At 60.6% G+C, this 107,856-nt stretch overlaps 1 pseudogene; it reads left to right on the forward strand.

Annotated features, from left to right (window-relative positions):
• The first annotated feature begins 10,393 nt into the window (after positions 1 to 10,393).
• Positions 10,394 to 103,668, forward strand: LOC123386956 (annotated as a pseudogene).
• The last annotated feature ends 4,188 nt before the right edge of the window (positions 103,669 to 107,856 follow it).

The following is a 107,856-nucleotide window of genomic DNA, read 5'->3' on the forward strand; positions in this document are numbered from 1 at the left end:
TGGATGGAACAAGCTGCAGAGACCCAGACTCCACGGTCTCTGAGACCCGTGTGACGTGGCCCCCTCTGGCCTTGCGCCTCCGCCCTGCCCGAGGGTGGGGTTTCCCTCTGCTGGAGAACAGCTGTTCTGACCGAGGGAGCCCATCTGGCCAGCAGGACAGTGGCGGACCGGACTGGGGGTGCTCTGCGCATCGTCTTCTCTGGCTGTTGGCTTTCCCTGCGGCAGGAGAGGACTGTCCCCCGCGAGGCTGATTGGCCGCCCACTTCTTCTCCAGTTGGAATGGTATGGGTCAGAGGCCCTGCGGGCCCTTGGGTCCTGGTGAAAACCCACCAGGAGGGTCGGGGGAGAGAGTCCCTCTTCCCACGGGCTCCGGGGGGCTCTGACAAAGTGGCGTCCCGAGCCGCGGACCTGAGGGCCTCCAGAGTGAGGCAGCCAAACGCGCCCCCCTCTGGGGGCGGCTCAGTCCGTGAAGCATCCGACTCTTGATCTTCGGGCTCCGGTTTATGGTCTCAGGGGTTGTGAGTTTGAAACCCCCACATTGGGACTCCACATGGGCATGGAGCCTGTTTAAAAAAAATAAAAAAAAAAAAAAAAAAGGATGGGGCAGCCAAGGTCGGGGGGGGAGGAGGGGGTGGGATGGCTAACAGGCGGAGCGCGACAATGGATTGTCGGGAGGGAACGAGGGGCAGCGAGGCAGGGGCAGAGGGCCTGGGGATGGAGGGCCTAGGACAGCCTTGGGGGCCTGCTCGGCTCTCAGCACTTTGCAGGTGAGGGTCTGATGTGCATCCTAGATAGCAATGGTGGGGTCCCGTCAGCAACTCTGGGTTAGGCTGGGAGGAGCAGACGCCATGGGCAGGGGGCACGGCTTGGGGCACCCGAACGGTTCATTCCTGGAGCCTGCAGCCAAGCGCGAGTGAGGGAGGCTGGGCGTTCAGCACCGTGATGAAAGACACCCAAAAACTGTCTATTTCTGACCTGGGGCCACCCCAGCGATGCTGGGGGCGTGGGGCGCTGGCTATTAAAGGACGGGGCTGTCTTGTTCCTCCTTCCCTCTGGCCATTTTCCAGGTAAGTCTATCCCCTAAGCTCCCAGTCTGCAGGCGTCTCCTGGAGACTTCTGTCCCGACATGGGCAGGCGGAGCATGGTGCCCAGTGTGCCCGCGAACCAAAGAGACACACAGCGGCCTTCTGTGGGCCCCGGATGCAGACGGTCTAGGGGAAAGCTCTGCACCCCCAACCCCACCCCCCACGGGGGACTCATTGGCACTGGGGAGGCCTTTGTCCTTGGGGTGGTCTCTCTCCTCACAGCCTGGGCCAGAGATGGCATCCCCCTGGTCCAGGGCCCCCTCAGCCCGAGCCTTGTCATCTCGGCGAGTGAACTCATGCTGGGGGTGGGGGGCCCGAGCGCCAGGCGGGCTGTGGTAATAGCCAAAACCATGACGTCCCCGTCCCCTGAGGTCACTTCACACGAGGGACAAATGGTTCATTGAGGGTTGGTTTGGCTGCATGCTGGCCCCGGGCAGCCCTGGTCGTGGGGACATGTCATTACCCGGGAAAGCAGAGTGCTGGCTCACGGGGAGGGGGCCTGGCCAGCCTCCCTCCAGCGCAGAGCATCTGTTCCCAAGGCTCTGGGCCCAGACCCAGAGGCTGCATCTCAGGTAGAGTGAGGCAACGTGGGTGCCCTCCCCAGGGGCCACGCCGGGCTGAGGGATGCACCCGGCGGTAAACAGCCATCTTCTCGGTGCAATGGCGGGCAGGGACGGGCAGAAGAATCCAGGCCACAGGGAGCCCCCCCCGCCCCCCTCTGCATTTTGGCTACTGATGTCAGGCCCTTTGTCCCCAGATGTCGTGCTCACGAGGTCTCTGGAGTGAGAATGACCGGCTCCTGTCTTCTTTCTTCCCCATCGTTCCCGGAGGTGTGGGGCAGGCGAGGCACGGCCCAAGTTGCTCAGTAGAAATGAGGATGAGGGCCAAGTGGGGGAGGAGAGGGGCTGGGGACCTGCCTGCACTCAGGACTGTCCCCCACATATGGGTGGCTTCCCGCTGAGCCCTTAGAGGCCTGGCCCAAACAGAGGCCGAGGCACCCAGCCTCCCCCCCCCCCCACCCTGAGCCTGGGTTTGAACCCTGAGCAGAGTTCCGTAGCACCCGCGATCCTGGGGTTGCCGGATGAGAAGGGGCACGGAGCCCAGGTGTGCCTAGACACTTGCTCCTCCCCTGGCTCCCGTTTCTAGGGCCTGTCTCCGGCTCTGGAGCACCCCCCTACCCCGCCCGGCCTTACAGACTAGCTTCTGGGGACATTTCCCCACAGAGGCCGTTGATGGGGAAACCAGTTCTCCTCCAGGCCCCAGAGCTTTCCCGTGTGTTGTAAGCTTCGGTAGTCAGGTTTCTGCCGTGCTAGGGACGCCTGGGAGCTGATGTATCCCTGGGGGCCCCTCCTCCAAAGCTTCCCTGGGGGGTCTGTGGCGCAGCCCCTTCCTCAAAATGGAGGGGGCACATGCCCGAGTTCCAGGCTGCTGTAAAAGGCTGTTGGGAATCCCTACTTCGGCATCTTCTTTCCGCTCTTCTGAGGGTTTTTGCTTGCTGTTTCTACTTTTAAATTTTTTTTTAAGATTTTTATTAAGATTTTATTTATTTGACAGGAGATAGACACAGTGAGAGAGGGAACACACAAACAGGGCGAGTGGGGGGAGAGGGAGAAGCAGGCTCCCCGATGAGAAAGGAGCCTGATGCGGGGCGGGCTCGATCCCAGGACCCTGGGGATCATGACCTGAGCAGACGACAGACACTTAACCGACAGAGTCACCCCGGCGCCCCTCACTTTCTATTGATTGAAAAGAGTAAAGTTTGATAACCTTCTTCCATGGGCAAAAGCTATAGTCTCTTCCTCCCCCTGCCCTCTTTCTACCTCTGTCTCTACCATTCTCTCTCTTTTAAACAGCCCAAACTAGGGGGCCTGGGTGGCTCAGGTGGTTAAGCGACTGCATTTCAGGTCATGATCTCAGAATCCTGGGGGCTGAGTCCCAGACTGGGCTCTCTGCTCACTCTGACCCGCTACCCAGTCCTCTCTCGCTCATTCTCTCTCTCTCTCTCTCTCTCAAATAAATAAAATCTTAAAAAATAAAAACAGGGGTGCCTGGGTGGCTCAGTGGGTTAAAGCCTCTGCCTTCAGCTCAGGTCATGATCTCAGGGTCCTGGGATCAAGCCCCGCATCGGGCTCTCTGCTCAGCACGGAGCCCGCTTCCTCCTCTCTCTCTGCCTGCCTCTCTGCCTACTTGTGATCTCTCTCTGTCAAGTAAATAAATAAAATCTTAAAAAAACAAAAACAAAAACAGCCCAAACTGAACAAAGACAGAGTAAGCAACATTGAAAGACACTGAGCTCCCCGTCACCAGAGGTGTTCAAGGGTAAGGCGAAAGGGCATGTAGGGGGCAGGCATTGAAGGGAGATCCCAGCAAGGGCTGTATGTGCCCCCGTAAGCCCTGAAGACTCTTGTGAGAGGGTGCGGGGTGGGGTTTCCCCCTTTCCTGCCCCCCCACTGAGGCTGCCGCCAGAGCCTCCATGGCTCTTCCTCCCACCTGCTCACTGGCTGTCTCCTGGGGGGGGGCGGGGCCAGGAGCACTGTTCGGGCACATGTCCCGAGTCCAAAGGGGCAGGCGGACGGGCAGCTCCCTGGGGCCAACGTCACCTCGGTTTACTGCGGCGACTTTAAAAAATAAGTTCGGCCACAGAGGGCCTGTTGGCCTTTCTTCTCCGCTCGGATCCCGCCTCAGATGCTGCTGTTCTTGCTGACGTGGAGCTGGGGGAAGGCTGGTGACTCAGCTCTTGTCCCCACGCTGCGGCGGTGTGAGCCGCTGCCAGCTCCTGAGCCCTTGGAGCCCAGGGTGCCTGCTCTGGAAAGGCAGCGAGGAGGGCAGGACACCGAGGGGACAGCCTGTCCTCTCGGGTATGTGGCCCAGCCAGGTGTCCTGGCAGCCACGGGGTAAGGCCCAGCCACTGGCTGCTTCAAGGCTGGGTGGATACCAGGCCGGCCCCTCCTTCCTGCCCCCTGCATGACTCTGGACGGGATGCAGTGTGGCCCTGGCCCCCCTCTGTACCTCTGGCCTCAGCTCGCTGCCAGCGGGCTGGGCACTCCAGACCCTTCCGAAGCCTTGTTCTGGGGGCTGGAGTAGGAGCAGACTCAGCAGGAATGGACTGCGGGAAGAGGGCACGAGTCAGGGATACGGCGTGAGCCCCCGCTCTCCTCCTCCCCCTTTCCAGCTGCGGGACCCCAAGCCAGAACCCCTGAAATCACCTTGGGGGGTTACAACTTCCAAGCAGTTTTCTGTCCCCGCCCCCCACCCCAGCCCCATCCCCAGGTTCACAGCCGCTGCCCCCACCTTGCAAGGTGGTCCCAGTGGCTTTCATGTCCCTGCAGGAAAGTTTACAACTGAAACAGAAAATGGGAGGCCAGGCAGGGCTGCCAGCCCCCTGGGAGCCGGCTGTGGCCATGGGAGTGGCGAGCTGCTGGGGTCCCGAGCATCTGTCCCTGGGGCTGGATGGCTTGGGCGGGTCACGGGCCGGAGGCCGGCAGCCAGGCAGCAGGGAGCAGGAGCTTGCGCGGGTCCTGCTGGCCAGCAGCTTCCTTCTGTGACCCGAAAGCATGAATTTAGAGGAGTAATACTTTGTTTAAAAAGCTCCCTGCCTCTGAGATAAGGCCAGGGCTGCTGTGGTCAGAGTTTGCTGTAAATTTTCTGAACAAAGCAGGCTGGGTGATGGCTGGGGAGTCTGGGGAACAGATTAATCATGTGGCTAAGAAAACGGCATTCCCCTTTGAAGTGAAACCTTATGGTTGCATTTAAGCAGCCGGGCAGATGGAGGAAGGGTGTTCTCTGTGGCATGCGGGCTCGTGAAATGTCAGCTGTACCCACAGACGGGCTTCACGGGAAGCTTCACACCCCGGCAGCTCGAGAGAAGACCGGTGGTGGTCGGACCCTGATGGCGTCCCAGGGCCGTGGGAAGGGAGAGGGGTTCCCGGTTGCCTTGGTTGGGGTGCGGAGGGCACCCTGATTGTCGTCCCAAATGCTGGGGCTGCCTGGTGGCTGGCGGGCATTCGGGGAGTCTGCACGCATCCTGAATGCGCCCCGTGCCCCTGTGAGCTGATCCTCTGTCAGGAGTCCCCGTGACCCGGCCGTCCTCTGAAGGAAAACTGAGCTGTCATTCCCCAGGGATTTGACAGGTTCTTGAGGAGTCCTCTGCGCGCCGGGAGGCGAGGAAGCAACTGTCTCAGGTCTCCTGGGAGACCCTGGGATGGTCGCACTGGTATTTAAGATGGAAACGACAGACAGGAAGCCAGCCGGGGGGCACCTTAGGGACGCTGCCCAGGCAGTGGGAGCCGCAGAGGAAAAGGTCCTGAGGCAGAGGACGGTGTGTGAAGGAGCGGGCCGTGAGCAGACCAGGTGGAGATGGACGCGGGGCGCGTGGGACCTTGGCAGCCAAGGGAAGGCGTCTGCAAGTTGATTCTGAGCAGGATCGAGGGCACGGGAGGTGACATAATGTGATCTTGAAGAGGTCACTGAGATCCGGATGGAGGGGGGCCAGCGTGGAAGCAAGCTCCGGCTGGGGAGGCTGTGCCGGCCCACCAGCGGGAGAGGGGGGCTGGGAGCGGCAGCCCGTTGTGTCAGTTCCGGGGTACCCTGTGAGCCGGCTGTTAAACACAGCCGTCGTGAGAAATGTAATCACGTAGCATACGAACACGTAATTCATATTTTGGGGAATGTATATACAATAAAAAAGTAAGTTATATGTAAATTATTGCTTAAAATTAAGTGCTGTGGAATTACCGTACAGTCCAGCAGTTGGGGTTCCGGGTGGGTAGATGCGCGCGAGGGCGGGGGCGCAGGCCTCCGAGACCGGCCCACGCCCGGGTTTCCCAGCCGCTTATTCCCCACAGCCAAAAAGTGGGGGAAGCAACCCAAGTGTCCATCGACGGCTGGATGGGTACACAAAATGTGCAGTGGGCCTACGGCAGAACATCAGCCTTAAAAAGGAAGGAAATCCTGACACACTTGGCCACACGGACGAACCTTGAGGACCGTGAGCTCGGTGAGCTAAGCCCGACCCAGAAGGATAAACACTATGATCTCACTCGTGTGAGGTTCCCTCGAGCTGCAGAGTTCACAGAGACACAAAGTAGAGGGGAGACTGCGGGGGGCTGGGGGGGCACACGGGGAGACAGGGGTGGGTGGAAAGAAGTGTCAGTCAGGGGGGACAGCCACAGTCGGGAATGGCCGGGATTGATGTGTTCAGTGCATGTCGCTGTGGGCCGAGGTCCGGTTTGAGTGCTACGCCTCATGTTCTGTGTGCATTTTGGCATCACCCTATTAGAAACAAATCATGTTAGATGAGAAACAAAAATCACATTATAATAAAACTAAGTTATCTGCTCCATTTATATAAATTCCTTTAGACATTAGGCAGCATGCACCCCTGGAGGGTGTTGGACCCGGGGTGGGGGCACTTGAGGTCAGAAGCAGCCGGACCCACAGATTTCCACTTTGGAGATGGAAAGTCACTGATGGCCTGACCGTGGGGTGAGGAGTGAGGGGACCCAAGGCTGATGCCTAGGCCCTTGGACTGAGCCGTTAGGTTGATGGAGGGACTGTTTACAAAGGTGGCGGACAGAGGGAGCTTGGGGGCTGTGGAGGGTCGGGGCAGCCGACGGATCCAAGGCTCTGGAGCTCATGGAGGCTCTACTGTGCGCCATGCGTGGGTTTGGGCTGAGGCCATGGGCGCCTGTCCTGGTCTTTGAGGGAAACAGATGGTCCACTTAACAGGGTGTCCTGTCCAAAGGCTCAGAGCAGCCGGGCAAAGAGCCACTGTCCTCCCCTTGCTCTCCTGTCCCCGCATGGAGTCACGGGGTCATGGATGCAGGGGTTGAGCCAAACGGCTGTTTCCGCCCATCCACTTCCTAACTCCCTCTTTCCCAAGGCTCATCCCACCGGGGCCTGACCCATGGGGTTTTCTCTCCAGGCCTGGTCTTGCCCATTTCCAGAAAAGTCTAAAACTGGACTTCATATTAGACCTTTCTTATCTACCCCTGGCCCGTCAAGGATTATTAAAACTTGCTGCTGCTGTTGGGATGTCCCCAGCCCCACAATCCCCTCAGGATGACCACCTGCACAACAGCGTTCCTCATCTACAGCGGGTTTGGGGCTTCACACAGCAGAAATGTCTTCTCTCGTGGTTCTAGAGGCTACACCCTGAAATCAAGGTGTCAGCAGGGCCGCACTCCCTCTGAAGCCTCGAGGGAAGAATCCTTCCTCACCTCTTCCAGCCTCTGGGGTCCCAAGTGTCCCCAGCTTTGTGACCACACCCTCCCCAATCTCTGCCCCCAACTTCACATGGCTGCTCTGCATCTCCTCCTTTTGACCTCTTACAGGGACACTTGTCCTTGGATTTAGGGGCCGTCCTAATCCAGGGTGTGATCTTCTCTGCAGGGTGATCACATCTGCAGAGATCCTCATACCGAATCGGGTCCCATTCTGAAGTTCGTGAGGATGTGTGTGTGTTTTTGAAGCACCCACCGCAGTTCTCCTGGGGGAATCTGGGAGGTGGGTGTCCCCTCCGGTGTCCCCTCTAATCACTCTTTCCCCTTGGGCCAGGCTTATAGTCTTGCCTTCTCCGTGGCCATCACAGAATGCGGACGCCTTATTCTGTTTTTCTGGCCAAATTTAAGCTCCCTTTCCTCTCTCTGCTATGGCTCCCTTGATCTGCCCAGCACCCCAGCCCAGCCTGCCCTCCGCCTCCCCACCCTTTGCCCTGACTGTTCTGCCCTGAGAAGGGGGCTGGGAACCCCTCACCTCCCCATAAGCCTACTTTGCAGACTGGACGGAGCCATCGGAGGTGATGGAAGGTCGGGCTGAGACAGAACTGGGTGCAGGATTTCTGCGGGGAAAGTGAAGGCCGGAGCACGGCCAGATTGTTTTCGGGTTTGGAGAAGGTGATTATTATGTGAAGGGTGGTGCTCAGCTGTTGCCATCGCCTCTGAAGACAGACAAAAAGGAGGAAATAAATGATGTACAATTAGAGCAGTTGGTTAGATACAAGGGTGAACTTCCTGGCTGGGAGTGTGGCCAAGTGCTGGGTATGGTTTCCCGAGGGAGCTTGGGGACCGCTCCTTACCTGGAGGTGTCAAGGCCCAGGGGCAGCGGTGGCCCGTGGTGGTTAAGCCGAAGGCAGGGGTGTGGACCGGATGGGCACTTTCTGGCCGTGGAAGTTGGCTCCCTCCTGCCCATTGTCCTTTGGGTTCCCACAGGGGAGCAGCCTTTGGCGAGGAGGCGTGCACCAGGGCTGGGCTCCCCGAGGAGATAAGCACACATCTGTTCAGCTCTAAGAAGGGGACACGAAGAATGCATAGAAGCTGACTCTATGCTAATCTGGGGGAGCTCCAGGCCAGCTCTTTGGAAACAATCGCATGGGTGTGTCTGCACTCCCCAGGGGCTTTGTATAAGCACACGGGAGAATTATGCCATGGACCAGCACCTTCCCAGGGGCCTGTGTAGTTAGGCCTCTTTGCAGGGGCAGTGGACCACCCAGCTGCCCAGTACTGGGGCGGAAACAGGTGGCCCAGAGAGCTTGGCTGTTCAGCAGGCCCGGTGCTGGCTTTGCAGCAGGATGTGCCGGGGCCGCTGGAAAGGCTGTTGGGGGTGCCCGCGATGGCAGCGCTGACTCCCTGGCTGAAACCCGGGCTCCAGGCAGAGGAGGTGTGTGTGCGCATCCGAAGTGTCTGTGGTTTTGCAGTTCCATGTCCACAAACTCACTTAGTTGAAAATAGTTCAAAATATCCAAAGCATGAGGGAGGGAGTGACCACTTTTTTTTTTTTTTTTAAAGAAAGTACTCGGTTTCAGCTGCTGATAAAGCCACCCCAACCCTGTGTTCTCAGAAGAGATGGGGAGGGACTGGGATGTCAGTCAGGCCTCTGCATCCCCTGCCCTTTCGGGATCTTTCCAGACTAGGGGTGTGGAGGCTGAGAGGGGAGTGGCAGTCATCAACCTGAGACCCAGGACAGCCCTCCAGCTCCTGCCAGCCTCACCAGGAGGGTCTAGTCCCTGCCGGGGACTCTCACTGGGCTTGAGGGCCTGATTTGGGGCAGATGTTCTGGGTCTAAGGTAATGAGCGGGACAGCGGGCCAGAGCAGACAGCCTAACTGACGAGCCCCGGAAGGGACAGGAAGGCCCCTCCGCTGTGGGGGCCAGCCCTGGAGAGCCCTTCCTGGGGGCTCGGCGTCCTTTTGCTTCGACGGTTCCAAACCCAGCCTGGAGGGACCTGCCTGCCTCCCTTGTAGATGACAGAATTTAATCAGTGTTTGCCAACCCATGGGCACCTGTAGAAACGGCTGTCTTGGAGGGCAAGACCAGGCCCGAGGTACAGGGGAGACGGCAAGCCCCCCTTCTCCCCATTCCGAACTCCTTCCTTCAAACATCGCCGCCTTACAGGGGGAAAGGCCGAGGTTGACGCCCGCTGCCACCAAGCAGCCCCCCCCCACCTTATTGTGGAAGCTGCGGGTGGCACATTCCGCTGGCTGTTCGGGTAGGGGTGCTCCTTCCTTGCTCCTTGCTGGCACTTTTTCTGTCACCTGGCTCAGAGGGTGCAGCAAGGGACCCCGGGGGTATACGGGTGTGGGTGGGGGGAGTCGCTGGAGGGCCCCCCCCCCCGCCCCCGGGCCATGTGACTCCGGCGCTCGCCCCCTCGCTCCGCGGCTCCCGGCCCACAGGCGGGGGTCCCGCGGCCCGCCAGCTCGGGCGCTTAACCCTTGCAGGCGCTGAGCGCGCGCAGGCGGCGGCGGCGGCGGCGGTGAACTTTGTTTGGCTGCGTAAATAAAACCTCCCGCTGGAGGAACCCTGCGCCCCAGGGAAGGGGAGGAATCTCTCCCCCCCACATTCGGCGCCGCCCCCGCGCCGCCGCCCGGCCCCCACATCCCGCCCACATCTGGCCGCGGCGGGGCGTCCGGGGGGGAGGGCCGAGCCGCGTCGGGTCGCCGTCCCCCGGCGCGGGCCAGGCGGGGAGGAGCGGGGCGCCGGGTCGGGCGCCCAGGACTCGGCCTGTCCCCGCGGAGGCGGCGGCGGCGGCGGCGGCGGCGCGGGCCCCAGCACCCGCCCCCCCACCCCACCCCCAGGCCCGGGCCTTGACGGGCGGGCGGAGCAGCCAGTGCGAGCCGGGGAGGCCGGGCCGGGTGCGGGAACCTGATCCGCTCGGGCGGCGGGGGCGGGGCGGGGCGGGGGCGCGGGGGAGCCGAGGCCCGGCGCCCGCCCGCCTCCCCCATTCATTCAGCGGAGCCCGGGGGCCGAGGGGCTCGGCGGCCAGCTCTGCTCGGCGGGAGCGCGGGCGCAGGGCCCCGGGCCGCCGGGGCGCTCCTCCTCGCCGCCGCCCTCCGCGCGCCGCGCCGCCCCGCCCGCCCAGCCACCATGTCCGACCCCGCGGTCAACGCGCAGCTGGACGGGATCATCTCGGACTTCGAAGGTGGGTGCCGGGCGCGCCGCGGGCGCGAGGAGGGGCGGGCGGGACCCCCCGAAGGGGCGCCCTCCCGCCCGCGCGCCCCTTGTCCCGCGCCGCCTACGTGGAGGACCCGGTTCGGGGGCCCGCGCGCCTCGGCGGCTCCCGCGCTGCCTCCCGGCTTCCTTCCTTTTATTGTATTTGCCGAACGGCGACAGCCCCCTCGAGGGCTCGCGGGGCGCCCGCGGAGGTACTGGCCGGGGCTCGCTGCTCTCTCGGGGCCGTCGCTCGTTCCCCTCCCTGCGGCGCTGCCCGTCGGCCCTCGGGCCCCCGCGGCCCTGCGGCGGGGCGGGGAGCGGGTCACCCGCCTCTGCGTCCTGCCGGGAGAGCGCGGCCGCCCTCCCCCACACCCGTTTCGGGGCCGGACCGAGCCGAATCCTCGCCGGGGAGGCCGCTGAGCGGACACGGCTCGGGGGCCGGTGGGGTCTAGAGGGGGGCGCCCCTTTGGCCCCCCAGTCCAAGCCCGGGGACACCCCCTTCCGTCTCCCGGAGTCGGCGGCGCGGGGGAGGAGGGGCCTGCGTGCGGGTGGGGGAGCGCGTTTGGGTCCCCTCCCCCCTTCGGGGTTTTACGGAGTGTGCCGGGACTTGGGGGGCTCTTCCCTCCGAGTGCGCCGGGCTCCCCAGCCCCTGTGTGTGCGTGTGTGTGCGTGTGTGTGCGCGCGCCTTCGTGCGCCCTCGCGGCGGCCCGTGGCTTTTGGTCCTGGGCGTCCTGGGGAGTAAATAAAGCGGGTCGGGAGGGAAGCGCACACAATAGTACGCTGCGCTTCTGGGCCCGGAATTCTGAGGGGCGGGCCTGCCTCTGCTGGGACCTGGGAGCCCCCGCCCCTGCAGGGGGCTCCCAGGCAGCCTTGGGCCGAGCCGTCTGGTGGGCCTGGCCTTGGGGCTGCTAGGCTGGAAGAAGTTTTAGGTGTCCAGGTGCCAGGCCGAGCCAGGAGGTCCTCTAACACCCCCACGCCCCCACCCCCGTCCCCACACACAGGATGTGTGTGTCCCTGAGCTCTGAGGCACACATGGTCTGCTGGGGGTCGGCAGCATCTCTGGGGCCTTCTGGGGACCAGAGTCTGGCTGGATCCCAAGCAGAGCCGGGGCAGCCGTGATTCTGGGCTGGGCATAGGCTGGCCCAGGCAGGGGTGAAGAAGAGACGAGAGTGTTTGGGGTCTAGTGCGCCGGCACACCCAGGCAGGGGACGGGCCTGCGGTCGCCTGGCTTGCTGGCGGCTGCACTTCTGTGATTGTGACCCTGAGCGCCAAACAAGGGAGGCTGTGGTCTGCAGGACTGTGACGGCTTCTGCTCTGCTCTTGGGACCTTTTGGGTAACGTGCTTCTGCTGGAGTGTCCCTGCGTCTCCTTCGTTGTGTTTTTCGCCTTCTGCGGGCCCCGTGTGGGCTCTCTTTTGAGACTCCCACAGTTGCTCTCGGGGCCTCTCCTCTCCAAAGTGTCCCAGTGCGAAAACCCGCGGGGCTGGAGGCGACTGCCCTCTCCAGGTCGCGCGCTGTGTGTCACACCCTCCCTCCCTGGGGCCCGTGCCAGCAAGCTTGGCCTGCAGTCCCTGGCCCGGAAGCGTCCCTGCGGAAGCCGGGGTTGGGAGGTGGGAAGAACAGGATTCCGGGGTAGCCCTGAGGCAGGAGGGGGAGTGGAGATTTGGGGATGGCGTGGTCCTGTAGCCGGCCCTGTTCGCACCTCTGCTTCCAGGTCCCCGTGTGTAACTCCATCCTGACCCCAGCGGGCCCCCATCTGGAGATGCTGGCCGCCTCCACCCGCTCTCCCAGGCGGCTTCTTGACCCTCTCATTTGGTCTGAGACAATGGCCGCATTGAGACCAGCTTGGGCGACAGTGGGCAGCCTTGTGACTCCAGGGGGAGATTTTTCTCACTCTTTGGGACCCTCTAGTTCCCTGTGGTCGCCAGTCGCTCTGTTGTGTGCTCTGACAAGCTGAAAGGGTCCTGAAGGGCAACAGGTCGGGGGGTTCGAGCCCCCCCCAGGCTTTTGGCTGGAAGGGTGTGTAAGGGCCCTGCTCATCCAGCTCAGGGACCGGAAGGGCCTCCCTGACGTGCCCCAGGAGCTCGGGGTGGAGTTGGGTATTGGGTGTGGGGTGCTGGGCCTGGATTGTTCAGAGGTGGGGAAGGGGCCGTCCGCAAGGGAGGACAGGGCGTGACCCAAAGCTGCGGTGACAGATACAGTGTGGCAGGGGCCCAGGCAGAGAAAGGTCACCATGGAGGAGGCAGAACTTAGGAAAGTCGGAATCAATTGCAGGAGGGAGGGGGAAGCACGCAGGTCCCGCGCAGCAGGCAGAAGCGGGGGAGGCCGGAATGAGCTGGTCCACGGGAGAATGGGGGCACAGGGAGACGCGGGGCCAGTTGGAGCGGAGCAGAGGACCAGGCCAGGCGCGCCTGCCCGGGTTTGGGACTCTGCTGGGGCGGCAGCCGGAGTGTCGAGAGCAGAGTTGGAGGAGCTCTGGTCTGGGTCCGTGGGGGTTTCTCCAGGTTTCTGAAAGGTAGGACGAAAAAAAAGGGTTAGGAAGGAGCCGGCCAGCCTCACAGCTGCTGCTGTACCCCCAGAGTCCTGGGGGCCTGGTGACGTGGTGTACTCACTGTTGTGGAACAGAAGAAGCCCCCCCCCCACCCCCGGGCCACCACCAAAGCCCGGCAGGTTCCCAGCCACAGCGTTGTTGGGGGCGGTTTGCAGTGCTCGCAGAGTGGAACCCTGCAGGGGCCCAGAGGGCCCTCCCTGGGGGTCTTGGGAGGTTTGGAGCAAATGGGAGTATCCAGGTCAGGGTGGCATGCCCTGCGGGGCAGAGGGGAAGGCACCTGGGGTGGGGTGCAGGGTGGGTGTCCCAGCCGGAGCTGCGCGGCCCTGCAGGGCCGACAGGAAGCTGCCCCAGGTGGATGTGTGTGTGGGTGTGTGGATGGATCTACCAATGCCCCACTCCTGGGCACATCTGTCCCCTGCCTTGGGGGGCGCTGTTCTTGTTTTGGCTCTGTCCCATCGTCGGGGAGGCATGGGGGTCTGTCAGGTTCACATCTCCCACCAGGCATTGAGAGGGTGGCAGTGGTCTTGATGGGCCTGAACGTCCCACACTGGCCTTGGCCTTCCCTTGAAGGATGACCTTGGGGCTCTGTGGCGAATCCTTGTGTAGGGGAGAGAAGAGAGTTTTGTATTTTTGCTCATTTGAATTTTTTAGAGTTTTGATTCCCCCCCCCCATACCCCCTGGGAAGATGGGCCTGGGACAGATGACTCCTTCCCTGATCCCACCCCTGGTCGGTGCAGGCATGGAGCCGTTGGACGGCGTGTTCTTGGGTAAGAGCAGGCCAGATCTGTTATCGCAAAGGCTATTACAAGTCTGGTCTTTGTGTAACAAAGCCCTTCCAAGTGCCAGCTGCGGGCCTGCCTTCCTCGGCGCTGTTTGCTGGAACCCTGTTTGCCTGCGGTGTGAAAGAATCCTGAAAGTCCTTGATGTGTGTGGGAACGCCGTCTGGCCCAGAACCTCGGCACTCCCGGTCCCACACCTGAGCTCTGTTGCATACAGGTGTTGCCTGTTCTTCCAGACCCTCTGCTGTCTGTTTGGAGGACCCTTCTAGAGGGGTCCTGGAGGCTCTGCGCCCCAGAGAGCAGGCTGGTGGGCCTGGGGTCGGGGGCAGGGAGCGGGGTCTCCTGGGGGCAGGGATGGGGCCACACAGACAAGCCCACTCATCTGGGAGCCCAGACACCTCTGGGACGGGCGCTCCCTCGCCTGCTAGATGCAGGGGCCCCCGTTTCCTCCCAGAAGGACAAGGCCTGTTGCTTGGTGATGGTACAGACTTGTCCCTAATTAATGCCAGTGGGCCTCTCGAGTGATGCCTCCTGCTTTTCAGCCACACGCAGAGCCCCGGGAGTACTTCCTCCCTGTTGGTGGCACCTTGGAGGCAGGAGGGGGAAGCCAGACGGTGGTGAGGTCCCTCGGCCAGACTGGAGGAGCCGGGCCTTGGGGATTCGGCTGATGCCTCTTCCGCAGTGATGACGGGGCAGCTTCCTTAGGATCCAGCTGCCCCCACAGCAGGGGCCCGGTGCTCTGGGTGGCCTGAGCAGGGGACCGAGCACAGCCTGGGCTTCGGTGCAGGTAGGACAGCTGGGGTGCATGCTCGGGGTGGCAGGAGCACCTGTGTCGTGGGATCCTGGGCAGAGTGTCCCACCTGGGCCGGGGAGGTGGGGGCCTGTCTCACGCTGCAGGGTGTCCATCTGGAAGGGCTTCTGGAGGACAGGGATCTCCGGGAGGGTTTGGACCAAGGCAGGTGGGCAGAGCTTGCTTCCAGAGCGGGAGGGCCTTCCAGAAGCTGAGGGCTGGGGCAGCCGAGAGCCCCCTTGGTGCAGGGCTCAGGAGGGTGAGCCCGCTGCCATTGAACACGTGTGTGGCGCACGGGAAGTCTCTGAGCTCGAGCCAGAGTTTGACCCTCTCTGCAAGGATTGTCCTGGGATTTAGGTGGATGTGGCTGGCAGCACCGAGCACAGGGCCTGCTCCTGGGAGGGCGGGTGGGGGGGGTGCTGTTGCCACTCGTGGAGTTGGGGGAGTGTTTGCAAGGGATGGGTGGGCCACGGGCAGACGCGGAGATGTCGGGGTCTGGGGGATGGAAGGTGTTCCAGGGCCACAGGCAAGGCCCTGTGTGTTCACCCTGGGTGAGGCTGACAGTGAGGTTTGTAGCTTCTGCGGAGCTCCCGGGCCCCCTCTGAGGTCAGCAGATGCTCAGGCTGCCGGCCAAGCCAAAAGGACCCCCCAGTCCCCCCAGCCTGGCAGAGTTCTCCCGAGGTGCCACAGACCTGTCCCTGTCACGGCAGAGCTGGGCTCATGAGGGCTGTGGGGCTGCTTCCCTGGAGAGGTCACCCCACCTCCCCTGCCATTCCCCAACCCAGAGCATCAGCGATGTGTGGGGCCACGGGCTGGCGCTGGACGGCCTGACTGAAGTCGGGTGGTGGGCTCAGGCGGCCCACCTCCCTGAAAGGTGAGTGAGGCGGGAGCCTGGGTCAGGGGACGGTGGACACATGGGGCTGCCTCCTGGTCCAGCGGCCCTTTGGCAAGTCCTCCATGTGTGTGGGCTGTGAGCTTAGAGACGAGGGGGCAGCAGGGGCAAGCCAGGTGCCCTGCCTGGGCCCCGGGAGCCTGTGCGCTCTGCCCCCCCTGCCTGCCAAGGGCCCAGGGAAACCTGGGCAGGGGGGTGGGGGCTCTGGAGCTTCCCTGCCTGGAGCTCAGGCTTCCAGCGCCAGTCGTGGGCACAGCCAGCCCGGTGTCTGGCACGTCGGGGGGGGGGGCACTTGCTCAGGCCACACTTCCGGAGGTGGCCATCTTGCCGGTGGGGGCAGTGACAACGGTGGCCCATGTGTGACGCAGAGTGACACCAAGGGCCACATGGATGGCAGATGGTGGGCCTGCCCCACTGGGAGTCAGGGATTTCTCTGCCCCATGCCGGTGGCCTCAGCCTGCCACTTGGTGCTGTGGGCCACAGACGCTGGCCAAGCAGAGCAGGACTCCCTTGTCCTCTCTCTCCTGGAGTGCCTAGAGGTCGTGGGAGGTCCCAGTCAGAGATCTGACCTCCAGGACCCCCTCAGTCCAGTCGGGACCATCACTGGCACCATGCTGGGTTTACCGGCCTGGCAACCCTGTTGTGGGGCCAGTTTGCTGCTCGGAAGAGTCCTTGGGGTGCAGATAGGAGTGTACCCTGGTTTGGCAGCAAGGACCTGGGGACCAGACTCAGGGACCCGTGGTGGCCCCAAAACCCAGGAAGGAGTCCCACCTGCCTGCCTGGCTAGACCAAGGCCTTCGTGCTGGGCTCAGAGAGCCCCCCTTTGCTCACTGTTCTGTGGCCGGAACAGTGGGCTACGTGCTGAGTATCCTCAAAGATGGGGCTGGGGTGTGCAGAATGGGGGGGTGGTGAGGGGCAGGTCCGCGGGGGGCTCCCGTGGGAGATTGCTATTTCAGAGGGTGGAGGCCCCCGGGAGATTTCATTTTTTTTTTTTTTTTATTCATCCCCGAGACTCAGTCAGGAAACGAGCTTTTGTGCTTTCAAAGGCACTGAGGAGGAATGGTCAAACGGTGGCTTTCTTTCCAAAGCCCTCTCTGTTTTTCCCAAATTTGGAGGCTCTCTGAGTTGCTAATGAGACCAAACGGTCCGGAACTCTCTGGAACATGGTCCCAGAAGCCTGAGGATTTGTAATCTCCAGCCAAACAGACCCAGCCACGGGCCCCTAGACACCCCTGGCGCCTGGGGGCAGTTCTGGGCTGGGGCTGTGTCATTCGGTTGGGACAGATCCTGGAGACTCCGGTCAGCCTGGACCAGGAGACGTTCTGGAAGCTCCCAAGCTTGTTGTCATTTTTAAAAGTGCTGCCAGTGCCCAGAAATTCAGGCGGAGGGACGAGAGGACGGCTCTGATGTCTGATGTCTGTGGAGTGCCCACGCCCAGCCCAGGGCTCTCTCAGGAACCAGGGCTGGCGAGCCTGGCAGGAGGCTCTAGCCTACTTCTTTTCTTGCTTGCCTTTGGTGTTTTTCCTTGTCTTCGTCTCTTTCCCATGTTCCTGAGTTTTTAATAGCCCTTCCCTGGAGGGTGAGCCTCTACGGACTCTGGCCCTCTCCCTCCCCTGGGCCAAGTTGCAAAATCCAGAAAACCCAGGGCGCTGGCCTTAATGCATAAACGTGTGCTCCCCACCCATGGCTTAGAGCTTCCTGTGCCCTGGCCCGAAGGTGGGGAGCCTTTGCCTTCAAACACTTGGAACAGCCTCCTGGGAAAGCCAGGGGAAATGGGGAAGGGGAAGCAGAGCGGCGACCTCACCCCCACCTCCTGGCCTTTCCACTCCTCCTTTGGTCTCCAAGGGCCCATCTGGCTGGCTGGGGTTTAATGATTGTTCCCTGGGTACAAATGGGGGGGGAGCATGGGGTGGTGGGGGTTTGCAGCCTGGGGCTTATTTGGATTAAGGGGGGGTTCCTTCCCCTCTGGGCCCCACTTCCTCAGTTTTCCAAGGAGGGGCTGGAACACAGAGCTCTTTTTGCAGGCCTTGTCAGGTCTTTTTTGATGATTGTGTATCTGGTCTCCTAGCCAAGGCCACAGCCTTCCCTGGCCCTTCGAGGAGCGTGGGCTCCCTTTGCTGATAGGGCTTTAGGCTGTTTCCCTGGGGCAGGGTCTGGGGGTCCTGGCACCTCCCCATGGGAGGCTACAGCTGAGGATCCCCTGGAATTGAGGAAGGGAGCCACCTGGGCCACAGACCCGCCCCCTCTCTGCCCGTGGGAGGTTAGGCAACAGACAGCATCATTCTTTTTGGTGGGAAGAGAGAGATGTCTCCAGTATGGGCCACCTGGCCGTCTGCCCCCTCCCAGGCCGTCTCCCCTCCCCCAGACACTGACCTGGAGATGTTTGTTGCTCTGACCGTTGGTGGGCAGCAACCTGGTGGATTTCTATACTGTCCCAGGCAGGGTCTCATTCTGGGTCTGGGTTGGCTCCCTCCCTCCGTGCAGGCAGTTGGTTCTGAGCCGGGATATTTGGGCCTCCTTTCCATGTGGGTGGGCAGTTTCCCTGTGAGTGGTAGGCTGGGCCCCTGCCCCATGTCCCCTGGAGACCGAGATTATCTACAGTAAAAGCATACAAGTTTTCTTGGCTCCTAGCCAGGCATGGAGGGGTGGTCTTCTCTGCTGTCCCCTGCCTCCTGTCCCCAATAAAAAGTCAGGGGAAGGCACGCTCTGGGAAGGGGCTGGGTTTTGGCTTTTCCTTCAGCTTGAGAAGTGCTGGGGTGGGTGGCGGGGCGGGGGGTAGGATCTATGGGGTGGGAGAAGCCGTTGGCTCATTCCTTTGATTCAACAGCTGTCTGCGGGCGCCCTTTTTGTTCTAGGTTCTGGGGGTCCAGGCGTGAGCCCAAGAGAGGGGTAGGTTCAGGAAGGCTTCCTGGAGGAAGGAGGATGTCACCAGAGTCCCGGGTGGGAGGTCACCAGGTAGGGTCTCCAGGCACAGGGCGCTGGGCCGGCTTCTCTTGTGATTCTCCCAGCTCATAGTTTGGGGGATCCTGTGGTGCCCACACCTGGCAGAGGTGCTGGCATGGGACGGGGGTGCCCTCGGGGCCGTGCTCACAAGGAGGACCCGGGCTCCGTCTTTGCTCCTGGTCAGGAGGCTGGGTGAGCCACGAGGGACGTGGGTGGTGAGGGATCCCGCTGGGGAGCAGCGAGGGTAGGCTGAGTCGTTCGCCTCACAGGGGCGCAGGCTGGGTGGCGAGCTTTGTCGGAGTCCTGCTCCACAAACCCTCAGGGAGGCCTGCTTGGCTTTTCTGCGAAGCTGCGAGAGAAAGCCTTGGCAGGGCTGGGGCCCCTCGGGAGCGAGATGGGGGAAGGCCGTCATTCGTTCGCGTCTTCGGAGGAGGGAGGTGGAGTCGCGTCCTCTCCCTCCTGGGTGGCTGTCCCCACCACAGCCCCTGGCCCTGGGGGACACGGAGTCTCGGGGCAGCCGGGGGACGGGGACCCTGGTGAGGGAGGAAGTCCTCCCCTGCCCTGCACTCAGATATGTACCTCTCTCTCCTAATACTTAGGTGATGAAGCCAGGCTCCGGCAAACAGCTGTCCCAGAGCCGGCTGTCGGGCTCCCTCTGTCCCTCCTTCCCGCCCTGCCGCATTCTTTGTTTCTGACCCAAGTCCCGGCCCTTCCAGCTGTTCCCCCTTTGCTCACAGGCACTTCCTCTGACCGTGCCCGTTTCTTGTTAGTTTCCATAACCATCTCCTTTATCCAGCGCCTACTACATGCCCGGCACTGGGGGCTGGGCACTTCCTACACTCAGTCTTCCAGGCTTCCCCGAGTCCAGCAAGGTGGACGGGCTGCTGAGGCTCACTCGGGTCACCCCTGGCCCCAGGCCACCCTGGACGGCCGACCCAGGCCCTCCTGACCTGTACCTGCCTCTGCGCCAGCGTTCCCTACTGCTGAGTCCCGTCCTCTGGCCCTCCCTGGCACCACCCTACCCACGGGCTGACCCTGCCAGGCTGTGATGGAAATCCCAGGCCACACATCAGCGGAAGATGGGACAGCTGGGCGTCTAGAGCCGGCAGTCTGGGCTGGGGTGGGGGGCGCCCCTCCTCCAGTCCTGGCCTCGCTGCCCTGCAGCTCTGTGACCGCTTCCTGTGAGATGGGATTCCTAGTGCCCACGTTACAGGGTGAGGGGGAGCTTGGGAGAGGTGGTGAGGGTTTGGGGCTCAGTGCAGTGCCCGTGGGGGGCTGGCAGGCGCTCTCCCCTTGAGGGTGTGGCTCTTGGGATGGGGGCTGGTGGGGTTTGGAGTCAGAGTGGTGGTGGTGGTGTGCCGATTAGCATGCTGGCTGGAGTCTGGCTTCCCTGGCGCCCTGCCTGGATGCTGGGCCAGTTGCTTGCTTCTCCGGGCCTTGGCTGTCCATCATTGGTGAAACTGGGGGGGAATAAAGTTGCTGGGTCTTGGTGTGACCACGAGGATTGAATGGGCCTCAGAGCCGTGCCCGGCCTACAGTAAGCACTCTGCGACATCGGCTGGTAGAAATTCAGAGTGATGGGCCTTTGTGGGTTTGTAGGACGTGCCAGGCAGTGTCCGAGGCCCTGGTGGAGATGGGGACTGTGCTGGTCTGTTTGGGCCTCTGTCGTGAAAGCCCAAGGGTGGGGACTTAAACCGTGCGTCCATCTCTTGCCATTCCGGAGGCTGGGGATCCAGGATCACCATGCTGCCAGGTCCGTGCTCACAGACGGCCGTCTTCCCCGTGTCCTCACCGGGTGGAGGGCTCTCTTACAGGGACACTGATCTGTTCCCCAGGGGTCCGCTCCCACATCCTGAGCACATGCAAAGGCCCCGCGGCCTCATACCATCACACCGGGGTAGCATTCAATGGAGGAATTTGGAAGGGGGCACAGCAAACACCAGCGTGCTTTACTCCTGTCCCCAGGAGGGTGACCGGCTGTGGGGAGGAGTGGGCAGTGGGGCGCCCTGATGGTTGGTTCTTAAGATTTGTGCAGGATTCTCAGCAGGGGGCGGTGGTAGAGAGGAAGCTTGTAAGGTCCCTCCCCTTCCCCTGTGATGCACGCTGGGGCACGAGGCCCACCCAGCCCTCCTGACTCAGAACCTCCAGGAGGCCAGGACTGGCAGTTGACTTCTTAATAAGCTCCAGAAACGATTCTGACCGAGGTCTGCATGGAGAATGATCAGATACCAGGACCTTGCAAGTACAAAAGAATTCAGAGCGTGGTGCTGGAATGAGTAGGGATTTGACCCGTGTGCTGCTCAGAGCGTGCCCCTGCACGAGCCTGCCCACGAGACACACACACACAGATGTGCGCAGCAGGAGGATTGGAAGGACCTTGGCCAAGATATTGACCGTGGTTCTCTGGGTCATGGGTTTATCGATGTTCTTTTCTTCTGTTTCCTTTGTGTCTGGCCAATTTTCGACATTGTCTATGAATTGTTTTTAGGGTCAGGAAAAGAGCGATGGATGTTGTTACCTCTGCAAGTTATTATCAAAAAGAAAAAAATCACTCCATACCGTCTCCCACGGTGGCTCGCAAGATGGGTGCCCACTGGCTTCTTCTCCTGCTCCCGGTTGGGCCGCTGGGTTGAGGGAAGGCCAGCTTCACCGGCATAGCTGCCAGCTGTGGTTTTGGCCCCAGAGGAATGTAGCCACGCCTCAGTCCTCAACCTCAGCCCTGGGGAGGAGGTGGGCTGGCCCTCCCTGTCTGTCCCCGGCCGGGCCCCTCTGGCTCTGCTGATGGTGGAGTTGGCTGGTCGGGTCCGGGAGCAGCAGAGTGGCCGGAGCTGGTGGCCGACTTCAGAATGGTCCTCGGGTCCTCGGGTGCCGGAGCTGGAAGGGACTCTTCAGCCTGCCCTTTTCCAGGTCTGTCACCAGGACACTGAGGCCTCAGGGGTCATCTGTGCAGCCCAGGCCGCCTTCCCAGCCCCGGGTTCAGTGGAACTGCCCCTGCCCTTCCCACACTGAGCTGCTGGTTGACAGTGGAGCTAAAATTCTCTCTTTTGGGCAGTGGCTGTGGTCTGCCAGGGGCTCTGGCACAGGATTTAGAGCTCGCTGTAGGCCACGCTTCTGTTTTCTCCTGCTCCTGCAGGGCCAGAAGCAGAATGGAGGGGTGTCTCTTTATGGGGTGCGGCCCTGGAGGGGGTCATTTCTTGGCCCACTCGCAGCCCAGCAGGCAGGTAGATGTGGGTCACGCACCACCTGCCCCAGAGGCAGCAAAGGGAGGACATCCCGCAGGGTCCCGTGCCAGCTGCCTGGGCATGCTGGGGCCTGCTCTGCCCGGAGCGGGATCTCTCCTGTCTCTTAGGAGCGCACTCAGTATGAATTTGAGGACCTACCCAGTACCCCACAGTGACCACATCTTGAGATTTTTAGTCACATCTGCAAAGACCTTATTTCCAAATCAGGTCCCCCTTCATGGGTCCTGGGGGCTGGGACACAGACGTGCCTTTTGGGGACCCCTCTTCAGCCCACCAGTGACCCATCTGAAGGGCAGCACAGTGGTCTAGGCTTGCTGTGGGATGGGTGGGTGGGGAGCCGGAGATCAGGCCCCAAGGGCCGTCCGTGTCCAGGCATCAGGAGCGTGTGGTGTCCCGTCTGCCATCCTCCCGAACCGCTGCCCATGGCCTGCCTGCTGGACCTGCCCAGGGGTCTCCCCACGTTCTTGATGCATGTGTAGAGTTGACCAGGAGCTTGCCGTCCCTGGTGAGAGCCCAGTGAGGCCCGGAGCAGGAGGGGCCCTGGAGGCTGCCTGACTCAGCACCCCCCACCCCACCCCCCGGTGGAGGTGCTCCTGCTCCCGGGGGCCCCTTCCAGAATCTTCTCAGTGTCCAGCTCTGGTCTCTTCCACGCTGTGGACTCACCTCTTCTTTTCATTTGCTGTGCCCCTCCCCTTCCAGACCCCTCCTGTCCTCGAGGATAGAGACCAAGTCCGCTCCCCGCTCTGTGTGACAGAGCGTGAACCCACAAGCCCGTGTTAGCGCAGGTAGGGCTTTGTGGTGGCTGCGCCCTCCCCCCTCCGCCCCCCGCCATTCCTCCGGAGGCCTGGGGAGCAGCTGGACTCCTGGGTGCCACTCTGACCGGCGCCTGACCCCTGCTCCCTGGGGTCACCGTCCCCTGTAATTAGGCCGCAGCTCCCATTGGCCTGGGCAGCACCCGCTTACCACCCGCCCCGAGGGCTCCATCTGTCCCCCTGGCGTCCCTCAACTGCCTGCGTGATTAATGGAGGGCTCCACCTGGGCTGGGTGGCTCCTGGTAGTGAGCTGGGGTTTTTTCCTTCATTTTCTTTTTTAAAGCACATTTACCATCTCCACCAGTAGTCAGCGAGTTGAGGAAGGGGAGGGGGGTTCCTCCACCCCAGCAGATTGGGAACAGCCAGCTCCCCTGGGTGCCAGGTTGCTGGGCTGAGCGCCGTGAACAGAGGAGTAGCACCCCTAGGCTGCTGGCCCCCCCGCCCTGACCGTCGTCCGGCAGCTCGGCCTCCCCCGTGGAACCCAGATGTCTTCGGTGCGGCGAGGGTCTTGGTCTGCGGCGCGGGTGGCTCACGGGAGAGACGCTCCCAGGGGTACGGCCGGGCCCTGCGGGAGGGCTTGTTTGCAGAGTGATTTTCGTGGACTGTCCTTGCTCTGTGGTCAGGGGCTGCCGGGCCAGCACTGCATCCCAGGTAGCACTTGGGGGCCTCCGTGGGCCTGCGGGTTGGGAGGAAGGTGTGTTTGGAGGAGCGGTGGGCGGTTGGAAGGTGCGGGTAGAAAGGAGGGGGGGGAGGCTGAGTCCGTGGCGGGGACCGTCTTGCGGGGAGAGGGGCCATGCTCTGACCTGGAACCAGCAGCTCGGTCTCTTTTTGGGACAGGACCCCCTGGAGACCCCTGCAGGATGTCTGGGGTGCGTGGGAAGGTTACGGGGCTGAAGGGCTCTGGGCTCTGTGACCTCTGAGGCCCTGGAAGCTGTGGCCCGTGGTTTTCGGGTTTTGAAGTTGGTCTCCTCCCCGGGGCTCCCTCCTGCCCTCCCCGGCTGCCATTTATTTGAGAACCTTTGACCCGAGGAGGCCTGAGAGGTCATGTGTCCGCTCCCCGCCTCCAGGCTGGGCCCCTCCTCCGCCCAGGGAGCTCTGGCGTCCCCTCTCCCCACCCCGGGGCAGGACATTCTTGCCCTATCTCATCTGCTCCGCTGGGTCCCCTGGCTCTGCGCTCCCTGGGTTTGAGAGCAAGGTCTGGTTTGCAGCGCCCGCCGTCTGCAAGAATCGTTTGCGTGTGCACGTGTTCCTGTAACTTTAGTCAAGATAGAAAGGTGGTCCAGCGTCTTAGAGGACTTTTAGACCTGCCTGGAATGCCATTGGTGTCACCGGGCCCAGGGGGACAGGGGGTACTGGCCTAGATGGCAGGAGCGTGCACGGAGAGGCCTTCCTCCGGGAGAAGAGGCCCCATGCCCCTGTGTCATCATTCTGCTCCGTGTAGAGAGATTTCCCGCAGGAGGAGAGTTGCTCCACGGCTGTCCCCGGCTGCCTGCTGGGTCTCCCCGGACTGGACAGCTGTCACCCCAAGGCCCCTGCCTGGTGGAGGAGGGGGTGAAACCAGTCATGAGCCCTCCGAAGGGAGGCCGTCCAGAGAACTTTCTGCCCCAAGGGGCACGGTGTTGGGAGCGAACAGGTGTCCTCTCTGGTGACACTGGGACAGCAGGTGTGAGCTGGGATGTCCTAGGTGGGCGGGATGCATGGGCCCTGGCCCCAGGGGGACGTCAGCGAGGCTCTGAGGCCGGGGAGGGGAGAGCAAGCAGCAGGAGGGGCCCGGGGTGAGCCGCTGGCCTCATACAGGAGGAGGGGCTCCTTCTCCCCAGGCCAGACGATTCCAGGGAACCCGTGTTCCCCTTCTCAGAGCAGGGGAGAAATGGCGGGAGGTGGCTTCAGCATCTGCAGAAGGTGGCCACGGCGGTTGCAAGAGCTCCCCTTCTCTTCCGTGTTCATTTCCTGGGCTGCTGTAACCCTGACTTTTCCTTTTGGCCTGGCTGGCTTCCTGAGGACACACTCCTCTCCCCTTCCCCACGTGCCCCCTTCGCCGTCTCCCCTCCACCAGGTGCCTGGAGGCGGCTCCCGAGACCGGGGTCCAAGTGGGGGTAATCCCAGGTGCCTTCCTGGCAGAGGAGGCCGGGCAGGGCATGGCCTGCAGGGGGCAGCCCCAAGCACATGTTAGGCAGGTGGTTCCCACTGGGGGTGCTGGGGGACCCTGCCACGTGCACCCCAGAGTTGTCCCAAGGGGGACAGCTGGGGTATTTGCCCTCCATTTACTGCCTAAAGGCTGCCGGCCAGGAGAGCGGTGTTAACCCCATCCTGCCTTCTGGGCATGGGCACCAGGAGGCCACCAGGACAGGCCCTCGGGCTGCGGGACATTGGTAAGGGCCCTGCAGCCTTGGCAGCACATGGGGGGACCGCACCCCACGTGCCTGCGTGCACACACACCCACCCACAGTGCACACGTGATCAACAGGGATGGTTAGGTCACAGGCACCATCGCGTCATCCTGTCACAGCCGCAGGAGGACAGCCGAGGAAGCAGAGACTCCGCGATGACGGAGGTCGTGCACTCCCTGTGGGCTCCTTCTCCCCAAGGCCCTGATGTGACAGTCTGCGTGAGCGCTGTCGGTCCCGCACAGTACGGCGACCCGGGCCCTCTGCCCTGCGGCGAGACCCCGTTCTGTCCTTCCCCAAGGCTCCGCTGAAGTTCTTGACCCAGAGCCAGGGGCCTCTGCCAGGGCCCGGCCCCCACAGGAGAACCAGGGCTTCTCGGCTAGCCCTGGGTGTCCTGATGCCGAGCTGTCACCTCCGGGGTGGCGTTTCCCTGTGGCCTTGCCCTACAGGCTCGGGTCAGGGACGAGGGCAGTACTCCCTGCCTGGTTCCCTGGGCCGCGGCCGGGGCTTCTGGGTGGCCACCGGTTCAGGGACAGAACCTGCTCCACCACTACCTTGAAGAGGCTCCCTTGGCCGGGGCGACGGTCCTGGGGCCGGAGCCCAGAACGGGACCCAACGATCCATGGCGTCCCCAGCGCTCTGGCCCCTGGGAGTTGGGTTCGGGTTTGAGGGTTGACCTTGTTCTCTGACATTCCTTGCATAACATTTGTCCCCTCCCCCCCTCCCCCGCTGGATCAGGGCTCCATGATCGCCCCGATGCCCCCTCCCCACACGGGCTGCTCTGTGCACCCGGAAGCGGGAAAGCTTCGCCGCAGCCTGTGGTCGGAAGGGGCCTGCACAATGGCTCCTTGTGTGCCCCGCATTCCTCCTTAAACAGGCCCAGATCCGGGCTGCTCCTGCCTCGACCCCCACGGGCACGGACGCCCGAGCATCTGGAGAGGCGGCCCGGCCTCTGCGCCGGCCGGGCCTGGAGGTGGTTAGTGGGCTGGAGAGGGCTGGGCTTCGGGGCAGGAGGAGTGGGGCTGGGCCGGCGTGTGATGACCCACAGCCTCCCCTGTTCGCAGCAAGGGCTGTTTTTTAAAAACAGTGTTGATGGTCTTACTTCCTGAAAGTGTTAAGCCGCCCACACGTGGGGCAGGCGTGCTGGGAAAAGGCAGGAGGCCTTGTGGAGAAAAGCCCCCACGAGAGCCCCCTCCAGAGCGGGCGTCCTCCGCGAGCGTGCGTGTGCACCACACGTGTGTGTGTGTGCGACGCAGCCTGATCTGGGCACGTGTCTGCTATTTTTACTTGATATTCTCAACATCTCTCATCTGCAAAACCGTGATTTTGATGACTGCGCAGGACTTCGGCATATGGGTTTAGAACATCTACGTAAACCCGGATTGTTTCCAGTGTTTGCTGTTTTTAACGCTGATGCGAACGTCCCCATGTGTAAATCTGCTTCGGATTATTTCTGGGGGGTGAATTCCCAGCAGCAGGCCAAGGTGCACGGACCACCATCTCCAGGCTCCTGGTGCCCATTGGCGGGGGGGCCTTAGGGAGCAGCTGAGGTTTGAGCCTGGCCTTGGGGGGGGGACTTGAATACCGAAGAGGGAGAAAGGGAGCAGTCTTGTTTTGGGAACTGTGTAAGCAGGGGGGCGGGGGCGCCTCCTGCCCCGTGGGGATGGATGGCAGGATCGCTCCCTCCCCGACAATGGGAAGGGGAGAGGGACCTGCCACTGGGGGACGTCACACCTGTCTCCCTTGGAGCTGGTGGAGAGGCTCCCAAGGACGGGGGACTGTATGTGTGTGCCTGGGACCCAGACTGTGTTTTTAGGATTCCAAGGCAGGAAGCTTCAGGGCAGTCTGCTAATTTTTCCCAGCTGGGTGCTGCCTGTGTCAGGACATCCTCCGTGGGGAGGCAGCTTTGTACAGGGCGTCCCTTGGGAAGCCTGCCCTGAAAGATGACCTTGTTCCATCACCAAATTTCCCAGTGTAAATCTGGAGCGGGGTCACTCCCGACGATGGCTCCTACCATCTAGGGTTTGTGTGATTCCAGAAGAGGAAAAGGAGGTGGCTTTTTCTCCTGGGTCCCTGATGGGGGTGGGGGTGGGCTGGGGTGCAGGACGAGGTGGCAGCACCATCGGGAGAGCCCAGAGGTCTCAGCTCTCCAGCGGTCCCTGTGGTCACTTCTTGGGGCAGCCGTAAGAAATTAGCACGGACTATGGGGCTCAAACCATGGAAATTTATTCTCACAGTTTCTCACAGAGAAATTTATTCTCACACCTCCAGTGGGCTTCCCGCGGAGGTCATCCCGTTCTGGGGCAAACCTGGGCAAAGGCCCCCCCCACCTGATTCCTGTTCTCCATCTCGGGCCCCAGAGATTAACCCCAGGGACAACTGGAAATGCCTGTGCTGAGGTGGGGGGAGTGCAGACCCCTCCTCTAGGGAGCTCACAGACATTTGGGGGGGCAGTTTGGACAGTGCTCTCAAGGCGGGGGGTGGACCAGATGTCTTGAGGCCCCAGGGAACCCCAAAGGTCCCGATTCCAGGTGTTCAGCTCTGGACTTCTGTCCAGTTTAAGACACTCTGGCCCGTCCTTTGTCACCTCAGCCACCTTTGGAACGAGCAGTTTGCACCCCGTGGTTCTCTTAGGGGCTAGACCCCCGGGAAGAGCTGTGGCATCTCAGACACACCCCTGCCACCCGGCACGGGACCCCAGTGCCCTTGGCCACGCTCTCTACCGGAGGTCACTCACTGGGGCCCCAGGCCAGTTGCAACCTGGGTGGGATTCCGTTTGACCGCTCTGTGTTTGAAGAGCGTGGTTTTCCTCTGCGCCCGCATACACAGATCGGATGGCCCAGACAGGAAAGCAGATTTCCAGATTCTCCGGCCGAGTCTGAAGCTCTGGCCACGTGGGGCGCGTGGGGAGCCCGGGTCGCCCGGTGGCAGCAGAGCTGAGCGGGAGGCAGATCCCCGGACAGAGCGCTCAGTGATCGGCTAGGTTCCTCGGACCAGTGACATGTCTGTCCCCGCGGGACCTCTGGGATGGCTGAGCTTTGCAACTTGGGATTTTGTGCCCTTTGTGTCCCGAGAAGGAGGTGTGCCCAGGGCGGAGAGCGGTGTGGCTGGGTGCTGCGGTGGGGGAGCACGGCAGCCAGACGCTGGGGACGAGGGCGTCCTTCGCTCTCTCGCTCTATCTGTGCTTATGAGCACGTGCTTCCCAGGCCACCCACCCACTCAGCCACCTGCCCGGCCCTGGTCTCTGGAGGAAACACCGTCCCTGGGAAGAGACAAGACTATGCTGGAAATTGGCGGAGGGAAGACACAGGGTTGGGGGAACGGCGGTGAGAATGGCCCCAGATTGTCGTTGTTGGGACCCAGGCCAGCTGGGGGCCCAGGGAGGAGCTTCGTGGGGTCCCAGGAAATCCGGGCTCAGGGAGCTGTGTTGGCGAGGTGGGGCGAGGGGTAGGAGAGACACTATGGGCTGCCGAGCCTGCTGGGGGCCGGGCCGGGAAGACGCGGGCAAGTGTTCCTGCCACGTGGGCCCTTCCTGCTCTGATCGTGGTAACGGGAGCGACTGGTTCTTGTTGGGAGGGTAGCTCCCAGGACTGTGGGGATGGCTGGTGGCTTCCCAGGCATTGTCCCCTGGCCTTAGAACAGGTCTTGGGCGGAGGTGCGCGGGTGGCCGGGCAGGAGCATGGGGCTGCATAGTGGGAGTCAGATGGCCAGGTTCCCCCCCGGGGGCCGAGGTCTGGCTGGGGCAGGTAGCCGAGTGCGGGATCCGATGCAGCCAGGGGTGAGGACAGAGAGAGTGGGCTGCTGCGGACCATGCCAAGGCTCCGTTACGCCATCTGAAACGGGACAGCCAAGCGGACGGAACCCCGGGCCTCGCAGCTGGACAGACGCGTCTTCTGGCCCCGCTGCTCTATCTCCTTACCTTTTGGCACATTTCCTAAGCATTGGGGCCTCAGTTCCCCCATCTCTACTGGGAGCTAACGGCAGTGTTTATAGCAAAGGGTCGCGGAAGGCATCAATGTACACAGTAAACCCGGTGCCTGTGTTAGGGCTTCCGTGCCGCTGTTGGTGGCGGGTTGCGGTGGTGTCCTTGCCGTCACGATTCTGCAGGTTATGGCTGTGGCTGGTGTGACTGAGGACACCCCCTCCCTGCCCGCACTGCCCTGCCCAGTTGCTGTCTGGTGGTGTCTGTGTTGGGTGGAGGTGAGGACAAGTGAAGGACGACAAGGAAGACATCAAAGCTCCCCTTGAGCCAGAACATCTTTATAGAAAACATGGTTGGCATGTGGACACCGTGGCCGTGGGGGACAGAGAGGCTGGTGTCCTGCAGACTCCAGCCTTCTTGCTCCCTCTCCTCCAGTGGGCGCGATTGCTGGTGCCCGGGTCCCCTAGGACAGTGGGGCTGTTCCCTTTCTTCCCAAGAGGTTGCGGGAGTCTCCCAGGCCCCTTGCCCAGCACCCCTGCCCACTACCTTAGCAGCGTGTTCCCCAACCGCCCGATCCTCACATCCCCCCTCTCTATTTTCCAGCCCTGAAGAGATCTTTTGAGGTCGAGGAGGCCGAGACGCCCAACTCCACTCCGCACCGGAGGGTCCAGACCCCCGTGCTCCGGGCCACTGTGGCCAGCTCCACCCAGAAGTTCCAGGACCTGGGGGTGAAGAACTCCGAGCCCGCAGCCCGCCATGTAGACTCCCTCAGCCAGCGATCCCCCAAGGCTGCCCTGCGGAGGGTCGAGCTCTCAGGGCCTAAGGCCGAGCCCGTGTCCCGGCGCACAGAGATCTCCATCGACATCTCGTCCAAGCAGGTGGAGAGCGCCGGCCGGCGCTGCCGGGCCGTCCCGCTTCGGGCTCAAACGAGCGGAGGCGCTGGGCCACAAGACACCGGAGCCTGCCCCTCGGAGGACGGAGATCACCATAGTCAAGCCCCAGGAGTCAGCCCACAGGAGGATGGAGAGCCCTGCCTCCAAGATCCCCGAGATGCCCACAGCTCCTGCTGTGGATGCGGCCCCCAAGAGGGTCGAGATCCAGGTGCCCAAACCGGCCGAGGGGCCAGCCTCCCCGCTCCCACCCCAGACCCTGGAGAATTCGGAACACGCCTTGGTGTCTCAGCTGCAGAGCCGGCTGGAGCCCAAGCCCCAGCCCCCCGTGGTCGAGGCCCTCCCGAAGAGCCAAGAGGGTGAGTAGCAAAAGCGTGTCCTCTGTGCTCCGGTGCGGGGGGGGGGGAGCTGGCTTCGCCTGGAGTCTGGCTGTGGGGGGAGGGATGGGTAGCAGGTGGTGGAGACAGGATTCCGGGGGGGCCAAGAATACACCAGGGCAGGGGTCCCAAGCCCGACGGGGGCACTGGCGGCCTTTTCCGTGCGTGGGGGTTGGACCAGAATGCGGCAGAAGCTTGGCTTGTGTTGGACTTCAGGCAGAATCTTGGGGGCTCAAGGGGCCCCCTGTACTGGTCAGAATGCACCATGGTGTAGAGCTTCTGCTGGGAGAGTTGCGAATGGCAGGGATCCCAAAGTTTGGGAAATGGGGCAGCGGCAGGCTCTCGTCGGGACATGGGTAGAATGGGTTTGGACCCAAGGATGGGCTCTCACGTGCTGCTGGTTCCCGGGCCACGGGGAGGCAGGCTCCTGCTCAGGAGGGACTGTGGGCTGCCGTGCGTGGCAGGAGGGAGTTCGTTCCCTCCCGAGGTTTTGTCCTGGAGGGTCCTCCTCCAGCTCTTAGGGAGGGAGGGTCGTGACCGGAGGCCTGGGAAACAAGAACGCCTGATCTCTGTGCCCTGATTCTTGGGGCCGCTGGGAAGGGGTCCTTGGGCCAGGGAGCCCCGTGATACTTGCGCGCAGCTCCGCATGGGGTTCTCCTCCAGTGAGGGAGGGAAGCCAGGGGCTTGGGTGCTGCTGTCCTCCAAGGGCCCAAACTTGGAGTTGTGCTTCCGTGGGAAGTTGGAGCTCGCTGGGGCCTGCTTGGGAACATCTGGCCTTGGGACACGGTGTTCTGTGCCCCTCAGCGGTCAGGAACCGGCAGGGCTGCAAACCCTTTCCAAGCACAGGACCCAGTAAACGTCCAGTAAGTATTCTTTGGGTCGGATAAACAGAACATTCTAGGCTTTTGATTATTACTTTTCATTTTGGTAAAATAAACGTAGCGTGAATTGACTACTTGAGAGCTGTCGTGAAGTGAGCGGCTTAGCGGCATCGAGCCCACTCACGCCGTCACACAGCCGACTCTGCCATCTGCCTCCAGAACCTTCCCCAGCTGAAGCTGTTTCCCCAGCAAGCATAACTCCCCGCCCCGCTCCGCCCAGCCCTGGGCACCCCCCCCGCCCGGTCATCTACCTTCCGTCCCCGCAAACCTCCTGGACGTGGGATCCGACCGTGTTCGTCCTTCTGTGTCTGGCCGACTTCGCCGAGCACTGTGTCCTTGCTGGCCATCTGCAGTGTCGCACGTGTTGGCACTTCTGTACTTTCTACGGCTGAGCTACTAGCCCATCGTGTGGGTGGACCCCATCTTGCTGCTGCTCCTCGGCTATTAGGAACGATGCTGTGAACGTGGGTGCATGCTAGCCCGTCTGCATCCTGTTTTTCAGTTTTTTCTTGGTTTTCCTTTGTGAATGCAAGTTTTTTCTCGTGCTCCACGGGCTTAGGGACCGGGATGGCTTTTGGCGTTGGACGGGGCGGCGCATTGGATGGAGGCTCCGCGTGCTCCTCACGCTTTGGTGGGAGCAGCTGGGGATGGGGGGTACGGGCCGAGACTCCGCGTTGCCTGCAGTGCTGGGCCTCAGCCCACTTTCCTGTCTCCCCAGACATGACCCTGCAGAGCCACGCCCCACCCACTCAGATGCTGTGGTGCTGGCATGAAGGCATGTCCAGTGTGTGGGGAGGGGGTCTTCTGTTGACCAGGGCCTTTGCCACCAGGTATGACCCCCTCCTGGGGGGTGAGGTGTTGGTGCCCCCGTCTGTGTCCAGATCTTGATGGTGGCCTATGCTGGATGTGTGAGGAGGCGGTCTGGCTCTGGGAGAGGGGCAGGAGGGGGTCTGCCCAGGGTGGTACTGCCCTGGGTCAGCAGGACAGGCGGGGCACGGCCTCAGAAGTGCAAGAATGTCTTTCTCCAGCACTGATGTGGCTCGGGCCCCACTTGGCCCAGAGACTATGCTGGGAGCCGGGGCTGCTGGGGCTAGCCAGGCTGGCTACCGCCACCAGGAGCCATCAGGGGGGCAGTGGAGGTCTTCCCAGAGCCCAAGCCCTGTGAGCCAGCCTTGGAGAAAGTAGGATTTAACCAGGCCAAGAAGGGGAGCTGAGGCAGCTGTCCCGAGGTGCCCGGGACCCTGGAGCTCAGAGAAACTATAGAGTTTCTCCATGGAAGAATGTTTAACAAACCCAGCGCCAGAGCTCTGCAGTCAGCAGCCCTGGTGCCCCTCCGAAAGCAGCTGGTGGGCCCAGCAGACAGGGCTCCGGGGCTATCCTGCCAAGGAGCACAAGCTTGTGCCGTGACCTGCTGCGTCTCATCGGCTGGGTGGGGAAGGGGCTCTCTAAGACCCGTGCTCACAGGTTGAGAACCTTCAGGCTGGACAGATCTGGTTAGATGGCTGCCGAGGGGCGGGATGCTGGTGGGGCGATGAGGGGGGCGCTGGAGGAAGTGGGGGGCTCAGATGACTCAGTTGGGGGGGATTCTGTTCCCTTCGGGCAGCACTGCGGGTGACTCTGGTCCTTGAGCCCCCGAGTAAGGCGGGGTTAGGCGTCGGGTGAGGAGAAGGAAGCCGTGCCCACTGTGGGCCGGAGGACTTGGCCCTGATGGCCTGGGCCTTGGATGTCCAGTCTTAGAGTCCCGGGCAAGCCCAGTGGTGGGCAGGGCCTCCCCCATGGAGGTGTGGTTCTGGAATCTGTCTCAGCAGCATCCGGGGGCCCCCTGCTCGGAGGCTGCATCTTCTCCCCTGCCCCTGCCCCTCCTCTGGTCACAGCCTGTCTTGTCCATCCAGCCACAGACCCTCAGGTTGTCCTCAGGGACCCTCAGGTTGTTCCTCAGCCTCGCTTTGCATCCGTCTTTCCTGCTCCACTAGCTCTCCCATCCCCTTCCGCCCCCTCACAGATGCGCCCCACCCCGACTGCCCCCCCCCCCCGTGGGCACGCTGTCCCTGGCACCCAAGGCCAGCTGCATCGTAGGGGTAAAGGATCCGGGAGAGGGCAGGAACTCTGTGTCTCCTCTGCCTTCTGGGCTGGTGCAGGACAGGGTCTCGGGGACCGCAGCCGAGTTGCTCCCAGATGGAGCCCCCTACGGCACAGCACTGATGAAATCTGCATCCAAGAGTCTTCCTTTTCCGCTTCTGTGGGGCCCTCCACAGTGGATTCACCCCTGCTCCCTGGGCTCTTCCTGCTCTGGTTTTGTCACAGCCTCCATAGGCCCACTTTTCTCACCTCTGATCTCCTGACCACCCCTGACCCCTGACTTTCTTCCTTTACACCGCACTGCTTTTTGAACTCCTATGCATCCTTCAGAGCCCGGCTCAAATGGCACCTCTTCCCTAAAGCCCTCTTACTAGCCAAAAGTAGCCTCACTTTTTTTGACTCCTGTGTCTTTTTGCCTATGCGTGTATGTGTGCGTGTGCGTGTGTGTGTGCGCATGTATGTTTGTGTGTGTGGTATCTTGTGTTTGGTTTGGAATGTTGATTGTGTTGCAAGAAAAATTTTTCCTATGCTAGATTTCTTTTTCCTTTTTTTCTTTTTATAAATATTTTATTTATTTCGGTGACAGAGAGAGGTGTGTGCTTGCACGAGCTTGTGCAGGGTGAGGGGCAGAGGGAGCTGGATCCCAGGACCCTGGGATCATGACTCCGGCCAAAGGCTGGAGCCTCCCAGTGCCCCTCCTCCGCTAAACTTCTAACGTGAAAATAGTTTCTTAGCAATACCTTTTCTTTCAAATTCAGAAAATCTAGGAGCTAGAATCTACAGTTCACCTATAGCCAGCGATACCCACTCCCAGCATTTGCTCGGTGTTTCTTAGAATTCCCTCCATGCCCCCCACTAGGTTCTGGGATATTTAAAGGTAAAGCTGTTGTTTGCTTTTTTTTCAGGGTTTGTTTGTTTGTTTTGGTTTTGATTCTTTTAAACGGGTTGACTAACCCAGATGTAGGGTTGGAGAGGTGCGATGGCTTTTTGTGGCCCCTGCAGGCAGACACAGGGACCCCAGGATCCCCACGGGACCTTGCAGGGACCAAGCAGATCCTTTCCTGGTCAACCAAGAACCCACAGGTCTGACCTCCATCCTGGCATGTTGGGGTCTGTGTTTCTGAGGCTGCTGACCCCTGACCCCTGACCCTGGCCCCCAACCCTCTTTGTCACCTTTTGGTCGTCCCCGCTTCTCTCAGGCTCTGGTTGAGTACGGCCTTGTCCCCTCGCCCAGGTCCCTGCCTTCCCGCTGCCCCTGCACGGGTGGCTCTGGGTGGGGCTGGGCCCCGGGACCCAGAACCATGTCTGCACGCCGTGAGCTGCTGGCTCTGCTCCCCCTGGGAACCACCCACCTCTGGCTCCGTGGCTGACAACGGCCAAGTTTCCCCCGAGGCTGCCTTATAAGGCGGGCAGAGGCTGCTCAGTCCCTGGGCTGCTGCTTTGCCATCTCGGGATGCTAATTGGGAGCCCTGGGGGAGGCGGGGGCTGCCTGGGCAGGGTGGGGATCCCAGCGCCCTGGACCGGCTCCCGCTGAGTTCTTGCCCCGGTCCTGGTTCCGCCCCACAGGCCTGCTGGTTCTGAGCCATCCCTTCACCTGCCCCCAGCCTCAGTTTCTTGATCTGTCCCACGAGAGCGGTTGGGGCCTCTGTCCTGAGGAGGTGGGGTGGGAACCCTGTCCCCCGGGGCGGCTGGGCGTGGCTGGGGATGGTGGGTGTGAATTGGGGGGAGGCGGACTCGCTAGGTGTCTCAGTAGGGTTTCTCTCTGACTAAGCGTCTAGAAATGGTCTTGGCTGGGGGCGGAACATTGAGGCAGGGGCCGCGGGCTCCCCAAGCTTGTGGCGTTGGGCGCGGTGTCTGCGCACACAGGGGGCACCTGCCTTCCTTCCCGGGAGGACCCGGGTGCCGGGTGCCCCAGGCCTGCATTAGGGGCTGAGGCAGAAGGGAGAAGGTGTCAGCTCTGCGGGGCACATGGAGGGCTGCAAGCACGGGGCTCTTGGGGCCCCCGGCAGGGATGCGGGGATGGAGGGGGCTGGCAGAGGCGGCAGAGAGAGTCAGGTGTGTACTGAGTGTGAAGGGGGAGGGGGGCTGGCCAGTGACATGCGCGGGAATGTGCCAGGCCCCGAGTGGGGAGGCGGGTGAGAGGGTGACCACTGTGCGGTTGGGGAGGAAAGGCCCAGGCTCTGCAAAGCCTCCCGAGACACCCCCCGCCCTGTTTATAGGACACCCCTCTAACTAGGGTCCACGCTGGGCCTGACACTGGGCCATGAACTCCCTGGTGACATTTCCTCCAGCACATGGCATACAGCAGGAGCTTGATAAATGCTGAGGGACTCATTTGTGTGTGATCAAGCAAGCAGAGCAGTGGGGTCGTACCTCACCGAGCCCTGGGCCCTTGGCCGGCAGGATTTCCTCTGTGTGGAGCTAAACGCTTCTTTTCTTTCTTTCTTTCTTTTTTTTTTTTTTTTAAAGCTTTATTTATTTATTTGAGAGAGAGAGAGCACATGCATGTCTGCATGCAGGGGGTGAGGGGGCAGAGGGCGAGGGAGAGGGAGAAGCAGCCTCCCTGCTGAGCAGGGAGCCCGATGTGGGACTCGATCCGAGGACCCCGAGATCAGGACCTGAGCCGAAATCAAGAGTGAGCCTGTTAACTGACGGAGCCGCCCAGCGGTCCCTGAGTGTTTCTCTTCTGGCAGAACAAGGCCACGCCTCCAGCAGGGATGTGCCCCCCGCAGGCGGTCTTACCTGGAAGGATCCCTGTGCTCCGAGCTCCCCCGTTCCTGACTCAGCCCTAGAGAGCGTCCAGGCGCCCCCGTACTTTTCGGGATTGGGTCTCTTCCCCCTTCCTCCAGTAGGAGTGAGCAGCCGGCCCCCCTCCCGGTCTGAGGCGGGACGTCCCCCGCGCACGGGGGTGCAGGAGGCCAGGATCAGGGGTCTGACCTTTGAGGTGAGGCAGAGAAGGGGGGCAGCAAGGACAGAACTTGCCTCTGCTGCCTGGACACAGGCCCCGCCTCCCCGGCCGGCTGTCGGCCCAGCCCAGGCCAGCCCAGCCCAGCCCAGGGGTGAGAAGGACCCGTGCAGGGAATGCAGCGCCAGCAGCTGCGGACCGCCCGAATGCCTTCCAGGAGCTCAGCACAGCTGCGGGGGAGGGCAGGGCAGGGAGGCAGGCGCTGGAGGCGGGTCTCAGCGCTTCTCAGCTTCGGGGACTCTGGTCCTGACCACCCAGCCTGGCCCCAGGACGGAACCCAGGCTCCCGACACATGGCGCTGGGTGAGGCCTCCTGCGGGCTCATTCCGGGACAGCTGCTGGGAGCCCGGGTCTGCACAATGGGGCCGCTGTCTGTGGGATGTGCCCGTGCCAGACAGCCACGCTCCGTGCGGCACGGACAGAGGACACATTCAGTGCTGGAGGAGCACACTCAGACCCCCACCTGGTGCCCGGGAGGGTGGGCAGCCCTGGCCAGACTCTGGGTCCTCATGGTTGGCCTGGAGGATGCCCCTTGGTCCACACTGGTCTGCTGTGGCCCAGCGGGGACCTGTGGGGGCCTGCCCGAGTGCCGTGGCGGGGATGGGAGGTTGCAGGGAAGCAGGCCCGGAGGCTTTCCTCTGGGTTCGATGTGCCTTCCTCTCCCCTGGTCGATTTTCCCCAACCCCGGGGCTTTCTGTGGGCATCACAGGTGCCCCTCCCCTGCAATTCCAGATGTAGCGGGGGAGCAGAGGCCGCTAGTGCCTGGGACTGAGCTTCCAGTTCCCTGAGCGGTGGGACAGGGACAAAAGGGGACGCGCTTTTTTAAAGAGGGGGCACGGAACCCACGCGGCGATCTCCCCTGCGCGTTCCCTCTACTGCCACCTCCCTCGTTTCCAAAGGACGCCCAGGGTTTCCAGCGTGGAAGCATAGAAGGTGAAGAGGCAGGAGTCCTCGGGAGGCCTTGCCCACCTGTGTGTGGGATCGTCCTCAGGCCACCTGGGCTCCTGCCGGCTGCCCCACGCACGTCCGATCACTTCGGCCCCTGTGGCTGGTTTCTCGGTTGTGCACTGGGCAGGTTCCTCCCGCGCAGCCTCTTAGAATGAAAGCGCTGTTGGGTGAAGCCGACCAGCGCGGGCCCCGCCGGGGAGCGCGGTGCCCCTCCCTCCGCAGGCCTGTCCGCTCCGGAGCCCTGGTCAGCTTTTCCACTCTTGCTCCAAAGAGCCGCGCGGCCAGTGTTCAAAGAGAAGAAATAATGATCCCAGGAACTTTGGAAAGGAAGACTGTCTTTCTGGACACCCCCTCCCCCTTCTTCCCCGGGGCAGCCCGTGTTAGCAGCGGGGCGCGTCGTGTGGCCTTCTGGGGTTTGCATGTGGGACTGTCCTTCGGTGCCCCTGGAGAGGAGTCTATGTTAAGTTTCAAGTGAAATCAGACCCTACAATTACTTCTCCATTATCCTGGGGCTGTCTTCGTGCCCAGCGGGTCCCTCTGGTCCTTCTGTCCTGCCCTGCTGGTCACCGGGATATGTGAGGCTTCGATGATCTGCCCCGTGTTCCTCTTCGTGTGCCCGGGACTGCCTGACTTCAGGAGGGGGACGTCTGCACCACGGGGCCAGTGCATTTAAATTGTGTGTGGCGCCACACCAACCTCGGAGTAGTCACACCAGATTTTGGGGCTTGTGCACCGTGGTCCCGGCCCCGGCCAGCTGTCCGACGGGGACTTAATCTCCTCTGTCTTCCTGGGTGGGAAGGGGAGTATCTTCTCCCACGTTTACAGGTCCTGGTTTCTCCCTGAGCGGCTCCTTCCTGCCCTTCTTAGCCCGACTTGGGCTGTTTGTCCTTGTGCTGTTGACTTTTCTTCCAAAGAGTCCCTCGTGCACCTTTGTTTTCTGTCGCTGGTACAAGTGCTTCTTCCCGGTTGTTGACTTTGGATTCTATTTATAGTGTGGACTTCCAAACAGAGGGTTTTAATCCGAAGGCTGTCAAGCGCATTCCTTTTTTTCCCCCTCTGTTGGGATCTGTGCTCTGCTTGGAGGCCTTCTGCGTTCCAGGATTATAGAAAACACGCCTTCCAGGTTTGCTTCTAGCACTTCTCTGGTTTCGTGCTTTACGCACTGCAGTCATTAATCTACTGGAATTTATTGGGGTTTAAACAGCGAGGTGGGGACGTGTGGTTTTGCACAGATACACACACGTGGGCCTGACCCGACATGTGTGGGGTGTGCTTGTGCCTGCTATCTATATATATATATATAGATAGATAGATAGATATATAGATAGATAGATATATAGATAGATAGATAAATAGATATATCTATATAATTTTTTTTAAAGATTTACTTATTTATTTGACAGCGATCACAAGTAGGCAGAGAGTCAGGCAGAGAGAGGGGAGGTGGGGAAAGCAGGCTCTCCCCGGAGCAGGGAGCCCCATGTGGGGCTTGATCCTAAGATTCTGGGAACGTGATCTGAACCCAAGGCAGACGTTTCCCCGACCGAGCCACCCAGGCGCCCTGCGTGCGTGCTATTTTTATCAGTTTTGGTGTCAGCATCCCACTGGCTTCGGAAAAATAATTTGTGTGTCTTTCTTCTCTGTGTCCTGGAACGTTGTAACAGCAGCACAGTGTTCTTCCCGTTACAACTTTTAGAGAATTTCGTAGTGAAACCGTCTGAGCCTGATACTTTCAGAGGGGCCCTCCTCCTTTTTAAAACCTCAACAAGGTTTTTCCAGATCATCCTTTAAGCCACTTAAACCCTCCCCGAGGGTTCGGGGGTGATAGTGTGGGCCGCATCGCTCCGTGCTCCTTGGCTACTGCCCTGGGTCAGGCGCAGAGACGCATGGATATGGCCGCTGGCTGGGGTGCTCCCTCCGACCCGTGAGCAGTGCTGTTTGACGGGTTCTGAGAGTGACCAGTCCAGAGGTCACAGCCCCCCGGGGAGAGAGCTTCCACCACGCCGGCCGAGCCCTCTTGGTGGCTGTGCTGGGGGACCCCGGGCTCGGAGGGGGCAGAGTGGTCCAGGCAGGTGAAGGTGTGTTCCAGGAATCCTGAGTTTGCTGTGGCCCAGTGAGCGCCTTTCACGCTTTGCTGGGCTGCAGCTCCTGGTAAGAAACACATTTTACAGCACACACCGGGGCACAGGATTGTGTAGATCGAGGCATGTGTTTGGGGGAATGGATGGGTGTGTGCGAAACGGCATCTCCCGGAGTGAGCCTTAGCTCTCCGGTGCCTTTCACTTTCCCGGCAGGAGCTTCGCTGATTTCTTTCAAAGCAGGTTATCAAGATCCACGTTACAGACCATGGGGTGCGCTCATCAGAAGGGCTCATGGGAAGGGCACGCCCGCAGACTGGTGCAGGCATGGCTGTGTCCAGTTCTAGACTATTTCCATCACCTCAGACGGAGCCCCGTACCCTTTAGCTGCCGCCCCCCACCCCTGCCACCGTTTCCTCCAGCCCTAAACGGTGCCAGGTCATTCTAGATGTGCCCGTTCAGAACCTTGCTTAGAAATAGGGTCAGGGTCACCTGGGTGGCTCAGCCGGTGAAGCCTCTGACTCCTGATCTCAGCTCAGGGCTTGATCTCGGGGTGGTGGGTTCGAGCCCTTATGAAACGTACTCCTTTAAAACGTGTGTGTATATTCATTTTCATTTGGGGGCTTTTTTGGGATGTCCCTAGGCTTTATTCTCTACTCTGAAATAATCTCAATCTCAGGCTCAAATCCTCCCATCCCCGGGTCACCTGAGCCCCCCGAGTGGGGCTCCCCCCCGCCCCGCTCCTGTGAGAGCACCTGCTGCCCAGGTGTTGAGGTGTTGGCCGTGAAGGTTAAGGAAGATGGTGTGCTGCACCAGCGAGACCACAGGTGCTGGAGCCCCCACGACACCTCGAGGCCGTTTGGCCGGCTTGGTGGGCCAGGCTGAGTTCCTGGAGAGGATGGCTGGATGCCGTGGTGATGGCAGAGCCTGGCCTCCCCTGGAAGTTCTGCTGCAGGTGCAGAGCTTGGGCCTGGGCCGGCCCCTCCTGCTGATGGTGGGGAGGCAGCCACTCCCCCTTCCCTCACTGCCCCAGCAGTCTCCAGATGCTTTGCCAGGAGCAGAGGGACATCTCGAGCTGGCGAAATGGCACATTCGCTTTCCAGGCAGCCCTGGCTCAGCCCGGCTCCACCATCATTTGAGACTCGTGGGCCCTATGTCCCGTGCTGGGTTGCCCTGGGGCCTGTGTGGGCCAAGGCCAGCACCTCCCCCTCCGCCCCCCAACCCCAGACCATGAGGCCGGGCAGCCGCTCCCTGCTTCCCAGGCCTTCCGTCCCTAAAACCCTGCACTCCAGGGTCCAGCCGGGAAGCCTCTGTTCTCAGTCACTGTCACCGACAGTGACACCGCCGACAAAAGAACCACTTTTGTCCATCTGTGGGCACCGGGACTTCAGCCCTTGCCTCCCTTGTGGTCGGGCAGACACAGGAGACCCTGTGGGGCCCCAGAGGGTGTGAGGTCTACACTGGTTTTTCCCTCTGTTCCTCCCCTGAGGTGGGTCTGGCAGAATTTGGGGTGTCAGCTTCCTCTTGTGCATGGCGCTGGGGAGCAGGTTGGGGAGCCTGTTATCATCGGGGAACTGAGCTAGAAGGGAGGCGACACCCACGGGCTCCACTTGTCACTGGTGACCCCAGAGCTATGCCTGAGGCACGGTGTGACTCCTGCCTGGTGGGCAGTGTCTTTGTCTCTGCATGGTCCAGTATCCCAGCCCGAGAGGGAGAAGAGGGCCTCCGTCTTCCTCCACAGGGTGATCCCCCCCAACCCCCGCCTTAATCCGTTGGGCCTCCCTTAGGTCTGTGGCTCCCTGCCTGCCTGCTGACTAATGTCCGCTTGGTGCCTGATAGGAAGGACAGCACGGTGAGGCAGCAGGCCCCCGGCACAGGGGCTCAGGTTACTGAGGGTTGAGGCATCTCCTAAAACAAGGCCCCCAAGCCACTGACCCTCCTCGGCTGCCTGGATTTCAGGCCCTGACACCTGCCCCGGGTGAGTTCAGACTGGGGGCGGAGGGAGGGTCAAGGGGTGGTGGGTTTCTGGGGTGGGGCAGGGCTGGTGGAGGAGGGCGGCTCCTCCCCTGTCCCCGGGGGCAGGAGATAAGCCTCCTAGCTGGGCCCCACCTTCTTCTGTGGCGGGTGCTGGGTGGGGGGTCTTAGCAGTTGGTTAGGCGGGTGCAGGCACTGTGGGGCAGGGGCCCACCTTTGCATCCACACCGTTGCCTGTGGCTTACCAGGGCCGACGCTAGAAGTGGACGTTCCATTTTGGGGAGGCAGCCCAGCTCAGTGAGTGAGAAGCCGAATGCCCTGAGATTTAATTCGGCAGCAAGTCTCCCTCTGCCCAAAGCCTTGCTTATCATGCGTGCCTGTTCTTGGCAGTTCTTAGCACTCTGCTCTCTGTGGGAGGGGAGGGCGCCCAGCCACCTTGGCCTTGGCGGTGCCCCCATGTTAAACAGAAGCCTGGGTTGCATCCCTCACACCAGTGCGGGCAAACCGCTGAGACACTTGGCTCCAGTGATGGAGATTTTGTTCAGACCCTCAGTATCCAGAGGAGTCTTGGGGGGGCGTGCAGTCTGAGCGCTCCTCCTGTCGCACGGTCACCGGCACTGTTCCCGGAGGGTCCTCCCCTTCCCTCTCGCTTCTCTTCCCTCTCCCTCTGGCACATTCCCGCCCCTCCGGCCTCGCTTTTCCTTCCCTCTTCCCTTCCCCCCAGGCACTTTATCTGGCCCAGGCACCTCGCTTTCTGGGTGGGACTGATGGGACTCGGGTGTTGGAAGACTCTCCATCCAGAGTCACTGCAGTTAGAGAAACCTTTATCTCAGCCCGGAGGATTGATAATAACTTCACAATTGCAACTGATGGGACTCGGGTGTTGGAAGACTCTCCATCCAGAGTCACTGCAGTTAGAGAAACCTTTATCTCAGCCCGGAGGATTGATAATAACTTCACAATTGCAACGTGACAAGGCTAGCCTCTGGCCAAGGTTTCTCTAGTTATCCCATTTGCTGGATTAGGAAAGTAAGTCCGGGAGACACCCAGCCTCTGGCCAGAGGCCCGGCAACTGCTCGCAGTCGGATTCGATTCCCAGGAGAGCATCCCAGGAGTGCGTGGGTTCTGAGCTGGCCCGGGAGGCGGGCAGCAGGGGTGGGGGTGGAGCTGCGTGGGGACCCGGGCCAGTGCGTGAAGCCGCGCCCCTGCCCCAAGCTTTGGCTGGGATGCGGAGGAGCCCGGGCTGGCACCCTCCCTCTGCTGCTTTCTTTCGCGAGGCGCCAGGAGATGATGAAAGAAAACCCCGTTTGGAAAGGAGAGACTCTGGTACTCCCCGTCCTCCTCCAGCCCCTTCGCTGCGCTTGGTTTTGAAATAAGATACCGCTTGTCAGGGGCTTGAGTGGGAACAGATTGGAAGCCCCATTCCTCTTCGTTGGATCACAGCTGCGGGGAGCCCCGCGTGGCTGCTCTCCGCGGCTCCAGCCAGCCCCCCTAGCTCGGGGCGGCCGCGCAGCCCCGCCCCCGCCCCGCCCACCCTACATGCAGCCCAGCCCCTCCCGCCCTTGCCCCGCCCCGCCCACCCTACATGCAGCCCAGCCCCTCCCGGCTCTTGCCCCGCCCCACTGCTCGCTTCCGTCTTTCTGCTCTGCCGGGAGGATTGATAATGACTTCACAATTGCAACTAGTGCTGCTGGGAGTGGGGGAGGTTTTGCTGGGCTCAGGTGGGGCTGCGCCTTCTTGGTTGGGGAGAGGCTGAGTTAAAACTGGATGTCACGCTGGCGTCCCTCCTGCCAGCTCTGACCCCAGGCCTTGCAGCAGGTCCCTCCCTGCCCTGCAGGTCCCAGAGCGGGTCGTCTGTCCCAGACACTGATGGCTTCCACAGGCTCGCCTGGGTCACGGATGTACCTGGAGCTTGGGGTACTTCTCCAACCCTCCTGATGGGGCTGAGCAAGGCGCCGACTTGGGCCAGGTCGGAGCTTTCCTGCCCCTCCCCCCAGGGTGAAGGGGAGAGCGGTGGGTCTTCCCCTGGGACTGGCAGCTTCCATGCTTGCTTCAGAGGCCTGCATGCCGGTGTGTGGGTAGCCGGCTCAGGTCTTGGCGGGTGTTACCAGCAACAGCACAGGCCCTGTCCCTGTTCCCTGCACACCGTGGCCCAGGCCATCGGGATTGTTAGTGAGTCAGGTGGGGAAGCCGGCAGAAACGCAGATCTGCACTCCTGTCAGCGCCCGGCCTGGGAACCAGGACAGGAGTGAGGCCACATGGCGTTCTGGGGGGCCAGCGGGTCAGCATGGCCCCGGGGTTGGGAGGGGAGCTTCTGTCCTTGGGTGTCCTCATTCCTGGTCTCTGGGCTTTGGGAGCCGGCCCCCAGAGTTCTGCCTGGGGATGCGAGGTGGGGAAGCTGGGGTGAGAGCAGGGCCCAGGGGGTGCTGGGGCCCCCCCAGAAAACCATCCATCCTCACCACTCACGAGCAGGCCCCTGGCCGCACGCAGCCACGGGGAGGCTGATGGCGCATGAGGCTTCTCCATCGCAGAAGGCTGCTCCTTGTCAGATCGCGGCTCCCTCGCCTTCTGGGCCCAAGTTCTCTGTCCAGGCTCTGGAGAGTTCTGAGTCTGAAATGCAGCTTCCTAGGCCCAAGCCCAGCCCTTCGGACCCAGGCTCCTGGGGAGGGAGGGGAGCTCGCCGACGCTGCTGTGAACCGCCTTCCTGTGGCTTCCAGTTCTCAACCTGTGCCCCTGGGGTCTCGGTCAGGACCCCACTCCAGGGTCAACCCCGAGTAACGGCTGTAGGATCTGAGACCTCACCGGCCTCTGGACTGGGCTGTGGTTGCCTGTGAGGAGCTGTAGCCCCTCTGAGCATGTCGTACACATGGTGTTTGGGGGGGGGCCCTCGGCAGGGGGGTCCCCTGGATATAGTGTTTGGGACCATGTGACCAGGTGGGGACAAAGGCTCCTGCCCCAGAGACTGGAGTGCCGGGGCCCCTAGCTAGTGCCTCATGGGGAGTTGGGGGCCAGACTGGCCTGGATCATTGCCCTATGACCCCGCGGCCTGTGAGATCGTGGCTCTGCAGTGAGTAACCCTTCTGAGCGCCACTCCCCCTGGAGCGGCTGCGTTTCCTTCTGCCCAGAAACTTCTCCAGGGAGCCAGCTGACACACTTGGCCTGCGTCGTTTGTTTTTGAACAGGCCTGAAAGGAGAGAGTGAGTAAGAAAGTGTGTGTGTGGGGGGGTAACTGAGTAGGGGAAGGTCAGAGAGAGGGGAGGAAAGATCTGGAAAGTCCCAACATGTGCTTTGGAAGCAGGTGCCAACCATGAGCTACTCTGGAGGGTGGGGCCTGCCCACGGACGAGCAAGCAGAGACTGGGGTTGGGGCAGGGGGAGGGGGCAGTGTTCGGAAAGGGGATCGCGGCTCGAAGCCAGACCTGGGAGCTTGCCCTTGGCTGGCTCTCTGCTGCTTTGGGAGCAGAGTTGTTTCCATTTTAGGGACACAGTGGGGAGGCTGTCATTCTCCTCGTAGCCCTTATTAAGATTCCATTAATCACCATGATCGCTCCAAGTGCTGGACTCCAAGCTTCTCCTCCAACTGCTTCATGGGACGCATCTGCGCAGCAACCTTAGCAAACACTCACTGACTGTTAGGTGTTGTAGAGAAGGAAGCAGGGCACAGAGAGGTTGAAAAACTTACCCAGGCCACACAGCTGGAAGTGGCAGATGCTGGCTTGGAGTTTGAACACGCAGCTGTTGGACTCCAGAGCCCCAGCAGGTTTGTAACTCGGGGCCTGCTTTCTCTGCCCCTTTGCCAGCCTCTGGTTGGCCAGCTGTGCCGAGGTCCCTGGCACGTCCGGGCAGCCCCAGCGCAGTGTCCCCATCGCTAAACTGGGGCCAGGAGAGGAAGGGGCTGCAGCTGGAGTCTTACTCCCAGTGGGCAGCCACCCCGAGGACGAGGCCACATGTCCTCTCCTGGAGCTCTGGAGCCCACAGGTACGGGGTCGGGGCTGTCTGCTTCCTAGTGGGAGAGGGCCTATGGCAGCAAATTCTTGGAGTCTGGTCTGCGAAGCCTGGAGGCTTCCGGAGGCCGCCAGACCAGCTCCCTGTGCAGCTGGTTCTCCCGCACACTCAGTCCTCAGTCCCCAGTCCGCACGACCTCCCACATCTGGGACAGTCTTCCCAGGCTGGGTCATGTGGTGCAGGCCCGGCGCTGCTCTGGGGGAGGGCGGGGTGCCAGGAACAGCCTGCAGGGAGGGGCCCCACTCCCCTGGAATGGAGTCAGAGCTCACTTTGGCCCAGCGCCCACTTGACACAGGGGCGGCCTCCACTTTCAACGGGGGGAGGTGCGGTGTGTGGGGGTCCCTCCATGTGGCCCAGCTCTGCACAGGCCCTGTCAGTTCCCTGACCGCCTGTCCATCTGTCCACCCACCATCCCCCCTAGTCCTCCGGTAGGCATTTATACTGTACTTGTGGCCCGTGGGAGGAGAGAGACTGTCTGTCTGGCTCAGAGCCAGAAGTTGCGGGGCGATCCCGGGTCTGCTGGCCACTGGCCACCGGCCACTTGATCCTGGGCAGAGCCAGGTGTCCCTGCATGATGGTCTGAATCTGCGGGAGGAGGAGCTGGGACGTGATGGTTCTGGGTCGTGCCGGGGCAGTCCCCGCTGAGAAGTTAAGCTCTGTGTTCACACAGGGAACCTGGACCAGTGAATCAGGCTGAGCGGAGGGTCCTGGGCTGGGGAGGGCACCCCTTCCAGCCCAACACTCTCCAGCACAATTGGCCATTTCCTTCAGGGCCCACACCTCAGGCCTCCTGGTCAGGAAACAGTGACACCCTGGGAGCTGCCTGGGCCTGAGAAAGTGGAATCATCTGCCCCCCACTGCTGTCTCCAAAACGTCCCAGGCAGTTGCTGCATCTGGAAATGACCGTCGACCCCGCGCTGCCCCCTGCTGTCCCCTGCCGCCCCCCCGTCCTGCAGGGCTCCTGTGCCTTCCCACGGGTCACTGCGTGATGCTTGACACTGTGATTCTGGCGGTCCGTAGTGATGTTCCCGGATGGTTCAGATCACTTTGTGCCTCAGACCTCCCAGTGGGCACCCCTTGTCCATGGGACACTCATCCCCCTTCCCCGGTTGTTGGCGTCTTGCCCCCCGGTCCTGGCTGCCCCTAGGACACAAAGGCTTGTCCCCACGGACATTTCACTCTGTTCTTTTCTGGGCCATCTTTTTTCTGATTCTTCTCCTGGCTGCCTCATTTGGGTCCCTGCCTAAATGCCACCACCTGAGAGGTGCATCCCCTGCCACCCCAGCTAAAGTGGCTCTCTCACAGCAGTGGGTCACTTGCTGTGAGCGTGAGTGGGGGGGGGTGTGCACACATCTGTCACTTGCTGCCCACATGCAGCGTACACACTGCACGAGGGCAGGAGAAAGCGGCTCGTGTCCCCGGGACAGGCTCGTCCTCCATGCTCAGTTGAGCCTGTTGGGCACTGAGCAGTAGGGGAGTGCAGGAAAGGAGGTTCCCTCTAGCTGGAGCTAGTCATGGAAGACTTCCTGGAGGGAGTGGTGTTTGGTGGGCCTGGGAAAAGTGAAAAGTTTGTTTGGGGCAGAGATTAGGGTAGAAGGGCCAAGGGGTATTGTCAGACCTCCGCAGACAGCTGCCAAGCAGCGAAGCCGAAGCCGGGAGCAAGGAAGACAGTGCCGGGAAGTGGATTGCCTCCGGCTGGTGCCTAGCGGGAGTCCCACATGCCCGCGGGCCGGCATGCCTAGGGAGGCAGAGCTCCCGGAGCAGAGGCCCCAGGTGGGAATGACACCTGTGGGGTGTGGCTTGCTGTCTGGTGGATCCCAGGAGGGGCAGCCCTAAGCCCACCAAGCAGAGGGTGAGTGGAGGTGTTTCCAGAGCACCAAGTCCAGCGTGGGTGGGTGGACTGACAGGTGGAGAAGGGGCAGAAGGGCCCGGGGCTCTCGTCCACCGAGTCGGGCTGCCCCACCTCCCTGGCCCACCTGGCTCTAGCTTTTGGGCTGGTACCGTGAGTGTGCTTTGGTTATGGGGCTGTCTCTGGCCCGGCGGTCATGGCTGCTTGAAGCGCTGTGTTGAGGATTCTGAGGCCACAGGGAAGATGTCTGCTCTACACTGGCGGTGTCCGCCTCCGGCTGCGGGGGTCCCCACTCTGTGCGTACCTGCCTCTGCCCCAGTCCTGGCAGGAGACCCACTCATACCTGCTGGGGCAGGCAGCACCAGGACACGGGGAGGCCAGGGGCACAGGCTGGCGGGGGGGACCAGGAAGGCACCTGCCCCAGTTGCGCCTGGAGCTCTGCTCGTCATGCCAGCAGCACTCATTTGTCGGATCAGCACCCCATCCCTGGGCTCCTTCGCCATTTTGGCTTGATCTGTTCATTGCCACTGTTGTCCTCCCCACCCCACGACTGGCTGCCAGCTATCCAGCCATTCTGGCACGGCGGCCACTGGGCTCAGAGTGCTCCTTGCCTTTCCGGTGGCCTTCGCAGCAACCCAGGAGGCAGAGAGAGGCTGAGTCACTTGTCTGTAGTCACACTGCAGGTACTGGCGATTAAGCTGGACCTCTGACCCCAGGGCCTTTGCATGGCCAGGGTGGGACATTGGCAAGGAAACAAGGTACGTGGGCTGGCCTCGCCTCAGAGCTCACGCAGGATGGCCCAGCCGGCCCACCGGACTCAGTGGCCTGTGTGGGCGGGGCTGTTGACAAAGCATAACCACGATGTGTGCCTTGTCTTTGGGGGAGATGAGCATAGTAGATAAAAGCGTAGGCTCTGAGCTACATGCACCCACTCTGGTGGGTGACCTTGGGTGCTTTCCAGAACCTTTTGGCCTCCTTATCCAGGAAGAGGAGGACTAATAGTCCCTACCCCTAAGGCAGGTGGGGGCAGCAGGCACAAGATTCGGGGAAAGCTGGCCTGTGTCCCAGGTGCATGGTTGACATTGGCTGCGCAGGTGACCCCTCAGTGACCTTTTGGAGCAGGCCAGTGTTGCTGTCTTGGTTTTGAAGGGACAGCCCAGAGAGGTTAGGGAACTGTCCCAAGTCCCACAGCAAGAGCTCACAGGACAAAAGAGCAGTATGGGAGGGGCGGCCTGAGCACAGGAGGGAGGGCGGTGGGGTGTGCTTTCCAGCTGCGGGGTGGGCGGTGGGGTTGGGAGGGGCCCTCACCCACTCACTCGCCTGCTTCGTGCCAGTGCCTGGTGGGTAGGGAGGTCATTCCTGGGGCCGCTGAGAGCTGATGGACCTCAGGGCCACACAGCAGACGGGGCAGCCTTGGGGCCAGGCTTCAGACACCCACTCTGTGGGCATTTGCCTGCGGAGTTGTGGGTGATCTGATGGAGCCAGCCACTGACCGGCTTTGCCCTGTGACATAAATGCCGTCCCCTGTTCTACAGGAGGAAAGGGCGCCTCCGACGTCCCGGCACCTGCCTGGGGTGGACGTGGGGCCAAGCCCTCGGCAGGTCCGAGTGTGCCGCCCCTCCTTCCCCCTTGGCTCGCAGCTTGCCTCCCCAGGCTTGCCCGGCAGACCGTGGCTGTGCCTTGCCGGGGCTAGCCCGTCGGAGGTGGCCCCGCGCTGGCCTTGCGTGGGAGGCTCACTAGCTCACTAGCCCAGGATGGAGCCCCACCCCCCGACCTCGCCCACTGTCCGCTGCTCATGGTCGTCATATCCGGAGATTGGGCTTGGGGGAGGGTGCTTCTGGGTTTTGCTGGTGGCCACGGTCTCCTCTGCTTGGAGACAGACCTGAAGTCTGTGGGGTGTGCTGTGCGGGCAGAGCCACTTGCCCACCTGGGAAGTGGGGTGTCCAGTCCCGTGTGGCCTCATTTCGTCATAGAGGAATTGGGGGCCATGAGGTTTTTGGAGATGGGAACTGCCCTGGGTAAGAGGCTCCCCTCCTGCCCTGTCCCTGTGCTCCCAGCCCCACTCCCTGCCTCCGTGTGCCCGCAGCCTCCCTGGGCTGGGCACGCTGCCCCATCTTCCTCCCTGAGTCACTACTGGTCAGTAGGGGGCAGTGGAGGTTGCAGGTCCTTGGAGAGGAGTGGGCACAGCGCTTTTGATCTGTCTCTCCCTGGAAAGTCTCCGATCTCGCCCACAGTGGCTTCCCTCCCTGCTAACATTTTTCCTGGGGTTGTCACACCGGGTGGGGTGGGGGGTCCCCACCAGGCTGGGGACGGAGCAGAGTTGTGTTGACACAAACTCCAGCTGAACCCACATCCTCTGTGCAGTCCAGCGGGACGGGGCCTCGAGGTAGGGCCTGTGGAGCCCCCACTGTGTGTCTCGTCGGTGGCTCCTGGACCTGCTCCTGCCCGTGGAGGCGAGGGGACCCCGGGCCTGGCTGACAGCTCTTTGGAACATTCCGCCCGCTTGGCCAGTCGAGCCAGCATGTCCTCATAGGGGCTGGTGAGAAGCTGTGAAGCATCTGTTTTCCTGGTTGAAAACAACCCTTATCTTTTGTGATTTAAAAATTATGCCAACTCATGGCAGAGAAAATTAAATCTGAAAACTCAAGAGAATATGCTCACTGATAGTTGCATCTCTTCCAAGCTGTCTTTTTTTTTTTTTTTTTAAATTTTATTTATTTGACAGAGATCACAAGTAGGCAGAGAGAAAGAGGAGGAAGCAGGCTCCCAGCCGAGCAGAGAGTCCGATGCGGGGCTCGATCCCAGGACCCTGAGATCATGACCCGAGCGGAAGGCAGAGGCTCAACCCACTGTGCCCCCCAGGCGCCCCCTAAGCTGTCTTTCTAAACATATGCTTAATACAAATGAGTTAAAAAAAAAAACCCAAAAAACACAAAAATGGGATCGGACACTTCTTTCTGCCACACGTAAGTGTGCTCCCTCCTGGGGGGGTTTTCCTCCTCCTGCCTGCATCTGGCCTTGTAAAGACTGGGCCCACTTGTTCTAGGACAGTGTGCAAAGTCAGAGGACCATCTTGGGGCCACGGGGACTTGGAAACAGGCTGGGGAGCTTTCAGCAGAGGGGGGTGGCAGACCAGGGCTGAGCCCCCCTGGATGCTTCCTCTTTTTATTCTGTGGGATTTTCTGTGAGTGGTGTGGTCAGGAGTGTAGGCACAATGCTGGGCGGGGACGACCTTCTGGAAGCATGACCTCGGCAGCATGGCCAAAGTACTTTGTTCCCATCTGTGAAATGGGCTTATGGAAACCAACACTCCAGAGATCTCCGTGAGAGAAGGTTTTGTCCATCCGCACAGAGGGCTTCGAGGAGCCCTGCCATTGTGATCTGTGACGTCCACTGTCCATTGTCCACTGTCAGGCTGTCTTTCATTCATTCACCTTTGGAGGTGCCAGGCGTGGAGCTGAGGACTAGGGGTAGATCCTGGGGTTTCCGGGGAGAGCACGAGGGTCTCAGGGACGGCCCCAGCTGCCCCACCACTCCCTCCTCAGCCGGTCCCCACGAGGCCAGCAGGGAACGGGGCCGGCTCCTACCTACCCCTTCTCGCTGTGTGACCTGGGACAGGTGGCTGAGCTCCTCTGTGCCCCATTTCCTAACCTGTTGAAGGAGGAGAGCCACAGGAGGGTTCCAGTCGGGTTGCTGTGAGGACCCGAGGGGCTTGTGTGTGGAGCTCTGGGAACCGTGCTGCCATTCGTAAGCTCTCAGTCTTCCCTCTTCTCGTAGTTGCGGTCCTGGGAATGTTCTGGATCTCCGGACGCTGACGACTGTAGATGAAATGCTTTCTCTGGGAGCCGTCGAGGAGGGACTGTAGGAACATCGACTGACTGGGAGCCTGTCCCCAGAGCTCAGTCCCCGTTCTGCAGGGGGAGGCAGCCTGCCCTGGAGTCCTGGCTCTGAGAGGGGGCAGTGGGGTGGGGTGGGGAAGGCTGTGTGTCTGATGGCCCTTTGCCAGGGACCTGGTTCTCCCAAGTTTAGACCCTCCCTGCTCTGACGCCGAGGGTCCTCCCTCCCTCCCCTCATGGGCCCACTGCGTTCTCAGCTGCTCCCACAGTGCTTTTGGGGCCGTGAGGCAGAAACCCCAAACCACATGGCCCGAAAATGTACTTTAGCGCAAAGTGGGAAGCCCAGAAACCGGGCAGCTCTGGGATACTCCAGAGGGTGCCCCATCAGCCGTCCTTGTCCTCTGGTGTGACTGTGCTGTCAGCTGTCAGCCCCATGGTCACAGATGCCCCAGCGTTCAGAGGCAGGAGGGCCCCCTCCTGTGAGCCCTGCCCCCCACCCCTGCTAGCAGCTGGGGCCCGGCTTCAAAGCCCCTCTGTGTGCTCCCTCGTGCCCCCCTCATCCCAGGGTTTGTCTCCCAGCCCCTGACCTCCAGCTGAGACGCCGTGGCTCCTGTCCCTGTAGCAGGAGGGGTTTCAGGGCTGAACAGAGAGGAAGGTGCATCCCTGAACTAAATGAGGGTTGGCTGGGAAAGGGAGGTTGAACTGAGAGATCCTCCTTCAGCAGAGGGAGCAGGGAGGAGGCCCCTGACTCTTGCTGGTGTCCGCGTAGACGCGGGGCACCTCGGGGCCATTCCTTCCTGATGGGGCGACCCGGGTCATCCGTGTGAGGCAGGACCCGGTTTTGCCCGCCCAGGGGGACCTTGCTGTGGTCCCCCTTCCCCCCAGCCCCACCCCCCACCCTCCATCCGTGCTGGAAAAACAGCAGTTGTGGCCCTAGGCACTGACCAGGCTTTCTTGAGGCTGCAGAGGGCTGGCTGAGCTGGCCCTCCAAGCCGGATCCAGCTGTCCTGGGGACAGGCTGTAGATACAAACGCGGGGGGCGGGGGGGAATCTGCGGCGGGTGGGGGGGGGGTCAGGGAGGCCTGGCTGCTCCTCCCTGCAGGTTTGGCTGGGAGTGCACCCTGCTCTTTCCTGGTCCCCCCCTGCCCCCCATGGTTGGTTTCCTTTCCTGCCCCTCCCCCCGGCTCTCCCTCCGCTCTGCTCCGCGTCTGGTACTAATTAAGTCCTTCCGCCTGCAGCTCAGTGGAGGAGAGCAGAGCTTGTGTGGGGCCTCCCCCGACCCTGGGTCTTCCCCGCAACACCCCCCACCTCCCCCCCCCCCCGGGTTCCCCCCGCCACATCCCCCTCCCGCCCCCCAGCCTGCTGGCCTTCAGAAACCAGACATTTTGCCTGTGCGTGTAGGTTTTGGTGCCGTAGAACACCGAATTGATGCTGTTCCGTGTGTCTGAGTTTCTCCCTTTTCTGCTGGGGGAAGGCCCCTCAGCTTGGGGTTCCCAGGCCAGGTCCCCAGCCTCTCTGGGCAGCTTCTCTTCGCTTCCCTAGAACAAGGCCACACAGTGGGGGGGGGGGCTGTGGCTGGGGCCCTGTCCTTCCCCCAACCTGGAGGTGGTGTGAGGGGCAGGGTGGGGGGGGGGTAGCCCCCAGGGAAGGCCGGAAGCCCTGCCAAGCCCCTGGTTTCTGGAAGATAATTCCTGGACTCCCCACCCTGGCCTGGAGGGGTCGGTGTTCTCTCTTCCACTTGAGGCTAAGGCTTGTTGGGAGGAGGGAGGAAGGAACGAACACGATTTTGAAGATGAGGTCATTGTTCACCTTTTGAGGGTTGTGGCCTACCGGGAACAAGGGCTGGGCTCTAGCATCTCAGCTGCTGTCAGAGGGGAGAGAAGGCAGGCGGGTGGGTAGCACCTTCTGTGGACCGCGGCCTCGAGCTGCCAAGGCTGCACAGGGCCCCCAAAGACTGGCACAGTGGTCTTGGTGTCCCTTCGTGGTGACTTGGGCTTCCTGGGGACTCTGCATGGCCATAGGACGCTTTACCTGGTGTATCTCCTTTCATCTCATCTACTGCACTGGGAAGTCAATTCTGTGATTCTCATTTCACAGAGGAGGAAGTCAAGGCACAGAGAGGTTATGTAACCTGCCCAAGGCCACACAGCTAGTGAGGGCGACAGAGAGAAGGTTTGAATTCAGGAAGCCTGACTCCAGAGCCCCTGTCCCTACCCTCCTTGGACCTCTGACCTTGCGGAGAACCCAAGGCCAAAAGAGATGCAGTGACTTGGCCAGGGTCACCCAGCAGGTTCGTGGCAGAGCTGGAATCCTGTCTCCCAGGCCAGCGAACAGGCCTGTCTGCAGGTGGAACAGCCCATCCTTGGAGTGGGACTGGAGGGTGCAGGGGTCCCTGGTCAGTGTGGCCTGGTCTCCCACATGTCGTTCCAGAAAGACATCAGTGCACGATGGGGTGTCTGAGGGGTGCAGACAGCCTTTGGGCTGATGACCACAATCAGTCACGGTCGGCTCCTTTGGGTACGGCTTCCCTTGGCCGCATACCTGTCCTGCCTTCAGTCTGAGGCTTGCCTCCAGCACAGGTGTGGGAATCTGCACACGTTGGCATCAGAGCCCTGCCTTCATGTCCTCGGTGAGGCAGGAACCTCTTGGGGCCCTCCGTGTCCTGCGGAATCCGCACACGGCTTCCCCAGGGCAGGGCTGAGAGCCTGGAGGGAGGCCTGGCCGCAGGAAAGCCAGCACTGTACGGGCCGATGGTGTGTATTCTTGGCTTTGACTGTGTATGTTTTTATGTACGAGGTGCGGGCACTGGCTGGTCGGCCTCTGCTGTCCACCTCCGGTTCCCAGCGTGGTGGGAGGGGGTGGGGCCGCAGGAAGTTGGCGGGCAGGAAAGGGTTAATGATGAATCCCAGGGCTGGGGCTCCTGCTCCAGCTTTTCCCAGGGAAAGGGCAGGACCGGAGGCCTCTTCAGAGGAAGGGGTGGGTGGGGGAGGCAGTGAGAACGAGCTCTTCCGCACAGGCACAGGCACCCCGGCCCCTGACTTCTGCTGGCCAGCTGTTCGGAGTCAGCCCGGAAGGTGGAGGGAGCAGAGGATGGAATGAGTGTGGGATTCATTACTGGGGTTTGGCAATGTGAGGGCCTCACTTTCTCCCTGGAGGGCGGAGCGGGGACGGGGGCGGGGAGGCCCTGGGCTGGAGCCATGGGGAGTTGGGGTGGGGGCTGTTGGGCCAGAGCCCCTGCCCATCCCCCCATGGCTGAGCTGGGGGGCTGCCGCTTCCCTGGCCCTGGGCTCCCCTTGCCCTGAGAACCCGGGGCTGGGGTCACGTGCCTCTGTTCCCCTGGCTTCTGCTGGAGGGAAAGGCCCGGCCTCCCTGGCCCCTGCCACCTACGGCCTCCTGTTTTGCTGCCTCGGCGGCCTCTCTCGCAGAGGCTGGGGTGGGTGTGGGCAGAAGCCACTTCCGGGCCGCCGCCTTGGCCCGGGAAGCCGCTGAAGTCGGCTGATGCCCCTGCAGGGTGGGCGGACACCAGGGAGAAGGCCAGGGTGCCGCGGCGTGGGATGGCACGTCGAGAATGTCCCCAGCCAAGTGTTCCTTAGGCCGGGGTTGCCGCTGGGCTCCAGAACGGCGTCTGCGGGAGTGTCCCACTCCCTCAGTGTAGGGAGGAGGAAGGGAGAGGCCCAGAGAGGCGGAACCTTGTCAGATGACAAATACGTGTTGGAGGTCACAGAGTTTGTGACGGTTTGTTACAGCAGCAACAGGAAGCTGATACAGTCAGGAAGTGGTAATCTTCTTCTGGAAAGATTCCGGGCGAATTCTCTATGTGTCCCGAGCCCCGGAAGACGCTGGGCTCCCCCAGCCTCTCCCTGCTCCGGAGTGGGCGGGACGGCTCCGCCAGGCCGGGCCGGAGGGGATCCAGTGGAGCAGTGGGTTCCCCTTTCCAGGTGAAGGCAGGGGTGTGAGCTGGCTTGCCTGCCTCATTCTTGTGGCCTTTTTTTAACCCCCTGAACGTTCTGTAGCTGAAAAGGACTCGGGCTCATCTGCCTGGTGTGCATGTGAGGAAAGGGAGACCCCAGGGCAGCTCAGTGCCAGGGTCAGGGGCACGCAGGGAGTTCAAACCAGGCTTTCCGCTCGCCGCCTCCAGCACTGTCCTCCGTGGGGACGTCAGGGAGCAGACTTGGTGGGCCTGGGGGAGCTGGAAGAGCCGCCCCTGCTGCCTCTGCTCCCTTCCCCACAGCCCTGCCTGAGCCACCGGCCTCCGCCTTACAGTGCCGGGAGCCCATGCCTTGGCTGAGGCTGGGGAAGGGCCAGGTGCCCTGCATGGGCGAGGGGGGCCTCCCCTGTACACCGCCGCTGCCCTTCACCTCCTGCAGGTGCCTCCAGACTGCCCGGGGCTCCCGGAGACCTCGGTGACTGGCCTTGCCACGCTCGCCTTTCCCCATCGGCACCCTGAGGCCAGCAGCTTGAAAGAGTCAAACTCTTTCTGGCCACAACACCATCCCTTTCTGAGCAGAGTGGAGACCTGCTGAGCAAGTCCCTATGATCATCCAATCCTGGGACCCGGAAGAAACAGCTGGGAGTGACACTTTAGCACAGTGGGGACCTCCGGCCTCATCACTTGCCCCTCGGCCTCTCTTGACATCTGTGTGCAGGTGTCCCTGCCGGGGACACCTGCCTTCTCCTCTCATGAGGCTTGGGCTGCTTTTAGGATCCATTGGGAACAACCTGGGTGAACCGTTCTCAGGTGTTGCCAGACCCTTCGCTGGGCTTCGCCATCCTCCCTGATGGAGATCTGAGCCACCAAGGTCCGTGCACCCAGGACAGAGCCTGGGCTCCGGGCACTGTGGCGACACGCACTGCACGAGGAGACGAAGGAAGACTGCGTCCAGTACCCCGTTTCCGACTTGTCTATCGTGGTCCGTGTTCACAGCCTGTTACATTTTTGATGTACTTTTTAAAAACTTTATTTTGAAATTGTCTTAGACTCTAGGCTCACAGGACGTTGCAAAAGTCATAGAAAGGAGGTCCCGTGCTCTTTACCCAGTGTCTTCCCTCGTGACGTGTCATTATCAAAGCCAGGAAATGACGGGGGTCCAGTGTGAACTCAGTGTGAGCTAGTGTGAACTCAGCGTGAGCTAGTGTGAACTCAGCGTGAGCTAGTGTGAACTCAGTGTGAGCTAGTGTGAACTCAGCTGCAGACCTTCAGCTTTCACCAGCTTCATGGGCACTTCGTTGTTTTGACCTGTGGTTCCACGAACTTCTACCACGTGTGTGGATTCGTGTGCTCTCCGTCACAGTCGGGGAACAGAAATGTTCTGTTCCCCAAAGAATGGTGCCTGGTTTTGCGCTTACCCAAGGGCACTAGACGGCATGCTTTCATTATTTCTTTTTAATGTATTTTATTTTGCCTTCTTTCACTGACTATTGTGTATTCATCCTTTTTTCTTGTCTTTTTTAAATGTACCTTTAAAAGAGAAATTCCCCCAAGAGATCCTGCGGGCGCCCCGTTAGGGTTGGAAAGCACAGATGCTCCGGCCTCTCTGCACCGGCAGTTTCTGCTTATTCCTGTTTATATCTCCAGCTCACAGCCCCGTGCATCTTGACCACAGATGCTCACTCCGGGCTGTTCCCGGCCCCACGCCCGCGCCCGTGCCGGGAAGAGGTGGGCGGTCCGTGGTGCTGGAGCACCTGCTGGTGCTGGTCTGTGCACGTTCTGTCTGCCTCTTTCTCGGGTTCCAGGGATGGGAGGACCCTTTCCCCTTTCTGTGGCTGGGAAGACCCCTGCCAGGAGCTTGAGAAATTGGCCCAGAGTCTCTCAGCTGCTCAGTTGGGGGGGGGGGGGTTGAATACAAAGGGAGGGGTGCCTGAGACCACAGGCTCCTCTGAGGGAGGGATCACTGGCCCCCCCAGCCCCCCTGCAAGGGGAGGGTCTAGCACTACGGGGTGCTGGGGCTTGTGGCGTGAGCCCGGGAGGGTCAGCGTCCTCTCTCTGAATAAACAGCCGGAGGTGATGTGTGGGCTGCTTCACAGCCTCGAATTTCCTGAGCTCCTGCTTCTGGGGGGAGAGAGGAAAGAGCAGGGCTGGCTCGTGCCCAGTTCAGACAGGCTTCTCCGTGGCTGCGAATGGTGGTTTCACCTGTGCCCCTGTCGGTGCTAAAGGGGTGGGGGGCTTCAGGGCCCCCCCCCGAACAGTGGGTCCGGGCTGACGGAAGCCTCATGTCAGCCTGAGCAGCCAGCAGACCTCAGGCCCAAGACCAAGGCCTCTGCCCTGAAGGAAAAAACAAGGTTTCCTTTGGCTGGGATGCTTTCTGCCAGGTCACGAAAATGGGCCGGGAGTGGGGGGCTCCCCCTCTCCCGGCAAGGCGCTTCATGTGGTTTCCAAAGCCCTTTGAGGCTGTAAACTCATTATCATCCTGCCCAGAACCCCATAAGGGAGGGCAGGAAATTCGAGCAGGCACCTTGCAAGCAGGTGATGAGCAAATGGGTTTGTTGCCTCTGTTTACAGGTGAGTAAACTGAGGCTCAGGGACATTATCAGGCCTTGAGCCAGTCAGTCACAGAGAAGCTCACGCCTTGTTATTCCCCGGGGTCCTCCAAAGAGTTCTTTAGCTTTTAATAAACCATCAAGGACCATGAACACCCGTGTGCCTCCGCCCGGCCCGAGCGGCCGCAGGAACCAGCCGTGTTTCCTGCCACCTGACACGCCCGCATCCTTCCCACGTGGGCCTTAGAATGTCCGCATGTAGCTTGCTGCGTTCCTCTCAGTTGTGCACCGTGGTGTGGTCTTGTGCACGTTGGACAACTGGGGGTATGAAGTATTAGCATCCTTGCGCGGCTTTTTGTGTTTGGAAATGTGAGGTCATTGCCCCCCCCCGCCCCCCGGGCCTGTAGTTTTGGGTGTATATTCACTGCCGGAGGGTCGCGGGCGGGTGGCCCCGAACCACGATCCGCTGTGCTCTCCTCCACGGACACGCGTCATTTTCAGTTTTTGCCTTTAAACATGCTGCTGCTGTGACACGTGTTCTCTGGTAACTTTGTGTTCTCTGGTAACTTTGGAATTTGGGTTTAAAACTGTTATTCCAAGATCTCGGGCAAGCCGTCCAACCTGTGGGGCTTGTGATCTCTGCCCCACCCCATCTTTGTCCAGGAGTCTGGAACCGATCTGATGTCTGGCCTGGAACCAGAGCAGAGGGCTGGCAGGCTGAGAAGTCTAAACCAGTGTTTCCCAAACTATGTTCTGTCTGGGACCACGAATCAGTATTAAAGGTGCAAAGTGGTTCCATGGCCCGACAAGTTTAGGAAATAAAGAGTTTAAACTTAAAAAAAAAAAAAAAAACCAGAAAACCCAAAACTCTACAGAATATAGTTTTTAGTGTGCTAATAAATACTTGTGAACATTAAAAGAGGGGAGCAATTAATGGATATATTTGTGGAAACCTTTTCGGACGGAAGCATCCTGCAGAACAAATTTTCTTGCTTTAACAGACTTTGAGAAACGGGTCTGAATTGTTGGCTGTGGGTGGGGAAACATGGATTTGTAGTGAAGAGAGGGGTTGCTTTTGTTTTTGTTTTGTGAGTGCTGGTAAGGAAAAACTTTCTCTCTATCCTCTTAGGTTCAGTACCAGAGGTCTGCAAATTAAACTGCAGGAGCCCCCCCCCCCCCCGGGGCAATTAAATATCAAGAGCCACAGTATGGAAAGAAAAGACAGCTTTAATCACATAGGTATGGGAGTTTACAGAAAAAATGTGATGCAAAGGGGCAGTTAGAATGAAGCTTATATGCTATCACCAGAGGGGTAAGAACACTTACTGGAAAACAAATCACGTTTTGGAAAGATAAGTGGCCCTTAGGAGAATAGATGGGAAGTAGATAGTTCTGTGAATGTCTATTTAGGTCTGGTGTGAAGACTTTCCCGTCTTCTGTGATGAAGTCTGTGTTGCCTGGTTGCTGAGAGCAGGGGATTGGTGACAGCCAAGTCCTTCTGGGAAGTTCTGCTTTTAGACTGTTAAGAGATTTCAGGAGCTCAAATGGCTCCTCAGAATCACTATGCCACAGTGATGTCCCCTGGACCCCTCCCAAGGTTCTCCTTTTTGTCTTGTTCTTTTCCAAGTCCCAGCCGGACAGCGGGCAGCGTGGAAAAGCTTAATGGAAATCAAAGAGCCTTGTCCATTGGGTGGCCTTCTCTGGACAGTGGAAGGAGCTGCTGACCCCCCAGCTTCCCCCTCATCCTGTGCGTGCCGCTTGTACATTTGGCTCAGAATGCTCTCGGCAGAGACCCCGGGATCTCACCAGATTCCAGACATGTGTCTGCACCTGTCAGACCCACATGGTGCCTTTTTTTTTTTTTAATTTTTTAAGATTTTACTTATTTATTTGAGAGAGAGAATGAACGCACAGGCCAGGGAAGGGGGGCAGAAGGGGCGGGACTGGATCCCAGGACCCTGAGCCAAAGGCAGATGGAGTGACCAGGCTCCGCGCACGGTGCTTTTCAACCCAGAATGCTCGGTGGAGTCCCCTGAGAAGTTTTCAGAAAATACCAACCCTGGATTAGTGGACTCAATGGCTGGGGTGAGACCCCGCCTCTGTATTTTTTGGAAGTTCCTCTTTAGAGTAGTGATGTGTTGCTAGGATGGAGAACCTGTTTCCAGAGGTCAAACAGCCAGGGTCTCAGAGCCTTGCGCAACCCTGATCCCCCACCCCGCCCCCACCCCCGCCCCCAATCCCACTGTCTCAGCTGCTGAGCTTTGGTTTCCGTCCTTGTTTCGGGGAGGGCGGGCGTGGAGGCCGCTGCACATATCACCAACCTGGAGCGCCCCCACCCCAGGCAGCCCGCCCTCCTGGCACCCGGAGAGAGCCCGCTGGGGGTCTCTTGGTCTTTGAAACTGGCGCAGGGTTTTTGGGTTCCGGTTGTTCCGTGGCCAGGCATCTAGAATTCTGGCTGGCTGTCACCGGGGCGGCCCCGGGGCTCGTGGGTTCCCGAGGGAGGGTGGGCGAGGTTGGAAGTGGGCCTGGGGCTTCCCGGATCCGCCCCAGTGGCCCTCATGCCCGCAGGCGGAGCAGAGCTGGCTGCCGAGAGTTGAGATATCATCACATAATTTCCAAGACACCCTGTTGACATGTTAGCTCTTCAAGGGGAGAAATAAATGTGTATTAAGGTGCCCTGGAGGGGAAGAGGCAACCTGACAGCGGAGGTGGGAGGCGCAGGCTTCTTAGAAAGGAGGAAATGGGGCCTTCCTGCCACGGAGCTCCACAAACACGCCTCTGCTACCTAGGAGACCAGGAGGGGTGAGTAAGTCCCTCTGGCAAGTGCTCCAGATCAGGGTGTGACTCCAGAAGCACGGAAGGGTGGTCGAGTCTGAGGGAGGGCATCTGGAGGGCTTCCTAGAGGCGGTGATTTTTAACAGGGGTGGGGTTTTTAGGAGGGGTTTGGGAGACTGCAGGGCCTGTGCTGTGAGAGGTGGTTGAGCTGGGAACACCGTCTTTGGCTGAGTCTGGGGATGGAGAAGAGACCCCTCTGTGCTGTGGAAAGCCCTGCCTTGGGGGACAAGGGGAGGATAGCGCCCTGAGCAGTGCCTTTCCAGAAGGAGGGGCCGTTCATCTGTGCCAGCCTGGTGGAGCTGGATGTTGGTGCTGAGCATTTTCTCAGGAGGCTGGTTTAAATAGTGAGATGGGCGGGCGCCAGACGGCAGAGGTTAAGATGCGAGCAGGTGTTGGGAAGATGGGACCGCAGTGCAGACAAACTGTCAAGAGGTGGGGAGAAGGCCAGCAGCTGGAGGAGATCGTAGCTGGGCCCAAGGGAGGGGCCTGGTTTTTGAGATCGGAGGCAGCCTGACTGTCCGTCCTCGGTCGCGTTGCAAAGGAACCGGAAGAGAGATGTCAACCAGATATGACCGAACCGCCAGCCTGCTAAGCATTGCTCTGTGGCGAGAGAGACTTTGCAGGACCCGGACCCCCAGGCCTGCCTGAGACCTCGCTCTGGGCCCCTTGGGAGCCCACCCTAGGACAGCAAGAGCGTGTGTGGGCTCCCTGCCCCCTGGGGGTGTGTGGCTGCATCTGCTGGCTGCCCACCCCAGGGGCCCCACGCTGCTGACCCGCCACCCAGCCCTTCCCTGGCCCCTGTGTGCAGGGCAGCCCAGCAACCGCCTGCAGAGCCAAGGGAAGGGTGTTTATTCCTTGGCCTTTGATGGCCCGTATCTGTGCATCCCATGGGGGTTCATCCAGGGCGGGTTGGAAAAGAGGTCGTGGGAGGGCTGGGTGTCGTGTTTACAACCCCGCTTTGGGCTCGGCAGGAGAAAGCAGGGGCGGGGGTGCGCTGGGGCATGCGTGCTTGTGTGCGGGGAAGGGAGGCTGCCACGTGACCACTTCCTTTCCTGTCCGCTGCCCTGCACCCGAGGGGGTGGTCTCGGGCATCATCACGTGGGTGTCCCTGCGCGGCGGGGTGGGTGGCACCCCCAGACTGTGCTTTCCTCCCAGGTGGCCCCTTTGGAGGTGGGAGCCTGCCCTAACTGTCCCCCTTCCCCTTTCAGAGTAGAACCCTGTTGCAGGCCACCTGTCCTGTGCTGCCGCCTCTCCCTGATGACTGTTCTGGCGGGGGGTCCCCAGGGAGGGCGGCGGGTGCTGCTCACTCTGGGCCCCCGGCAGGCATCCTTGTCAGGGACACCGTGGCACCCCTTCCCCTCCCCCGCCCCACATGGCAGCCTGTTGTCCAGCAAGGGGGCCAGAATGTCCTGAAAGTGACAGCCTTGGAAAACCCGAGCTAGACCCCCCTCCAAAGGGCTGGGAGGGATCCTGTTCGTGCTTCTGAACTGCCTTGGCCAGGAGCAGGTTTCCTCCAGCTCTAAGTATTTGTTTCCTCGATTGAAGGTGGAAGTTCCTACCTTACTCTGGCTCAAGTCAGGACTACAGGGCTGTGTGAGGGTCCTGGGGCCACTGTGACAGAGTACCACAAATTACCGTGGCCTTAGGCAACAGGAAAACCTACTGTCCTGCAGTTCCAGAGGCCCTGGTCTGGGATCAGGTCACTGGGCTACGGACGGCGTGCCGTGGGCAGGCCCCAGGAGGGTATGTCCTCATACCCGTGGGCCTTGGCTCGTGGCCACGGCACCCAGTCCCTGCCCCCATCGTCACGTGGTCACCTTCCCCGTAGTCTTCAACTGTCCCACAGGACACCCAGGATAGTCTCTGCGTCTCGAGTCCCTCCTGCCACGTCAGGGGACCTCTCCAGGCTCCAGGCAGGGGACACTGTGCCCCAGCGCCCCTGCTTTGTCTCGGGGCCCTTGTGGTCTCCAGGTACAAAATAAAACGATAAAGTGCCCTGCGGAGAGGAAAGGACTCATTAGACTTTTTCCTTTAAGTATAGTTTTCATGGTCTGTTTTTATGGCGCCCAGAACAAGAAATTCACCATCAGTAACACTTAGCACATTCACAGGGTTGGGCAGCATCACCATGATCTAGTTCCAGAACATTCCCATCCCCTCAAAAGGAAACCCCATGTCCATTAAGCGGTCCATTCCCATCCCCCACCCATCCTGGCGGCCCCCAGTCTGCTCTTTATAGACTTTTTTTTCTGATCTGCGTGCCTGTGTGTGACTTTGCAGCTGGTAAACAGAGGCAGGACGAGTTGGTTACTGGAAGGACGAAGGTGCACGGAAGTCAGAGTGTGGAATGCCCCGGCTCGGAAGGGGAGAGGCCTGCGGGAGCTCCGCCGGCCCACGCTCTCCGTTCTTGGGGTCTCTGCCTGCGCTTCCCCCTACGCTGCCCTGTCTCCCTTTGCAGTTGGCCCCAGACAACTTCTCTCCCTGAAGTCTGCATGACCTCGGGCTTCTGGAGCCTCCACCAGAAAAGCTGCTGGGTCCGGGCTGCAGGGGGGTACGCTCAAACGGTCCAGCTCATCACTTGCTTGAGACAGGTGCGAGGCTGGGCGGTGGTCTTCCTTTGAAGCAGGAGTTCACCCTGGCCTGAGCACCTGTGAGCCAGATGAGACAAAGAACCCCAGAAACCGGTGGTGGTCTCACTGACGCTTAGCACAAATACAGCAGAGTAACTTCTTTGGAGAAGTTGTATTCTTTGTGGTAGTAGAATCTGGGAGACACATCCCCAGTATGTCCCCGGCAGGGGGGCGGTGTGAGGTAGGGATCAGCGGTCCTCGAGATCCAGTAGAGGCTACTGTGGCTCCCATCAAGCTGTATCCCTTAGCACCCCCAAACGTGGCTGCGCATGCACCATGGAGATCAAGGTATAGCGCTCAGATAACGGGTCTCAGTGAGCTGCCCCCCAAGGACCTGGAGCCCTGGGTTGATTGAGAAACTCCAATGACTGCCGGCACAGTAGCCGCAGCAGCCGCTGACCGCGTGAAGTGTGCCTTGACTGGTGGTGCCCAGCTGGCTGCGTCGGGACAGCGTGCAACCCTGGATCACAGGGTTGTGAGTCTGAGCCCCACATGCGGTTTAGAAATAGCATAAATAAATAAACCCTGAAAAGAAGAAAAAAAGAAATGTGCCCGGTCCAAACCAGGGGGCTGCTGGGAGTGCACGAGGCACACTGAATTTCTGAGGCTCAGTACAGAAAGGAAGAAGAGTGTAAAATGTCTAAAAAGTTTTGGGACCCCAGGTGGCTCTGTTGTGAAGTGTCTGCTTTCGGCTCAGGTCATGATCCCGGGGTCGTGGGATCGAGCTCCCTGCTGCACACACAGCCTGCTTTTCCCTCCCTCAGCCCCTCCCCCTGCTTGTGCGCGCTCTCTCTCTCAAATGAACAGATTCTTTTTAAAAAATTTAAAAATAAAAAAATAGAAAGGGTTTAAGTGACCTGTTGAGTTGATACTGTTTGGGCTGTATTAAGTAAAATACATTAAGTGTCGCCTGTTTCTTCTTACGTTTTTAAACGTGGCTACTGCCAGTGACAGATGTGCTGTGCTTATGGGGCCTCGCTTTCTGTTTCTGCTGGGGATTCAGTGGGCGGCTGTGTGGGCTCCAGGCCATTCTGGTAGATGCTGTGTGTGGGCCGGCCCCAGGGGCAGAACTAATTCATCAGAAAAGCACCCCCCACCCCTGGGCTGAGCGTCTTGTGAGGCCCAGGGGTTCCCTCTCCTGCGCTCTGGAGACCCCCATCCCATGGGCGATGCACCCAGGAACACGTGGGAAGCCCCCAGGCCACGTCCCGGGCCAGCAGTCTGTAGGGATGAGGGAGAGAGGAAGAGGAAGGGCAGGCAGTGGCCTTGGAGAGCTGGCAGGTTGCCCATGTGGTGCCCAGGAAAGGGGGTGGTGGGTCCTGGGGGACAAGTCTAGGTGAGAGATTCCAAGGGGAACGCTGGGAAGCAGGGGCCCCGCTCACAGGACAGGCGGAGCCGGGAGGTGGCATCTCCATGGTTCCGCGTCAGCCTTGATGCCGGGTGGGACAGGAGTCGCTCCTGCTGTCATTTGGAGCTGTCCTTCAAGGCCCAGTGGCAAGGGCCCAGCAGGCGGGGCAGGGGGTGGTTGGAGGGGCTGGGCCCTCCCTCTTCCCTGTCCTCGGAAACCACCTTGTTGGAGGAAAGAGAAGCCTAGGTTCCAAGTGGCCAGTCTTCCCAGCTTGAACGTCGCGTCCTGCTTTAGTTCCTGTAAGGTGATCGTGTCCATTTCACAGGTGGGGAAGGTCAGGTCCCACAGGGTTGGGTAATGAGCCAGAGCTGATGTGAGTGAGGGGGACCTTGAGCCTGGTGTGTCTCCGAGGCCCTCAGCTCAGGGCCGCACCGCCCTCCCTAGCACTGAGATGGGAGCAAGGACTCTGGACACGGGGTCCCTCCCCTGGAAGCGGCCTGTGTTTGGCCCCCGGCCCAGAGACCCAGGGCAGCAGCTCTGCACTCTGAGGGGAGGGGAAGGGAGTGGGAGGCCAGCCTCCCTGAGGCCATTATGGCAAACCTGGAGACTCCGGAGGCCTTGGGGAGGAAATTGGCCATCTGGAGTGGGAGCGGCCAGGCTGGACTGCCAGTGGCTGCTGCTACGGAGATCTGGCTTCTGAGAACTGGAGGGAGGAGCCGCTGGACATGATCAGCCTGCCAGTGTGGCCAGTGGGCCGGGTGCTTGGAAGGTGGGGTGGGGCTCACCCACCAGCCATGGGGGCGAGTGTGGACGGGGAAGGAGAGAATGCCTCGGGGGGAGGGGCCGGGCTCGAGTTGTTCCTCCCGCGGGTGGCCACCTGCTCAGGTGTCACTCAGGACTCCTTTGCACTTGAACTTCTCGCCCTCTGCCCCTGCAACTTCCCAACACCAGCAAGAGCTTTCCCCTAGTGGGGAGTAGGTCTGGGGCTGGCTGCCTTGGCCCCCCCTGAGCCTGGGAGTGACTCAGTCAGGGTCAGAGGTCGTGGCATAGGATGGGTCTGGCAGATCCCATCGCCCAGGCCCCACCCCAAACAGGGTGGCTCCCAAGCTCCTCCTTCTGGGGACCACCTAGCCCATCCCTAGGGTCTGTAGGGGGGTGACTCACTGCCTGGGCCCTTAGGCTGTAGAAGCTGCAGCCCAGCTCCCCGAAACCGAGTCCTTAGGCTCCAGGAAGAAGACAGAGCTTGGGGTAAGCTGGGCTGGCCCCACCTTTCCCTCCCGAGCCCCGGCCCATGGTCCCCTTGTGCTGCTTCTCCCGTGGGGGTGATTCTGTCACCGTGGCCTTGGGCAGTAGGTGGCACACAGGGCCCGCTGTGCTCTGGCCCCCATGCCCAGACCCTGGAACAGCCCCAGCTTTGGTTTTTGACAGCTTTCCTGGGGAGGTCTGCAGCCCTGGGGGGAGGCCTGCCCGATAGCCTGCTGTGCCATCTGAGCTGGATGGGGTTGGGACCCATCAGGGGCTCACCTGGCAGAAAGGGTGCTGGGCGGGGCAGCAGGGAGAGGGGGCACCCCCGGGCCGTGTCCGATTCCTGGCACTGCCCTGCACGCCCGTCCTATCTTACCTGGGCAGGAGGACAGTCGGAGGAGAGGGACTGGAGGCTTCTCGGGCCCACAAACTTCTTGGCCAGGGCAGCTGGACTGGGTGTCCAGGTGAGTGCCTCCTGCCCTCTCTCCTTCCCGGACCCCATGGCCCTTTCCTTTTGGGGATGACTCAAGCCCTCTGGGGGGCTCAGCTCCTTGGCGTTTCTCAGGCACGGAATGCACCCCGCACGGCCCGGTTGGCTTCAGGCCTGCAGCCAGGCGCCCCTGGCCTCCTCCGGGGGTGGGGGGGGCCCTCTTCTCCCTCGCCCTGCCTCCGAGCCTCGGTTCTCAGGCGGTCCCTCCTACCTCTACGGCGCTCTGGGAGGCTCCTTGTTCCGCGGCCACAAAGCCCCTTTGATCCTCTGCTCGGCTCGGAGCCATGTGACCCGGTGGGCGGGCCGCGCTCTCAGGCGGCCAACGCAGCCCGTCGCCGCGGCTGGGGTGAGTTCTCCGCTCCCTTTGTTCCTTGCAGCCTCGCACCGGTGGCTGGGGGCCTCAGGTGGTGCGGCCGCCCCAGGGCTCCCCGAGGGCAGGGCAACGGGGGCCCAGAGCGGCGCCTCCCCGGGCCCCCTGCCTGCGGCCGGCGGACTGCCCCGGGTCCCCGGGAGAGGGGTGGTGGGAGCTCGGTCTCCACGCGGGGCCCAGATTTTCGGCCGCGGAGCAGAAGAAAGGGGCTTTGTGCGGCCACAGCTATCTCTTTGTAAATATTTGGCCAGCTTGGCTGAGTGGTTAGGTCCTCCTCCGGCAGGGAGTTTCTTGGAGCCCGTTTCCCGTTCGCAGGGGGCTTCCCTGACTTCTAGGAGGCCCCGGGCTGGAGAGGGGGGGGCTCGGGTTGGCCGCCGCCTCCTAAAACTGTTCCGCACCAATTGTCAGCCGTTGGGGCCGAGGCTGGGCGGGAGACTGGCTTCGGCAGATGCTGGAAACACGGGATCCGACGGGGTATTGTGGGTCGGGGAGTCGGCGGCGGCTTGTCTGGGTTCCGGGCGCTGTGGGGGGTGCGGCTTGCTCCCCGAGCGGGTGGGGGCTGGGACGGGTGCACCGCGCTGGAGGGGGAGTGGGGCGGTCCGCCACCCCTTGTCAAGGAGCAGGGGTGAGGAAGCAGCCCCACGGGGACCCGGGGACCTGCCATCCGAAGAGCCTTCCAGCCGAGACGCTGGGGAATGCCCCAGACTCAGATCCCAGGCCGGCCCAGCGCGTCCGGAGGGCCCCAGTGCTGGGAGGGCCGAGGTGCTCTGGGGCCACGCCATCTGTTGCTGAAACGTCGTTCTCCGCCTCTCGCTCCCTCTGCCTCCAGGCACTCCATCCTGGTCCCTCCGCTTCCTCTCTGCTGGGGAGTCTTCCCAGCTTTTGTCAGAGGTTTGGGGAGCATCTCTGCTCACCAAAGAGCAGTTTGAAATTCCTTTCCTGGAGAAAAATGTGCCGCCCAGCCAGTGTGTTTCTGGCTGTAGAGACAGCGCCCCGATCGGAATTTGGTTTGGATCCCTCATGGAAAATCCTGTTAGGGGACGAGGGAGAAAGAGCCCCCATGTGCTCACGATCCTTTCTATTCCCTTATAACCCCTTATAAGTGCGTGCGGAGTCCCCACTTCATTCACTGTGGGTGTTTACATAAATGTCAGTCCTCTTGGGCCTCTCCCCGCAACCCAGGGGGCCCCTTTTCAGGAAATAGGAAGAAGATTGAGTTTGTTTAACCATTTGGGGCCTGAGAGCCGGCGTCTGCCTGAGACCTCAGACGCCTGAGACCTCGTGCCTAGGGTAGGATTCTTGCTTCCCTCCTTTGGATCTCCTTTGGGCTAAGGTGTGACTGCGGAAGGAGACCTCTTCCGAGGCCGACCCCCTCCCAGGCGTCCCCATGCCCACCCCCCACCCCATCATTTCTGTGTTGTGGCACCTGCGACACCATCGTGTCTACCGGTTTGTGTGTTTATTTCCTCCAGATGGCACCTTGTGGGACGACGGTTGGCTGCTCTGTGGGGGAGGGGCCTGCTCTGTGTGGGGCCCTGGGCGCTCCAGGACCGAGGAGTCAGCACCCTTCTGGATGGGAAGGGGACATCCACAAGGCGACACCCAGCCAGGCCAAAGACAGCTCTGGTTGGGGCCCGTTGGGCCATCCCCTGTGCACCTGGCCCAGCTTGTCCTCCCCAAGTCTGGAGGACAGGGCTTACCCTGGGCTTTCTCCCCAGAAGCCCTGTACCCGCTTGGGTGACCACCCCTCCCCACCTCCCTGGCCACGTACTGTCCCCACTTCCTGTTCCGCCACTGCCTGAGCTGCCCTTGTCATTGTCAGATAGGACAGCAGCATTCCCTGGGGGTGTTCAGAGAAGGGGAAGACCCCATCCTTATGAGAGCCGCCGGCAGCTCGAGCCGGGCCCAGCTTCCTGTGTTGTCAAAGAGCTCAGTGCCTTTTTCGGAAGCTGTTGGTTCACTGGGGAGCTTCCGTTATCCCAGGCCCGCTGCCCACCGGGATCTCGGGTGGCTTTTCCTTACGGCCCGAGGGTTCTGGGCGCCCTCCTCCTCTGCTTGGCTGAGAGCACAGGAAGAAGGACTGTATTTCAGGGCTGGTGATGTGGGGAGAGCCCCGCGCCCCGCAGCCAGGCTCTGGGGAAATGCTTCTAGCACAGATCACAGCCCTCGGCGAAGACGCCATCCGCAGGCTTCTGCCTCCAGCGGCAAGCTTTGATTTCTCTGTTGAGCGCCAGCCTGGTTCCTTGGACAGGTCGGGGCCTGTTCTCAGGAGCTCGGTGGAGCCTTAGGAGGCCTGCCCAGACCGCTGCGAGGGTGGTGGGCTGTGCAGCCGGCTCTGCGGGCGAGCGGGGAGGCCCAGGGCTAGTCACAGGCCCGCCAGCCCACCCCCTCCCAGCCGGCTCATCTGGACCCTTTTTCAGGGTTGGCGGAGGGACGGGGCGGTTGGGGGTGCATATCTTGCTTGCGGTGGCCTGTCCCTGGACCGTGGGTGCAGGAGTGGGGTTTACATGCTACCCTCCTCTCCTTCTCTGTTACCACCTCTGGGAAGTGTGGGGCCACTAGGCCTGTGGGGGCAGAAGAGCAGCCCTGCCAGGCCCAGAGGTTCTGAGTTCTGATTCTGACTTTGTGGAGGGGCCTGAGCTGCCGCTGGGCCTCCGGGCGGAGCAGAGTTCATGCTCAGCTGGCGGGAGCTGGTTTCGGGGAGGAGGGCCTGGGCCTCGGTTTGGGGCAGCAGCACGGTGCAGAGGGTGTGCAAGGTGAAGGCCAGCCTGTCCGCTCCCTCCCTCGTCCTGGCTGTTCCAACCTCAGCCGAATTTTCAATGTTTTGATTTGGGTTCGGTAGCTGGATCATGGCAAGGGCACCCTGACATTTCTTGTCCCTCTCCTGAACCTGGGGACGGGGGACAGCTCCTGAGAGGCTGGCTCCTGACCACCCATGGCTGCACCTGGAGCCCCAGCTCTGGGTCAGGGTGAGTCACCAACACTGACCCGCACTTGGCCTTGGGCAGGGAGGCTCCGCTGGTTCCCCTGTGGTGCTCCTTGCTGGGCTCTGTCACACCTGGCTTAGGCCCTCCCCTTCCCGGACCTGTGTCCCCAGAGGCCTGCCAGCCCCGGCCCTGCCCTGCGAGTGCCAGGCACGGAGTGGCCGGTCATCAGGATAGTGTCCTTGCTGGTGTCCCCAGTGGAATGCAGACCTCCCCCGACCCCGCAGGGCCGGTTCTAGGTGCCTGTCACCAGGCCTCTGGCAGCAGATAAGATTTTCCTAGCTCAGAGCAGGAGGTGAATTCACCCTCCCTCGTGGAGGAAGGATCCAGCCACATCAGGTCGGGAGGTTGGTGTCCGGTCTAGGGTCTCTTAGACCGTGGGCCTGTGGGAGAGAGGGTGCTTCCTTGGTCTCGGCCTCCAGGTCTTGCTTAGTTCACGATGCTCAGTTCACGAACGCACTCCTGTCAGCGCGGGGGGACCGCAGCGGTTCATCTGTCCACCCGGGACTCCGCGGTTTCCATGCAGCGAGCTCCGGGGGCCTCACACGAGCAGCGGCGAGTCCTGCTGTCCTTATGTGAGCTCTTCTTGGAGCGTTTTTTTAGGCCCCAAATGCATTCTCCCCAGGGCCGGGCACTGGGCCAGATGACCCTGGCACCGCTCCGCGCCCTGGTTCCGGGGAAGTAGGGGACCAGAGAAGGGATCCATGTCGTGTCCCTGTCACTGGCTGTCCGTGGTGGGCTCCAAAGACTAAAGACGGTGACAGTGGCTCCACGGAGTCTGAGGGAGAACGGCTGCTGGTTGTGGGTGGGGGGCCGCGGGTGGGCAGCGTGGCGCGGAGAGCCGTGGAGGGAGGCGGCACATCCGTGGCAGGGCCACGCGCCTTCCAGGAATTCTCTCCCTCTTGGCCTCACTCTCCTGCGCAGGTGGGCTGGGGGCTGGCCTAGCCCTGCGGACCCAGGCCACGGGGTGGAGGGAGGCTGGGAGGCCGCGGTCGGTTTGCAGACCCCACGCTCTGCTGATCGGGGGCTGGTACCCGTCGCTCCGGGACTTGGCAGTCCGTCTGCTGGGGCCGGTCCCTGTGGCCGGTGCCGTCCTGCTGATCACGGACGGTCACCTCTGGGCCTGGTCCCCGGGGCCCTCGGTCTTCATCTTAGGGAGTTTACTTAAGTAACGAGAACGCCAGGTTCCCTACCTGGAAACTGAGGCGAAACAATAAAGTCATCCTGGAAGCATTTTTAGGTGGGTAAGAGTTTCTTTCCTTAGGTAGGGTTGCTTAGTAGGAATAAGTTTATTTATTACAGAAGAAAGGAACTTCAAGATGACCCCAGGGACCCCCTTACCCCAAGGCCGGTGTGGCCTTTGTGGATGCTGATGCCCCCTCCCAGCCCTCCTGCAGCCTCTGCTCCCTGGAACTCTCTGGAGCCCATCGGGCTGGCCGAGGCGCTGCTTCCTGCGGGTCAGGACTGTGCATCTGAACAGTGCCCAGCACGGACTGTGCGAGCGCCTCCCCGTCGGTCTTCCTGCACGCCAGGGATGTTAGAGCTCAGGGCACAAACCCGTCCTCCCCCCCCCTTGCAGGCGGACGCCAGGGCCCAGGCCCGAGAAGCTGGTCACTGGGCCCCTTGGGTTCAGTAGCTTGGCCCACTGAGGCCAAATTGGAGGCAGTGGAGCTGGGACTCCTTCCCATGTGTCCCCTACTCAGGTTTAGTGTGAGCCCCTCTTAGCCCCCTCCACCCCGAGGGCCCCAGCAGGCTGAGGACCCTTGGAGGCTGGATCCAAGAGAGCACAGCCCCCTGCGTGAGGCCTGCCGTCCCTTGATGTGGTGACTCTAGGTGGAAGGCAGGGAACAGCGCGGAGTCTGGTTGGGTCCAGCGGGCCTTGTGTCCCAGCCGAGGGGAGGGTCGGACGGGATGGGGTGGCCGGATTTGGTGGACACTGGGGCTAACTGGGTGTCCACCTCTGCTAACTTGGCGTCGGCCGGCTCCCAAGGACTAGGGGGTACTCTGTTCCCAAGGCTCCCCACTGCACCCCTCTTCTTGCCCTGCTCATGCGCTGGGACGGCCTGGCTGCTCGCGCCCCAAATTCCAGGAGGAGATGGATGTTCAGGGAGGTGGTTTCCCTCGCGGGGCCAGTGACCTGCATCACCCCCTGTGCACCTCTGGAGGACGCTGTGGCCTTACACACGTGGCTCGCCGCCTCTGAGCCGCGCTCCAGCATCCAGAAGGCATCATAACAGTCACCGCCTCACGGGGTTGGCGTGAGGGTGAACGGACATAAATCAGAGAACGTGTGACCCTGGCCACGGAGATGTACGTTAGCCTGTGACAGCCACTGTCATGAGTTCCAACAACGTGGCCGCCCTGGGACCAGCAGGGTAGGGAGACACACAAGTCGGGCCTTCCAGAAGCTTCCAGTCCAGTTAGGTTGGTGGTATGTACACTCCAAGATGAGATGCCCTGGGACCCTCGGGCGTCCCCAGGAAGGCAGCTCGTTGGCAGTGGGGACTCAGCAAAGCCTTCAGGGCCCGGAAGTGTTGTACCGGTCGTCCTGGGCTCCCTGGACACAGAGGAGAGCAGCTGAGAATCGGGGCAGCCAGAGAAACGGGACAGGAGGGCAGAGGAGGGGCGCGGGGGGTGTGAGGCCAGTCCCCTGTGCTGTTCTCAGGCCGCCCGGCTCCGTGCACGCCCTCCACACCGCACCTCTCCGCAGATGCCTGCTTCCTGCTTTATGCTCGCCTGGCACAGGTTCCTCAGCTGACCTGTGCCGTCCTTCCAGAGGTCTTGGCTGCATCCCCAGCCTCCCCCAGGGCTCACGGTGGAACCGGCGTGCCTGGTCCGTCTCCCTGGGTCCTTGCGTGTGGGCCAGCAGCCACCTCTGTCTCTGTCACTTCCTGCTGTGCCTTGGACGCTGCTCAGCAGGAACGTGCAGAGAGACTTCCCGGCCTGAGACCCAGGCCTGGTCCTCCGGAGCCTCATGCCGCCAGCTCCTGGGTTGCAGCTGGAGCCCGGGGAGGATGAGCCAGCGGCCTCTCTCCGTACCTTGCTTTCTGCCTCTGGCTCAAGAGCAGAAACTTGCATCTGCTGCTCATTCACGGGGCTGTGGGGGAGACTGAGTCAGGGCTGGGAGGCGGGTTCTCTGTGGGTCCCAGGGTTTGCTGGGTGGGTTGGGGGTAGAAGAAGCCCTTCCGTGGGGGCTGGTCTGGACTGCCTCCTCCCCACGGGGCTCTCTAAGGACAGCTGGGGAGTAAAGAGCTAGTTAACACCACCGGGCTTCGGGAGACTCAGTACTAAAGTTATAATTAAACCTTGAGCCACCACAGGCCCCTCTCCCTCGGGGGCCTGGGCCGCCCCATAAAAGTGGGGCTTCAGTGAATTCTCTCTCTGACTTGTTTTTATGGCGTCTCCCTCCCAGCAGAGTCCCTAGGGCTTGGGATCTGGAGGGAGTGGCCGAGAGCCTCTCACACATCTGGGGTGGATGCTGCGGAGATGGCTCCGGAAGTCCGGGGGCCCCAGCAGCTGCGGGCTCCCGCAGTCACTTCCTCTGCCCGACCCGGCAGGCGAGACTGAGCACCTGCCCGATGTGTGTGTGTCGGGCAGAGGGTGGGGGGCGGTGCCAGGTCCGGCTGCTCCCGCACACAGCTGGTTCTGGTACCGGTGTCCCCACAGCCGGGATGCTGAGTGGGCTCTCCCTTGTCCCTCCTGCCCAGAGACCTGGGATGAGCCGAGTGTACCCTTTGTGGTCCCTTTGTGGCCCCCGGTTGCTGCACGTTTACTGCTGCCATCCTGCCCTTCCTGGTGAGGCTTAGGGCCTCCTTTGGTATTAAAGGGACCTGCTCCTAGTTCACTGTGGCTGACAGGTTCAAGGCTGGGACACCGAGATGAAAGGCGAGTCCTCATGAGCACTGCTGGTGAGAGGAGCACACAGCGGGAGGTCCCGGAGGAGCCCGCCAGCGTCCCACTCCCAGGGCTGCAGACTCAGAGTGGTGCTGGGAGCCGCCCATGGACGTGGACACAGCCCCCGCGCTCGTGTACTTGGGATCCCTCACGGGGCCCCCGTTACGTTGTTAATAGCTTTGTTGAGATGGCATCCGTACACCATGAAGGTCACTCTCCCAGAGCGTGCCGTTCAGCGGTGTTTCATGCATTTGCAACGTCCTACGGTTATCGCCACTTATTCCAGAACATTCTCATCATCTCCGAAGAGACTCTGTATCCATCTGTAGCCAGGCTCTCCGCAGGCCCGGGCAGCACGGAACTGCGTCGGTCTGTGTAAATTCTCCTGTTCTGCGTATTCTGCAGGACTGGAATCCAACGCATCTGGCTTTTCACGGGGTGTGGTGTCTTCAAGGTTTGCACTGTGGCAAGTGCCAAAGCTTCGTTCCTTTTCGTGACTGAACAGTACTCCAAACGACGGCCACGCCGTGCTCCGTTTACCTGTTCATCTGTGGGTGGGCGTCAGGGGTGCCCTGCATTCTGTCATGACTCACGCCGCCGTGAACACAGGTGCCCAGGTCTTGGTGTGCATGTGTTTTCGTTTCTCTTGGGGACCTGCCCGTCCCATGGTAGGTGGTGGGGGCGCACTGGGCCTCCTGCCCCCAGTCCCTGCGTGTTTCTTGCACTTTCCCCCGTGACATGTTGAATCTACGTCTGGACAATTTTCCAGAGGTGCAGGGCCAGCCTCGTGGGATATGGTGGCTGGGTCTGGGGATGGGTTTGGGGATCGGTTTGGGGGTCCGCGTGGGGGCACAGAAGAGCCATTCGGGTCTGTAGCCAAGTGCTGCCGCTGGCTTCTGGTTCTCTTCACCCGTGGGGAAACGGAAGAAGGTCTGCGGGTCCTCCCGCTGGGGCGATGGGGAAGCTGCAGTGGAGCCCCTGAGCGGGAGGAAGTGGGTGGAGGGAGCGGCTGGGCTGCGCAGACCCCCTCCATCGTAGGAAGCTGGGGGAGTGGACGGAATGGATGGGGTGTGGGAGCGGCCTCTTCCTGGAAGATCAGGCTCCCCCTGACCTCACCAGCCGTGGCCCCAGGCAGACGCTTCCTTCCAGGGAGGGTGGAGGTGCGGGGGACTCGGGGACCCCGGGAGGGGGCGCAGGCAGCCGGAGCATCTGCCCCCGCGCCACACACAGAAAAGTTAGGCTCAAACAAACACGTGTCCTTTGTCATGTGAAACCAGCACAGGAGCGCAAAACGCGAAGTCCGTTTGCCCTGTGCCCGGTGCACCTGCTCCCCCCGCAGCCCACAGCCCGAGCTGAGAGCCCCGGAAGGGCCTGGCGGGGCTGGGAAGCCAGGAGGGGGCGGTGAGGCCCTGGGCCGGCTTCCCTCCTCCTCCGGGCCGCAGCTGGAGGGGCCTCCACCTCTCGCCAGTTCGCAGGCAGAAATTACCATATGAATGTGGCTCCTTCCCGGATCCTGGAGCTGAGGGACCTGGGAGGGCACAGGCTCCCACCCCCGGGCCTCCTTGTTCTGTGCTGGCGGCCTACCTAGCGGAGGAGGCTGACTTTGACTCGTTTCCGATCCCTCGGCAGGTACCCCCGGGGCACAGAGGGTGCGGGGTGAGCGGGACACCCCACCGACAGCACGCTTCAGGCTGGGCTTTCTTCCGTCCTGACTTGTGTAAGGACAGGTTTCCGTGGTGTTGGTTCTGTTGGTCTCATTTCAAGAGTCACTGCTAGTTACCGCAGTAAACGCGGGCTCCAGGGAGAAACCGGCGGCCGGGTGGGGGGCGGGATAGCAAGTTTGAGCGCGTTTAGACTGAAGTGCCCTTGCACAGCCAAGCCCTGGGGGCCCTGCTGCTCTGGTGGCCCAGCAGCCTCTTGTGTCTGAGCCCCGGGCTCTGTCCGTTGTTCAGCCACTCTTAAGTTTGGGCTGGAGGTGTGTCACATAGAACAGCTGGATGGCAGATTCAGGGACAGCAGGAAAAGTCCCCCTGGAGTTCTGCAACTCACCGACAGATGCCAGCTCCCAGGGGGCGTGTCTTCAGGGTTGCCCAGTGACTGGTGGCCTGGTCCCCTGCACACAGGAGACCCACTTGACTCTGTGGCACCTGTCAGGCTGCCTGTAGCTGGGGAAGCCACTCAGGGTAGTGCCTCAGGGTGGTCCCAGGTGTTCTGCTCTGAGCCCCTGCCCATCTGCTGGGCCTGCCTGCCCCTGGCCCCGTCACAGGCCACCAAGTGTCTGCCTGGTTTCCTTCTCCGTGGGCGCCCTACCCCCATTTCCTGAGCGAAATTTCCTGACCAGGCCGGAGCCACCCCCGGAAGCACATCCATCCATCCATCCATCCTTCCTCTTGGGGGTTTGGTGCCTCTAGAGGATGACATGGTTAACGTCCCGCTCACACGCTGCCGCACACTGAAAGCCGCCGGGGAGCCCGTGGGAAAGGATGCAGGCCAGCACCTCGGGGGCCAGGGCGGGAGAGGTGCCACCTGGATTGGCCAGGGAGCAGCGGCCGGCCCCCCACGATGTTCTGGGAAGAGAGGAAGGCTGGAGGAAGAGCAGTAGCTCCCCGCTCATTCATTCAGCACCCTAGGGGAAGGGGGGGTTCTCTGGGAGCAGGGGGCGGGGAGAACCGCTCTGAGGAGCCTTGTTTGCAGAGCTGATAGGAGCTCCGGAGACTGGCCACGCACTGAAGCTGGGGAGCTGAGCGGGGCCTGTACTTCGCGGACAGCGACTTAGAGCGTTGTCGGTGCCTCGCATGTTTCTGCCTCGGCAGTAATCTTTGATTCTTTTTTTTTTTTTTAGATTTTATTTATTTATTTGTCAGAGAGAGAGTGAATGAGAGCGAGCACAGGCAGACAGAGTGGAAGGAAGAGTCAGAGGGAGAAGCAGGCTCCCTGCGGAGCAAGGAGCCTGATGTGGGACTCGATCCCAGGACGCTGGGATCATGACCTGAGCTGAAGGCAGCCGCTTAACCAACTGAGCCACCCAGGTGTCCCGTAATCTTTGATTCTTACAATGCTCTTGGGAGGCCAGTGTTACTGTTCCAGTGTACGCATAAGGAAATGGAGGCACAGAGAGGTTAGGTTACTTGCTCAGGGTCACACAGTAAGTGTGGTGAGGGCTACCAGTGAGTGGACAGAGGTTGGCATTTAATGTCCAGAGGACAGGCAGTCTACGGGGGAGAGCATCCAGCCCGGGACCAGGACGGATTCTGCTGGTGGAGGAGGGGCTGGTGGGCAGCCTTAGCCCCAGCAGCTCAGACAGAGGAGACAAAGCAGCAGAGGCCGGCATGGAAGCCCAGAGAAGAGAGCACTTAGGGAAAGGAAAGGGGACTGGTCAGAGCTCATTCCCTACAACTTGGGGTGAGGAGGTACCCCAGGCACTTGGCTCTGCAGAGGCCCAGCGGCTGTGTCTGCTTAAAACGCCAGGTCCAGAGTGTACCCAGACTTTGTGCCACAGCGCAGGCAGGAAGATGGACCGGACCTGCTGCTTCCCCTCTGCTGTGTGACCCGGCACCTGGGCACAGGGGTGTCTGCACTCCGCCCACGGCCAGCATCCCACCCCCTGCTGGTGTGTCGGGGCGGATGGACATGTCTGTCCAGAGGGTGGGCAGCGGGCTTTTTCCTGGGAAGGGCCTGGCCTAAAGGGTCGGGTGTGTTTCCAGGACTCCTGGGATGGGCTGGCAGCCGGTCCCGCGCTCCGGCTGGAGAGCGTGTGACCGTAGGGGTGGGCCCTCCAGTATCACAGCGTCCTCCTTTGGTTTATTCACTGGGTGAGGGGCTCCTGTGGGCGCGGGGGGGCTGGTGGGGGCTGGGGTGGGGAGGCGTGGAGGGTCTGAGCAGCCCCGCGGGGTTGTAGGCTGAGGGCCGTGGAAGGGTCCTTGCTGATTCCTGGGCCCTGAGCACGCTGCGTGCAGAGCCCCTGTCCTCCTGAGCAGGAAGGACCCTGGGTGGGAGGGGGGATGCGTCCAGCCCCCCCCCCCACCGGCCCCCTGTCAGCCTGAAGCTGGAGCCGCAGAGGGATGGGTGCCCTGGTGCGAGAGGGTCTGGGGCTGCCGACCCCGCCCCTGCTTTCCCCCACCCTTCCTGGACCCTCAGCCCCTGGGCCTGTGGTATGAGCGGTCCCTCCCCCTGCCTCAGGGGTCATCTGGCTGGGCTTCTCTTCCGGCCCAGGAATGTGCCCCTCCCTGCTCGGCCCGCCTTCCCGGAGGGGGCTCTGGGCACGGGGTCGCCTTGGCCAGCGCCCCCATCACCCCACTCACCCCAGGCCTGACCAGAACTGCACAGGCATGGTTTGTTTCGTAACTTTTTGGGGGAGGGGGAGGTGAATTTTGATGTCTTTTTCCACGTAGCCCCTGGGGGTGGGGAGGCTGCCCCCTCGTAGCCCGAGAGCCCTGTCTACTTTCTGTTTTCTCAGATGACTTCATCAGCTGGAGGAGGCAGCACCCCCAGCCTCTGTCCGGTCTCCCCCCAGCTCTGGGGAGCATCTGCTGACAGTGCTGCTGATAGGAGGGGGGGGCAGGGGCAGGGGAGGCAGAAGCCTCCCTCTTTAGGGGGACATCCCTGATAAGAGGAAATTCCACGCTGTGACAAATGGCCGGTTTCCATCCATCCACGGGGGCGGGTGGGACCTTTTCTTTCTCTTTTTAACTTGGCAAATATTTGCCAAGAACTAACGGAATCTCTGTGGTCAGCCGGCCCCTTCGGACCCGGTGGGCGGGCTGGCTGGGGCTGGATTCTGGGTTAGCTTGGGGGCGGGGGTCCCGGTCATGCTGGAAGGTTCTCTGGGGTGGGAGGAGGCTCCGGTGGGTGGGTGGGCCAGGGGGCACAGTCCCTGATCCTGCAAGGCCAGTGGGTGCTGGAAAATGGGCTAATAAATCCTTGACACAGGAAGTCGGAGGGCTCATCCCAGCCCTGGCTGCCTGTCAGTTCTCCAGGCTGCCTTGTAGGAAGGGAGCTCAGGCGGCTTGCAGGTCGGAGCTGCTCTGAGCGGAGAAAGACGGATGTCTCGCCCGGCCGAGAGTCCCTGGGAGGGGGAGGCGGGCCTGCAAATCAGGAACAGAAGAGGGCCTCTTCCAGAAGGGGGTGGGGTGGCCTGGTGAGAGGTGGCCGCTGTCCAACTCGGACTCTGCCGGACTCGGGCCAACTGAAGCGAAGAGCTTCTCGAGATTTGAGACTCCTGCCTGCACGACGGCGGAGAAGCTTGCTTCCACGCGTCCGGCGGGAGCGAAGCCCGGGAGCCTTGGTGGACGGTAGGAGCGGGGGAACCCCCTCCCCGCCTTCTCCGCCTTTGGGGCGTCTCTGGTCCTTGAAGGAATGAATGAAACGAATGAGTCAGAAGGGGATGGCACGGTCACTGCCGGGTCCTCTCCCAGGTCCGCAGAGGCTAGGGCGTCCTGGAAGATCTTCCTTGATGGATGCACACCCCCCACCGGCTCTCCCCCACACGGGAACCAGAGACTGCAACTTTGTCTTCGGCAGTCGGCAGTCGGGGGCCGCCGCCGCCGCCGCCTCCTCCTCCTCCTCCTCTTCCTCCTCCTCCTCCTCCTCCTCCTCCTCCTCCTCCTCGGAAAAGGGAAGGAGCTCCGGAGCAGGAGAAAAATGCAGCCCTTTGCATATGCAAATCCCTTTTTTCTTGCGGAGGCGCGAGCCTTTGTGCTCCTGTTCTAAGCCTGAGTTTCAGGCCGGAGGGCGAAGTCTCCGGTTTCTGGCATCCCGGTTCCCGACCAGACTCCCGACGACGAGGCACTTCCTGCCTCGTACAACGTGTGAAGTGTAATTTGATTTGGAATTACTTATCGAATTAGATGAGGCGTGTGTGCTTTTGAAATTCAGCCCTCGATCCCCGCCCGCACAAATCTGCAAAATTTGGTCATTTATATTCAGTGTTTTCCATCTTTAGAAGGGAACAGGAAGTTCCCCTGTGACGTTTATGGGGAGCTTGTAGCGGCTTGGGTGGGTGAATGGGGGACAAGGAGAAAGGAGCAAGGAGCAGAGGAAATGGAGGAGGTCCTGTTTTTCCAAAGCCCTGCAGGGGGCGAGGCCCCTACACTCCCTGCCCACCCCCTGCACATGGCTGGTTCTCACTGGCCCTCTCGCTGCAGCTCTGGGAGGGAGACCCCTGGCCTTGAATCATTTGTTGAATGAATCTGTATTGTGGTTCTGGTCCCCTAGGACCCTGTGATCTCCCCACCCCCAAGTTTTTATTTATTTTTGACAGAGAGCACAAGCAGGGGGAGCAGCAGAGGGAGAGGGAGAAGCAGGCCACCCCCTGTGCAGGGAGCCTGACCAGGGGCTGGACCCGAGGAGTCCAGGATCTTCTTCCACAATTATTGTTTGTAGCCATTTTTTTAAGATGCAAAGCAGTTCCGTGTGTGTGTGTGTGTGTGTGTGTGTGTGTGTGTGTCCGTGTGTCCGGTCCGTCTGTCCGGTCCCCAGCCCCACTGACTTCCCCAGGTTGGCTAACAAGCACCTCTCCCTCCCCTGCCCCTCACAGCCAGGAGTGGGGAGGCCTCTTTGAGGCCCCTGTGAATTGGTCAGCTCAGCCTGGGGCGACCTCCAGGAAGTGGAGTTTGGGGATGGGAAGGGGCATTTTGCTCTCTGCTGGGATGGCTCCATGGGGAGCTTGCAGAGCAGCAGCGTCCCAGGCCTCTGTGTGGGGCCTCTGCTGTGTCAGGGCTTGTGTTCTTTGCCCCCCCGCCCCCCGCCTTCCCTGGGAGTTCTGCGGCCTGGAGAAGGCCCCTGGACTCTGGGACTCCTATACTGGGCCCTGCGATTACTTTAAAGGAGCTTGACCAGCCAGGCTTAGCCTTTAGGTGGTTTTCTCCCAGGTTGTGGGGGCTCAAATGCTGTGCCCCTTGATAGGCCTGGGGCTTCCCTACAGGGAACTCCCTTCCCAATCGGGTGGGCATCTCCCAGCAGCTGCTGGGGAAAGGGGGCGAGAGCTCCGGGCCTCCCATCCCTGCCCCCGCGGCAGATGCTGCCTGGGTCTTTGCTGGAGGACTTGGCCTGTGGAGTCGCCCTGCTCTGAGCAGGCTCGCTGCGGTGCGTGAAGGACCACGGCTGGAACAGCGCTTGGGGCGCCGGGAGCCCCCAGGAGACCTTGGCCATTGTGATCAGCGTCAGGCCTGCATTTGTTCTCGTTCATGCCAGACAGCGAGTCTTGGACCTGCCGTGTGCCGGCGCCGCTCTGAATGTGGCGGCTGAGGGCCCTGGCTCGGGGTCCCGTGGAGGGGGGCGTGGGAGGGAGCACGTCATCCTAACGCAGTCCCTGTGGAGACTGCTCAAATGCAGGGTGTGGGCTCAGTAGGGGACTGCGGGGACTCGAGGTGCCCAGGCCAGGGCCTGCAGGGCTGCAGGCACCGGGGGAGGTTGGGCAGAGGGCAGGAGCAGCTCCCGTCCCTCCGCCCTGCATCCGGGCCTCGTTGCTGGGGACGAGGAGCATCAGCCATCCGTGTCGTGGCCACGGGCTTGGGTACTCCAGAGGCGTCTGCCCGTGTCCCCTCGGCCTGCACTGCAGAGCTGTGCGCGGTCCCAGAGGGTAGACTCCAGGCACCTGGGTGGGGAGTGGGAGCAGCCACTGAGCCTGGAGGTTACCGGCTAGAGGGCAGTCTTCTCTGGGAGAGGCCTTGGGGGCGGGAAGAGAAGAGGCCCTGGTGGGCCCTGGTATCCCCAGGAGCCCATCCTCTGACCCCCTAGTGCGCCTACCTGGATCTGCTTGGTGACCCTGGTTCCCTGCCTGGGCCCGTCCGGTAGCCTTCTAGGTGTCTTCGGACCGGTTGGCCTCGCTCTCTGTTCAGGCACTGTGGGCGGGTGGTGATTGAGTGAGGCCTGTTCAGACAACAGTGGCAGAGTCCCCGGGCTCTAAGAGCCAGGCATGGAGAGGATTGGGGTGAGCTGGGCGGATGGCATGGGCCTGACCCCGAGGGCGCTGTCCCGGGGCCAGCTGCGTGCGATACGGGACCGGCCCCCGTGGCTGCTGCTTCTGCCGGGAGCAGAGTCAGGCAGCAGCCCAGGGCAGAGGAGTCTGGTGCTGGGGAGGATGGAACTTGGGGGGACGTTGCTGGGATGCAGAACAAGGCAACAAGACCCCCAGGGAGGCGGCAGGCTGCTGGGGCAACCCCTGGGTGTTGGCTTCCAAGTCAGGCCTTGCAGGCCTGCACTGGTGCGCTCTCCGCAGCCGCCGCCCAGGAGCTGGGCTGCAGTGTGAGCGGCCTCAGAGGCATCCCACCCAATAGCGGGCTCCTTTCCGGGGGCTGCCTTTCAGCCAGGGGAGACTTGGTGGCGCCGGGCAGGAGGCCATGGAGGGGGTTGGCTCCAGGCTGCAGGCAGAGAGGAGCGGGGTCACCGGGTGGGGCGGGGGGAGTCCTGCACTCCTCCCTACGTAGGTGACCTTCTGCCACAGGCTGAGTCACACACGGAGCCTCTTGGTGGCAGGGTTCCTCCAGATTGGGACCGGTGGCCAATGCCACTGCTCTTGATGGCTCACGTTCCGTGGGTCGTCCGTCCGTTCTGTTGCTGGAGGTCGTAGGTACTTCTCGAGGGCCACTCTCTGGGCGAGGGGTTGGGGGCATCACTGAGCAGGCCACGGTGTCAGGTTCAAGGAGAAGGGAGCAGCGGTGGGCGGGCGGTGGTCAGGAGCCACAGGGCCTGTTTTCTGCCCAGGTAGACAGTGCCACTGTGGCAGGGTGGGGACCCTGCTAAGAGCCACGGGGAGCCATGGCCGGTACCCGAGGCCCGAGGCAAGCACCACGCAGGCCACAGAGAAGTGCTATATTGCTCTGACGGTCGGATGACTGTCCAGTGACCGTGCCTCGCCGAGGGTCCCCTGGGTTCTGTGAGTAGTTAGGCTGGATGCCTGCGGGGGCCCAGAGCAGGGACTCTGGCTCTTGCACGGCCGTGCTCACAGCAGCGTTATTTACAGACGGGGGAGACGGCGCAGGCGTCGGGGGATGGATGAACCGATAAACAGTGGAGTGTCAGGCAGACGTGGAAAGGGAGGCCATTCCTGCCCCTGCGGCAACACGCAGGCTCCGCGAGAGAAGCCGGGTGCAGGGGACGGGGCTGCGCGAGGTCCGTAGGCCTTTGAAATCCACAGTCGGAAGGTGGATGCGAGGCCACCGGGGTGTGGCAGGGGAAGTGAGAGGTCCGTGGGCGCGGTCCCCCCTGGGGGGAGGGTGATGGACGCATTCTGGAGGTGGCTGGCGGTGATGGTGCGCGCAGCAGCAGGCATGGGGCCCAGAAGCAGACACCGAAACATGGTTTAAATGCCCTGAAACTTGATGTTATATAAATGTTACCACAACCAAGAGGATAATTAGGCTGGAGGAAGGGATAAGCCAGTGTGTAGGGTCACCCCAGCCTGGGTGGTCTCGAGCCTTCTTTCCACGGTGAAGGTTGGTGGCCTGGCGGGCAGTGACGTCACCCGGGGCCAGAGAGCTGCCGACAGGGGCGGTGGGGGGCGAGGGGAGGAGGTAGACCCCGGGCCGCTGGGGTGGGAATGAGGCTGCACCAGGACCCAGGCCCTGAGATAAAACGGGCATCCCCTTCTTGGAGGAGGGGAAGGAAAGTCCTAGCAGTTTGCTGTCTTTCCACATTGCCTTGTCCGAGAAGCAGGCAGGAACAGTGAGCAAAGGCAGGTGGTGCTGTGTGACCACGAGTCAGTGACTTAACCTCTCTGAACCTGGCTTTTCCACTTTTAAAAAATAGGGCTCTTTGGGGGCATCTGGCTGACCCTTTCCATCTCAGGGTTGTGAGTTCGAGCCCCATGCTGAGCGTAGCAGTCACTTAAAGATGGGGCCTTTTTTTAAAAAATGGGGCTCAGGGCACCTGGGTTGGGCCTCTGACTCTTGGTTTCAGGTCTGGTCGTGATCTCAGGGTCAGGGAATAGAGCTGTGTTGGGCTCTGCGCCCGGAGTGGAGTCTCCTTGGGATCCCCCCCCCCCCACCTCCCTCTGCTCCTCCTGCTCATACGCGCGGTCTGTCTCTCTCTCTCGGATAAATACATCTTTAAAAAAGCAGGACTCCCCCTGGTTCTGTTTAGCTGATGACGGTGCAGAGGGGGTCCTCTGGGACATAAATGTGAAACTTCTTTCATGTGAAGAACATCCCTTTGCTGTTTGTAGCATTTCACAAAGTTCGGGTATGAAACAGAAATTCAGGTGCCGGGGCCACGGGACAGAGGATGCGGCCCTGGCCCCAGGGAGGGGTCGCTGGGGGACGTGGGTCGGATGCAGGTCTGACCATTGTCGCGGCGGGGCTGTGGGCCAGGCTGGGGCCGCAGAGCCCTCCTCCCCCGAGCCCGCACCAGGGGGACAACTCCCAAGACCCCAGTCATTCCACGAGTGTTGTTAGGGGGTCCCCTCCCTGTACAGCTCTGGACGGACGTGGGGGTCCACCCAGGCTGGCTGCCGTGCTCCCTGGGGCTCACGGCGTGTGTGTGATGGGGAACACGGATGGTAGCACATGGCCCAGCAGTGAATAGGAAGCTTTCGTATTGAGTAAATGAAGTGACGGTCGTCACAGGTTGGCCTGGCTATTTCTGATGGTGTTTCAGGGAAAAAATAAATCACTCTGCAGACTTCAGTTTCCCCATTTGTGAAAGAAGTAGATGGAACTAGAATTCTTTGCTATCCAGTGTCTTTGCCCTTTGCCCTGGGTCGCTTTTTAAATGTAAAGTAATTGAAATAATAAAATGAAAAATTTGGTTCCTTAGCGGGACCGGCTGCATTCCCAGTGCTGGGAAGTCACATGTGAAAACAGGTGGCAGTTCCTCAAAAAATTAAAAATACTAATGCCACGTGACCCCGTAATCCCGGAAGAACTGGAAGCAGGGTTTCCAGATCTCGCACACCTGTGTTCCCAGCGGTGCTAGTCACCAGAGCTGAAACGCAGAAGCGCCCCAGGTGTTGATGGAGGGACGGATAGGCAGAAGGGACTCTGAACCTTAATAGGACGTTCTGACACTCGCTACAGTGTGCACGAGCCCTGAGGACGTGATGTTAGGTGAGATAAGCCAGCCCCCGAAGGATAAACACTGTAAGATTCCTCTACACGGGGCTCCCTGGGCCTGCAGATTAGAAGGTAGAATGGGGTGGGGGGGTGGGGAGTTGGTGTTTAATGGGGAGAGAGTTTCACTTTTGCAAGACAGCATTCTGGAGACGGGTTGTACAACAGCGTGAATGTCCTTCATGCCACGGGACTGAGCACTTAACGTAGGTGATGGTGAATTTCATGTTCCGTGTATTTTAGCACAGTTAACACTGTAGCCCCCCATGGCTGCCGTATCAGGCGGCGCGGGCCTGGGGTCCTTCCATCCTGGAAGTCCTCTGGGACGGCGCTGGGGGAGACGGTCTCTGCTGTCCCTGCCAGGTGGCCGGAGCAGCCGGGTCCCGGGTGGCTCTCCGTGGAAAGCAAGGGTTCAGAGAAATCGTCCGGGGCAGGTTGCCCTGATGGGGCCTCTGCTTCTCCCGTGGTTGGGCGGGCGGGGTCCTGCCTTCTGGCCCCGCAGAGCAGTTGTGCTGGTATTGAAAGACCCGCGGATCCCCTTACCCAAGAATCCAACACTGCCACTGGATGCAATCAGCAAGAGGTTCTTTATTGTTACGCAGGCGCCTGCGGGTGGTCAGCGCGCGCCTGCGGGTGGTCAGCAGCTCCTGCTAGCTGAGCACACCCGGCTGGGGTGGTGCCGGGTTTTTATAGACAGGTACAAACAAGTTTTGGGTGGGGCGCAACTGATTGGTGGACAGTTTGAACTTTTGAAAAAGGCATACTTGGTGTTAGTGGAGTGGATCAGGGGACCCACATGTGAAAGCAGACAAAGCAATCTTACAGAAGCAGAACTGGCCAGTTAGCCCACGCATGCGAAGAGAGCGGCGGGAAGGGGGAAACAAAGAGGGGAAGTTAGACCTTACTACTCAGCAGAAAGACATCCTGTCTACGTGACTATGTGGCCATGCAGCCCCCTTGCCTACATGACCATGCCCCTGCTATTAGGAGAGGGTATCTTGTTCAAACAGGAGTTAAGTGTCATGCCTTAGTAGCCAAGCTGTTACAGAAAGGCAAAAGAGCAGTTACATTGAATTCAACCCTCGGGGAAGGGTCTTTTCACTGCAAGGGGAGGAGGGGTACTCTTACACAACAAAAGAGCAGTTAATTATTTAAAGACTGGGGGGGGGTCTTTCATTCCCCCCTTTTTCTTGATCATGGATAGAATCTTATATCCATTCGTCTTGTTCTTGCATGTCCTGCCCTTGCATTGAGCTAGTCCGGGGCTCTGTTTGCTTGAGGAGTTGGTATCGCTGTGTCAGTACCATAGTCTGAAAAACAGACAGGTGATCTTTAATGAACTGTACTAACCTGTTTAAGACACAAGGACCAAAAGTTAGAATTAATAACAGAATGATGAGAGGGCCCGTTATAGATGACAACAAAGTAGTAAGCCAAGGCAATCTGTTGAACCAGTTTTCGCAGTGGAGAAGGGTGAAGAGGGGGTGCAAGGCATCAGCCCCTTCTCCATCCTCAGCCAGCCTCCTGCTCCTTGATTCCCCCCCTGAACAATCTTGACCCTGAAATCTTTAAGGTGGTTGAAGGTGGAAGGTCTCATCTTCTGTAACTTCTTCCTGCTGAATAGGGGCGTAGAGCTGTCCCTACCTACTGGGGTCAATATTGATCAGTGGAGGAATGTATAGGGGAGTTAGGAAAGGCGGAGGCAGCCGAATCCAGTGCTGACAGCGAAGAGGCGTCCTCTCACGCGACAAGGATCGTCTGTCATGGTGAAGTCATTGCAGCAATGGAGTCTCGGCACCAAGTAGAGAAACATTGAACAAAGCAACATATTAAGGTTAATAAGGCGATAATGAGAAGCCCGAAAAGGAGATTCGGCCATAGTCCTCCTTCAAACCAGGAACTTAACCATTCACTGAGAGAGAAGGATCTTGTAGGGCCTTAATCTGGGTATTCATATCCTTTATTAGTCCTGTGATACTTTTGTGATAGTCTGGAATGTACACACAACATTCTGTCTTGATAATTGCACATGTGCCACCCTGGGCTGCTGTCAGGACATCTAAGGCCATCCTTAGTATAGCGATAAGGAGGGTTTTGGAACTTAGGCCCATATTGGATTGGGGAGTTATGGATTGACAGCAATCCCCTTTCCTTCCAAATAGCTCCATGGGCATGTAGTACCAGGAAGGCATATTTGGAGTCAGTGTTAATGTTTTTTAGGCTTTGGCAATTGCAAAGTGCTAGTGAGCACTTTGGCACACCTAGCTTTTCTTTATTTTTTTCTATGAAAACTACTGTCATCAGAAAACAAACTGTCATTCATATTTTTTAACAGGGGCATCTTAAATCTGGCCAGATAGAGTAAGCAAGATCAATAACCTTTGAACATTTTTTGCTCTATAGAGAAAGAAGTACAGTAGTCAGGTTCAGGCATACAGGTAACTAGGTTTAAAGTTTGACAAGTTTTAAGTATTATTTCTGGCTTATCTGTTAGTGTAGCCCAGTATTTAATAAGTCGGCCTCCATCATCCATTGGTGGTCTTTGGCTTCTAAGACAAATCTGGACCTGATGTGAAGTTATTACAGTCAGGGACAGTTCCATAGTGAGGTTTGAGGCACTTTTATAGGAGGGCTGTTCCATGCTTAGCTAAAGCATCTATTTGCAATTGCACCTCAACAGAGGTGGCCTCTAGGATAAATATGACAAAGGGATGAAACCAAGAAGACGACCTTTGAGTGGTCCAGCCTTAACAATATCCTGATTACAGAGGATCACTGGCAAGTGAGAAAACTTGTCAAGAGATAAGGGGAGTCCCCCATGGATTATTCAATCCATTCATAAAGAAAGTGGGGTCATCCACGGTGCCTCCAAGTCCATAGTTGATCCTATGGAGTGCAATAGGCTGGCTTTTAGGCAATTTCATTATCCCAGCCACACATAAGGGGTTAGTTAAGTTATACAATTGTAGGGGAATCAATCCCATTTTTCCAGTTGTTTAATCATGTGCCGTGGGGTCTGCGAATATCCCCACAAAACAGTAAGATCAACTAAAGAAGCTATTGTACAACTTCTCTGAAGTTTACCTCAAATTGTTTAGCTTAGGTAAACATTTAAAGACAATCAAATCTAGAATTTAACATCCATAAAGGTGTGTTACTAAAACAATTTTTCTCTCTAAAATAACCCTCATTTACAGAGATAGTGAAATCAGGACTAATTCACTTGTGAAACAAGTCCAGTTTTAACAAACTTGGCCCATTATTTACATAAGCTCAGCAAGAACAGTGACTGTGATCAATAGATCTTTTAGAATCTGCTTTGCTGGAACTTTGTATAAGGAATCTCTAGGTTGAACTTTTAGTAGCCTCTCCGGGCCCAGAAGCCAAGCCCTGTACTTGCCATGAGGCATGCCTGCAATACCTTTGGGCGAATTCCTCTTCCCGAGACTGCACCTACCAAGGAGTGACATTCTTTACTCACCTGGTGGGGCTGCTGGGAACTCTGTAAGCAAGGTATCAGGCCAACAGTCCCAAGGGGCTTTATGGCTCCAGGTTTCATAAAGTCAACCTTAGTTCCTTTAAATTATCTGGTCATATCTGAGTTTATGCATATCTTTCTCAAATATGACATTCCAGTCAAAGCCTTGGTAAAATAACCAGTTTCCAATGGTGTCCTGTTACAAGGAGAACAGATTCTTATTGAACTTATGCAAATGACTGATTGCCATAGAAGAATGCTTACTGAGACCTTTTGGTTTCAGAGGGTTCATATAGAGAGAAAAGCTTGAATGCTTTGAGCACTTTTACAAATGAGCACTTATACATCTCTATAAGTTACAGATAACTTAAGAAAAAGTATCCCTAGTCTGGAAGAGCAAACATTAGAGAGAACCGGCAATGTTTAAAATAAGACAAAACATTAAGAGACACAACATTATAATCTTTTAGTTCATTTAGTCCCATGTTACCAAATCTGGTGAATGTGGCTTTAGTCAGTTTTGGAAATTCTTACCCATTTCAGTTTTAGGACTTTCAAGTATATCAAATATCTGTATTTGTCCTGAAAGTCCTTTATAGGAATCTCCTTGAAGATAAAACTCATTTTACAAGAGAATTAAAACAATTATAAATGACAAAAAAAACTCAGAATGGATATGGTTAGAGCTAAAGAGACATGGGAATTTACAATTTAGCTGCAAGAAAATCAGGTTACAATTTCTGTGACATATAACATAAAACTTTAGGAAGTGCATAGAATCTCTAGAATAGTTATAGCATTTTCCCAAATGTAACCCAATGTTTATCACTGGTTTAAATCTTGTCAACAATTGCTAAAACCTTAGAAAGTTTAAAAAACACATGCCTAAATATAATTAGGGATGTTAAACACCTGATAAAACAAAACATGGGAACTGAATTTTTCAGGCGGGCAAAGAGGAAACCATTTACACTTTTTTAACAGATCAATTAGCTAAGAAAAACTTTGCCCCTTTTAAACAGAAAGAAAACCAGCATTTTATACCAGTGTCTTTCCCTTTTTTTATTTTACTTCTAAGTGTGCAGTCTTAAGATAGGAGTTTTTTCTGGGTTTCTCTCCTATCATGAATGATGTCGCAGACAAGGGAGGGGGGGGGATCTTTCCCCTGCTGTCCTGTTTGCATCCCTCATGGGAATTTAGGAGCGTCTTAGCTAAGGCCTGTCCGCATAAACCCCGGACCAGGCTACTCCGTGGAGTAGATGACCGTTATGCCATATGACACCCCGTGAGACTCAAGGTGCAGCCCCCTCAGACTCCGTAGCCAAAGTGGTGGAGCCATACAGACACATTCACACAGTCAGACACTCTTCAGATTCAAAACAGGTTGGATACCCTCCCCTTTTGGGCGTCTCTGGCTAATGGGAGGTGATCAGTCTCCCCTTTCACTCTTTACAAATTAGAGTGAGTTTCTATGGTTTACAGGCAAAGGAGGATGGTAAACCGGGTGTTTTCGCAGTCCCTCAAGGTTGGGCTGCTTCCTTAATCTCTCAAGGCCAAATGGCCCTTATACTTGGAAGTATAATCTATGTGGAGGCAGGTCAGGAGAGTGCTAAATCACCTTGGAGGCTGTTTTTTTTTCTTTCTTTTTTTAGTCTGTCCTGACCATATCTAAAAATTTCTTTTGTGAAGATTTCCATTCACAAACCTTCTCAACAACTTTCCTTTGCATTCAGGTTTTGTCCCAAGCCATTTCCTTCCAAACAACCATCTCATTTAGGACAAAATTACCTTCCCTTACCTTCAACAAAATGTATTCCCATTCCTTAAAAATCTTTCTTACTTATCATCTACTTTCCTACAGAGTTTCCCTTATTTCCATCAGTCTTAGTTACACTAAGCAGAACTTTGTATTCTTAGAAACACCTTTAGTTATTAACCAATTGTAAACTGTTACACAACAGAAATCTTCAGGTGGCAAATTTATGAATCAGTTAAGTGGCAAACAAGTTTACCAGCAGATTTAAATACTCTTAGTTTCTTTGCAGTAAGAAGTCAAAAGCACAAACCTACATCCAGTAATTAACGACTTAGCTTTTTATCCTGTCTGGTTAAGATATAGATGTCCACAATTTAATTCCATTTGTCATCCAAGCAAAACTTTAAAACTTTCAGGTTACCAAAGACTTTGAAAGCTATTTCAGCAATTACCCATTAGAACTTTGAGACAGACAATTAACCATCAGTTTAGTCATTCCTTTGCTAACAAATTTTAACAAGTAACACAAGCTTATTTGATCTTCAGTAAACTTTGATAGATTACTGCTGTAACTTCAAAGACACATCTTATCTTAATTAAACCAACAATCTTAACTTAGTTCCAATACTGATTTACGTTCCACCTGGACCCACTCCACTTTGAATGTTTACCTGAGACATGCGTGGGAAGATCTGGAGTGGGGAGGTGTTAGGTCCAGGGGGTGTTGTTCTTGCTCCTTGACAGTGGAGAGAGAAGGAGCTGTGGTGCATGATCTAGAGGCCAGTCATGCAGGCTGCACACACGTTGGTACAGAAACATGTAAGGGGGAAACAGAAGAAACAAAGTGCCGCCAGGAGGCAGAGAAAGGATTCCCAGTTTTGGAGCTCCTAAGCCCCAACAGAGGAGCAGACACCATGCTTTCCCACCAGCAAGGGGGAAGGGGTTAAGCAGTCTAAGTCAGGCCAGAAAACACAAGGAAACTTCCCCGAAACAAAGAGAGTTTCGGCAGCTGCTTGGGAATATTCCTTATAGTCTCTGTCTCGAGTGAGACCAACCCCAGTTGGCTCCAGTTATACCCATTAACATGGGAAGTGAATGAGGGAGAAGCCCCATTTTAGACTCAAAGAAAACACCAAGGACAACGAGTAGAACACACAAAACAATTAACAAAAAGGTCGCTGCGCGGTTTCGGTATGCTACCGAAAGCAAGGTTTCCACCGGCCCAGAGGAGCCTCGAGATCTCCCTGCGGTGGACAAATTCCGTCCAGGGCCAAGGGGTTCCTCTGGAACGGACAAACGGATATAACCCTCGGACAAATGAGGGGCTCCAAAAAATTGGGCCCCTCGACACCCTGGAGCGTCCCCCAGGGTTGGCAGGGGGAAGTCCGAGCTCGTCAGCTCCTTCTCAAGCTGCCTACAAATACAATCCAACAACGCACGCTGTTGTACAAACACTATACCGCTACCCGCAGTATAGGTCAAACAGAGGCCTCTCAAGACTAGAGACAAACAAGAACACGAGACTGGATACAAACGAGAACATGAGACAGGAGACAAGAATGCTGGCCAGCTTACCTCCCGGTGGGAGTCAGTTGGATCCGTGGGCAGGAGTCCGATGATCTCGGTGGAACCTCCAAATGAAAGACCCGCGGATCCCCTTACCCAAGAATCCAACACTGCCACTGGATGCAATCAGCAAGAGGTTCTTTATTGTTACGCAGGCGCCTGCGGGTGGTCAGCGCGCGCCTGCGGGTGGTCAGCAGCTCCTGCTAGCTGAGCACACCCGGCTGGGGTGGTGCCGGGTTTTTATAGACAGGTACAAACAAGTTTTGGGTGGGGCGCAACTGATTGGTGGACAGTTTTTGAACTTTTGAAAAAGGCATACTTGGTGTTAGTGGAGTGGATCAGGGGACCCACATGTGAAAGCAGACAAAGCAATCTTACAGAAGCAGAACTGGCCAGTTAGCCCACGCATGCGAAGAGAGCGGCGGGAAGGGGGAAACAAAGAGGGGAAGTTAGACCTTACTACTCAGCAGAAAGACATCCTGTCTACGTGACTATGTGGCCATGCAGCCCCCTTGCCTACATGACCATGCCCCTGCTATTAGGAGAGGGTATCTTGTTCAAACAGGAGTTAAGTGTCATGCCTTAGTAGCCAAGCTGTTACAGAAAGGCAAAAGAGCAGTTACATTGAATTCAACCCTCGGGGAAGGGTCTTTTCACTGCAAGGGGAGGAGGGGTACTCTTACACAACAAAAGAGCAGTTAATTATTTAAAGACTGGGGGGGGGTCTTTCAGTATCTCCACTGGCCGGGAGAGAAGGGGCTTGCGGGAGGGAACCCTCACCTGTGCAAAGGCCAGGCCCTTCCATCGGTGATGGGGTGGGGGTTGGGGGAAGAATGGGGCTCGTCGCGTTTTTGTGATAATTTCTGAAGCAGGCGCTGGTGGCAGGATGTTTGCTTTGTGGTTTGAGTTTCTGCCTGGGCAGGGGGCGGGTCGCTGGAGCCCCGGAGGCAGGGGATGAGGGCTGCATGTGGGGGTGGGCGGGGCCAGTGCAGGCCCCCCCGACCAGACCCAGGGGCAGCTGGAAGCAATTTTCGGTCACGTGGGGCCGGGCCCAGCCGCTGGCCTGCAAGACAAGGCCCCATGTCTGTGTCCAGGAAGCAGCCGCACGGCCACATGTTCAAGGCCAGCTGCTGCGCTGGTCTTTGTTTATTTAAAGATGCTGGAGCTGGGGACAGTCTTTCTGAAGAGGGGGCAGTGGCAGATGCCTTCCGGGTGCTGCTGGGAGGAGGCCCCGTGGCTGTCCTTGCTGTCTCCTGGGTCGCTCGCCTTTCCCTGGCCTGGGAGTGCGGTGGGCAGCAGGGACCCGTGGGCTCTGTTACTGCTCGGTCCCCGATTCCGGGAAGGGGGAGTCACGGCGCTTGGTCCGGCTGAGAAAACGGGGAAGTCGAGCGACGTTGTGCAGAGAAACCACCCACGCTCTGATTTCTGGAGTGTCAGCTCATCATCCCGGCCGCGGAAGGAGAGGGTGCTGGGCCCCCCCGCGGTCACCTCCCTCTGACACTTCCACAAAGCAGAGGTGCGGCCACCTAGGTGCGAGCCGGTTGGGCCCACTGGGGTTTGGCACTGGGGTTTGGTTGTCTGGGAGAGTCTGGTCGCTTCCCCAGGAAGTGGAAACCCCCATGTCCCGTGTCCTGTGCATGAACCCCGCCCGCCCCCACCCCGCCCCAGCGCACACTTGGGAGCGGGGTTCCGAGGCTGATGCCCAGGGAACCAGCCAGCCCCTCCCTGGGGGGGACCCTGGAAGATGTTAGGATGCACCGTGTGTGTTCCTGGGAGGGGGAGGGAGCTCACCGTCCTCCTCAGTGGTTGGGGGCTGGGAAGGCCACAGGGGGACTGAGAGGCTGGCCAAGGAGAAGTGTGGATAGGCGCGTGTGGTGTATCTAGGGGTACTCCAGGACATGGCCGATGTGCTCCTGGTAGACCCTGGGAGGGACCCATGCTGTTCTGAGCACACTGACCAGCTCCACCGGGGGAGTGGCCCTCAGGTCCCCACTGGGTGCCTCTGGCCACTCCTTCTCCAGGCCTCTGACCTGGGTGTACAGACTCTTCAGGGCAGGAAGGGAGGGAGGTTCTGATCTGCAAACTGCAGAGGCTTGAGTTATTTCTAGAAGCTCAGTCCTGCCTGCCTGTCCACAGACCTGGAAGCAAAAACTGGAGTGTGTGGGGCACACAGGTGCCAGGCAGAGAGAAGGACCCCTCCCCTGGGTGGGGGGTCGGGAGCTGCCCCAGAGCCCCAGAGCCCCATCTTCCCTGCTGTTGCCTGGGAACCGCAGAGCCCAGGAGGGGCATACTCTGTCCCCGTCTTTTTTACGGGGACCCAGGACTGAAACACACCTCACCTGGGAGCTGCAGGATGATAGCCGGGTGTTCTTCATCCTGGCTCACGCGCTGGCCCCACCATTCAGCTCTTTGGCCCTGAGGGTCCTGAGGCCTGTGGGAGCCTGTTTGAGCCTGTGATGGAGGTGGGTGCCCTGGGGCAGGGTGGAGGCTGGGAAGAGGAGGGCTGGGGTCAGCTCTGCCTTGGAGCTGAGGGAAGGAACCTGCTAGTAGGCAGCTGCTGGGGAGGGGTGTGGGGCTCTGCCGGTGCTGTGGTGGGGGGGGCCTTTAGGTCTGGGGTCTCCTGTAAGGGTCTCCTGGGCAATTGAGCCTCAGTTTCCCCGCTTGAGAAATGGGGTGGTGGTCGGTGCTTTGCAGATGCCTGTGTCAGACCCCCTGACTCCCCCCGTTTTCTGCCCCACAGCCCCCGAGGCGGCTCCTGGCTGTGTTGGCGACATGGCTGAGACCCCCCAGAGACGCCGGGCTGAAGCAGGCGCTCGCGCGCCCCGCAACGAGAAGGCCCCCCCGCGGACTTCGGCTATGTGGGCATCGACTCCATCCTGGAGCAGATGCGCAGGAAGGCCATGAAGCAGGGCTTCGAGTTCAACATCATGGTGGTCGGTGAGTGTGCGCCCCACGCTGGGGACCCCACACCGCGGGCTTTGGGGCTCAGTCCGCTCCTCGGAAGACGGGGGTGGGCGCACCTGGCCCGCAGGGCGGATGGCACGTGGCAACCGAGCGTGAGCCCGTGTGTGTGCTCCTGCGTGCGCCCGTGTGCCTGCCGGGAGGGCGGCAGCTCACTGACCAGCAGCCTCACCCCCTGCCCTCTCCGGGGCTCCGTCCTGGACTTCCAGTGACGGGGCCAGCCCCCCCACGGCCAGGAGGCCTTGCTAGAGGCTTCCTGGTGGCCCCGGGGAGAGCCGGATGGGCCCCAGGGCAGGTCACTGATAAGCCCGGCCTGATCCGGGTTGGGGGCCAGACGTGGGGGTGCACTGGGGCCACCTCTTGTTCCTGAAGTCCTTGGGGCCCCATTCGGTCCTCGCAGACGCCCTGTCAAAAGGGTGTCCCATTCTGCAGGCGGCAGTGAGGCCCAGAGGGGGCCTGGCACGGTCTCTGCTCACAGGGCGGGGAGACCAGAGCTCTGCTGCCTGGGCCAGGCGGGCATCTGTTTGGGGGTCTGCGGACCCAGCGTGGAATCCCGGCCTCACCTGCCCACTCAGTGGTGTGGTGCTGGTCCTCCCTTTCCCGGGGCTTACTCATCTGTAAGATGGGACCCCCGGGAGGGGCAGATCCGATGCCGTGTGCGGCTCCTGCATGGCCATGGGCGCTAGAGGAGTGGCAGTCGCAGAAGAAGCAGCAGCGGGGGCCGGGGGGGGAGCGGAGGACGATAATCCCAGACGGTTTGGCGTCTCCCAGACACCAGGCACGGTGGCCGGGCTCTCTGACGTAGCTCCGGCCTGACCTGGCAGGGGCGCAGACAAGTGGGCTGGGGGGGGGGGCGTGGACAGCCGGGCCCAGGGGTTCCCGACGTCCACCTACGGCATCCTGGGGAGCTCACGGCTTTTTTTCTTGACAGGTTATCAAAGTCGGAAAATCGGTATAATTTAATTCTATAAAATCCATGGGCTAGTGTGGCATAGAGCAGCTCAGGGAAGGGGGTGAGGTGCTGGGGCTCCACGTGCGGGGTCGTGCCTGTGAGGTGCTCCCGGTGTGGATCCTGAGGTGGAAGGTTGTTTCGGGGCCCTGGATCAGGCTGTGGGGTTCCCATCCCCGCACTGGGCTCTGTGCCTGTTTCCTCCTCCGTCGGGGGCGGGATGACGATGGCCCCCCCGGGCAGGCAAGGGCGTTTACACAGCCTCCCTGAGGACAGCGGCTGGCGCATGACGGGGGAGCACTGTGAGCAGAGCCCGGGGTCTGCGGCAGCGGCTGCAGGGCCAGCCCCCCCTCCCCCCACCATGCCCTCTGCCTTCTGCCCTCCTGCTGTAGGCGGGCCTCAGGTGATGTGAGGATTGGATACAGTGAGGCCAGGAGTGTGTTCTCTGGGGCCCAGGGGTCTGGGAGCCCCATAGGGGGCGGCCTGAAGCCCCGGGGGCTCCCTCGACTGCCAGGATCTGTGGACATGGGCACTGGCCAGTGGCTGTTCCTGTTCCTGGTGGCGAGACCCAGCTGCCCCCCCATCTGGCTGCCCCCCCCGCCCCGTCCTGCCCCCCAGCAAGAACTGACCAGGTGGCTTCTCACTGAGCCCCGTGGTCGCTCAGCTACAGGCTTGAATGCTGAGTGTGCTGGCGGTTCTAACCTAGATGACCCCGGAAACCAGGCAGAACCCTGCAGTGCAGGCGGCCTAGCGCGGTTAGACTGTGGCAGGTTTGCAGAGCCTCCCTCTTGTGGTCCTGGGGCTCTGTGGAGCTTTTCCTTCAAACCTCATGACCTCAGTGTGTCCAGCTGTGAAGAGGAAAGCTGCATCAGGGGGCCCAGCTCCCCCACGTGGCCTCCCCGGTGCTGCTGCTGCTCTGCCTCTCAGCTCCTCTGGGGGGGGCCCTCTGGGTCCTGCCCCAGGACAAGGCCCCACTGCCTGGGCATCCCAGCCCTTCCCGCCTCTCGTCCTTCCCTGACTTGGGGGCCCCACTGAGCGGGGCCGAGGGACAGCGCAGCGCCCAGGTACTGCCGAACCACCACCCGGCCCACTGACCGGCTCTCATCCTCTCCCCAGGGCAGAGCGGCTTGGGGAAGTCCACCTTGATCAATACCCTTTTCAAGTCCCAAAATCAGCCCGGAAGTCGGTGCAGCCCACCTCGGAGGAACGCATCCCCAAGACCATTGAGATCAAGTCCATCACGCACGGTGAGTGCCGGGGTGGGGCTGGGGGTGTTTGTTGACACGGGGTGTGGGGTGCTGCATCCTGAGTGGCCAGGTTGAAAGTCCGGGTCAGGGATGGTCTCCGGGAGCCCTGTAGGCCCTGGTTGGAGGGAGCCCCCTGGAGACAACTGAGTTTTACAGCAAAACCCATGGGTAGGAGCTGCCCAAGTCAGCAGTCACCAGGCCCTGCCGGAGGCGGTCCTCCCTGTGCATCACCTGGGGGATCGTCGCAGGTCCCCGGGGGGGCACCCCAAACGGGCCTTGGTGGGGCCGGGCTGGTCAGGTTCCTCCCAGGCAGGACCCAGCCTACCCCAGGTTGTCTGTGGGGGTCCAGGGTTTCCCCCTGAGCTTGGTGGGCTCTGTGATTCTGCAGATATTGAGGAGAAGGGCGTCCGCATGAAGCTCACGGTCATCGACACGCCGGGCTTTGGGGACCACATCAACAATGAGAAACTGGTGAGGACCCCTGGGGTTGCCACTGCTGGAGGAGCGAGCGCCCTGACGGCCGCCGGGGCCTGTCTCGCGGCGGCCTGCTCCTCTGCTGAACCCTCCGCGGCCCCCAGATCCTGGGCCAGCGTGCGGTTTCCCCTGAGACTCGTGACCCCCCGCACCTGCTGGGGTCAAGGGTCAGCACGGGAGGCTGGGCTGGGGAGCTCTCGGGGGAGGCTGTGGTCTCTGCTCAGACGGCCCCGCAGCCCGGGTCCTCACACTGGCAGGCCGAGGATGGGGGCTGGGACGTTGGGGGAGAACGGGCAGGAGCCGTGCCCGGAGCCGTGCCCCGGGGCGGGCTGACGGGGCCTGTGCTGGCAGCTGGCAGCCGATCATGAAGTTCATCAACGACCAGTACGAGAAGTACCTGCAGGAGGAGGTCAACATCAACCGGAAGAAGCGCATCCCGGACACGCGCGTGCACTGCTGCCTCTACTTCATAATCCCCGCCACCGGCCACTCGTGAGTCCCCCGCGGAGCCCGGGCCGTGTCCGTGATGGCCCCTGTCGCTGTGCGGGAAGAGCGGGTTACAGCTCTGCTCCCGGTGGAAGACGGTGGCCGCCACTCGGGGTCCCTGCAGTGCTGTCCCCATGCCTTCCCAGGACGGGCTTCCGGTTGGGGGCGGTGGCACACTGGAGCCAGTGGGCCAGGCTCTGGGGGGCACCCTGGGCAGTGGCCTGTCCTGGAGCCCTGGCTGGGTGGGCCCAGAGCTGCTGGGGGCTTTCCTTCCCCCACTCCCTCCTCTCCCCTCCGAGGGGACCCCTCGCCCAGGACGGGGCTTCTGTCTGGTAAATGCCCTCTTCCTCCTTCTTTGTCCCTTGTGTCCCTTCTTTCTGGCGAATGTCCCTTCTTCTTCCTGTCCCTTGCTTAGGGTTTGGCCAGCCATGGCCTTACCCGTGTGTCCACACCTGGGAGCCCCCCCGCGGACACCTGAGGGCCCTTTTCTCAGCTGGAGGCAGCCCTGCCTGCCTCGTTCTGTCGCCGTCCGTCCGTCCCCCTCAGCTTGTCGCTCACCCACACCATTCTGCTTCAGCCTCAGGCCCCTGGACATCGAGTTCATGAAGCGCCTCAGCAAAGTCGTCAACATCGTCCCTGTCATCGCCAAGGCCGACACGCTGACCCTGGAGGAGAGGGTCTACTTCAAACAGCGGGTAGGGCTCTCCACCTCCAGCCAGGCTGTCGGACGCAACCCGCCAGCCTTCCTCGGGGCGCGAGCAAGCCCAGAGCGGGCGGGGTTAGGTGGCCGCGTCCTCCGCCGCCGCAGTCCCACTCCAGGCCGCCGTCTCCGCAGGAAGGTGCGCCCGGGCCTGCGGCTTCCCGACAGGCCGCACGTCAGAGCCACCTGGGGAGCCGGGAGGACGAGGCCCGCTGGGCCCCACGGAGCCTCCACCCCCCGGTGGGCATGAGCGGGGAGGCCCCTAGGTCTCATCCCCAGAGCGCTGGCCGTGCTCAGAGCCGTGGCCCCGGGTGCGGGGATTTTCCCAGCAGGCTGAGGGGAGGACTGTGCCCTCGCCGTGGGCGCGTCTGCCGGAGGGAGCGGGCCACTGGGGGTCGGTGCCGGGGGCAGAAATGACGGGTGTGTGCGGCGCATCCGCGCGTGGGGGAGCCGGGGCAGCAAACGGTGGGGACAGTCGGACACAGGCAGGTGCACGCCGGGCTGCTGCGGGGTCCCGGGCAGCACCCCAGGCCCCGCCGTGACAGAGGGTTTCCAGGTGGAGCTCGAGGGACAACTCGCCATCCCAGAGCTGCTGTCTCCGGGGTGTGCCAGCCTACAGAGGGAGGACAGGGAGACGGCTTGGGACTCCGGCGGCTGCACCTGGCTCCCGGCGGGCCTGCAGCTCCCCCTCCTCCACTCGGGAGGCTTGAGAACTGGAGTATGAGGGTCACCAGCCCCGTAGAGCCTGCCCTTGGCCCCAGGCTGGGCCCCCTCACTTTCTGGAGGTCACAGTGTGGGCCAATCCCAGTGGGTCAGTCCAGCCTGCTGTGCGGACGGCACCCACATCTCTCCCCTCCGGATCCCCAGATCACCGCGGACCTGCTGTCCAACGGCATCGACGTGTACCCCCCAGAAGGAGTTTGACGAGGACCCGGAGGACCGGCTGGTGAATGAGAAGTTCCGAGTGAGTGCATTGGCCGTTCCCGGAGGCCCCCGATTCCTGCTAGAGGCCACGGCAGGGTCTTCGTACTGCTCCAGTGGGACTGGGGAAGCGAGTGGGATGGGCCTGAGCCATGGGAACGTGTTCTCTGGGCCGGAAGGAGTCAGAGCCCAAGTGTTCACATGGGGCTCTCTCGGGCCAAGGGTCTCCGTTCTTGGGGGCCCCGGGCTCAGGGCAGCTCCTCCCCGGGGCCCAGGAAGCTCACTGGCCTTCGCACACACGTGACCTGTGCTGCCTGTCCTTCCCTAGGAGATGATCCCGTTCGCCGTGGTGGGCAGTGACCACGAGTAACCAAGTGAACGGGAAGAGGATCCTTGGCAGGAAAACCAAATGGGGCACCATCGAAGGTAATTGTCAAGCTGCTGGGGTCTCCAGATCAGAAAACTCAAGCCTCTTCTGCCAGCCTGGAGCTTGGGCACCCAGGCCCCAGCCGGGTGCTCCCGGGGCCTCATCTGTGGCATCGCCACACTCAGCCGCCGGGAGGGGGCCAGTGGCTTGTCTGGGGCCCATGGCCGTTAGCTGATGGAGCTGTGCCTTCACCCCGATCTCCCAGGGGACAGGGAAGTATCCAGAGAGAAAAGGAAGGAGCCCTGAGGGGTCCTGCTGAGTTCTGGGTTTTGGTGTTTCATAGCCATGCTGTGTGACCTTGGGCAAGTTGCTCCACCTCTCTGGGCCTAGGACAGTGCTGGGGAATAGCGCTGTGAGAACAGCTGTGAGAACCAAATGGCGCGCCCCCTGCCAAGGTTTCCGGGACCCCACATCTTGTTGTCCTGCGCTGCTGTAACGGATGACTGAGACTGGGTGGCTTGAAACGGAAACGTCTTCTCCTGGTTCTGGAGGCCAGAAGTTAAGGCATCAGTATGGCTGGTTCCTTTCAGAGCCCCTGAGGGAGAACGTGCTCCAGGCCCCTCTCCTGGTGGCTGTCAGCCATCCTCCGTGTGTCCCTTGGGGGCGGTCCGGCAGTCCCCACTCAGCCTTCGGACTGTGTCTCTGTTTCTTGCTCAGGAGGCCATCTGCCTGTCATTGGCTTAGCTTCCCCTGAAATCCATGGTGATCCCCTCTTAGGGTCTTTACCTTAATTACATCTTCAAAAAAAAACTCTCCAAGTAGTCCCCATTCATAGGTGCCGAGGGCGTCGGCTGTTGGACATGGTTTGGGGGACACAGTTGAACCCCCTTTGGGTGGTGGTGCCCGCGGCAGGCTGCTCTGGGCACCACTTTCACCCTCCGCTCTGTCCGTCTCCCTCTGTAGATTAGAGGATGCAGAATGGACAGGTTCGAAGGTCCACGTTGTCTTTGTTCCCGTGGCTGAGGGCCCGGCGTGGACAGGTCTGGAAGGTGCTCACCAGCCGCCGGGCCCCTGTCTCCCACCCCCCACCCCCGTGACACCGGGCGAGTCCCTCGATCCCCCAGGCCTCAGTCTTCATCTTCACCATCCTTAAGATGGGTGCTGTGTGTCAGGACCTTAGCAAAATGACGGACTGTCTCAGACTTGTGAAACTTTGGGGCAGCAAACGCCCTTAAGAAAGGGATCCTTGCGACACGGGACAGGGAGCTCCCTCCCTCTGTGCCTGCTCATTTTACATACGTTATCCCGATGCCTGCTTAACTCCCCCTCCCGCTCCCACCCCTGCGGCTGACCCTGCACCCTCCTGCAGAGAGGACCAGGCTGTGGCACCCAAGGGTTCGCCCCTGCCCTGCCAAAGCCTGGGCAAGGCGTGGAGCGGCCCACAGACCCGCTGCAGGGTGTTTTCCAGCGTCCTCTGATCTGCGCTTCCGCAGCCCTCCCCTCCTCTAGGGGTGTCTCTGCGGCCGCTCAGGTCCCGGCCACGTGGGCGGTCTCTCTGTCAGGCTTACCTCATCTCTACCCCATGCTCTTCATCTCTACCCCATGCTCTTCAGGAACTCTTGGCGCAGGGTGCCTGTTCTGGGGGGTGGAGAAGTGTGGGATCAGAAGGGCCCATGGGGGGGGGGACTGGGGACACAGCTGCCCCAGGGCTGGATCCACCTCTGCTGCCCCCCCTGGTGGCCAACTCCGGCCCACAGGCTCACCTTGGGGTTGTGAAAGAAATGGCCCTGTGGCCCCCTATAGGGGACCGTTTGCAGGGGTGGTGGGTCTCCCGCAGCCTTCGTGAGCACCCCGGAGATTTCTGCTCTCCCCCCCCCCTCCGCGTCCATCCAGCCGGACCCCGCACTGAGCTAGCGGCTCTTCCTCTCCTGGGCCTTGCCTGCTCTAACTGACCCGAGGCCGGGCCGCCCTGTGCTCTTCCCCGGCCAGCCTGGTGAACGTGCCCGCTGTCCTCCTCGTCCCTCAGTCCCTGGTCCTGTTTCTTTGATCCTGGTTTTCGCCGTCCTGAGACGGTGCACCCATCCTCGGAAACTGCCTGGCGTGTTCAGGAGGAGGGTGGGGTGGGAGAGAGCTCGTGGTTAGCTCATCGGGGAGGTGGGTGGCGTTGGAGTCCCACCTTACAGAGAGGAGGAAACTGAGGGTCAGAGAGGCCAGGAGAGGCAGCAGCCCCCACGCGCACACTCCCAGCCATGGGGCTCCCATCTTCCCGCCAGCTCTTTTCCACTTCACGTCAGTAGCAATGCTGCGTGTGAGTCTGTCGGCAGAAGGTTCTAGTGCGGGCACAGCCCCGTGCCGGTGGGAGGAGGGCCGGGCTGTGGCGGGCAGGCCGCCATGGGAAGAAAATCGCAGGGCTTGGCAAGGGGGGGGACCCTGGGGCCTTTCGGGGCTTTTTCTCCCCAGCTTCCTGGGGGGCGATGGGGGAGACAGGCCCATTCCCTGCGCTCTGAGCCCCGATGCCCCAAGACCACAGACGGGGAGGCCTGGTGGTGTGTTGGGTGCATGAAGGTTTGATGACACACATGAGTCATGCAGCAGAGCCCTCGGGGGCGCGGGGACACTGCCTCTCGGGGGGACCTGGAGGCATCTGGGGGGCCGGTCCTCCCACGTCCACAGAGCTGACTGCTGTCCTGCAGCCCGTGCTTTGGGCATCGGCATGTAGCCGGGCAGCGTAGGGTTCCTGAGCTCAGTGGCAGTGGTGACCAGCATGGGAGAAGGCCCAGCAGGGCCCAGGTTCCCTAAATGCCACCCTTTGGTCCCTGCCTGGTTCCATTGTCACCACTCCCTGTTTTCAGGGTCCCCTGGGACGTGCTGCTCTTCTCAGGAGATGCCCCTCCCCCAGCTCCCAGTGAGGAGCAGTGGCCCTAGTGGCCCTGCTGGACGGGAACCCTCTGGGGGGTGGGCGCCTGGCAGGGCCTGCCTCAGGGTGTGTCTGCAGAGTCCGGTGCCTGTGGGAGCCCAGTGCTCCCCTGTGGGGTGGGGACTCCCACCCCCACCAGCCCACCCACCCACCCACCCAGGCTTCTCTTGGCTCCTGAACTACTGGGGGGGGGAGGGGAGAGGCAGGGCGGGGGGAGGGGCTTCGAGTGACCTTAAAGCTCTTTTTGTCTCCTCAGTCGAGAACACCACCCACTGTGAGTTTGCGTACCTTCGGGACCTCCTCATCAGGTGAGAGAGGGCTGTGGGGTGTTGGGTCTTGGCCCCCCGAAGGCCCTGAGAGGGCCTGAAGTCAGGTGTCCGGGCAGTGGGGGAGCAGCCAGAGGTGCTGGACAGTAGCTGACCCGTCCTCCCCCAGGAGGACCTCGGAAGCCCATTGTCTAAAAAAACAGCTCCGTGGAAATGAAGCAGAAGTTAAAATCCTTCTTAATCTGTGTGAAGACCCCCCCGCCCCCGGGAGGGAAGAGGGCTTGGTTCTCGGCAGTGCAGCCTTGGGGCCCCGGGGGTCTCTCGTGCCGGGCATGGAGATCGTGTCCCCCATCCCCATCCCAGTGTCTTCTGACCCCACCACTCTGACCTGGCTGAGGCTTTCCCTTAGTTTTTCCTTGAGCTCAGATAGGGAGTGGCCGCCCTTAAGTCGTTTAGAGAAGGTGCTTTGTTGTGGCTGGGTCTGGGCGGGTGATGAGACAGTGGGGGCATCTGCCGTGGTACCAGGAGCTCCTGGCTTCTCTGTTAGCAGATGGGTGCATTCTAGGCATTAAGTGGCCGTCCCTGGGTGGGGGCGGCTCTTGGTTTGGGGGTGGACTGTGGCTTCTGGGAGTGACCCCACTGTGTTGGACAGCCTGACTGCCCAAGACACCCACTAGGCCCTTCCGAGTCTCCTGTTGGGCTGTGAGAGAGGGGGAACCTGGGGCATAGGACTGATGAGCAGGGTCGACCCGCACTCCAGCTCAGGGTGTAGCCCCAGGACCTGGTGCTTCTTGGTGGCAGCAAGGACATTTGAACGCTGTTCCCTCTGAGTGTGCACCCAGCCCCTACCCTTGGACTGGGGCCACAGGCTTGGCACGGAGAGAAGGGGGCCGTGTGCGTTAGAACATAGGTGTTCCGAGAGGGTCTGGGTCACTGTGGAAACTGCTTTTCCCCCACGCCCCCTGCCGTACCCCAGCCTGGGCCCACTTGGCTGGGGCCTTACAAGCCCTCCTGGGGGGCCCCTGAAAACCCAGGCAGGAGGGATGGGGGTGCTGGGGGAGCAGGCAGTGGGAGTCCGGCTCCGGCCCTGTGGGGTCAGTGCCCCGTGTCCCCCCATGCCCCCCCCAGGACGCACATGCAGAACATCAAGGACATCACCAGCAGCATCCACTTCGAAGAGCCTACCGTGTGAAGCGTCTGCACGAGGGCAGCAACGCCATGGCCAACGGCGTCGAGGAAAAAGGGGCCCGAGGCCCAGGAGATGTAGACCCACCCTGCCCTGGGACCCGCCCCTCCCCCGCCCTTTCCAGCACCGCCCCCAGGCCCGCCCACGTGCCCCGTTTTATTTTATATAATTTCCTCCACTTGCGTCGCTCTCCGCCCCTTCACACGCCGCCCAGTAACGAGGTCACATGCGCCCTCCTGCGTGTGTGCGTCCTTAGCCGCTCCGTGCGGGGCCTGGACCTGGTCCCCCCGGGACGGGAGGGGCAGGAGAGGGGCCTCTGGCCCAGCGCCAGGCCCCAGTCTCTGAGCAAGGCAGGCCTGGGCGGGGCGGGTCGGTGGGGGGGGGCGGCCTGGCCGGCCTGGAGCCCCTTCCTGCCTGCTCTCCCTACCCGGCCCAGGCCATAACTCAGACCCGTAACTCAGACATCCTCCTCCCCCCTGGCCTCCCGCCCCAGGGGAGACTAGTTAATTCCATGAGATGCAAGTTGCCAATTGCTTAGAAGCGGGGAGGCCCGGCAGTGCCCGCCCGCGAGCCCGTCCTGCAGCAGAAAGTGCCTTTATCTCAGCCGTCCACGAGCCCGCCTTCTCTCCCCCGCTGTCCCCGCCGCCGGCACTGGGGGACACATCGGGGAGAGAGGGAGGTGTGTCTTCATCTCTCCACCCCCCCCCACTTTGATTGAGCATGCAGGGGAAGGGAACCAGATACCCCCCACTCCAGCCCCGCCCCGTGATTTGGGGGAAGGTCCCCAGCAGGTGAAATCCGGTGGAGGTGCTGAGGGAGAGGATGTGTGACCATGTGGGAAGGAGGGGGCTGGGCCGTTCAGAGCGGCCCAGGTGACCCCAGCGCCTGCCTGCACCGCCCCACGTGACTGCGAGAGTGTTTCTGTCTGTCTGTCTGTCTGTCTGGATATCTCTGGCCTAAGATGCTCCGCCCGGGGTACACCCATTCAGCCCTCCTGGGCCAGGCTTTGCTCTGACACCTTGACCCCGGGAGCTTTTGTCACCCCTAAATATGCCTGGGTTCCCGCACCCCAGAGCCCATCGTAAATACGCCCGCCCCGCCCCAAGGAGGGAGAGGTCAGGAGGCAGGTGTGCGTGGGCCCTCACTGGGCTGCAGCCCAGGCTGGCTTCTTTGCAGGGGAGGGAAGGGGATGCAGACAGGCCTGTGCGGGGGAGTGTGTGTGTGTGCGTGTGCGCACCACGTGTGTGCGTGTGTACGATGTCCTTGCATTGTGTTGTTCCCTCCCCACCTAAGACAGGAAGGACCCCTTAGCGAAACCGTTGTACTTGCCGAATTGCCCACGTTTTTGCCAAAACCCAGACTGCGAAGGAAACCTCCACCTTTGGCGGCGGGGCGAGGGCGCGGGGGGCAGCCTCGGGCGGGCCGGACTCGCTTTCCTTCTCTGTAGCCAGATCTCGGCAAATGGTGTTTGTTCACCGGCACCTGTTTCCACAGTGGCCTTTTGCTATGTGCCTCCTGAGAAATTCATCTTTTGTATAAATAACAAGGTCTTGAGACTGTATTTCCTGAAATAAATGTCCAAACGCAAACCTGCCTACCTGGGTTCGGGGGGGGGGGGCACGTGCTCCTCTTCTCTCCTGATCCCAGAGGCGCGGTTCCCCGCGGGAGAAAGCCGGCCTGGGCGTGCTTGCGGGGGGCTCTTCAACCTCGTGATGGGGAAGCCGGGTGTCGGGGAGGTCAGAATTTGCCCGCGGGTATGTGGAAAGCCAAGGGCAAAGCTTTTTCCGAATGGATAAGGAGGGCGGGAAGTTTCCCACCGCGAGGCCCCGCAAGCCTCTTCCGTTCCTGTATTGTCGGAAATAAAGTTTCTCTAGTTCAGTTTTGTCCTATCAGATCGAACCGTAGAAACTGGTCAGAATTTGACCAGTAATTCCCTACCAGTGGCTTGTTCCTGGGAGAACGCGGCCCCGAAGAGAGGGAGAGGTTCCGGAGGCTGCCATGGGCGCCTGGCTCTGCACGACAGCCCTCCCCCCTTGCCCCGGGGTGTTGGGGGCCGGAGCCCTTTTCTGGGCATAACGCTACCAACCCTGAGCCGGGCCGTCTCAAACGGCGGAAATCATTCTGTCCTGGTTCCTGAGGCTGAATGTCCGTGGCGGGCGTGCGGCAGGCTGTCCTTTGCCCCGGCCTGCGCCGGCTTTCCTTCCTCCTTGTAGACGAGAAACCGATTTTGCGGAAGGCACCCCTGTTGGTTTGGGGCCCCTCTTCAGGATGGGTTCGTCTCCTCAGTTCCATCGGCAAAGACCCTGTCCTCCAAATAAGGCCGAGGAGTTCTGAGGTTCTGTCTGAGGACAATGAACTGGGGGCAGGGGCAAGTGCTCTTCAACCAGGGCATCCAGTAACAGCCCCCTCCGTCGCTGGGCCCCAGGGACACAAGGGGGCGTGCAGAGGGCCCCGCAGCAGGGCGCGGATGTGGGTTCAAGGTCGGCTTGTTCTGCGGAAGGTCAGTGGGTTTCGTGTGCAAATGATATCAGTGGGCGGAGGCCCCATGAACCGCGGGCCTTCTGGGGTCTGTGGGTCTGTCCGGCACTGTGGCGCCGACCCCGTGCTGGGGGGGCACGGGAGGACAGAATCAGACCAGGGCGGAGCTGTGGGACGCTTCAGGGAGGGGTTCTTCTCAGGGCTCTTCCCAGCTCTCAGCGAGGACGTCCTTGAAACTTCTTGACAAGGGGCTGAGGCTTCAGCCCTCCTCCAGTCCCTCCGATCCAGGACTGAAACCACACCCCCATTTTCCACACCTGCTGGACCCCGTTGTCCCGGCAGCTGCTTTCTTGTGGCCTGATTCCCCCCCCCCCCCCCCAGGGCCCACACGCCCTCGTTTGCGCAAGCCTTGATTCCGTTGCCGGATCGGCATCTGGCTTCTTCTCCCCCAGGGGCTGGCTTTACTGGGTCTGGCCAGTTCCCCCGTCCCTGGCGCTGCGGTCCCTCACTCACCAGCTGACGGGGACCAGGACATGGGGCTTTGCCCATCCCCCTGCACGTCCCTCCACGGGCAGCCCAGGAATGCCGTGGCGATGGGGATCTCCTCCCACCCAAGAAAGACAATCCCCTGCTCTGCCATCTGCGTGACCAGCTGTCCCAGTTCTACCTGGACACGTGTGGTTTTCCAGGCATCTGGAACTTTCAAGTGCTCTAAAACCTAGAAGGTCCTGGTGATGCCGGACACGTTGCTTACCCTGTGAGACCCCACACCACCCTGACCCCTCCCACCGATCAAGGTCATGGTCTTGGACGCCTCCGCCCAAGGGGCTCTTAAGGAGTTGGGCTGGTGCAAAGATTTATCCTGGGGTGAGCAGGGGGCCTCCACGGCCAGCGCCAGAGCGTCAGACCTGGCGTTCTGAGCACCTGTGGGGGGTGGGGTGTGATGTCCCCATTGGGGGGGGTTCTGTGACCAGGTTGTCCCGTGGTCCCACATTCCCTGCTCGGTGGCTGCAGTGTTTTTGACAAGCCAGGAGAAGGATTCAGTTGTTAATGGGGCAAGTTTTTGAGGGGGAGGGGGTGCTTGTCCAGACCCTCCCTTGTGTATGCCCTGCATTCCCGGGGGAACCATGCGGGTGGCCCCCACCAGGGGGGAGAAAACCAGAGTGGTGTGAAATCCGGCTAAAGGGTCTCTCTTCAGATCTGTATTTAGGGATTGTGCCCCTCTTATTGTCACAACGTGACATGAACAAGCGAATTTTGTGTTGCCAATGTGGGAGATGCCAGTGGGGAAAAAACAAACCCACAAGGAAATGAAAAACCTACCATCCTTCTAGAGCCCGTTCTGGGGGGCGGGGCTGGCGTCATTCTCATCTTGGTTCCTCGGCTTGCCTTGCCTCGTGTCCCTGCTTTTGATTTTGGTTTCAGGGGCACTGGGAAGAGAAAGTGGGGGGGTGGCAGGAGGGCGAGGGTGTTGCATGGCCTACCAGGCCAGACCCCCCATGTCAACAATCTGAGGGTTTGGAGGCATCCATCTTCTTGGGGACCACCCTGCAGGGGTCCCCAGTCTCCCACGCACCCCTATATGTGGCCGTGAATTCCGGTTCCCAGAGGAATACTGCCTTGGTCCAGTCAGGGAGCCCCCCTCTGTCCCGGGGGCCCGTCTCCTTCCCCCTTTCCCCCGCCGCCCCACACCAACCCCTGAGGAGGAGAAAGGGTTACAGTCCCTCTAATAAGGTCCGGGGCCCCAGCTCGGGTGTCCCAGAACGGTGGAAATTGGGAACCTGGGCAGACCAGATGCATTTCCTGCCTTAGGCACCTGAAACCTGCAGGTGTGTCACGCCCCAACCCCAGTCTGGAGGGCCGGGGAGCAGAGGTCAAGCTGTTTCAGGGTTGGGGCGTCAGCGTCACGCCACAACGTGGGGCTGTCCCCTGAGGAGCCCGACCTGGAGCCTGTCGTTGGAGAGCCCCAGGGAGGCTGTGGTCCCCTCCGACCACCCAGGCAGGCCGCAGACCCCCTGCCGCGTGCCTGCACTCCCGAGGCGCAGCTGGTCCTTTTCCATAAGTAAGACGTCCCAGCTT

Source organism: Mustela putorius, unplaced genomic scaffold (genome assembly GCF_011764305.1).
Source record: "Mustela putorius furo isolate JIRA1106 unplaced genomic scaffold, ASM1176430v1.1 tig00001165_pilon_pilon_pilon, whole genome shotgun sequence".
Lineage (NCBI taxonomy): Eukaryota > Metazoa > Chordata > Mammalia > Carnivora > Mustelidae > Mustela > Mustela putorius.